Here is a 144179-nt window from a genome sequence, read left to right on the forward strand (position 1 = left end):
GTGCTCTCTATATGTACCACCTTTTTTTAATTTCAAGTTTTGCTCCATGGCGCAATCCATCGATACTACTGTTGTACAAAAATATACATTTTTAAAAGGCTAGAGGGCGGGGCAGTCTAGCTTGGTCGGTTTCACGAGAGGCGAGGGCCTTTGTGATTTGACGGCTCATTATTGCTAGAAGGCGGGGCCTTGTGATTTGACTGCTCGTATAAATGCGCGGATGACTTGATCGAGGAGGAGCAAAGAACTGTGCGGTATACTCAAGTTTTCCACTGGAGTAGTATTGCGACGGAGGAGCACGAAACACGGCAGCCCAGTGCCATATGGCGATAAAAAATGATCTAATTTGCTAGTCATCTCATTCTTAGCATTGCTCTATTCATTCCCTCAAAAAAAAAACATTGTTCTATTCATGCCTCGCAGAGAACGTGACACGTGCGGCGAAACACCCGAAGCAAAATATGAAACACAGGAGCAAAAGAAGAAGGAAGATTATCACCCCAAATGATCTAATTTGCCGCGGAGTCGTAACTGCTTCTTCATCGCCTCCACGACCTCCATCTCCTTGCGCGTCTCCTCCGCCATCTTCATCATTGTGTCCATGATGCGGCATTTCTCGACGCGAGCCATCATCATCTGTTCCACGGCCATATTACGTACCTTGACAGCAGCCGGGTGCTTGATGTGGAGCTTCGCCAACTCTTCCTTCAGTTCCATGGCGAGGGCCTGCAGCATCTTCATCGAGGAACTACTATTCTCATGCAGCTTCTTCCAGTCGGTGTTCTTCTCCTTCAACAGGTCGATCTCGTGGCAGAGCTTCGCATTGTCCTCCCGAAGTCGCAGGATTTTGCCGGTCGCCTTCTTCTCCGAGGCAATGCTCTTCTTCAGTAGCATCACCAAGCCGGCGGTCAACTCCCCCTGCTGATTGAGCTCAGCGGGCATGTCGTTGAGGCTCTCCTTCAGCAACTCCATCAAGCCTTGGATGAACTCCTTCTGCTTATTGAGCTGATCGGGCATGCCGTCGAGGGATAACGACTCCAGCTCCGACGGCTCGGCATGTTCGCCTCCACGGCTAGGGCGCTCCTGGGAGCCATCGCCTGCCCGTGAGAGATCTTTCGAGGTCCCTACATGGCAGCGAGCCCTCTCTTTTTTTCCGCAACCTTGGTTGCCGCTCCCTTGTTACGAGTAGTTCTCGACCTAGAGCTCTGCTCACTGGCCATGGCAACAACGGACGAAGAAGAAGCACTTATGAGGAGGAAAGGTAGAGTGATTTTCGGTTAGGTAGTTCCCTTTTTTATAACCTAAGTACTAGTACTAGCACTAGTACTAATACCTGCATAGTGGGAACACGTTCAGGTTTGGTACGTACTACTAGTAGGTGTGAGCAGGCTTTCGAATGTGATGGGAACAAGGTAAAGATTAATTGATGGCTTTGGTTTCGAGGCCCGAAACGGCTCCCGATGAGTTTAGCGGAACATAAATTTCAAGTACTACTACACTGCTCAAATGCGTAAATATTATGTTACTATCAAAAATTGGCACAAAATACGAAGGAGACCAATGAAAGTACTACTAGCAACCCATGATTTAACTACTCGCATGCACGCAGTGGAGTAATAATGTCTTTCTTCCGCCCTCACGTCCACTCAATTTGCATGCGTTGTATTAATTGACCACCAATGAAGTGAACGACTTTACATGCGTCAAATTATCACATGGGGTGGATCTTGGTACAAAATTGCGTCCGCCTGTGTACCCGCGTGTGTGTGCGAGGAATTAGTGTGTGCATGGCGTGCGTGCACATCTTCGCTTCGTGCATGTACCGTCATTATGGCTCAGGGAGGACGAGTACATTCTTCTGGAACCAGCAGCTCGTCACTGTGATCAATCCACGCAAGGAGGTCACGACAACGCCTACACATGTGCCACGTGGCTTCATGAACTGTAAGAGAGACACTGTGTAGCGTGCCATTGGTATTCTAATTTACGTATTTTGCACATACTCGAAGTACTAGTAAGGTACACGTGCATTGCATGCATCAGATTTTGCAACCAAATTATGAATAAATACCACACTATAGCATGTAAGCTCTGAGTCATATATGCCTGATGTAGCCCTTCGTTTAATTCTTATAGTTCATCTCATTCAAAATCAATTAGTTTTTATAAAAAAGCTAAGAACGCGGGAATAGGAAAAACATGGGATTATAGTGGAATGTCGTCTTGAATCCTTTCAAAGAGGTTTGGGTGTTTGATTGTGCATAGAAAAAACGCAGAATTCTTTCAAAGAGGTTTGAGTGGATGGGATGTTTCCTATGAAATCTAGTGCAAATGAATCATATGGAAAAATTCCTATGGTTTACAATCCTACGAATCAAACAACAAAGATAGGAAAAATTCCTAATGATTAGAATCCTCCAAAATTCCTTTGAGAATCCTTTGAATCAAAGAAGCCCTTAATCTATTTTATGATTCATGGAATTGTGCTTTGTAAAGCATAAAGTAAAAAACAAATAATGGCAATTCAACTAGAAAAAAGTTTGGGCAGTTATGATACGGAAGATTCTATAACAAAAGAGAACCACTGTTGTTTTGAGGTTTGTGCATTATGCTTAAGTTCAACCATGGAGTCTGCTAGATTGTACATGTGGCAAAATCCGGTGGGGGGCTAGAAGATGGTGCGAGGGGCCGAGTGAAGGGAGACTATGAAGGAATGCACAAGTGTGAGATCGATATTTAGAGAGAGAGGGCGAACACGTGCGCTGATGCACGCAGTAGCGGAGCCATGAAAAATAAATGAGCTAGGGGGCCAAGCATTGCTAATCCTTTACGAGGAGGGTCAATTCATGAACTTAAACCATTTTTAGCAGCAATTGTCTAATGATCACATTCATATTAGCCTTGATATATAGTGATGTTAGGGGGGAGGGGGCAGGGCCCTTACTACCCCCTGTCTTCGCCATTGTGTACGCGTCTGAAAGATGAAGCGGAAGGCATGGATGATGAGAGGGGTGAAGAAAATATGTCCTAGAGGCAATAATAAAGTTATTATTTATTTCCTTATATCATGATAAATGTTTATTATTCATGCTAGAATTGTATTAACCGGAAACATAATACATGTGTGAATACATAGACAAACAGAGTGTCACTAGTATGCCTCTACTTGACTAGCTCATTAATCAAAGATGGTTATGTTTCCTAACCATGAACAAAGTGTTGTTATTTGATTAACGAGGTCACATCATTAGTTGAATGATCTGATTGACATGACCCATTCCATTAGCTTAGCACCCGATCGTTTAGTATGTTGCTATTGCTTTCTTCATGACTTATACATGTTCATATAACTATGAGATTATGCAACTCCCGTTTGCCGGAGGAACACTTTGGGTACTACCAAACGTCACAACATAACTGGGTGATTATAAAGGAGTACTACAGGTGTCTCCAAAGGTACATGTTGGGTTGGCGTATTTCGAGATTAGGATTTGTCACTCCGATTGTCGGAGAGGTATCTCTGGGCCCTCTCGGTGATGCACATCACATAAGCCTTGCAAGCATTACAACTAATATATTAGTTGTGAGATGATGTATTATGGAACAAGTAAAGAGACTTGCCGGTAACGAGATTGAACTAGGTATTGGATACCGACGATCGAATCTCGGGCAAGTAACATACCGATGACAAAGGGAACAACGTATGTTGTTATGCGGTCTAACCGATAAAGATCTTCGTAGAATATGTAGGAGCCAATATGGGCATCCAGGTCCCGCTATTGGTTATTTATCGGAGACGTGTCTCGGTCATGTCTACATTGTTCTCGAACCCATAGGGTACACACGCTTAAGGTAACGATGACAGTTATATTGTGAGTTTATGCATTTTGATGTACCGAAGGTTGTTCGGAGTCCCGGATGTGATCACGGACATGACGAGGAGTCTCGAAATGGTCGAGACGTAAAGATTGATATATTGGAAGCCTATGTTTGGATATCGGAAGTGTTCCGGGTGAAATCTGGATTTTACCGGAGTACCGGGAGGTTACCGGAACCCCCCGGGAGCTATATGGGCCTTAGTGGGCTTTAGTGGAAAGGAGAAAGGGGCAGCCCAAGGTGGCTGTGCGCCTCCCCCCCTTCCCCTAGTCCTATTAGGACTAGGAGAGGTGGCCGGCCCCCTCTCTCTCTTTCCCCCCTCAAGGAATCCTATTCCAACTAGGATTGGGGGGGGGGATCCTACTCCCAGAGGGAGTAGGACTCTCCTGGCGCGCCCTCCCTTGGCCGGCTAGCCTCCCCCCTCTAGTCCTTTATATACAGAGGTAGGGCACCCCAAAGAACACACAAGTTGATCCACGTGATCTATTCCTTAGCCGTGTGCGGCGCCCCAGCCACCATAGTCCTCGATAATACTGTAGCGGAGTTTAGGCGAAGCCCTGCTGCTGTAGTACATCAAGATCGTCACCACGTCGTCGTGCTAACGGAACTCTTCCCCGACACTTTGCTGGATCGGAGTCCGAGGATCGTCATCGAGCTGAACGTGTGCTCGAACTCGGAGGTGCCGTAGTTTCGGTACTTGATCGGTTGGATCGTGAAGACGTACGACTACTTCCTCTATGTTGTGTCATCGCTTCCGCAGTCGGTCTGCGTGGGTACATAGACAACACTCTCCCCTCTCGTTGCTATGCATCACATGATCTTGCGTGTGCGTAGGAATTTTTTTGAAATTACTACGAAACCCGACAGTGGCATCCGAGCCTAGGTTATTTATGTTGATGTTATATGCACGAGTAGAACACAAGTGAGTTGTGGGCGATATAAGTCATACTGCCTACCAGCATGTCATACTTTGGTTCGGCGGCATTGTTGGACGAGACGACCCGGACCAACATTACGCGTACGCTTACGCGACACCGGTTCCCCCGACGTGCTTTGCACATAGGTGGCTTGCGGGCGACTATCTCTCCAACTTTAGTTGAACCAAGTATGGCTACGCCCGGTCCTTGCGAAGGTTAAAACGGAGTCTATTTGACAAACTATCGTTGTGGTTTTGATGCGTAGGTGAGATTGGTTCTTGCTTAAGCCCGTAGCAGCCACGTAAAACTTGCAACAACAAAGTAGAGGACGTCTAACTTGTTTTTGCAGGGCATGTTGTGATGTGATATGGTCAAGGCATGATGCTGAATTTTATTGTATGAGATGATCATGTTTTGTAACCGAGTTATCGGCAACTGGCAGGAGCCATATGGTTGTCGCTTTATTGTATGCAATGCAATCGCGATGTAATGCTTTACTTTATTACTAAACGGTAGTGATAGTCGTGGAAGCATAAGATTGGCGAGACGACAACGATGCTACGATGGAGATCAAGGTGTCGCGCCGGTGACGATGGTGATCATGACGGTGCTTCGGAGATGGAGATCACAAGCACAAGATGATGATGGCCATATCATATCACTTATATTGATTGCATGTGATGTTTATCTTTTTATGCATCTTATCTTGCTTTGATTGACGGTAGCATTATAAGATGATCTCTCACTAAATTATCAAGAAGTGTTCTCCCTGAGTATGCACCGTTGCCAAAGTTCGTCGTGCCCAGACACCACGTGATGATCGGGTGTGATAAGCTCTACGTCCATCTACAACGGGTGCAAGACAGTTTTGCACACGCAGAATACTCAGGTTAAACTTGACGAGCCTAGCATATGCAGATATGGCCTCGGAACACGGAGACCGAAAGGTCGAGCGTGAATCATATAGTAGATATGATCAACATAACGATGTTCACCATTGAAAACTACTCCATCTCACGTGATGATCGGTTATGGTTTAGTTGATTTGGATCACGTGATCACTTAGAGGATTAGAGGGATGTCTATCTAAGTGGGAGTTCTTAAGTAATTTGATTAATTGAACTTAAACTTATCATGAACTTAGTACCTGATAGTATCTTGCTTGTTTATGTTGATTGTAGATAGATGGCTCGTGCTGTTGTTCCGTTGAATTTTAATGCGTTCCTTGAGAAAGCAAAGTTGAAAGATGATGGTAGCAATTATACGGACTGGGTCCGTAACTTGAGGATTATCCTCATTGCTGCTCAGAAGAATTACGTCCTGGAAGCACCGCTGGGTGCCAGGCCTGCTGCTGGAGCAACACCAGATGTTATGAACGTCTGGCAGAGCAAAGCTGATGACTACTCGATAGTTCAGTGTGCCATGCTTTACGGCTTAGAATCGGGACTTCAATGACGTTTTGAACGTCATGGAGCATATGAGATGTTCCAGGAGTTGAAGTTAATATTTTAAGCAAATGCCCGGATTGAGAGATATGAAGTCTCCAATAAGTTCTATAGCTGCAAGATGGAGGAGAACAGTTCTGTCAGTGAGCATATACTCAAAATGTTTGGGTATAATAATCACTTGATTCAATTGGGAGTTAATCTTCCGGATGATTGCGTCATTGACAGAATTCTCCAATCACTGCCACCAAGCTACAAGAGCTTCGTGATGAACTATAATATGCAAGGGATGAACAAGACTATTCCCGACCTCTTCGTAATGCTGAAAGCTGCGGAGGTAGAAATCAAAAAGGAGCATCAAGTGTTGATGGTTAACAAGACCACTAGTTTCAAGAAAAAGGGCAAAGGGAAGAAGAAGGGGAACTTCAAGAAGAACAGCAAGCAAGTTGTTGCTCAGGAGAAGAAACCCAAGTCTGGACCTAAGCCTGAAACTGAGTGCTTCTACTGCAAGCAGACTGGTCACTAGAAGCGGAATTGCCCCAAGTATTTGGCGGATAAGAAGGATGGCAAGGTGAACAAAGGTATATGTGATATACATGTTATTGATGTGTACCTTACTAGAGCTCGCAGTAGCACCTGGGTATTTGATACTGGTTCTGTTGCTAATATTTGCAACTCGAAACAGGGACTACGGAATAAGCGGGCACCGGCAAAGGACGAGGTGACGATGCGCGTGGGAAACGATTCCAAAGTCGATGTGATCGCGGTCGGCACGCTACCTCTACATCTACCTTCGGGATTAATATTAGACCTAAATAATTGTTATTTGGTGCCAGCGTTGAGCATGAACAATATATCTGGATCTTGTTTAATGCGAGACGATTATTCATTTAAATCAGAGAATAATGGTTTCTCTATTTATATGAGTAATATCTTTTATGGTCATGCACCTTTGAAGAGTGGTCTATTTTTGATGAATCTCGATAGTAGTGATACACATATTCATAATGTTGAAGCCAAAAGATGCAGAGTTGATAATGAAAGTGCAACTTATATGTGGCACTATCGTTTAGGTCATATCGGTGTAAAGCGCATGAAGAAACGCCATACTGATGGACTTTTGGAACCACTTGATTATGAATCACTTGGTACTTGCGAACCGTGCCTCATGGGCAAGATGACTAAAACACTGTTCTCCGGTACTATGGAGAGAGCAATAGATTTGTTGGAGATCATACATACACATGTATGTGGTCCGATGAATATTGAGGCTCGTGGCGGATATCGTTATTTTCTCACCTTCACAGATGACTTAAGCAGATATGGGTATATCTACTTAATGAAACATAAGTCTGAAACATTTGAAAAGTTCAAAGAATTTCAGAGTGAAGTTGAAAATCATCGTAACAAGAAAATAAAGTTTCTACGATCTGATCGTGGAGGAGAATATTTGAGTTACGAGTTTGGTGTACATTTGAAAAACTGTGGAATAGTTTCGCAACTCACGCCACCCGGAACACCACAGCGTAATGGTGTGTCCGAACGTCGTAATCGTACTTTACTAGATATGGTGCGATCTATGATGTCTCTTACAGATTTACCGCTATTGTTTTGGGGTTATGCTTTAGAGACGGCCGCATTCACGTTAAATAGGGCACCATCAAAATCCGTTGAGACGACACCTTATGAACTATGGTTTGGCAAGAAACCAAAGTTGTCGTTTCTTAAAGTTTGGGGCTGCGATGCTTATGTGAAAAAGCTTCAACCTGATAAGCTTGAACCCGAATCGGAGAAATGTGTCTTCATAGGATACCCAAAGGAGACTGTTGGGTACACCTTCTATCACAGATCCGAAGGCAAGACATTCGTTGCTAAAAATGGATCCTTTCTAGAGAAGGAGTTTCTCTCGAAAGAAGTGAGTGGGAGGAAAGTAGAACTTGACGAGGTAACTGTACCTGCTCCCTTACTGGAAAGTAGTACATCACAGAAAACTGTTTCAGTGACACCTACACTAGTTAGTGAGGAAGCTAATGATAATGATCATGAAACTTCAGATCAAGATACTACTGAACCTCGTAGATCAACCAGAGTAAGATCCGCATCAGAGTGGTACGGTAATCCTGTTCTGGAAGTCATGCTACTAGATCATGATGAACCTACAAACTATGAAGAAGCGATGGTGAGCCCAGATTCCGCAAAGTGGCTTGAAGCCATGAAATCTGAGATGGGATCCATGTATGAGAACAAAGTATGGACTTTGGTTGACTTGCCCGATGATCGGCAAGCAATTGAGAATAAATGGATCTTCAAGAAGAAGACTGACGCTGATGGTAATGTTACTATCTACAAAGCTCGACTTGTCGCGAAAGGTTTTCGACAAGTTCAAGGGGTTGACTACGCTGAGACTTTCTCACCTGTGGCGATGCTTAAGTCTGTCCGAATCATGTTAGCGATTGCCGCATTTTATGATTATGAAATTTGGCAGATGGATGTCAAAACTGCATTCCTGAATGGATTTCTGGAAGAAGAGTTGTATATGATGCAACCGGAAGGTTTTGTCGATCCAAAGGGAGCTAACAAAGTGTGCAAGCTCCAGCGATCCATTTATGGACTGGTGCAAGCTTCTCGGAGTTGGAATGAACGCTTTGATAGTGTGATCAAAGCATTTGGTTTTATACAGACTTTCGGAGAAGCCTGTATTAACAAGAAAGTGAGTGGGAGCTCTGTAGCATTTCTGATATTATATGTGGATGACATATTACTAATTGGAAATGATATAGAATTTCTGGATAGCATAAAGGGATACTTGAATAAGAGTTTTTCAATGAAAGACCTCGGTGAAGCTGCTTACATATTAGGCATTAAGATCTATAGAGATAGATCAAGACGCTTAATTGGACTTTCACAAAGCACATACCTTGACAAAGTTTTGAAGAAGTTCAAAATGGATCAAGCAAAGAAAGGGTTCTTGCCTGTGTTACAAGGTGTGAAGTTGAGTAAGACTCAATGCCCGACCACTGCAGAAGATAGAGAGAAAATGAAAGATGTTCCCTATGCTTCAACCATAGGCTCTATCATGTATGCAATGCTGTGTACCAGACCTGATGTGTGCCTTGCTATAAGTTTAGCAGGGAGGTACCAAAGTAATCCAGGAGTGGATCACTGGACAGCGGTCAAGAACATCCTGAAATACCTGAAAAGGACTAAGGATATGCTTCTCGTATATGGAGGTGACAAAGAGCTCATCGTAAATGGTTACGTTGATGCAAGCTTTGACACTGATCCGGACGATTCTAAATCGCAAACTGGATACGTGTTTACATTAAACGGTGGAGCTGTCAGTTGGTGCAGTTCTAAACAAAGCGTCGTAGCGGGATCTACATGTGAAGCGGAATACATAGCTGCTTCGGAAGCGGCAAATGAAGGAGTCTGGATGAAGGAGTTCATATCCGATCTAGGTGTCATACCTAGTGCATCGGGTCCAATGAAAATCTTTTGTGACAATACTGGTGCAATTGCCTTGGCAAAGGAATCCAGATTTCACAAGAGAACCAAGCACATCAAGAGACGCTTCAATTCCATCCGGGATCTAGTCCAGGTGGGAGACATAGAGATTTGCAAGATACATACGGATCTGAATGTTGCAGACCCGTTGACTAAGCCTCTTCCACGAGCAAAACATGATCAGCACCAAGGCTCCATGGGTGTTAGAATCATTACTGTGTAATCTAGATTATTGACTCTAGTGCAAGTGGGAGACTGAAGGAAATATGCCCTAGAGGCAATAATAAAGTTATTATTTATTTCCTTATATCATGATAAATGTTTATTATTCATGCTAGAATTGTATTAACCGGAAACATAATACATGTGTGAATACATAGACAAACAGAGTGTCACTAGTATGCCTCTACTTGACTAGCTCGTTAATCAAAGATGGTTATGTTTCCTAACCATGAAGAAAGTGTTGTTATTTGATTAACGAGGTCACATCATTAGTTGAATGATCTGATTGACATGACCCATTCCATTAGCTTAGCACCCGATCATTTAGTATGTTGCTATTGCTTTCTTCATGACTTATACATGTTCCTATAACTATGAGATTATGCAACTCCCGTTTGCCGGAGGAACACTTTGGGTACTACCAAACGTCACAATGTAACTGGGTGATTATAAAGGAGTACTACAGGTGTCTCCAAAGGTACATGTTGGGTTGGCGTATTTCGAGATTAGGATTTGTCACTCCGATTGTCGGAGAGGTATCTCTGGGCCCTCTCGGTGATGCACATCACATAAGCCTTGCAAGCATTACAACTAATATATTAGTTGTGAGATGATGTATTACGGAACGAGTAAAGAGACTTGCCGGTAACGAGATTGAACTAGGTATTGGATACCGACGATCGAATCTCGGGCAAGTAACATACCGATGACAAAGGGAACAACGTATGTTGTTATGCGGTCTGACCGATAAAGATCTTCGTAGAATATGTAGGAGCCAATATGGGCATCCAGGTCCCGCTATTGGTTATTGACCGGAGACGTGTCTCGGTCATGTCTACATTCTTCTCGAACCCGTAGGGTCCGCACGCTTAAGGTAACGATGACAGTTATATTATGAGTTTATGCATTTTGATGTACCGAAGGTTGTTCGGAGTCCCGGATGTGATCACGGACATGACGAGGAGTCTCGAAATGGTCGAGACGTAAAGATTGATATATTGGAAGCCTATGTTTGGATATCGGAAGTGTTCCGGGTGAAATCGGGATTTTATCGGAGTACCGGGAGGTTACCGGAACCCCCCGGGAGCTATATGGGCCTTAGTGGGCTTTAGTGGAAAGGAGAAAGGGGCAGCCCAAGGTGGCTGTGCGCCTCCCCCCCTTCCCCTAGTCCTATTAGGACTAGGAGAGGTGGCCGGCCCCCTCTCTCTCTTTCCCCCCTCAAGGAATCCTATTCCAACTAGGATTGGGGGGGAATCCTACTCCCAGAGGGAGTAGGACTCTCCTCGCGCGCCCTCCCTTGGCCGGCCAGCCTCCCCCCCTCTAGTCCTTTATATATAGAGGCAGGGCACCCCAAAGAACACACAAGTTGATCCACGTGATCTATTCCTTAGCCGTGTGCAGCGCCCCAGCCACCATAGTCCTCGATAATACTGTAGCGGAGTTTAGGCGAAGCCCTGCTATTGTAGTACATCAAGATCGTCACCACGCCGTCGTGCTGACGGAACTCTTCCCCAACACTTTGCTGGATCGGAGTCCGGGGATCGTCATCGAGTTGAACGTGTGCTCGAACTCGGAGGTGCCGTAGTTTCGGTACTTGATCGGTTGGATCGTGAAGACGTACGATTACTTCCTCTATGTTGTGTCATCGCTTCCGCAGTCGGTCTGCGTGGGTACGTAGACAACACTCTCCCCTCTCGTTGCTATGCATCACATGATCTTGCGTGTGCGTAGGAATTTTTTTGAAATTACTACGAAACCCGACAAGGGGGGCGTTGGATACATAATTAATGTGGGTGTATTAGCTATATATGTTAATCCTATATAGAGAGGTATAGATTGATCAATGTGGACGTGGGAAAGAGGGTGAGACCTCACTGGATATATCGATTGATCGGTTTGTGTGGAAAACTATGAAAGACCTAGCTATATACACACATACATAGAGGAACATCGATCGTTGCGCATGCACGTGTGATAGATAAAGAATGCCTGATATGATGGAGAGGGGGATGTGTGTTGGTGTGTGCCTTCATGGGAGACCGACCTGAAGAAAAAGATTGCATGCATGCGATGGATAATGTCGACTGGTATTGTGTGTGCATGCATGGACGAGAAGGTTAGTGGTACAATTATAAAGAGAAGACTACTGTGTGGGTGTAAAAAATAGCTGAATAGGTGAGGTCACAATCAATGTAAAGTTGAATTCAAATATTTGAATAAGAGATCCTGATGTTTGAAACCCATGCATGCATGAATATAACGGAGATCTGCGCGGTGTGGTTTGGAAACGAGCATGTTGTAATGTATACACATTGAACAAGGTCAGACTGATTTGAATTTGAGATACCGATGGCAGACATCATTTGGCCACGTCGCATCCGTGCATGGACACACTATTCTAATTGTCACACCCTAGCTAGTCATGCATTAGAGTGTTGCATCATGTTTACTCTTTCATCAGAAACTTGAAATGGGGATGACAGAACCCCCAGTCCCCTCTGAAACCAACTAGGGTTACTAAAATAATTTTTCAATGAACCTGAAATGCCCTTCTAAAATGCCCATCATTTTTGTCTTGGTTCAGAACCTCTGCCAAAAGTGGTGCACATTTTCCTAGGCCATCCTAGGGTTTTTGAATTAAATCATAAATATTTGAATTTGGGCATTTAAAATAATATAAAATATTTAAATGCTCAAATATCTCCAAACTAAAATGTTTCATGTTGGAAATAATCCAACTATGGGCCAGGAATAGTTTGGTGATTTTTGAAGTTGCCTAGGTATTTTATTAAATTCAACAAAGTTGCAGATATATATTAAATAAATCAGAAAACAGAAAAAAGGGGAAAACTTACCTGGTGCCACCGCAGGCCCACCAGCCAGCCCACCTGGCCGGCCCAGCCCGGCCACCGCTCCAGCGAGCTGCTTGGCTTGCCAGGCAGGCAGCCAAGGTGCTCGGCGGCGGCACCACACCTCGCCACGCAGCTGCACGCCGCCCGGCCTCCCCCTCTCGCCGCCCTGATGGCCTGGACGAGCTCCACGTCGCGCCCCGACCCTCCTGGACACCTCCATTCGCCCCCAGTTCCTCTCCCTCGCGCTCCCACGCCATGGCCGACGCCACCGTCGCCGCACCACCGCCGTAGTCGTGCTCCCCGTCGTCTCCACGCCGCGCCACCCTGTCCAGAAGCTCCGCCGTCCTCTACTCCTTCGAGCTAGCCGAGCCCCGAGCGCTCGCGTGCCTCGAAGCCGCCGCACCAACCTCGCCCGAACCGCCATCGCCGGAGATCCCCTTCGCCGTCGCCGCCGCAGCAGCTCGTCCCCGACCACGCCGTCCTTTCCATCAAGACCGCAGTGAGCTGGGCTAACTTCCCCTTCCTCTCTTTCTCTCTCTCGAGCACCACAGCGAGCGCACCAAGCTCACCCGCACGCGCCGTCGCGGACCTCGTCGCCGACGTGCTTCCGGCCACACTCCGGCCACAAGATGGTGTCCATCTTACTCACCGAGTCCCACAGCACCTAGCAAGCCACTCCACGAGCCTCACCGACCCCCCCTAGCACCAAGTTCATCCTCGACCGAACCCCGGTGGCCGCCAAAGTCGTCGCCGGCGCCAACTCCGGCCACCCCGACCCCAACGGACTCTGGCAAGAGATGCGGTTTGTCCTCAGCTCCACTCCGGTGGTCTCCGCGGCCCCTTTGGTGGCCGAAATGGCCAAAACCACTCCCGCCGCCGCGTCTGGCTCGCCGGCGGCTAAACGCCGGCGTCGCCGGCTTTGACTTTGACCACGGGTGGGCCCTGGTTGACTCCCCTGAGTCAATGACAGGTGGGGCCCAGCCCTGCTAATTATATAGGATTAGTTTTAATCAAATCTTAATTAAAATAATCACCCTGACATGCGGGACCCACTGTCAGGTTTGACCCAGACCTGTTCCGTTGACCTGCTGACGTCACACTGACGTCAGGCTGACGCAGTAATTAATTTCTGGATTTAATTTAAATCAGGAAATTCCAGAATATTATTTAAACTTCAAAAATTCATAACTTTTATTCTGTAACTCCAAATTGGACAAATTATATATGAAAAATGATCAGAAAAATCCAATCTATCCATCTGTACTATTTTCATGCATGAGCAAACAAGTTAAATTGATGTTTTAAGCAGAACAAGGAAAAGCACTTTAAAAGGCCATATTTGAATTTGAAATTTGAATCCTTGATTCAAATTTGTTCAAACCCCTCTGATTTTAGTTGCATTAGCCCAACACACTCATATTGCTATGTTTCATGCATGCATCATATTGTTGCACATTGTTTGGTGATGGTTGTGTATCGGTGTCCTTTGCGACAGGTTCTGCCCCCGAGGAGTACCGTGATTACCCTAACGAAGAACCATATCAGTGCATCGAACCATCAGGAAAGCAACCAACCATTTGATCATATCGATACAATCCCATGTTCTTGCTCCTGCTCTCTTTTACTGCATTAAGACAACGCGATTCAAACTGCTGTGTGCTACGGTAGTTGAACCCATTTCCTCTGCATGACCTGTCATTGCCACAGTAACTAGATGAAACCCACTAGCATGTGTAGGAGTTGATTGAGCCCTATGTATGTGTTGTTCCTACCTTGCTATGCCTGCTATGCTTAGAGTCGTGTCAGGTCTGGTCCATCTGGGTGATGGGCTAGAGTGAAATGATTATGTCGGTAATGAGAGTGGTGTGGTGAACACGATTTGGTAAAGGTATCGATGAGAGGCCATGTAGGAGTACATGGTGGGTTGTTTCATTGAAGCCGACCTTAAGCACTGAGATCTGTATGTGTGATTTAAGAATCAGCTACTACCATGCATTGGGCCCGAAACCAATGGACCCTCTCGGCTTCTTATTCACCCTAGTTCTCCGTCCAGGAGTTGCAAGTAGTTTCTGGTGTTTGTAGCCTACTGGAGGCCGTGGACAGCGCTGACCGTAGGGGTGGGCTGTGATGCGGTAGGTACGTGGCACGGTGTACCGAGTACCCGTTAGGTATCTCGGGAACCCTGTTCACATCGTTCGGGGCCGTATGGGAAACTTCGGCCGGACTCCCTGCGGATGGAACCTGAATAGGCGATAAACCTGGACTGGAGGCTTAGGTGATTAGGTAGGTCGTGGCCGACACCCACGTTGGGCTTCCGCTTGAAGGTTGCCGAGTACATGCCGTGTAAGCGACGGTAAGTGGTGAGAGCGTGTATGAAGAAGTACACCCCTGCAGGGTTAACATGATCTATTCGAATAGCCGCGTCCGCGGTAAAGGACTACTTGGTTGCCTATACAGTTCATAGACAAGTAAATGGAAACTACTAAAAGCCTCAAGATAAGTGTGAGTGCCGAGGATGGCTCTTCTGTAGGAAGACGGAGGTGGATCCTCGGTAGTGTATTGAAGTGGTGAGTAGTGGACTCGTGTGCGCAAAACCATTTCAAGTTGGAGTATCGTAGGTTAGCCTAGCCAAGAGTCAAAGCTGGCTTGCTGCAATAACTCCACCAACCCTTCTTGATACTATGCATGTATGTAGGATCTGATGTAAGTCTTGCTGAGTACCTTTGTACTCATGTTGCTATAATCTACATTTTTACAGAAGACGCTGCAACCCCTTCTGATGGGTTCTATGTAGACGTTGACATCAACGAGTAGGCTAAAGACCCAGGTGGTGACCCTGAGCTTGTGAAGGACCACATAGTATAGCTAGGCTTTCCAAGCCTCTTTTATTTTACTAGTTGTCTGTACTCAGACAAGTTACTTCCGCTGCTGGTTTGTATGACTGTATGACTTGTATGTGGGGTCGTGAGACCCGTACCTTTGTGTATGTTATGTATGGCTCCCTGAGCCTTAAATAAAGTACTTGTGTCATAGAGTCATGTTGTGATGCTTCGTTGTATTTGCACATATCGAGCATATTGTGTGTATGATTGAAATGCTTGGTATGTGTGGGATCTGACTATCTAGTTGTTTATCTTTAGTAGCCTCTCTTACCGGGAAATGTCTCCTAGTGTTACCGCTGAGCCATGGTAGCTTGCTACTGCTCTGGAACACTTAGGCTGGCCGGCATGTGTCCTTCTTCGTTCCTGTGTCTGTCCCTCCGGGGAAATGTCACGCTTTGAGTACCGGAGTCCTGTTAGCCCGCTACAGCCCGGTTTACCGGAGTCCTGCTAGCCCAGTGCTACAGCCCGGACCCACTTGCTGATGACCGACACGTTCGAAGCTGGGTCATGGATGCCTGTCCCTGTAAGTCTGTGCCACTTTGGGTTTACGACTAGTCATGTCAGCCCGGGCTCTTTATCATATGGATGCTAGCGACACTATCATATACGTGAGCCAAAAGGCGCAAACGGTCCCGGGAAAAGGTAAGACGATACCCGTGGGGATACCGTGCGTGAGGCCGCAAAGTGATATGAGGTGTTACCAGCTAGATCGATGTGACATCGAGTCGGGGTCCTGACACTAATTGGAGATGATGGGCGGCTTTTGCATCACATATCTATATCTATACCCCTATATATATATATATTATATTTTATATATTGTGTGCGGGTAACTTTAACTTTTGAAAGATGGTCGTTGGATGAGGCGAATCCGATGGTCCAAAGATGGCAAATTTGAGCACTACTGGCCGTTGGATATCATCTAGATTCCACCAGATTTCGCCACATGTATAATCTAGAAGACTTCATGGTTGAACTTAAGCATAATGCACAAACATCAAAACACAAGCACTTCTTATTTGTTCTAGAATCTTCCGTATCAGAATTGCCTAAATGTTTTTCTACATGATTTGCCATTATTTATTTTTACTTTATGTCTTACGACGCACAATTCCATGAATCTTAAAATAGATTAGCTTTCTTATAAAAACTAGATGATTTTGAATGAAATGAACTATAAGAATTAAACAAACATCTACATCATGCATATATGACTCAAATCTTGCATGCTATAATGTGGTATTTATTCATAATTTGCTTGCCAAATCTCATGCGTGCAATGCACGTGTACCTTACTCTAGTCTAAATGGTGTTTGTGTGTGTGTTGTGCGTGTTGAGGTGCAAATTGTCTTTTTTTGGTACATGTTAAGCTTGTTCTTCCGAATTTCAAGCCGCACCTTGTTATGCCGAAAATTCAAGCTAGCGTCTCTGTCTATCGTGCTGGGAAACTCCCGCCTCTTCAACCCGCGCCCTGTTAGCCCGAAATATTTAAGATATATCTTTGTCTCGTTGTGCTCCGACAACTCCCTCCATCTCAACCCGCGCCTTGCTATTCTGAAATTACAACACGCGCGAAAACTCCCACCTCCTGTGAAATCCCGACACGCAAAATGCCTGTGGTACCCCTGAACCGAAAGAACCGCCTCAAATCGGTGGGGGTACTTTCATAACTTACCCCACATTTCAGACAAGCGCGTCTCTAAGCCATGGTTCCCCACTGCCATCCCATCCGCCCACCCATTTGTACACCGAGGCCGCGAAAACCCGCGACGAAACCCCACACCCTGCTCCGTCCGCCACCCAGCCGGAGCCTCTTCCCCGACAACATCGTCCATAGCAACACCTCGACATCCCTCATCCACCGTACCAGATGAGGATCCGTCGTCAATCTCATCATCCCGCCGGTTCAGCCACACCGTCCTCCACCTCCAAGGAGCTGCCCCGACGTTCCCCTCATCTTTCGCGCCACCTCCATTCCCACACCGGCGTCTTCACCTGCACCACCGGAAGAGCATCATCATCACCGTTTCCTCGGATGAAGCTGCGGCCTAATCGGCGCCACCAAAGAGGTTGTACACTAATCGCCGCATTTTCTTCTTGATTCGATCTCATGGTGCTCTCGGCGCTCGGTCCCGAGCCGACATGGCGCGGCTCCATCCACGGCGGCGGCGCCGGCCACTTCCTCCACAGCGTCGCTCCCTTGGCGGTGATGTCCACATCAGTAGGACCTGCTGCTGCTTTAGCTCCCGCTCGCGCTGCTGCTCTGCTCTTGCTCTCAGTCCCCTGCCTGGTCTGCTCTTGCTATTGCTCTTGCTCGCACTGCTGCTCTCGCTCTTGCTCTTGCTTGTGATGCTGCTCCGATTTAGCTACACTTCACTCCGATGCCTCCGGGGTGAAGGAAGAACCAGCCGCAGCGGGGAGGGGGGCCCGCCGGAGAGGTACCCCACTATCTATCTTAGGGTTCAGGATGGGAGCGGTGGCCGCCGGCGGTGGCGGGGCGGTGGCGTGGGGATCACCAGAGAAAAAGCTCGGCATGGGGGGGCCTAGAGGGATGGCCGGGGCGGCGGCGGACCGGCGGTGGGGAGTGTTTTCGGCGCAGGCGAGGCGGCGCACCGTTGGCCGCGGGCGGCGGGGGGCTGCTGTTTGGCCGGCTCAGGGGGTGGAGGTTCAAGATGAACTGCAGGCCCTTGATTTCGTATCCAACGGCTGCAAAATCGACTGACCAGAGATGAAAAAGTCAGTCGACCGACGTGTAGCCTCACCTTGCTAGTGCATCCAGTTTCGATAGCAAAATTCAGTTTCGACATCAAAATTCAGTTTCGACAGTTAAGTTCAGTTTCGACAGTTAAGTTCAGTTTCGACAGTTAAATTCAGTATTGATAGTTAAGTTCAGAGATGAGCGGCTGATGTATTTTACATCTAGCACTTTGTGTTTATGTATTTTACGTCATGTATTGGAGATGCTATTAGAATTCCACTCAGGTTAACGTTGTTCGTTGTCTCTCTTGTCCTGCTTCAGCCTCGGCGTCGTACAACTCACCATAGCTGCTCCAACGACGAAACCCTCCATCACAGCAGAGCAGTACCTCGGGCTCCATCTCCAGACGCCTAAGATCTTCTTCCCCTCCTCCAACAGCCAAGTCAGCCGGAGCATCCTCACCGGCCAACCCAGTCACGCTGAGATCGACATGGCTTCGCCAAAGAGGTTGTACACTTGTTGCATCTCTTTTTTACTCTACATGTTATATATATTGTCCACTGAGCACTCGTAGTAACGGGAAATACGATTATTTTATCCTACTATATGATAAGCAGTGAGGTACCAGGCAACTTAGCTATCCGTGATGGACTCTCTTGAACGCCATCATTATTTATCTCTGCGCGTTTGAGTTGTGCATTTGTCGATGGGCCTGGGAGTTGAGCTAGTATGGCAGTGGCCTAGGTCCAAAGTAATATAAGTAACACAAAGACATTTTTTTAGTGTAGGATTTTCCTTTCTCAAGCCTGCCTACTAGAATCGCCAGTGCTTGAAAGGAAAAGTGAATGAAAACATCAGAACTGGAAAGTTTCCTATGGTACTACTTTTCATGAATTTGGTGCAAATGAATGGAGCAAAGGAAAACTGTAGGATTTGTTCCTTTAGTGTCTCCTTGAAAGAAAAACCATAGGAATTCTAATTTCCACTTCTCCTCCTTTTCATATTCCTATTCATCAAGCACAAGACTAAGAGATAGTAGCATAATAGCATTATAACCGTACATTTTCTTGTGGTTTGACTTAATTTCACCATGCTTTTTTGCATCCTATGATCTTCCAATTGTTGTGAATCAAACACCCAGATTGGCAGAAATTCTATGTTTTTAAATTATCTGTTTTGCATGTGCATTCCTATCCTATTCATGTCTATTTCCTATCCCTGCATTGTTAGAATCCTCAAATTCAAACAAGCCCTTACTCAATTACTTCTGTTACAGATATGTGTCAAAGAAAACCTTGTGTGGTTTGTCCTGCTCCTGCGGCGCTGTGTTCCACCCCAGCTCAGCTGCTCCAACGACGGAAGGGTTCACCACAGCAGGGATCTGCTCTCCAGACTGTCTTTCGCCGCCTCAGATCTTCTTACCCGCCACCGGCAGCCACGGCAACTGCATTACCATCATCAACTGAGCAGATGACCTTGAGGACTACACGGGTCCGCAAGAGAGGTCGCACTCTTCCGTGTCTGCTTACGTTATGCGTCGCTTAATATGATGACATGCTACATTATTGTCGTGTTCACCTATTAGACTCCGAGTCAGGTCCAAACTAATGCTGAAACTTGAGTTTTTAAATGGTTGTGGGGTACATATTGGGGCAGCAATCAGTACTATCTGTCTACTATCTGGTTAATCTCCGGTGTCTACTATGAGTTTCATGTTGGGTGCAAACAAACATTAAAGGAGCCATTATCTGTATTTTTTAACTAAAGCTATTATCTGTCTGCTATCATTGGTTTTGGGTCTATCCACAGTTTGCTACCATCACTCTGGATTTGTGCATGCACTCCTTACATAATCTCACTATGTTTTATTCCTATGCATGCCAGTTATTGTACACAATGGAACTGATCGTGTAGAGCAAAAGAGACGAGCCTTGCGTGGCAATAAAATTTCATGCAGACGTCGTTCCATGGTGGGCGCAAAGGCAGCCCCCCTCCACCCATTTCGGATCGTAATCAAGAGGAAGATAACTGTTATGAGGGGGATTCAGAAGGAGAAGACCACTCCTATTTACCCCATGAGGTCTTCGCTCTAACTTGGCATGCTGATGTTGGTAATATCATGCATATGGTGCCTTGCATTGCTTACTGTATACATTAAAGATGTCATCTGCTTAGTTTAGACATGCTTTGTGTCAATGCCATCTGTTTAGTTTCTTTATCGTATATGTGAATCATGCAATGCCATCTTGTCTAGCCAGGCATCATATATGTGAATTTTGCAATGCCACCCTGGTTAGCCAGTCATCTTATATGTGAATTATATCATGCCATCATTTTTTATTACGTGTTAAATTTGTCAACAATTTTAGTACATTCAATTACTCTTCCTGTGCATCAGCCATTTGGCACGGTCATGGAAAAATCTGGAGTGGAAACAAGGTCTTCAGAGCAGACAATGCTATCTGACGAAGCGCATGTCTTGCTGGTTACCGATAGCTCCTCAGAGGAGGATTCAGAGACAGATGACCAGTCATATCCCCCCCCCCCGAGGTGCATGCCCTAACTTGGCAGGGTTATGTTGCTCATATCGTGCGTATGGTATCTTGCATTGCTATGTCATTTGCTTAGTTTAGACATGCTTTGTGTGAATGCCACTTGTTTAGTGTCTAATTACCATATATGTGAATTATGCAATGCCATCTTGTTGCAAGACATTATATATGTGAATTATGCAATGTTATCTTGTTGTAAGACATTATGTATGTGAATTATGCAATGCCATGCTGTTTAGGCAAGCGTCATATATGTGAATTATATCATGCCGTCATTTTTTTGTATTTCTCATTGCTTTTGTCGACAATGTTTGTATATTCAACTGCTCTTCCTGTGCATCAGCCATTTGAATTGGTGATGGAGAAATCTGGAGTGAAAACAAGGTCTTCAGAGCAGACAATGCTACCTGCTGAAGCAGATATCTTGCTGGTTACAGATAGCTCTTAAGAGGAGGATTCAGAGGCAGATGACCAGTCCTATTATCCCCCTGAGGTGTATGCTCAAACTTGGCAGGGTTATATTACTCATATAATGCATATGTTGTATTGCAATGCTTAGTTTTTACATCATATACACAATATTGAATGCCATCTCCTTAGTTGACACATCATATATGCGATTGCCCTCTGCTCACTTCCTTAGTATATAAATCATATATTTGAATTATGTCATGCCATGATGTTTACATAGATAGCATGTATCTGAATTATGGCATGCCAACCCACTTTCTAAAGAAATAATATAGTTATATCATCTCATCCCGTTTACATAGTCATCATATTTAAATTATGTCATTCTATCCATGAATTATAGCATGCCATCATGTTTCCATCGACGGCATGTTTGTGATTTATGGCATGCCAACCACTTTAATAGACACATTGTATAGTTATATCATGTCATCCTCTTTACATAGTCATCATATTTTGAAGTATGTCATTCTATCCTGTTTAGTTAGCCATCATACATGTGAAATTGTGTCAAGCTATCCTGTTTAATTAGCCATCATATATGTGAAATTATGTCCTGCTATTCTGTTTGCTTAGACAACATAAATGTGAATTATTTCATGCCCTGTTTTCTTCCCTACTATCCATTGCACCTGTCTATCTTACAATGTCTGTACATTCAATTACTTTTCTTGTTTATCAGTCATTTCAATTGGAGGGAGTGATGGCAGTATCTGTGGGAGTAAAAACACGATCTTCAGAAAAGATCGTGCTACCTGTTGATGCAGATAGAACCACGGTTGTACTTGCCCAAGAACCAACCCCACCACACATAACCCACACTCATGCAGATTGTACCCCTACCCAGTTGGACAGAGAACCAGCTACACCCCTTCTAACCCCAACCCCAGCAGATAGACACCCAGTTCCCGTTGACACAACACCGTCTCCACCACAGAGCGCCCAAACACGAGCAGTTAGTAAGGCAACTGCAGTGCCCAAATCACAAGGACCACCACTCTGAACCCGAAGTCAACGCTTAAAGCAGAAGAAGAATTATTCTCAGGTCAGGTTCCGTAGCTATGGTTCATACCACTTTGCTCTTGCATCATTGTATTTACTGATACCAACTAATTTCAAATTTGAAGGATGCAATTAAAACTCCAATGGCGCAACAGGTATGTTTTAAACCTGTTTCTTCAACGTGTTTGGCTGTTTGCTGTTGTAACTTGCTCTATGTTGATTTCAGTTTCAATTGAATAAACAGTTATGTTCTCATGCCATGCACATTACAAGTGTTGTTATTGCTATGTAGTTTCCCACACTTATATTTTGTCTATGCTACTTTGTCTTAAATAGATATGATTCGAACTATATTTATCTTGATTTGGCAACATAAACTAGAATGATATAGACCATACAATGACCATACTACATAGATATATGTTTGTTTCATGTTGTTATCCTGTCCACCTTACTACTGAACTGGTTTACCAAAATGAGTTTCATATACTACATTGTAAACCTGAGATGTGTTTGTTTGTTTCTCTTTTAGAACGCGGATAAAATATTGGAGAAGAGTACCCTATTATGCAATGCTAAAGGAAGTAATGCAAATAAGGTTCAAGATAGTGAGACATCCTTGTTGGTCTCCAAGAAAGCTGATAAAAACTATATTGAAGACACTGAGACAACCCCAAAGTCCTGTCTTGATGTAGTGTTCGAGTTACTGACTACCACTGCTGGCACCAGCTCTTCGAACTCATTGCCTGAATCAGTTCGAATTCTTGAGTCTCAACTTCAAGTTGAAAGACATCGATCAGATGTTATGCGACAGGAAGCCGAAGGACTGAGGAAGTCCCTGCAGAATTTAGATGCATAATTTCTGGTGCAACAGCAAGCGGTGGAGGACTTAAGCGCTAAACAAGAGAAACTTAATAAGCTTGCTAAGAATCTTGCCAGCATTATGGGTACCCAGGATATTGTTTCTTGAGCTCTTCTGAAGTGGTTTCAGTTCTGGACTTGTTTTGCTGCGACGTTTATATGCTGTTGTGTTCCCTATATTTGCACTGGTGGCGAACTTTGATGCCTAGTGGGTGTAATATGTGTAATAGCCGTGATAGCCTAGTGTAAGTTGCTTGCTTATTTATTTCCTTGTTGTCTTGTTTATTTGTTTGCTTGTAGTCAGTGCAGTTCTTTTTCTGCGGTTTGCTAGTGGCTGCAATAACCTATTTTTTAAAATTAGGCCACAATAACCATTGGCTAATATTTACTGTAGTGACACTGGGCCTACTACGGGTCGTAGAAATAGTGGACCTTCTACGGGCCGTAGAAACAGTGGGCCTTCTACGGGCCGTATCATCAATGGGCCTTCTACGGGCCGTATCATCAATGGGCCTTATACGGGCCGTATGATCGATTGGCCAAATATGGGCCAAACAGACTGCATTCTGGCCGTAAACGGGCTAGAGTTGGAATCGTCCATTCATGGGCCGACCATAACGGGCCATCATTAATAGGCCGTATTTGATGACGCTATGAAAACGGCCCAACGTATTAACGGATCACAAACGGGCCGACTGTAACCATGGGCTGAATTTGGCCCACAAGCAGAAAATGACAGTAATGGGCCGTAAGTAAAGGAATGCTGGAAATGAGCCCAAGAATAAATGGGCTCTGAGAAGGCCGAAAGATAACATGGGCTGGAGACGGCCCAACGGAATAACGGGCCGTTAATGGGTATAAAGTGATACACTGTTCATTACGGGCCAGTTTCACCACGGGCCGTTAATGGGTGTAAAGTGATACACTGTTCATTACGGGCCAGTTTCAGCACGGGCCGCTAATGGGTCAAGAGTTACAAAGGGTCGAAAGACGTCATGGGCTATACATGGGCCAGAAGTGAAAATGGGCTGGAATCTATTGGACGGCCCAGATGACGCTACTAGGCCTAATTCGGATAGGGTGTAACGGGCCTTGGGTTAGCGGGTTGAAATGGGCTATACACGAACATGCCGTTAATAGGCTTTCCATGGGCCGGCCCGCCAGCTTTTGACCAAGTCAAATGGGCCGGCCTTTTCACAGGAATGGGCCACTGTTGGGCCGTGCCACATGTCGACGTATCATAGGCGCCTTCTGTCCAGTGAGTGGATGACATCTGTCCCAACGATGAGCCGACACGTGTTTCCTCTAGCCAATGATGATTTTACACGTGGAAAATCCCCATTGGTCGGGGCTGTGAACGGGTTATCGAATCCAAAACCCGACCCGATAGCTTAACGGCGTTCCGTTACGGTGGATGCCACGTGTCGGTCACCCTCGACGAAAGCACTCCTGTGACGCGTGATTTATTGTCATGGAAGTGTACACTTCCGTGATGATAATTTTGGTAATGTCATGGAACACTTCTATGATAGCACAAGTATGACTATCTTGATTCTGTAATAAATTTGCCATGGATGTACATGCATGACAAAAAAAGAGACCTACTGTGACAAACACGTATTATCACGGAAGTGTATTTTTTTGTAATGAGGGAGGAGGTCAAGGAAGAAGAAGACGAAGGGGCCCCCTCTCCCCTTCTCTCCCGGTGGCGCCGGAACGCTGTCGTGGCCATCATCATCATCATCGCGATCTACACCAACACCTCCGCCATCTTCACCAACATCTCCATCACCTTCCCCCCTCTATCTACAGCGGTCCACTCTCCCGCAACCCGCTGTACCCTCTACTTGAACATGGTGCTTTATGCTTCATATTATTATCCAATGATGTGTTGCCATCATATGATGTCTGAGTAGATTTTCGTTGTCCTATTGGTGGTTGATGAATTGCTATGATTGATTTAATTTGCTTGTGGTTATGTTGATGTCCTTTGGTGCGCATCATATGATTGCGCGCGTGGATCACACCATAGGGTTAGTTGTATGTTGATAGGACTATGTATTGGAGGGCAAGAGTGACAGAAGCTTCAACCTAGCATAGAAATTGATGCATACGGGATTGAAGGGGGACCAATATATCTTAATGCTATGGTTGGGGTTTACCTTAATGAACATTAGTAGTTGCGATGCTTGCTAATAGTTCCAATTATAAGTGCATAGAATTCCAAGTCAGGGATGACATGCTATCAGTGGCCTCTCCCACATAATACTTGCTATCGGTCTAGTAAGGTGGTCGATTGCTTAGGGGCAATTTTGCAACTCCTACCATCACTTTTCCACACTCGCTATATTTACTTTATTGTTTCTTTATCTAAACATCCCCTACTTTTTATTTACATACTCTTTATTATCTTGCAAACCTATCCAACAATGCCTACAAAGTACTTCTAGTTTCATACTTGTTCTAGGTAAAGCGAACGTCAAGCGTGCGTAGAGTTGTATTGGTGGTCGATAGAACTTGAGGGAATATTTGTTCTACCTTTAGCTCCTCGTTGGGTTCGACACTCTTACTTATCAAAAACTGTTGCGATACCCGCCACATGTCGACGTATCATAGGCGCCTTCTGTCCAGTGAGTGGATGACATCTGTCCCAACGATGAGCCGACACGTGTTTCCTCTAGCCAATGATGATTTTACACGTGGAAAATCCCCATTGGTCGGGGCTGTGAACGGGTTATCGAATCCAAAACCCGACCCGATAGCTTAACGGCGTTCCGTTACGGTGGATGCCACGTGTCGGTCACCCTCGACGAAAGCACTCCTGTGACGCGTGATTTATTGTCATGGAAGTGTACACTTCCGTGATGATAATTTTGGTAATGTCATGGAACACTTCTACGATAGCACAAGTATGACTATCTTGATTCTGTAATAAATTTGCCATGGATGTACATGCATGACAAAAAAAGAGACCTACTGTGACAAACACGTATTATCACGGAAGTGTATTTTTTTGTAATGAGGGAGGAGGTCAAGGAAGAAGAAGACGAAGGGGCCCCCTCTCCCCTTCTCTCCCGGTGGCGCCGGAACGCTGTCGTGGCCATCATCATCATCATCGCGATCTACACCAACACCTCCGCCATCTTCACCAACATCTCCATCACCTTCCCCCCTCTATCTACAGCGGTCCACTCTCCCGCAACCCGCTGTACCCTCTACTTGAACATGGTGCTTTATGCTTCATATTATTATCCAATGATGTGTTGCCATCATATGATGTCTGAGTAGATTTTCGTTGTCCTATTGGTGGTTGATGAATTGCTATGATTGATTTAATTTGCTTGTGGTTATGTTGATGTCCTTTGGTGCGCATCATATGATTGCGCGCGTGGATCACACCATAGGGTTAGTTGTATGTTGATAGGACTATGTATTGGAGGGCAAGAGTGACAGAAGCTTCAACCTAGCATAGAAATTGATGCATACGGGATTGAAGGGGGACCAATATATCTTAATGCTATGGTTGGGGTTTACCTTAATGAACATTAGTAGTTGCGATGCTTGCTAATAGTTCCAATTATAAGTGCATAGAATTCCAAGTCAGGGATGACATGCTATCAGTGGCCTCTCCCACATAATACTTGCTATCGGTCTAGTAAGGTGGTCGATTGCTTAGGGGCAATTTTGCAACTCCTACCATCACTTTTCCACACTCGCTATATTTACTTTATTGTTTCTTTATCTAAACATCCCCTACTTTTTATTTACATACTCTTTATTATCTTGCAAACCTATCCAACAATGCCTACAAAGTACTTCTAGTTTCATACTTGTTCTAGGTAAAGCGAACGTCAAGCGTGCGTAGAGTTGTATTGGTGGTCGATAGAACTTGAGGGAATATTTGTTCTACCTTTAGCTCCTCGTTGGGTTCGACACTCTTACTTATCAAAAACTGTTGCGATACCCTATACTTGTGGGTTATCATTTTCCCCTTGGTGTTAGACACACAGTTACTATGGTTACTATGACTTTGCACTGAGCCATGTTACTAAAGATGGGTCGGCCCTGAGGGGTACCCGTGCGAGCTTAATAGCGAGTGATGTGGAGTCGGGTTGACCTGGAAGGTGCCCGCGAGATACTTACGAGGCGTGGCCGGGCCTTCTTAGCCCTTGCCACAAGTACTCGTGACGGGGCGACGGGGTCACATCGATCGTGAGTCTCTGCTCGTTACCGTGTGCTCCTAATCTACTACGGTTTGGATATTTGATCCAAGGGGCCTCTGGCCTGATAGCACTAACCGTCACGTGTGCATTGCATGGGCGTTCTGCGTCGTATGCATCAGCCGAAGCTTAATTGACGTCAGCGACTGAGTGGCGCGCACCGGGTTAGACTGCGTAAGCCCCTGCCTTGTTTAAGGAGGTAGCTAGGTCTGCTCACCGGCCGCGTACGCAACATGCAGGAGTTCCTGGGGAGATGGCCCATGACCCCTGGGGGCATAGGTTTAGTCCGGCATGCTTGACCTCTCTATTAAGCCTAGGTCGGGTTGCGGCGTATTGTTTGGCCGAGGTCGGGCATGATCTCGGAAAGTGTGTCCGGCCGGAGTTAATCGAGCGTGATGGGTAAGTTGGTGCACTCCTGCACGGAAGAAAACATCTATCGATAGCCTGTCCTACGGTAACGGACACTTGGAGTTGTATCCCGATCGATACAACTAGAACTGGATACTTGTGATGAGAAATGAATTGTGAATGAGAAATGGATAGTATGGCTCTGGGATTGCTTTCTCGTAGGGAGTCGAGAAAGGATCTCTGGCCGAAGTTGATAACACTACTACTTTACATTATGTTGATCTGTACTCTTCTATATGTTGCAAGATGCTTGAAGATGCTAGTCTTCGATAGGCTAGGCTTTCCCCTTCTTTCTGGCATTCTGCAGTTTAGTCCACAGATATAGCCCATTTCCTTTGATACAGATGCATACTTAGTTTAGATCCGATGTAAGTCTTGCGAGTACTTTGGATGAGTACTCACGGCTGCTTTGCTACCTCTTTTCCCCCATACCCGTTTGTTGCGACCAGATGACGGATCCCAGGAGCCAGACGACACCACTAATGACTACTGCTACCCCGAGGGTGCCTACTACTACGTGACGGCCGCTGACGACTTGGAGTAGTTAGGAGGCTCCCAGGCAGGAGGCCTTGCCTTTTCGATCAATGTTGCTTTTGTGCTAGCCTTCTTAAGGCAAACTTGTTTAACTCATGTCTGTACTCAGATATTGTTGCTTCCGCTGACTCTTGTGTATTCGAGCTTATGTGTTCGAGCCCTCGAGGCCCCTGGATTGTAATATAAAGCTTGTATTATTTTAATTTGTGTCTAGAGTTGTGTTGTGATATCTTCCCGTGAGTCCTTGATCTTGATCGTACACATTTGCGTGTATGATTAGTGTATGATTGAATCGAGGGCGTCACGTGAACCATTCGACTACAATGAAACGGAGGGCGGTGTGGATGATCATGGTTGTGCAGACGAATTGGAGGAGATCGAAGCGGAAGCGTTTGAACAATCGCAAGCAAAATCTGGGAAAAGCATAAGATCGAAGAACTACACAATCTTGGAAGATCAAGTTTTGATTCAAGCATGGAGTGCGGTGTCTCTTGATGCATGCACGGGTACTTCTCAAACTTTCAAGAGATATTGGCAAAGGATCGAAGATCAATACTTCCGCATTATGGCAAATCATCCCAATAGGACTCCACGCACATTTCGGTCGCTTCAAGGGCGTTGGGAGAATATCAAGCCTATGTACAGCCGTTGGGCAGCTTGCTTGGAGCAAGTACGCAATGCACCTACAAGTGGCACCATGGAGTATGACTATGTGAGTTTGTTTTGCCTTTGTTCAAATTGTGCATCATCATATTGCATCATGGGAAATGATTGGATCACTTTGTTCATATTGCGTAGTACAAGATTGCTCAACATAGATACAAGGACATGGAAGTTTCGGAAGGCAAATTTTTCAAAGTAGAGCATTGTTGGGAGTTGCTCCAAAAGTGCGAGAAGTGGAAGTTGATCGACAAAGAATCCCCACCAAAGAGAAGCTCACTTACAAACATGGATGAAGATGAGGATGAGGATGGCCCAAGACATTTGCACAAGCCCGATGACGACAAGAAGACCAAGGAGAAGATGAAGAGAGAGCAAGAAGCATCAAGCTTGAGGGAGAAGATTGATGCCATGGTGCAATCCAACGAGTCGATGTTGTTGAAGTCGTTGGAGATCAAGAAAGAGTTGGCCGAAAAGAAGGCGAAGGAGAAGCAAGAAAAGTGGCAGTTGCTCAAGGAAGAGGGGCTGCGCAAGGCTGCCATCGAGAAGAGAAGGGCATGCGCCGCCGAAAACATATCCATGTCCATGTTGCTCGCCGAAGAGAATAAGATCATGTCAATGAACCGCAATGACATGGACAACCTCACCAAAACATGGCAAGGAGAGAAATTTTGAAGAGAAGAATGGTGGCGTCGGCCGGTCCGTGCTACAGTTCCGGTGATGTTTTCTCCGCTCCATATGGTGGCAATGTGGATGATTTCTGTGCCGGAGTTGAAACAAACGCCGAGGTGGATTCGATGGCGTCGATGAACTCCAAGGTGGACTTGATGGCGCGGAGTGAAAATCGATTAAGATGATGCCAGACATGGGCACAAACCTTTTGCAAGGCCCTCTTTTTGCGTTAGCCGTAATGAACTTGGCTTCTATTTACGCGTAAAACTGTTTATGTCGTTTGAATTTGGACTTGTTTGTGAAATCCTATGTCAAATGCGATATTTGTAGTTTATCTGTTTGCGGGTCGTTACGTTGGTGCCTGAGAACCCGCATAGCCGATCCGTAAAAAAATATTCCATAAATATATTTTTTACGGATCCGTTTGAGGGGTCTGCATCTGTGCCATCCCGCGCCGGCCCGTAAAAACGGTTTTGCACGAACTGCAAACGCGTTTTGCGGGCCGGCGGGATGCGGGGTCTACTAGAGTTGCTTTTAGGGGATGGAGGAAGTAGCTGCCCAGGTCATTAGGAGTAGACACGTGGGCAAAATATGGGGGGTCAAGGGTCAACGTCGTTGAAGTCGAAGCAATAATAGAGGATTGCTTCCCAGCCTTGCACGTCGATCACCACAATCGCGCCACGTCTTGCCTCTCTCACGCATGATATGTGAGCGTGTTCGTCTCGCTGTGACACACACACCTTCTCCGAATCAAGAAAAACTCATGGAGATTGCCGTCTCCGCGGTGGCAAGCGAGCTAGCCGGCCGGCTCGTGTCTTTCCTCATCAGCAAGTACAGAGGCCAGGCACGCCCGAACAAGAAGGAGAACCTGGAGTCCCTCCGCCGGCTCCTCAGAGTCCACACCATCGTCGAGGAGGCCGAGGGGCGATACATCACCAACTCACGGATGCTGCTGCAGCTCAAGACGCTCACGGAAGCCATGTATCAGGGGTACGACGCCCTGGACACCCATGGCCCCCTGGAGCAGATCGGAGCACAACCGGAGGTGAGCGGCTCCTCACACTCCATGGATTTCAGAAGATTCAGTAGCACACCTGCCAGCCAAGAGGTGCAGACCGCGCTGAGAGCTCTGGAGACCGCCTCTGCGGAGATGGCCGAGTTCATCGCGCTCCTAGCAGGCTGCGAGGGCATGCTCCGCAGCCCGTACAGCTGCTACCTTCACATCGACAACTTCATGTTCGGGCGCCGGGTCGAGAGGCAGCGGGTCATCAACGTCTTGATGCAGGACGGCCAGCCGCCGCCCGGGGCTCCGACCGTGCTGCCCATCATTGGCGGCCGCAGGGTGGGCAAGAAGACGCTGGTGTGGAGCGTCTGCTCCGACGACCGGATCCGCTCTCGCTTCCCTTCCATCGTCCACGTCGACGGATGCGAGATTCAGAGCATCGACCGTGGACTTTGATCGTCGTCGAGTTCCGGTCGGACGTGGATGGCAGCGAATGGCGCGGGTTCCACTCGCTGCTCCGAGCTCTCACCGGCGCAGGGAGCAAGGTGGTGATCATAAGCCGGCTCGAGAGGCTAGCAAGGTTTGGAACCGTGAACCTCGTCCGGATCAACAGCTTCTCACGAGAGGAATACGGCTACCTTTTCAAGGTCCTCGCGTTCGGGAGCTCCGACCCGGCGGACCACCCGCGGCTGGCCCTGATAGGGAAGGAGCTGGCGGCGATGATGGAGGGGTCGCTCGTGCATCTGAACGTCTACTCAAGCATGCTGAGGAACAACCTGAATGTCCAGTTCTGGAGCCGCGTTCTGAAGCTGTACAGAACGGTCATGGAGGCGAACCTGTCCGTCTTCGGTGAGCATCCGAGAGCTCTTCTTGACAAAGGCAGCACCGTGGACATCACCAGGTTTTCGCCGTCGGCGGCGGCGGCTGCCCCGCTTCGGTTCATGTTGCTGATCGGTGGAAGGGGCTCTTCCGGACCAGGACCAGGTGAGTTCCCCAGGATGACATTTGGAGATATAATATCAGGCTCTGTTGTTCTGCCCATGAAGTTTGAGCTGGTGTGGGAGTCACGGTTGCCCCCGTACACCGTTATTTCTGGCACCTGTGTCGCAGAGAAGCCTCAACACTCGGCTTCACCGAGGAAGAAACGCCGTACATAATGTATGTTTCTGACGGCCATTAATGTGTCAGGACATCTGCCTCGTGATGTGAAAATCAGGGGGAGGTTAGTTAGAAAGAAAGAATCCTAGTTAGGATGTAATTGCGTGTAAATTTTTATATGTTTAGCATTATTGTTCTTCGAATAGAAGGAAATTCAGAAACATGAAGCTAAAATTTACATAAAGTCGTGGAGTGGAGTGCAAAATAAACTAAAAATTCTGTTCACTTCTCAGTCACTCGGGAGAGACAAAAGCCTCGGCTCAACTAAAACAATACCCAACTTTCAGCTTCTAATTGTCATGAGACGAAAATAAACTGTACAAACTAAAGTACGACTCGCAGTGGTTGCCGCTCAAGATGATCGACGATCCGCACAGCCATTATTTCCATTTACACGCGACAAATCGGTCGATCCACAGCTCGACGGATCAATGATCGAGGACGTAGGACACTAGGTCCCCGAGGGACGTGTAGTCATCAAGGTACTCTCCAAAGTTAACGGCGCCACAGTATTGCCGGGTGGACGTCACGTCTCCCTGGTCGGGCCAAGCAGGAGCCGTCGCCGTCGCCGCCGCGGCGGTGCTGTGCTGGGCAGAGTTCCCGGGGGTGCGGCTGCTCAGCACCTCCTCCTGGTCGCCGCTCTCAGGCTTCATGCCCTGCAGGCCGGACCCCGTCGCGGCGTCTTCGTCGACCAGCTTGGCGTTCAAGGTCATCGTCGTCGTGGTCGTGCTGGGAGCGGCGGCGGTGGAGCTGCCGGGCGCGAAGCTGATGAGGTGGCAGCCGGCGTGCAGGCCTTCGGCGGCGCCGGTGAGGTGGAGCATGTGCGACGCCACAGCGGCGGCGGCGGGGTCCCGGCAGGTGTGCACGCCGATGTAGGTGACCCTGAACATGCCCTCGTCGTCGTCGCAGCGCTGGACCTGCCGCTGCGCCGCGCACAGCTGGTCGTACTTGTGCGTGCACCGGAAGTAGGCCCTGCGGAAGAAACACGTTCACGCCCGGCGCTTGTCAGTTGACGGAGACCCGTCGACGTCGAGGGATTGATTGCAGGCATGGTTGGTAGGAGCACTGTTTGTCGTTCCACCTGGTGGTTTTTAGCGGTTTATTACTAGTAGTGATGATCATTGGCGGGCAGAGAAACGTACCTCGAGTGCTTGGAGTTGTGTATCTCCTTCTGCCCGTACTTGCGCCATGCCTGCCCGTCGTCCAAGCTCTTCACACTCTTCGTGACGACGGACGACTGCTGGGTCCTGCAACGCCAAATTACGAAAAGAAGTTTATTATAATCACATGACTGGACAAACATCCAGTTAATTAACGAGGGAGATTATGTCAAGAATAACATAACAAACAAATCAAAGAATCGTGAGCCCGAGCTTTCCTCACCTTCTCCGACAGGCCTTGCGGTTTCCTCCGGCGGCGGCGGACTTCCTCTTCCGGCCGCCGCTCGCACCATCGGTGACCTCGCTATGCACGTCCGAGGACCTCTCACTACCGCTGGTAGCAGCCGTGGCAGCGGCCGCAGCCTTGGCGGCGTGCATGGCCCGGGAGAAGGCGTGGAGGATCTGGTCCATGATGAGGCCGGCCTTGGGGGAGTCCCGGAGGAGGCCCTGCAGCTGCGTCGCAAACTCCCGCCCCTTGATCAGGCCATCCATCACCTGCGCCAACGGGGTCTCCATCTCCATGGACACGTACGGCGTTCCAAGCACGAGCACGTGGTACACCGGAACACTCTCCCGCTCTAGCACGACGCCGCCAGAGTAGCCAGCCAGTGATATGGGGCAGCGAGGCGAGGGCAGGGGGGAGCTCGAGGAAGGAAGGTTCGTGCTATATACTATCATGGCTGGTTGGCAACTACTTGTGCGCGCCGGTATCGTGTGATGCCGCTCTGCGCAGGTAGGTGAGGTGTAGGGGTGCTCGTGCGGGCCGTTACACTGATCGGTGGGTACCGCAGAGACGGGAGCACTTGAGCATCGTGCGCCGGGTTCAGCCGTCCGAAGCGTGCGTGACTGGCAAAATTGGACAATCGGTTCCTTGGTGTGGAGGGGTTGTCAAGGGGGAAGTATCCCGGAAGGAGCGACGCGTGACTAATTGCATGTCGTCAGTGCGTGACGAGGGCCGCGTGATGCGGGTGGGGGAGTGCGTGCCGCGTCATTGCTGGAATCTTTGTAGTAGCTACATTTCGCCGCTGCCCGTCAGGTTTGGGATGGCCTTTGGGATAACATACATCGCTTTCTGGCCTAAGATTCGATTTGGACTTCCCGTTCCAGGCCGTCGTGCTGTGCAGTGGAGACGTGTTACAGCACGTGTTGGGTGTATTGCGATGTATGTTGACCTCCTTGCTAGCAACCATTGCTGGAATTCATCCAGTATCAAGGATATTTCATTAACCTGCTGCTTGTTGCAGTTATGGAACACTCGAGCGCCGAGTGTTCCATGTTGAGTGCTGACATGGTGATTTTTTCAGGTATAAACAAGCCACATGTAAACATCAAATATAGCCAAAGGAAATTACTGATAATATGACTACCAAGTAGTATTCGATTATTCAATTGTCTTTGATCCCGAGCACGAAACAGCAGTTGCAACCAGACATCGCGACATATACACATCTGATAACCATATGCTGTTGGTACGCGCAGTTAGTTTCCTTCCTAATGTTCCTAAGCGTGGACCCAGTTTGGTACTAGCAAGAATATGAACAACGTCAGCACTTGACACCGTGGTTTCTTCATTAGCCTTGGTCGCTGCTCTGCATCCTTAATGAAATAACCTGAAAAAAAAAACAATTTTGTCTTAACCAATGCCTCTCTGACCAAACATTCTACTTCTGCTATGGATTCCAAGGATAAATCAAGGATGCTTTGAACTTGCACAAAATTCAATCAACTATTTGAGTCACAGACCTAAAGCATATGTGATCATTTGAAACAATTAAAATGGTCACAACGTCTGGCACTACCGGCAAATATATGCCTAAGGTATTAGACACAGAAATTCTGGCTCCTCAATATTATCGATAAGCATTTTAATATGCTTATTGTGTCATTGTCGAAGACAATGGACAAGTAATTGCATTTACAGAACCTCAAGAAATCACTGGGTTCATTCGCACTAGAATTTGAATCAAGGGAAATTAAGAGAGGCAAGATGGGTTACTATTTGGGGTATGTTCCGTTTGTGGATTTGTGCCCATTTTTTAGGTCATGTACAATTTTTTTGATAATAGCCCCACAAAAAATGTGCACATGCCGTTTGCCTACTTCAAATGCAACTTCACCAAAATTTTGGTAGGGTTGGCTTGGGCATGAATCAAACGCACCCTTGGTCATCTAAATACATGGGCATGTTCGATTCAAGGAATGCACTGGTCCTAGATAAGTTGGTAAGTTACTCCCCACCATCATTTAACATTATACTCCGCCCCAAAATAAGTGACTCAACTTTGTACTAATTTTATACTAAAGTTAGTATAAAGTTAAGTCACTTATTTTGGGACGGAGGGAGTATTACAATTAGTGCTGCACCAGCTCATTTCGTCCCTCAAACCAAAGAAGATGGTGATTTCATTTCAAAGACCCATAAGAGTGATCAGCAATGATGGAGATTCGGTTAAGCTGCTGACAGCACAAAAATCTTCATCATTCGGTACCCTAAATAATAGTTAGTATTCACTTAGACCTAGAATTCCCTTCACATTCTTAAGTTGTCGGAGTTAAAGATTAATAGGGATGTAAGTGGACGCATCCGCGGCACCCGCGGCCGTCTGGGAAAAATAAGCTAATCAATGTTGCTTTAAAAATCAAGCTAATACAAAAAAAAAGGAAAGCAGGCGTTCACGGATGTCACGGATGCGTCCACTTACATCTCTAAAAATCATTGCAAGTCAAGGTACTAACCTTTTTAATATAAATACAGTGAACCTAGCAATTTGCAACCCGAAATCTAAATGAAAGGATCCAAGCTAAGCAGAAATTTTTTGGCAAGTATGGAACTTCCATATTTGTTAGTGCAAGGGTGCAAACAACACTAGTGGACACCACATCCAAGTCAACACCAAGACAATCTTTTTTTTTTCCAAAAGCACTACAACTACATGTCATCCTGTAAATTTCAGGTTCAAACATATTCAGTGTTCAGAGAAACTACAAAGAGCATAGATCAATGTTTAATAGTAAGCATGACTAGGTTCCTTCAGTACGGTTAGGTTGTTTGGTTAGCGATTTGTGTTTCAAATTTCTACAGATCAGGTAGCCAATCTATACCTGCTAATTCTTGGTCCGTAGCGACATTTTGCAAAAAAAAGTCCCTAACCTTTGTAGAAATCAACCCGCACTCCCGTCACCGGCCTGGCCTCAGTCGGTCACCCGCAGCCTGGCTTTGTGGCCCAATCCGCAGTCCCGTCGCTGGCCTGCCTCAATTCGGGACGAAGCCGGCCCACCTATAGTGGCCCATCAGTCAGTCACCCGCAGCCTGGCTTTGTCGCCCAATCCGCAGTCCCGTCGCTGGCCTGCCTCAATTCGAGACGAATCCGGCCCACCTATAGTGGCCAGTCTGGCTACAGTTTGGGAGAGGAGGCAAAAATATATGCTCGTGTCAGGAGTTGAACTCGTGACCTCCCGTTCACTACCTAAGCCAGTAGCCAACTGAGTTGGCACGCCTTGCACAAGTAGATTCGGAATATGCTTGTGTTGGGAGTTGAACCTCCCGTTCACTACCTAAGTCAGTAGCCAACTGAGCTAGCACGCCTTGCGCTGATATAAGTGAATTGGTTAATCTATTAAAGTACCACCTCAATCCCTAAAACTAATCCCACCGATTCAAATATGTTTTGCAAGTTGCATGGAATATCGGGAGGCCACCTTGGGAATCAATGATAAGAGAATGAGAAGCACTCTTACTCGAAAGATCTTGGAGAATCAAGTCATCAGTCCTTCTTCCGATGGAGCACGCGAACAGGAAGGAAAATAAAGCAGTGGAGGAGAACGGGTACGAGGCCGTTGACAATGCCGACGGACGGCAGAGGAGATCGCCTCGGGAACGGTCTGGGGTGACGCCTTGGAGGAGATCGACGGAGTGTTGGAGGTTCATCAGAAGACTTCCAAGGGAGTGAGGCAGGAAGATGCTTGGAACAGTGGCGGCGACACGAACCAAAAGCCGTCGGCGTTCTCCATGAAACTAAGGCTGCTACACGAGCTCATATTCTGAGGAGCGAAAGGGCGTGCCGATGCGCTTCACAGGAGGAATTCATCGCATATGGCGCACAGATCACAGGACTGCATGAGTAGTTTCTTCTTGAGACAACGCCATGCAGTTACAACTGTTCAGGGGATTGGCTATGCACGGCTGGGTAAAGCTGGGGTTAGGCCCAACAAGGTAAGCCTATAATTCTTTCATTTTCCTTTGTATACCCTTTCATTTTCTTCTTTTTAATTCAAACAACTTCCAAAGATCATGCATTTACTCAGCGTAAGCAACAACTCCCAACATGCAAGATTACACTAGCACCCCATATGGCGAGCCCGTTGTTTGCCCATAAATCACTATGTCACGCTTAGGTGAAATGACGCGCCTTCCATCAACGATATGGATTTTACTTTTTTCAAAAATTTGACGGGGTACCACTTAGTCATCAATTTGAGCAAAATGTTAGCTAGCTCACCTTTTTTTTTCACTACCGACATTCTTTAAATTCCATGTCTTTCTTCCTAATCTGATTAACATGAACAGAGCAAGGTAGCAGGCCTACTAAGTCCATGTTCTTGTATCGCAGATGGAGGAGACCATATTCTTGGATTCATCATCAGTCATGGTTGGCATTGGTGCCTTGCCAACCATGTTTTTTCTTATCTGTTGCCAACCATGCTTCGTTTGGTGTATGGTTAGCCACAACGTTTTGGACGCTAAACCAAAGCACCTCTTTCTAGATGGTTAAGTAATGACAATTCAGAACATGATCAACCATGATCTAGAGGGCCCAAAACCAGATCAAGCTTTGCCAAATTGGAACTGAAAGAAATGATTCCAAAAAAAAAATGCAACGAAAGAGGAACTCAGATCTGAGCTATGTTTTGGGGTCATAAAATAAAACCAAACGGGTATGCAACTCATGTTCTCGAATGTACTCCCTCCGTTCCGAATTACTTGTCGCGGGTATGGATGTATCTAGATGTATTTTAGTTTTAGATACATCCATTTCTACGACGAGTAATTTGGAACGGAGGGAGTACTCTGTAGCAAACTGGATAACTATTTTCTGCTCAATGAATTACCATAACTCCTGTCCGTTTAGGTTTTGCAGAAAAAGAAAGAATCAGATACTTATAAAAGCAATTCTAACCCTACATGTAGGGAGTAGCGCCGGGTTGGAAACTACAACGCAGAACTGGACTCTCAAGGCTCAACCAAGACGGATCACGACAGGTGATTAAAGTATTAACTCTGTTCCAAAATAGACGAGCTTTAGAAAGTCTGCAGTAAAACTTATATTTATCATTGAAAACTAACTGAAAAATGGTCAAAGTTGCAAATTGAAGGTTGAGCAAAGTCAAAGATCAATTTTTTGCATGGTGTTTTACTATATTTATATTTCTGAAATTAACAAAGGTATAGACAAATTGGAAAGAACTTACAGAGAAGAATATGTCAGAAGTAGCCAAACTAACCTTCACATGTACGGGAGCTGCTGCTGGCTCTTCCGCACCTGTAGCTCAGTAGAAAGCTGAGAGCATTTCCTTTTTGTTTCCTCTAGTTCATGCTCCAACTCCAAAATCTACAAAAGAACAATTCTGATTTGATCTAGCAACATAATACGCTAGCTATTAGCTGATTACTTTGAATGGTATGACATACCGTCTGCTTCAATTGTGTATCTCGTTGTTTAAGCTCCTCGCGCCTGAAAGGAGTACTTCCAGGTTCAGTATGCAACAATGGTAAGAGTGATCTCAAACAACACAAACAATCACCAAGTCCTATCGATACAATTACATGCCAAGGTGTCATGCATAAACTATTCATTTAAGGGCTATAGTAGCTTGGCTCGTGGCACTCAAAAAGAATGTCACCACATTTCAAGGTAGCACTAATTACCTCACACATAGCAAACAACTAAAGTGTAGCAACAACCAGCCAATTTAGTAGCTTCAAAATAAAATATTCTGCAGTTGAAGTTCGTAATTTCCCTAGACATGCAATTCATGTAATATTGTTAACATTAATTTTGTAATGTATGCTAACATACAGAATACTCTCAGCAATCAGCGTATCTCTATCTGATACTGATTCATTACCGATATGTCCCTGATACCTCTCAGGCTCTAGCAGTGCCGGCTGATTTCCACTATCCCCCACTATCCTACAGATTTTTATCTAATGACAGGCTGCTGATTTCCTCTTCCCTTTCTCTTAAATTAACATTTTTATGCTTGCTAACTTGCTGCTACAGTTTGGCTGTTGGTTCTTGGCTTTTGTTGGAATAATGAATAAGTTATAAGAGAATGGACTGCACCGACTAAATACATGCTAAATGGCTTGATACTTAATTGATAACATTATTTATTATTATTTTCAAAAATAGTCAAGCATATCAATATTGGTACTCCCTCCGTCCGGAAATACTTGTCATCAAAATGGATAAAAGGGGATGTATCTAGACGTATTTTAGTTTTAGATACATCTCTTTTCATCCATTTTGATGACAAGTATTTCCGGACGGAGGGAGTACTTCTGAAAATGATGTATAAACTAAAGAACTGATGGTGCAATTAGATTTATGCAAAATAGAGAAAAAAGACATAACAAACAAACAGCAACATTATGTTGACAACAAAACAGGAATTTTGAACACATTTAATTACAAAATCTATTCAGGAGATTATATAATATATATATATACACACACACATACACAAAAATATTCTCCCATGTACATAAATTCATCAACCATCATCAAGAAATTACCTTGTGAACAGAGAAATGTTTTCATCACTCAGCTTCTCAAGGAAATTAGGATCAAGTTCACCATCAGAGGCAATATTGACTAGATCCTAAATGTCACAAATGATAATAAAAAGAATAGTGATCAGATATGTGCATGTGAAAAGAGTAATCAAGCATAGTATAACATAGGAATTTAACATTATATTAGCCATCATGCTAAACCGTGAAGAGTAAACACTCTCATCTAGTGCCAAAACATAGCCAATGGCTGTGCACATTATATAAGCCTTTTTGCATTACAGCAGAAAATGATATCAAGGGAGCAGTGACTCGGGAACTTGTGAAGAGAGTGGGGACACAGATGGCATGTTATTGTCAACAAGAGCTACATTGGGGTCCAAGAATGGAAACAAGTAAAACTAGAACATGACCGAATTGAAAGACTAAAAGGTGCAAACCTCTTCCAAGCCTGCTGAATTCGTACCGTTTTCTTGTGCTTGGCCAGAAAATTGCAAACCAGAACCTGGATAAAATAAAATAGAACAAGCATGAATAAAGTATACAATAACAACATTTATAAGGTGAGTGGATTCTCAAACACGCAAAAAAAAGTTAGGGTGCTCTGGTCGTCATATGTTAAGAAAGTAAGTGAAAACAGTATCTGCGTACCACCAAATACTTCACAAGATCATCAGAACCTTGCTCTAAATAAAATAACTTGTCTATATTTCTACCACAGGATTTACCTTCTTCATGTACAAATAATTCTAAACAAATGTTCTAAAACAATTTGAACAAGCTTATTTTGGTCAGAAAAAATAAGTGACATGCTCTTGTCCATCCTTTTGACAACCAGCCCGGCAGCTTTTGCCCTGACAGGGTAACAGGGCATCACAAGATTTTTATTCAGTATTGTACACCACTAATTAGTTGCACAAAGACCTTTGAGTTCAAGAAAAGCTAAACAGAGAATCACATTTCAAGTAAGAATTATTTCTCACTTCAAACTTCGTGAAACTGCATGAATCCAAGTAGGACCGGAAGAGAGTGTACCTTTTGGCAGCTTAGCACACAGCATGGACTCACATTTTTGTATAACGATTGAGGGCAAAAAAAGGAAGCATTGTATAGAGCTTGTCTTATACCTGCACCATTAGTTCTCAGTCCAAAGACTGCTGCATCATCATATGTTTCCGGTAGCAAATTTGATGAATGCGCTCCAATCCTCTGAGCAGTCGATGATGAATGCACTCCAATCCTCTGAGCAGTCGATGATTTCTGCTGAAACTCATGTCCAGGACCACCTGAACCTTTGGCAGCCTTATACTGTGTTTTTAATTGTGGATTCATTGGCTGGTAACCTATCAAATGACAGTTGTTTTTCCTGCAAAAACACCATTATTGCAGGAAACTACATTATACAAAGCAGAATGGGGACAAACGTCAGCATGCAAAATACCCATGGTATGTGGTATTACCACACAAGACACAGTATATGTGGTGTGGTAACACCAAATACAGTTCACTTCCCAATCCCAGGTATTGACCCAACAGTAAACAGTTTAATAAAACAAAACAAAAAAGCACTAAAAAAAAGAGAGATCAGCAACATGTTTCTTCTTTAGGCCTCCTTTGGTTTGTAGGAATTCTATAGGAATGCTATAGGATAGGATTTGCAAAGGAAAAAAAATCCTTTGAAGCCCTTTGGTTTGTAGGAATGGATTCCTATTCCTATGTAGGATATGAATCAATCCTTCACATTTTGGAGGAAAAAAACATTAGCTTAGACTCAATGGAGAATTCTCATCCTATGCATCAAATGACATCTCTTTCTCTATAGGAATTGAGATGCATGTCATCTCACTTCCTATGATTTTCCTATTCCTATAACATTCCTATCCTATGAAAAAAAGGAGGCCTTAATATGAAGCTTGTTCAAGTATTTAAAATGTGGTTCTAATCTCCTTAATAAGGATGAGAGAATATAGGCATCTTTATTTCAGATTGAGCATCCCAAGACACGTACCAGTACTCAATGATAATTTGTCTAAGTTTTGTTTCCAAACGAATGAATAGTGGAGTCCTCTCGAAATCCTGTTTGTCATGTGCCGGTTCAATAAAATTTGCCTCAAGTACACCTAAACCATGATGAGTGTCAACCCAGAGAAAAATAATTAAAGTAACACTTCTAAAAAGTATTTAACATATAAAACTCACCTACAACACTCCTCCCTCTGCTCGATCCTTCCTGAAGAACCTTCCAGAAGGGCTGCAAAGGATTATTTTTTAATAAAGAAAATAAGTTTTGGCCAACTTGTTATGCCGATGTTTTTTTGTACACAAAAAATGTTCCAGACCATGTATTGCAACAACTGAATTGCTAAAATTGTACATTTTCGATAGTAAGCTCCAGCTCGGAAAGTTAGTACAAAGTTGAGTCACTTATTTTGGGACGGACGGAGTATTATATAAGCTCCAGCTCGGAACCTTAATATGGTATTAAAAACATATGCTGAACAGTGATACACATTTTGACATCTCAACTATCATGTTCAACAAAAAAAAACAAAAAGGAAGTGAAATATTTGTAACTTTTCCGCCATTACAGGATGAGGCGCTGCCTTAGGGTTTAGGGTCCCCCCCCCCACCCCCCACCCCTGAGGAGGCCAGCGCTGTGTTCGCCGCCTGGTGTAAGGCGGTGATCGGATCACCCCGTCCAGGCTGAGGCATGGGACTTGCTGCTTCATCCAGCTCACCGCTTGGTGGATCTGGAAGCAAAGGAGTGCATTTATCTTTCACAGCGCTACCTTTGCCTTCAAGTGACCTCCTCGAGACGATCAAATCAGAGGCAAAGTATCCTTTCACCATTCTAGTATTCCACGAATTCACTACTTAAATCTTGAGGAGAATGCGCAACAAAGGCACTTTGTTGCAAAGTACTACCTCTGTTCACTAATGTAAGACAGTCAGTCTGGCACACCGATCCATTGGAGAACAATAAGTTCTCACTATAGACTGCAGGACTTAAAACACTGCCTACATGTTGAGATTCAAGCAGCATAACACATAATAGGGAAAAAACAAACAAACAAACATCCCAGAACTGGATAGAGTGGTTACCATTATTAGTCGATTTTTATGGTAGACATTCATCCCAAAAATGCCCAAAACTGGCGCCTCCTTGGCAAATCCGACATCTACCTTCACTGAGACCTACAGTTTCAGTCAAAATGCAGTTTTAAACAAAAGTGACTGTTTCTGCAACTACAATGTGCTCGAACAGACAAAATAATGGAATTGGAGAGGAAAGCCAACATAGGCATGATAACAATTAGCAAAGTATCAATGGCATTAAATGCAGACTATTCTGAAATAGAGTAGCACATGGAAGAAATGACTACTATAAACGATAACCTCAAGGTGAGGCCAAATGACTATTACTCCCTCCGTAAACTAATATAAGAGCATTTAGATCACTACTTTAGTAATCCAAACGCTCTTATATTAGTTTACAGAGGGAGTACAATTTATACATGATAACCTCAAGTGTGCAACCTGAGCCCTGCTAAAAAAAATCGCGTGCTGATGTAAGATTTGAAAAAAAAAACATGTAAAATGGTTGAGTATCATTAGCAGCTGCAAAGTTTCGAGCAGAATTTTAAATTTTTTGGCCTATGTGAAAAAAAATAGAGCATATAAACCTTTTGGCAGGCTTGTCATTTTAGTGTTTAATTAAAATCAAATATTTTTTCACCAAATGATGCAAATACATAGACCATTCTAATATCTATGTGCAAGTTTTTCTTGGAACTTTATTGTTGAGTACAAATCAACTCAGCTTTTTTAGAGAATATTGCAAATACATAGTCATTCTTTGCATACTGGCATGCAAGTTTCTTTCGGAAGATATTTTCAAACTTTAAACCCCACACTTTAAATTTGTCAAAATAATGAGAGCACATGTGCCTGTTATACACATTTACTTACCACTTGAGAATCAAGCGCGACTTGAGGCTTGTAAGTAAACATTTTCTTGAACTTCAGATCATGAGCAATGTTTATATGTTCAACCACTTTTCCTCTTAATATAATTTGGAAGTTTGCATACTTCTTAAGATAAAGGATGGAAGTATACGCCTGTAAATTGACAAACAAAAGTTACTAGTCATATGCAGATAGGGAAAAGAATAGAATGTACAGAAATAAAACCTACTCGCAAAGAGAATCTGAGTCTGTGGGATATATGTTGCTCAATAATTTCTTTTTGGATCTTTGTCGTCCCCGCAGTAGCTTTAGCTTGATCTCTAAGTAATATGTCCTGAAATTGAGCAACAAGGTATAAGCATTTCAATTAGTACAAGAATGGTAGAGTGGTATGAAGGCATGTCACCATGCTCTGCCACAACTCAAGTTTTAAATAACAATATTTTATTGTCTCATGATCTAATATGTACCTGTCTAAATGTGAAATGCAGCCATATTTTTCAAGTAAAGAACAACAATAATTCTTGCTCAATTGTTGATTTCCCATAAAATTGTGAACACATGCACAAGTAGCCTAACTCTGCTATAAGAATACAACAACAGTACATGTGCTTCTGTACGCACAGATAGTTTCCTAGAATGAACATCAGTTCCGCAGAGAGCATGCGACTCATGGAAAATTATTCCCTATTCCCTTGACATTGCACAGATCAGCAAGGTGGTTTCCACAGGCATGAAACAGAAATCATTCTTCATTTGCATTATGCACCATTTCCGTTTGTTTTTCGAAAGCAGGATTAACTGGATGAAGCGACCATTGCTTTTGTCAGCCATACGGTGCCTATCAACCATGCTGAATGGCAATGCACACGAGGGTGGGCTCAGAGGTTTGCCATATTTGCTGCTCATCATGATCTCAATGGATCAGTGCCCCTTTGTGGACATGTCAGCGGCACGGCAGGCAACGGCAAACAGAGAGAAACGTTGGTAGCACGGCCTTGTTTGGTTTGGTAGATGTGGGTAGTGTGGTCCCGCTGGACATGTCTCCATCCCAGCAGGCAGCAGCGAACAAAAGGAATACTTCAGAGACACAGAACTTGCTTGGTTTAGGAGAAATCGGCAGCATGGCCTCATTTTTTGATTTTTAGGAAAATCAAAGAAACAGCCGTTATTCCAATTTTTTTAACTTCCGTGAAATTTATTAAACAATAATCATGTCTGTTACAAGAGAGGGGATCAAGAAGTTAGGAGGATGATCACGCCATTCCATAGAAAGTTTCCCCCTATGCGCTGCGGCATTGCTTTCCCGGGCACAATGCACAATCATCGCCTTGCCGAAAGAAGTCATCAACTTCCGACAATCATCAGTAATCACAGCTCCCGAAGCACGGTATTCTGATGGATCCAGCATGGCCTGTACAATTTCCATCAGTCACATTCAACGGCCAGCAAATGAATCACCATCTCATCAGCAAGACGCAGTCCTTCGAGAAGGGCACATGCCTCCATGGAAACTACGTCCAAGCTCCAAAGCAAGCTCTTTATAAGAACAGGATGCCCCAGCAAATATTCCATTGCAGTCCCACAGCAGAGCTCCAGTAGCTCCCGCCCCAGTATCCGAATGGAAACTAGCATCAACGTTTAACTTTATTACTCCCTGAGCGGGCCGGGTCCACTTCATAACTTTCTGTGGGGCCTTCCCCTTTGCCGCTAGCGCATTTGCGTAGTTATTCCGATTTATTAGAAGATCAACGAAGACGTAGGAGAGCAAGGAACAGCATAGGTTTTGGGGCCCGCTTGTAGATGCTAATTGTTATGGGACGGGTGGGATGGAGAAGGGAGCAGCATACATCACCTCCACCGATGTCAACACCAATTCAGACTTCTAAAATGGTAGAGAAATGCACATGGGAGGGCAACAGTCTACTATACATGGGAAAGTAGTTCTGCTCTATTCTCCTCTGGTTTGTGATGCTAACAGAGTAACAGGATAAAGGTGGCGTAGTTAATTATCTAAAATCACAGGATTCCCGTCAGCAACAATGTTTGCTTCATAAAACAAGTTTGAATGCTTGTTTAAATGTTCTCTACAAGAATGCGAAGGTAATGTGTTGTACTTGAAACATAAACTGCAGGAATATTTACCTCATCATCATCATCGAAGTCAAGTTCTAAAAGGCCATCATCATTCATCCATAGATCATATATCACCACCTTAGTTCCATGGCTCTCAATATCCTTGAACTGAACAGACAAGGAAATTATCAATATATGCACATTTAAAGAGTCGGTTGCCTAGGTATACATCACTGTGCAGTTGTTATGGTCAGGGTATAGATTCAGAAAATGTGATAATCGACTAAACTAGCCATTAAAGAACCCCAACTAAAGTCAAGCATATGTGCTATATAGCATCAAAAAACCATTCACGATGCCATTTTGGAATAAAGAAATTAAGGCTAGAATTGCAAAACTAGAAGTATTCCATTTGTTGTTAGTTTGCTCTATAGACAATATTTTGAGTTCGATGTTGCCTAAACAAGAGCAGACTGCTGAAGGAAAATGTGTATGGATCAGCTCCAGCATGCCAATCTGGATTATGACAACAGCGCAAGTCTATGAATATCAATACATCTTTGGTTCACTTACCCACCCTTGCCTAACATGGATTTGTTTTGAGGGAGAGCTTGGAGGCTTCTAAAACATATATACGACGCACTAAGATGCTCGATTGCTGCTTTGCATCTAAAAACTTCAAAAAAAAAAGAACTCTATTTCTTCTACATATTTTCAGTTTTCTTGAATATATATGCTAAATGGTGGAAGTTCCATCAAAATAAAAATAGATAACTACAAATATTTTATCATAGTTTGTTGAAAAAATTTGATCGATTTTATATGTGAGCTGAACAAGAGACACAACATATCTGTACCTTTAATATCATATCATGCCTTTGCACCTAAAATATTTGGCTAACTCATTCATGAAAAATCAAATATACTGATAGTGAAAACTCACTACTTGATCTCAAAATACGACTGGGGAATGGACTAAAAATACTGTCTGGGACGAATGCCACCTGCTGTAGCAGTTCTTCCATTGAAGAAAAGGGGGACCAATCAAGTATTATCTTCAAGCTACTGTCCCAATCACCTTGTGAACCATACACCAAAGGTACAATGTGGTCATCTTGGATTTGAAAATCGAGCTGTAACAGTGATAGAAAATGTCAGCTCCTAAGAGAAAGCCGCAAGAACGATACACTACTAAAGTACTAGTCCAACATGACATACCACAGGGACAACTATGTCATCCTTCATTGTTCTCCTCAAGAAAGTGTATGAGAGCAAGCCAACACTCAAGGTAACATTACTGCAGGAGAAAGAAATTGTGTTAATCACTGATAAATACACAGAATCCAACAAATGCCATAAAAATTAGAAACAAATCAATAATGACTGGAATGAAGATTATCTACCTCCCACGGATTGCACGAGTAAAAACAATTGCATCAGCACCAAGTCTCATTGTGCTCGTCTTAAAGCCATTTCCATCTGTATATTGACAAAGGTAGGAACTTAATAATTGATAGACATAACAAATGTTTTAGAAAGGAAAATGAAGCATTAAGTAGCTAGATAATAGGTGAAAATAAAGTTTCTTAAATATTTAGTTGAACTAAAACTCTAAACATATACTTTAGGCTTGGATTTGCAGAAACATCTCATACCGAGTGCGAATTGGTAATTAAACTATTGAAGTAAAGGTCATTCTAATTTTTGTGAGGTGAGCCAAGAACTACAGTTGAATATAGGTCTAAAAAATATTGCTACCAATGAGGGATCAGTCTATGATTTAATTTGGTGAACCATATACCTATTTCATACCAAGTGTGAATCGGTAATTAAACTATTAAAGCAATAAAGCCTTTAATCCCAAACAAGTTGGGGTAGGCTAGAGGTGAAACATATAAGATCTCACGACCAACGCATAGTTCTGGCACATGGATAGCAAGCTTACACGCACCCTGTCCATGGCTAGTTCTTCAGTGATACTCCAGTCCTTCAGATCTCTTCAATTAAACTATTGAAGTAAAGGTCATTCTAATATTTGTGAGGTGAGCCAAGAACTACAGCGGAATATAAGTCCAAAAAATCGTGTTATCAATGAGGGATCATTCCATTATTTAATTTGGTGAACCATATACCTAACTATAGACATCCGGGTTTCTAGCTACCCTTTTAGGCTTGAATGAAAAATAATCAGTGAATACATACATGCTTACACACTATACCATCATCATATAAACTAACAGAAAAATGAAGAGCATTTAACCGGTAAGAACTTTATTCAAGCCTCTCATAACTTCCATCAAATGGTGTGTTATTCTACTATTCAACAGTACAACACAATATCATAAATGTACGAGGTGTTGAAAGGGATTAAAGTACACTAAGATGGTATGCAGTATGCTGAATGTAACAACATTATTATTACTTTCCATTCCAGTTTCCTCAATTACTAGGCTATGCATCTTCAAAGCCAAAATTAATTAGCAGAGTAATAAAATATTCCAACTCAAACAGAACGATGCATACACTGGCCAATGGTTGTCTTTGATTTCTTGGTTGAGAATCCTAAACTCATACATTGCCGTACACCTTCAGGATCCATTCCTCCTCCATCGTCTGTGACAGTGGCTCCAAGTTAGCAGAACTTGGTGAAGAAAATTGTATTGATCAACCTATTCCACTAATCATATTGCAGTTTCATGTTTTGCATTGTATCTGGGTACCTTGGAAAACCAGCATTGGCCTACTGTCTTTTAAATTGATGCTTTTATCCACTTTTACAAATGTGGCTCCGTTGCAAATCTGAGAAACCATATCAGAAGATAATTATTTCTATTCATAAAATTCGCCCAGTAACAAGCTAGGCTATGGCAATTCTAAGGGACCAGCAGTGTTGGAGATAAATGTATGGAACTTCTAACAGATATTGCAAACCTCGTCAACTGCGTTGTCAAGAAGTTCAGCTATAGCTGCAATAGAAAAGGACAAGAGAGTAAATGTTAGAAAAAATCGACCAGGGCAGCACAAGTAACATGTATGATAAAGAAACAGATGTTAGAAATTACCACACAATCTAATTGCTCTGCTTATTATAATTAAAAGAACATTCCAACAACACATCTAATTTGCATCTTGTCACCAAACTACATTCTTCCTTGAACTGTAAGTAGCATGCATTCTTTAGTATTAGTAAAAGCAATAAATTCAGATGGACAAGCGCAAACATTCTAAACAGAAAGATGCATACTAAAGAATACATTCTTCCATCAAAGCCAAGTGGTCTCAGCCACCATCAACTCTGCCACAGCAGTCGTTCACTAGAACAGCTGCTTCATGGAATTCGATGCCATCAGAGAGGACCCAAGGACCACACATTAGGGCAAAAGAGCATTGCAATCAGAGTGATCATGCCCGTGTCACATCAGAGTAAACCTGAGGCTGCAATGAGCTGGAGTAAAGAATATGCATCGACTGATGGTCTCACAAACGTACCATAGAACACGAAACAGTGGAGATGGGTGGGAGTAGAAATGAATCAATTTAGAATGTGCTCTGGGTGAGGAATGTCAGATCGAAGCATGTGGAGCTGAGTGGGATCCCAACAACAGTATCCCTTATGCTCAGCACTGTAGCCTAGAGAACACACAGTTGACTGAGCAATCAGCTTACCGCCCTCGCGCTGAAGGAGTAAGCACCAAAATATGATTGTTACGCATGGCAATCCTGTGGTTTTATTGTTACGCATGGGAATCCTGTGGTTTTAGATAACTGGAGACACCATCTTTATCCAGCTAGAATCACAAACCCACAGGGATTATAACAGAACTACAATTATCCCACCTTGCATTGCCGTAGTTCAGGTTATACAAATTTATTTTATATATTCCCGAGATGATAAAGACATACCATATGCAGCCTCCGATCTAAAGAGCAAAACAGGTACTGATATCACATCAGCCGGTGCCACCGGTCTAGATAATATTAAGTTACTATGTATCCACTCGAGAGTTGAGATGATAGAGAAAAACTACATGTAAGTGCAATTCTAAGGAGCGAAGCTACTACACGTCACTGGTACAAACAGCAAGCCAGCAAACCGATAAACATCATGCGAAACTATGAATGTACACCATCGATTTTGGAACAGTTGAATAAAATCCCCTTCCACTGAGAATCACTTGATCCAACAAAATTAACATTAACATCATTTGCTGCACAACCCCACCAAAGTAGTAGAGGATCACAATTCCGATTACCTGATGTCCCCCTTTGTCGAACAAGCCTAGCTTCTCTTAATTTCCTTTATTAAATGCTAGCCCCCTTAGTTTGGGACAGCAATTTCACCCTTATTATAATGTGTAAAACCCCAATAACCCCCGCCACCTACTCGACCACCACAAAAGCAAAACAAACAATGGAACGGAAAGGACAAGAGGCGGAGGGGCACCAACCTCCGAACGCCCACTTGTGGGAGGTCGCGTTGGTGTGGAGGAACTTGGGGTGCACCCGCGCGCGGTCGAAGTCCCCTGTCTCCAGCATGTCTGCGAGAATGGCCAGCAGCATCAGCAGCGTGATCCACGTCGAAGTCGCGGAACGAAAGCATGACCAGAGGGGGAGAAGATGGACCGTGGAACCCGCGGGCGGCGGTGGAGGGGGCCTCGAACGCGCCGGCCTTCCAGAAGCTGCGGCAATCGAGGGATCGAGGGCCGCTGGCCATGCCGCCTGAACCGCCGGCCATCGCCGCTGGCATTGGAAGGTTAGGGTTTAGGTCGGTTCGCCGGGGAGGTTTCGCCGACGAGTCCGCCGCCCAGCAGTTGCTATGGGACGCAATGCCCTAATAAACGACTCTTTTTCTCTCTCTTCGAACAGCGTAAATAAAAGGCTGCGAGCCTGCTAATAGGCGTCGGTTGGGCGCCAGCCGTCCAATTAATTTCCTCCAAACGTTAGATGGAATGTACTCTCTCAATTACTTTATATAAGGTGTATTTGTTTTTTGATAAAATTTCAGAGTGCATTTATTCCAATTCCTCATAATTTATTTCTCACCCCTTCAGAAAAAAAAAGGAATGTATCTCTCTCTCTCGATTTTCTGTATCTCTTATAATAATAATAATAATAATAATAAGGAAACTATCTCTCCTGGTTGTATGTATATCTTCCTTTCCTTGCCTAATTGATTAAATTTCTGCAGACCAACAAATTATCCAAAGGTAATTTCATTCCAAATATTTTGAAATTATAATTGGTTTGATGCCAAAAATTGGCATGCCAAATTTTGGCAACAACTAAATATTGGCTAGAGATTGGTTGCTTGTCAATTTTCATTGCCAATCTCACAAGAAGTTGCCAAATGTTGGCAACTTTTGATTTTGCTAGATGTTGGCTTGCCAAATATTGGCAATACCAAATGTTGGTAGCAAATCAATTATGCTTTATGTGCCCTGGTCACCGTGTCAGAAAAAATACACCTTATATAAAGAAACGGAAGGAGTATTTGTAAGGGTTTTCTTTTAAAAAGAGTTGAGTGGATGCTAGAAATTCTATGGGAAATAGCACACAAAAAATTGTAGATTTTTTTATAAGATTCAGTCCTATGAATCAAACAACCAACATAAGAAAAAAACGCAAAGATTATAATCCTTCAAATTCATATGAAAATCCTTTGAGTCAAAGGTACCTTTAGTTTCAAAGAAGAATAAAAAAAATCGGCCCACTCTCGCTCTATTTTTTACTAGCTACTAAGGCCCTTCACTATGTAGGGCAAAAGCGGAGCCAAATTTATTTTTGCTTCATTTGACACTGGTGCCTTTCATTGCCCAGCTGGTGCCATAGGAAAAAATTAGAGAACCGGAGCACCTAGTTGCTCCCATGCCCACTTCCTTCATGCAATAAAGTAGTACTCCCTCCGTTAGAGATTCTAACAAGTGACTGCATACGGAGCAAAATGAGTGAATCTACATTTTAAAATATGTCTACATACATCCATATGTTGTAGTCCATTTAAAATGTCATATATTTAGGAACGGAGGGAGTAGTATTTTAGCATTAATGTGTGAAGGAAAAGTGACTTTGTCAACCACTTTTTTATGCAATTGTGGGTCCTGCTTTTACACATGCTGCAAGTACACATTGCTGGAGCGGTGCCAAATTATTTTCTCAGGTCATCGCTGATGATGTAGCAAGATTTTGAGATACTGGGCACCAATTACATAGTGGAAGGCTTAATTGCTTGTGTTTGTAACAGTGGTATATATATTCCAGTGGTTAACATCAATCATGTCCGACATATACCTTAAGCCCACCATATTCTATATCTATATCAATATAAAAGGACCTAAAAGGACAGATCCAACATATCTCAACCATCCGATCATGTTAATCCAACAACCCTTACTGTCCTGATGTTTAGCGACTAAACATGTTTAGCGCTAATCAATCCCGATGATTCCCTTCCCTATGCGTACCTTTCGCACGAAAGGAACCACCCCCGCCGCATCACATCGCCCCAATCGCGTCGCCACGCCCGCCCCCAACCATCGCGACCTGACCCGCCGCTCCTTCGCCGCCCAGCCACTCCTTTGCCGTCCAGCCGCTCCACGCCGCGCCACCATCGCCTCCTAAACCGGCCGTTGGGGACGCCGTCGTTGGAGCAGTGACGGCGCGCGGCCGCCGCCTTTCCGCCGCCACAGCTTTCCTGCCTGCTGGACGGTAGTGACGCCGTCGCCGCCGCCTGGGGGCCCGGCCGTCCGGGACGCCGCTGCCGCCTTCGAGCGTCTGCCGTCGGTTCGTCGGTTCAGACCTCCCCGCAGCCGCAACCAACAGGTATTCGTCCGTTCAAACTCTATTTTCGGATACATGCTTCTTCATGTTCGTTTCAATGCACAATTTCAGCAAATCTGCTATCCAAAGTGATGGAACATATTTTACTTTGCATTGCCTGAACTTTTCTCACCATTATATGGATTTCACCTGTCAAGCAGATGGAACGTACTCATTTCGGTGCTTCCCTGTCGTTGTCAGAGAACCAGGATCGTTCCGACGTTACGAACAATTCCACTTTAGAGAATCTCCACGCTAAAAAACTGCAGGGCAGCAACGGATAGTATGCCCGGATGTCTGATGACAAGAAGGCGGAATACCTCTAGAAACGGCGTCGGGCATGGGCTGAAAAAAGGCTGCAAGTCTTGCTAATGCCAACTGTCAGCAAGTATGTCAACAACATTTTTCATCATGTTTGTCTCTACAACGTTATGATGCATGTTCAACATGTATATGACATGCAAGCTCGAGAAAGATTTGTGCCCCCAAGTTATGTATCTGGACCCTCGAGTAAGATGATAGGTGTCTACTCAACCTACACTAATTTCATCTTTTATTATGATTGCATGTCCTTCCGGAGTTCATATACCTAATTGCCATGTTCATGTATGTTGCCAGATGAACCTTCTGAGAGGAAACGACGACATATGCGGGAACAATATGCAAACATGCCAAAGCATGACAAAGAAGTTGTCTTGTGTAGGAATCATGCATATAAGATAGGACGGCGGCGTACCACCCCATTATCCGAACAATCTTACATCGCCGATGTCGCGGGTGGGTCCAAATTGCACTCACCAAGTACACCTTCCATACCGACACAACCATATGGATATAGCTCCACTGGTATTTTTCAGTCCCCGTTGTTGTCCATTTACTAGCACTTTAGGTATGAAAGAACATGCGGTGCTCCCATGTTTGGTTTTGGTAATTGATAATAATCTCTATGGACTAATGGTTTCCTTGAGTTATATTTGAAGGTTTTGTCCATAGGCTTTTCTTGGAGTGCATGTGTTGGTTTCAAGAAGAGTTTGTGTCGATCAAGGTGATATTCAAGGAATTACCTAAAGAGTGGTCTTGTGAGAGGCTGATCAAGACTAAGTCAAAGAGTGAATCAAGTTGATCAACCCACAAAGCGTAGAAGATGTACCGAGAGGGATCAAGTGATCCCATGGTATGGTAAGAATTGTCAATTACGCTTTTGTGTACTAACCCATGGTCTTCGTGAGAGTTTTTTATGGGGTTAGGTTGCGGTGTGCAAGTTCAAGTGGAGTATCATGAAGAGATCAAATGCTTGAAGCTTGTCGTCCTTTGTGGTGACAATGGACTTGTGAAGATGTGTGGAAGAGTGGCTCACCCATAGTGAAGTATGGGGGAGCAATCAACTAGTCTTCATCGAGTCAACACAATCAAGAAAGGTGGTCCAACTTGAGGGAGTCAAGATCGTCATCCTATCTCAAGTGGACCATGTGCAAGGCAAGGTTTGCCCTTGATAGGTTTTCTATTTTACCGGTCTCATGATGGTAGTTGGGAGACCGGGTTATAGGATCGATTGTCATACTATCAAGGGGAGCTCTCGATGAGTAGCTTGATCGTATCGTTCGTTGAGAGCTTAAACCATTGCATCCTTGCATTATCTTTCTTGGTTCTTGTTTGGTTCTCTTTGTGAGTCTTAGAAATTATGGTCATCTTGATGACAAGCTCAAGTTCATCGAAAACGGAGTTCACTCGCATTTTCTATGATGTTTCGATGTTGGAGGTTTTGCCGGTTCTTCTCGGTTGGAGGTTTCACTCCTCTTTTTGTTAGGCATACCTCCCTTGCCTCTTCTTTGTTTTGATGCTACTCGTTGTCTTGTTTCCAACAAGCTTGAGTTTGCTCAATTCGGAGCTCATATGTAGAAGTTATGGCAGTTCTTGTCTTCTTGAGAGTGGCTTTTGTCTGGTCCCAGCGGTAGTACCGCGAGCCCAAGCGGTAGTACCGCTTGGAGCTCTCAGTCGTAGTACCGCTGCAGTGCCGCTCTTCTACCACCTTGATTTTGGGTCCTGCTTTTTTCGTGTCGGGTTTAGCAGTAGTTGCACGACAGTAAGGCACGGTAGTACCGCTCCGGTCGGGCGATAGTACCGCTTCTGCATTTTTGCCGTCGTACTCTGCTCTGCCCTGCCTCTTTTGGTCCCGTGTTCTGCTCCTCCAGCGGTAGTACCGCTAGGGTGAGTGGTAGTACCGCTCATATGCGGTACTACCGCCCCAAGGTTCATATTTTGTTGCTCCATTTCCTTGTTTCTTCCGCCCGAGCGGTAGTACCGCTCGTGTGCGGGCTGAGCACATAACGGTTGGATTTTCCCCCTCCTATATAATGGGGTCTTCTTCCCCAATGAACCTTATTCTTTGGGCTCGTGTTCTTCCCCCATTGTTGACCTTCTTCGAGCTTGCTAACTCTCAATCCCTCCATGGATTATTGCTGGTTTTTGAGGGAAAAGAGAGAGGAGATCTAGATTCACATTTCCACCAATCACTTTCTCCTCTATGTGAGGGGAACCTCTTGGATCTAGATCTTGGAGTTCTTTGTGTTCTCTTTCTTGTTTTTCCTCTCATTTTCCTCCCTAGCATTAGTTGCTTCAGTGGGATTTGAGAGAGAAGGACTTGGGCACTCCGTGTGCCCTTACCATTGCATTTGGTGCGTCGGTTTGAGTTCTCCACGGTGATACGTGGAAGTTATAAGTTGAGAAGCTTATTACTCTTGGGTGCTTGGTGCCCTTGAGCTTGTTCCTCTTGGGTATTTGGGCGCCCTAGACGATTGAGGTCACCTCGGAGCCATATTCCATTGTGGTGAAGCTTCGTGGTGTCGTTGGGGAGTTAACCCCAACCTTTGTGGTGTTCTGAGCTCAATCATTGTGGTGTAAAGCTCCGAGCAAGCATCGGGGTCTCCAATTAGGTTGTGGAGATCGCCCCGAGCAATTTGACGGGTACCGGTGCCCGCCCCCAAGGGTTGCCAAAGTGTACGGGTTCGGTAACCACCCCCAAGGGTTGCCATTTGTACGGGTTCGGTTACCGCCCTCAAAGGTCCCTTAGTGGAATCACGGCATCTTGCATTGTGCGAGGGCGTGAGGCAATTACGGTGGCCCTAGTGGCTTCTTGGGGAGCATTGTGCCTCCACACCGCTCCGAACGGAGATTAGCATCCGCAAGGGTGTGAACTTCGGGATACATCGTCGTTTCCACGTACCTCGGTTATCTCTTACACGAGCCCTTTACTTATGCACTTTACTTTGTGATAGCAATATTGTTTCTTGTCATATATCTTGCTATCACTTAGTTGTTTATCTTGCTTAGCATAAGTTGTTGGTGCACATAGGTGAGCCTGGTTGTTGTTAGGTTTTGTGCTTGACAAATTAACCGCTAGGTTTATTCCGCATTTGTTCAAGCCTAAACTGTAATTATTTTAAAACGCCTATTCACCCCCCCCTCTAGACGACATCCACGATCTTTCAAGGTATGACTATGTTATTCATGGTAATTGGGCGCATATATGCCTTCCATTTTACCGCTTTATATGTATCCCAGATGTCATCCACATTGAGGACGAGTCTGATGAAGTTGGAATTTTTGAGCCAATTCAACCCTCTACTGAAATGGAAGGTATATTTTTCATCACATTTTCTCCTGTATTGCATAATATGTCTTCCTGTTGATTCAGCATTATTGTGCTCCTAGGATTCTTCGACGACATGCACGAGGACGAAATATTAGACGATGATGAGGATGCAAAATATTTTAGACAACATTCGGTATTTTTAACTCTCACTTCTTCTTCACAAGTCTTGGAGTCACCCTTGACCATCAGGTTAGCAGTGCGGTCAGAACTGGGATATATACATTCTGTGCGCATGGTCAGTTGTATCATCGTCTAGACCATTTGGTGCCTGCTGGTCAAGGACCTAGGCATTTGCAATTGTACATTTTTGATACAGATGACACCTTGGAGCATAGGGTGAAACGGTCTCCAGATCTTGATATCAATCTCATACGGAAGATTTTGCGGATACTAGACAACAACCGCTATGTGGACATATTTAAGAGCATTGGTTCTATTCCAAACTTGGGAGGGTATAGGATTTCATTAACCACATATATAAAACTGGATCAATGAAATGGCCCTACAACTTCTCGGGTGGCTGCAATGTGGGTTGAAGGGATATCCTTTTTTGCACATGGCTACACGTGCATTGCACGTGCACGTTTACTAGTTTTGATAAGATTTGATTTTATTTGACTATGGATATAAGAAGGTAATGAAAGTTTTGATTTAGTTGATATTTTGGTAAGATTTAATTTGATTTGGGTATGTGTATGGAAAGACAAGGAAAGTTTTTGTTTTAGTTAAGGTTTTGACAAGATTTGATTTTGATTGAGTTTATGCAGTAGATGGTTCTCATAAATTTTGGTCCAGTTAATGTAGCACATGACTTCTTTTTTTTTTTGAGGGCAAAGCAATAGCTTTATAACTTAACTGCTCTTGGGCATATCGCCCAAGACACAAGCGCCCACATGGGCGGGTACATCAGACTCCCACTCTAAGAAGTGGTTGGGGTCACATCCATGGCCAAGATTGGCAAGTTCATGAGCGACAGAGTTCGCGCTACGTCTACAAACAGAAATAGCAAACTTGGAAAACCATAGTTTTAAGTGGTATTTTATATCTTCTATGACAGTCGCATAAGCCGAAGAGTCGACCTTCTGCATGTCCAACGCGTCCGCCACTAGCTGGAAGTCCGTCTCCAGTTCGACCCGAACGATACCAAGATCAGCCGCGATATGCACTACATGCGACATGGCAATGATTTCTGCAGCAAAGGCGTCCTTGACATGCTCCTGTCTTCCAGCTCGAGCATAGGCCAGGCTGCCATCCTTCATTCTAACAGCCACACCCCAGCCCGAATGGTTCTGCCTAGGCACACGAGGGATCCGTCCACATTGATTTTAAATTCAGCATGCATCGGCGGCCTCCATTTGTCAGGAGCTGGTTTGACCGGCTGCTTCCCGAAGATCTCAAGAAATTCGAGCACGCTGCTCCTCGTACGGTGGGCCACCGTATCGGCCGACCAAGCCAACTCGCCCTGCCTTATTTTATTCTGGTTTGACCACCACAACCACCAGAAGGTTAGGACATGCAGCCGCATTTTTACATCAAGCCCCCAGAGAAAATCCAGGACTCCATGCACGGGCCCGATGGATTCCAGCTTCATGCGTACTTCTTCCATCTCCAGCCTCCTCCACACCTCCTTCACACTCTTGCACTTGATGAACAGGTGGGCTCCATCCTCGTCCACTCGGCCACAGAACAAACACTTAGTGTCAGTGATCGGGATCCCCTTTCTTGCCACATTAGTTCGGAGTGCAAGTGAGTCATGCTTGAGACGCCAAGTAAACATTTGAATGTTGGGTGGGCACGTCAGCTTCCACAACCTCTTCCAGGAGTCATCGCTCATACTATCCAGATTGCCAGACACGTGTGAGCTCCCTCCCAACCCTCCATCTTGCTTCATACGATCAAGTTGGACTTGTAGTTTGTAGGCACTTTTGACAGAGTGGATCCCCTTGGTGTCATATTGCCATGCAATAAAATCCTGAGTCCCCTCTCTTAGCGGAATTTGGAGAATGTGCTTGACATCATCAGGCCAGAAGGTATCGTGTACAAGTTGCTCATCCCAGGTTCCCGTACGCGGGTAAATCAGGTCACTCACTCTATCTAGTAAGTTTGTGCCTCGGGGAGTGATCACCCCACGCGACCATGGACGTGGCAGCCACGTATCCGACCATATTTTGACTTGCGTGCCATCTCCGATCCTCCAGATGTAGCCCTCCTTGAACAGCTGCAAGCTGTGTAACAAGCTTCTCCAGGAGTAAGAGATACCGTCACAGGGTCGAGCTTCCAGGAGTTTGCCGTCGGGGAAGTAGCGGGCTCGCAGGATACGGGCACATAGCGAGTCCGGGAACTGTATAAGACACCAAATCTGCCGCGAGAGCATCGCCAGATTGAATCCGTGCATATCCCGAAACCCTAGCCCCCCTTGTGACTTGGGCAATGTCAGTTTCTTCCAGCCGATCCAATGTGTTGTGCGATCTTTATCCTGTTGACTCCACCAGTAATCGCAAAGAAGTGAACTCAATTCCTCACAAAACGTCTTTGTGAGGTAGAAGCATGACATGGCAAACTTCGGAATGGCTTGCGCTACGGCTGTGATCAACGTTTCTTTCCCGCACATTGCTATTAGCCTCTCCTGCCACCCGTACACTCGGCCGGCCATGGCCCCTTTGACAAAAGCAAACGCCTTCCTTCTGGACTTGCCAACATGAACAGGTAGGCCGAGGTATTTGTCGTTCCAAGTCTCGCTCTGTATCCGTAGGGCTCCTTTCACCACCCCTTTGTCCTCCACCCTGGTATTCGGGCTAAACATAAGAGCTGATTTCTCTAAGTTAATGCACTGTCCCAAACAGGTTTCATATAGATCCAGAACATCCCGGAGGGCTTGAGCTTCATCCTGCTTGGCCTTCATCAGCAACACCGAGTCATCGGCAAACAAGAGGTGTGAAACAACCGGAGCGTTGCGGCAGAGTTTCACTCCTGTGATCCTCCCGTTTGCCTCAGCGTCATGTAGTAGGGCCGAAAGCCCCTCCGCACATATGACAAACAAATATGGTGATGCTGGGTCACCTTGACGAAGCCCTCTCGAAGGGGAAAACTGCCCAGTCAAATCACCATTCACCTTGATCTGATACCTCACTGTGGTTACGCAATTCATCACCAAATCAGTCCACCTCTCCCCAAAGCCAAGTTTGTGCAGCATAGCACGCATGAAGTCCCATTCGACTCGATCATACGCTTTACTCATATCCGCTTTAACTGCAGCAACTCCATCATTACCATTTTTCTTGTTGAGCAAGAAGTGTGAGAGCTCGTAAGCAATGAGGACATTATCCGTGATTAACCTCCGTGACACGAAGGCACTTTGGTTATCCGAGATGATCTATGGCAGAATCAACTATAGCCGGTTGGCCAAAACCTTGGAAACCAACTTATAAACCACATTACATAAACTGATTGGCCGCAAGTCTTTGATCCTGTTTGGGTTCTTCACTTTGGGGATAAGAACAACCACTGTATCATTCCACCCTTCCGGCATTGCGCCCCCATTTAGAACCGCCAAGACCTCCTCAACCACCTTGTCCCCCATAAAATTCCAATGCCTCTTATACACGATGGAGGGCATACCGTCGGGGCCCGGCGCCTTGAGGTCTCCGATGTGATCAAGAGCTGCCTTGACCTCCTCCCTGGAGTACTCGACCTCAAGAATGGCCCGCATGGCCGGGGTTACCCGCGCTTGCACTTTGTCGATGAGTTCCGGTAACCGGTCACCGTGCCCCGACGTGAACAATTCCTGAAAAAATGAGCAAACATAGTTATTAAGCTCCTCTCCCTCCTTCACCTCCGAGTCGTCCTCCTTCCTCAACACTCTAACTCTGTTTGCCTTCTTCTTAGCAAACGCCACAGCCATGAAGTATTTTGTACTCCTATTACCCTTCTTCAACCATGTGACATGAGACCGTTGCTTGGCTTTGGTATTCCTCCTCTCTTCAATCTTTTCCACCCTACACCAAAGCTTCGCCTCCTCTCTAATTTTCTCTTCACTCACCGGAGCACGCATACACCTTTCTAGCTCCCGGCGTGCTTGTGAAAGGATCGATATGGTTGACTAGAGGGGGGGTGAATAGGCAACTAACAATTTTTAGCTTTTCTTTAACAATTTAAACTTTGCATCAAAGTAGGTTGTCTAGATATGCAACTAGGCGAGCAACCTATATGATGCAACAAGGATAGGAACACAAGCAAGCAAGATATATGAAACAAATAAGCTTGCACAAGTAAAGGCACGAGATAACCAAGAGTGGAGACGGTGGAGACGAGGATGTGTTGCCGAAGTTCCTTCCCTTTGAGAGGAAGTACGTCTCCGTTGGAGCGGTGTGGAGGCACAATGCTCACCAAGAAGCCACTAGGGCCACCGTATTCTCCTCACGCCCTCACACAATGCGAGATGCCGTGATTCCACTATTGGTGCCCTTGGAGGCGGCGACCGAACCTTTACAAACTAGGTTGGGGCAATCTCCACAACTCAATTGGAGGCTCCCAACGACACCGCGAAGCTTCACCACAATGGACTATGGCTTCGCGGTGACCTCAACCATCTAGGATGCTCAAACACCCAAGAGTAACAAGATCCGCAAGGGATTAGTGAGGGGAATCAAATATCTCTTGGTGGAAGTGTAGATCGAGGCCTTCTCAACCACTCCCGAGCAAATCAACAAGTTTGGTCGGCTAGGGAGTGAGATCGGGCGAAAATGGAGTTTAAAGCAATAATGGAGCTTAGGGGTGAAAGAGGTGAGTCAACGGGGAAGAAGGGGACCCCTTATATAGTGTGGGAAAAGGATCCAACCGTTACTCACCAACCAGCCCGCGGCCAGCAGTACTACCGTGCCTGGCCAGCGGTACTCCCGCAAGGCCGCGCGGTACTACTGCTTGCAACCAAGCGGTACTACCGCACGGCTGTGCGGTACTACCATGCCGACCCACGGTACTGCCGCAACCCCAGCGACAGTAAAGATAAACAGACGCGCAGGAGCTGGGGGCGGTACTTCCACACGCGCGGTACTACCATGCTCCCATGCGGTACTACCGCAAGGCAAAAAAACCCAGCCAGGGGGAAGGGAACTTCCGTGCCTACTTCCGCAAAGAAACGGAAGTAGCAAAAACCCGACACAGTAGTACCGCCGAGGGGCGGTACTACTGCCTGACTGCATAGTGCGGTACTACCGCTCGGCGAAAACAGTACTACCACGGTAGGTGGGGATGTAAAAAATTGCATCCGCCCCTACTACCGCAAAGGGGCGGCACTAGCCTGGTGGGCAGCGGTAGTGCGGCTCCAGGGGAGCGGTACTACCGTGGGCACCTGTGGTACTACCGCGCCACCGCGCGGTACTACCGCGGATGCCTACGATACTATCATTTTCCTGGGAGCGGTACTACCGCGACCAACCACAGCAGCCAGACAAGGGAGACAAGAAAACGGAGGAAGCTCCAAGGAAAAAGGAGGGGATAAGAAGGAGACGTGTACGTGATGATTCCACCCAACCCTTTCCAACGCGGACCCCCTCTTAATAGTACGGCTTTCCTACGACTCAAATCCACCAAAAAGAAACGTAGAAAAGACGTTGTCTTCATCAGTCTTCGAGGGGCACCCAATCGTCTTGTGCCTAGTAATGAAGTGTCTGGAATACTCAAGGCACACGATTAGTCCGCAAATGCATTGTCATCAATCACCAAAACACTTAGGGATAAATATGCCCTTACAGCTTGCTTCAGCTTCTCCTCCAAGTCACCTGCCACTTCCTTCCCCCACTTAGACATACACCCCGCCACTGACCTCAACGCTGTGGCAACACCACCTCTCCCTTCTAAGCATCCTTCTTCCCAAGCCCCTTGCACCTCCTCACTACATCCCTCCTCCTGTAGCCACCATGCTTCAAAACGGAATCCACGGTCTCCGCCCCGCTCCCTTCTATTTTCTCCCTGGGTGCAAACGATGACGGGCCTGTGGTCTGAGTGGCGGGGAGCCCCGTTGAGAACACTGAAGTTGGGGAACCAGTCACACCAGGAAGCATTCGCCGTGGCCCTATCAAGGCGCTCACAAATGTAGGTGCTAAGTTCCTTACTATGATTTCGCCAGGTGAATTTATCGCCCTCATACCCAATATCACTGAGCGCGCAAGATTCGAGGGCCTCTCTGAAGTTATCCAGCAGCCTTTGTGGTCGAACCGCACCCCCTATCTTCTCATCCAGTGACAATATCTCGTTGAACTCTCCTAGACAAAGCCACAGACAACCCCCTTGGTGTTGTTGACTCAGAACTCGTAGGGTTTTCTATGTCTGCACCTTCTGATCAGCCGCTAACTCTCCATATACCCCCGTAAGCCGCCAGATTCTACCATCCTCCTCCTTCACGTCCACATCCACATGTCTTCTTCCGAACGATCGAAGCGTAATATCCACCTCGCGTCTCCAGAACAGCACCACCCCCTGCTTCGCCCTTCTGCACTCCATGCCGCCATATGAGGCAAACCCAACATCCAACGAAACCTTTCCAACTCCTTCTTCGACAGTTTTGTCTCCGCCAAAAACAGTACATCGGGCACCTCCATCCTCCCCATCTCGAGGAGGCTATGAACTGCCGGGCCGTTCCCGAGTCCCCGACAGTTCCATCCGATTATTTTCATTGTGTTCGGCGGGGCTGCTCCTGCAGCCCGGCCGATAAAATGTTGATAGGCGAAACTGTCCTTGCATCCGTCTCCTCTCCCACCCCCTGCACTCCTTCCTCCTCACGACTCTTCTTCCCCACTTGCTCCACTCCCTCGTCCATCCTCCCCCTCTTCGAGCCCATAACCGTCTCATTGTCCTGCCTCACCCTCCCCTCCGGCCGATCGCGCCCTTTCTTATGATATCGTTTACCAGTGTAATTCTTCTGCGGCTCAGCAGTCTCCTGATGCTGGGCTAACTGAGTGTTCTGTTTCTCTAGTGGCCTACCTTCCACCTTTCCATCTACATCCATGACTATTTTCTTCCCACCCTGACTCTAGGATGCATTGGAGGCATCTAACTTTCCTTGATCAGTAGGGTTTTCCTTGGACCCCCCAAGCATCAACTTCCTAGGGTTCCCTGCCTTACTCGGTGGCGGTGCCAATTTGCTCGGGCTCGTCACCTCCTCCCCTCCCTCCGTTCCTCCTTTACTCCCATTGCCTGATTTCGATTCAGATTTTCTCCATGTGAGGCTGTCACTCCCACTCCCCGACCGGCCCCCGGAGCGGCTGTACCCGTAGCTTCGGCCTCCACCAGAACCACGACCCCACGATCTCCACGTACCCTCCTCAGTTCTCCCCCTCCTCTGCCCAAGATCAGCCTTGAGCCATCTGCCGAATTGTTGCTTCTCTCCCTTACTGGTTTTAATCAGGTAGTCCTTGTCCCCGTGTCCGATCATACCGCATGTGTAGCAGAAATCCGGTAAGAACTCATACTCAAACCTACACCAGTCCACATCTTCCTCATCTTCAGAACCGATAGGCTTCTCTCCTTTTCCGCCCCTACTCTCCTTCCGATCCGCACCATCGTCCAGGGTGAATCCCCTCATGATTGGTTTATCAATCCGCATCCGTACCTTGATTCAAAGGAATCTACCAATTGCACTTCCATCCGCTCCTGTATCCGCCTCCACAAATCTACCAATGGTGTTGCCAATGTCCTCCGCCGAATCCTCATTCATCATACCCAAAGGGAGGTTAAAAACCCTGACCCAGATCGGGATATCATTGAAGGCGTAGTCTTCAGGCCGCTTGCTAGGCACATATTCCTCCACCACCACCAGATCCTTGTCGAACATCCATGGTCCGTCCTCCACCGCTTTCCGCTTCCCCGATTCCTGGTGAAACGTGAAGAGGAATTTGTTTACCCCTATCTCCGTACAGGTGATCCCCTTGATCGGGCACCACACCTTCCCCAGGGTGAGCGAGATCGCGTCTGGATGGGCCAACTTCTCGGACATGATCTTCCCCACCGCCTGGAACGCCACCTCTTTTCCCTTCTCCTTCGCCGAACACCGGATCTTCACCCCCTTCCTCTCCTCCTCCGAAAGCTTCAAACCCCGCATTAGCCTCGCCACACCCTCCATCACTTCCTTCAAACCCCCTCTCTCCCTCCTAGGGTGGATTGTGTCTTACGACCACGCGCCCTAGGGAGCACGCAGAAGGCCTATGGTGGATGGGGAATGGGATCGGAGTCGGGAATCGCTCGCACGTAGGAGATGCCGGATGCCCGGCCGAGTAGTGCATGACTTCTAGTAAGACAAGAAAAAGATAGTACTGATTTAATTTAGATCATTCCAAGCCAGGGGAGGGGTGTGGAGAGGAAAAATAAGATAGGGTGAACCGAAAAAAGACCAACATGGAGGGTCAAGCCAATCGATATAGGTTTTTTTTTTTGGAGGGTGGGGGGGGGGGGTTGGGAACCAGCATGAAAGGGGTGATGGGAGGTGAGGAGAACGTACCAACTATGATTTAATATTAAAGAAATTACTATTATTAAGTAAATACCCGTGCCAATGCACAGGGCTCAACCATTTTCCAACGCAACAAAAAAAAACTATACAAGACAAATCTTGATACAAAACGAAAAGACAAATAAGATTATGTTTTGGATAAATCATATATTTTCTGTCATTGCTTAATTTGACAAAATAGCTATGTGTCCGTGATTTATCCGTTGAGTTATCAAATATAAAAAGATTGATTACTATTTATTTGTGAGGTAAATACACTAGGAATGCCTAAATAAAGTATCTCTACTTTTATTCCCGTGATGACTTTGGAACCATATGATTCCCCGACAACAAAGAAACATCGTCGTTTCCGGACAGAAGCAGCGTTTTTTTTAAGATACCCCTCTGTTCACAAATATAAGATGTAGTAATTATTTTTTCTAAATCGGATGAATATAGACACGTTTTAATGTGTTTGTTCATTCATTTCAGTCCTATGTAGTTCATATTAAAATATCCAAAACATCTAATATTTTGTGAGGGGAGGGTGTACAAATTTCTATTAAAAATGTGTTTCACAATAAAAAATCACTCTTCAAAACAAACGATCTTGCTACCACAGTTACAACATACTACTATATCCCAGAAAATAAATTGCCGGACTAACAATTCAACACACAGATCACATATATACGCCCCTGTGAATGATATAAGATAATCGATTGTGTTATTCACATGGATGAACCGTATGGTACAACTATAGACATGACAAATATGGCGAGGAACATGTGGATTTGGATTGCCGACTTCCAGCATGACAGAATAAGGCCATTAAGAATCTGGATTGATGACTTCCAGGCTCCAGCGTCAACAGAAAGGACGCATTCGTTCTCAAAAAAAGAACGGACGCATTCTTACGCCATTGAGCATGAAAGGGACTACTGCAAAAATGCCCTGCAGGAGAATTTTTCGTTACAGCCAACAAAAACTGGAATTAGTTAAATGCACTACACAACATCAGGCATCGATCTCGATCTCAACAGTTTAATTGACCCAATTTCTTTGGCACAACTCCCTGTGTAACATTCAGGTCGAGAGGGGCACACTTTCTATTGCGACATGCCATTGTAGATGTACCATTCGACATAAACTAAACCAAAGGCATATACATCAAACCCATATGGTAAGCGAGGCTACTCGTTTGTTCTATGTTCATGTCTCATGCGACAATTTCTGATATTGTAGCTCGTAGCTCTGAATATTTATCTTCTCAAAAATGATGCAGCTCCATGTTATTTCAACTGTTCCAGCTGGGTTGGTTCTTGTTTCTAGGCATAATAATCAAGGGAACATATGCTAGCAAGTCAATATCCTAGCACAGATGTAGGATGTTGTGTTCATCGTTGCTTACTACTAACATTTGAAAACGGCCCTTAATGGATGATTTTTGTTGCACTTCTCAACCACAGCATGAGTAACTAACAAAAAAGTCAATGGTGTTAGTGGTATATTTTTTGAACTGAAGAAGAAGCACTTTTAATTTTTTTTCTTCTTTTTTGGAGATAGAAGCACTTTCAGTAACAGAAACAAAGATCACACAGCTTTATAAAATTAACTTTACAGGAAGCATTCGTGTAAGGAAACATTAATAAGTATCTAAGTGTTTTCAGTTCATTTTATATACAAAAGACAAACAACAGCGCACCGGAAGAAAATGCTAGTATGTGATAAGCTTTAGAAAATGGAGTACTTACAGCAACTGTGCAGGCAATCAATCCAGGCTTCTCCCGGTGATCCAAAGCAACAAAGAATAGAAGAAAAGCACCAATATACCAGGGAATTGCAGCCAAGAAGAACCCTAGTAAGAACCTTCAAAACAAAACCAACCTAAAGTCTTTAATATGGATTGACTGTGCTTTCATTTTAAATTTGCAGGTAAGAACAATGAACTTACACAAACTCCTTAATATGAATGTTATAACGATGCTAAAAGATGGCAGTTTACTAGATAGCAGCACAGTAGCACAACACATTCCAGAAGTAACCAAGCCAGTTTAGGACAATCCTCTTCTGCTGTATCAACTTATATCATAATCCAATTCCAGTACCATTTGATTGCAAATTCTCACTAGCAAGGATGGCATGTTTTGGACCTGGAACATATCCTCCAAATGCTGCTCACCCAATTTGTTAATGAAACAGTCACTCGTGCAATCCCCCATTCTTCACATACCAAGTAGCAACCAAGTGTCACATACTGTTACCTACTCAAGAGTTTCCTAACTTTGCCACATCGATCGCATTGGAGACAAACACCACCAAAAGGAAGGACACTTACAAAACCCAGCCGACGCCGACGCCGCAGAACGGCAGCCGCGGCTCCCGGACTGGGAGGCCCTCCACCAAGACCTGCTGCTGGATGGTGCACGGGAAAGCAACAACGCCCTGAGCAGCGCGTCCTGCGCGCCAAGACACAGACGCACGCACACAGGGAGTCGTTTCAGTCTCCACGGAGACGGGCCGGAGCTGGAGGGTAGTGCGAGAGAAGGAGCGCTGACCTTTCAGGGAGGGGTCGTAGGCGGCTGCAGCGGCGGGCGGCGGCGGAGGAGGGGAGAAGGTGCCGTAGTGGTGGTGGTGGTATGGGGGAGGAGGGCTGGCGCCGGCAACGGGGAAGGCGGAAGGGAGCTTGGCGGTGGGGTCCCTGGTCTGTTGCATCGCCATGGACGAACGAATTTCGAGAGATCTCGAGGTGTGGTGGTGTGCGCTGTGTACTTCTGGAAGGGGAGAAAAATGTCGCCGGTTCTGGGGAAGAATATAAACGGTGGAGAGGAAGCGCGTCCGTCTATCGTGCGACAAACAGAGAGGTGGACTGAATACAATGTTTTGTTTTGGATGGGTGGATTAAACACACCAGGGTCTCCCTAAAAAAAACCACCAGGGTCTTTTTTATTCGAATTCAAAGGATTTATGAAAATTTAGAGGATCTGATCAGTAAAAAAACGGAAATGCTTGCACTCAGCCGGCTGAAAACACGTCGCGCGTCAACTGCCTCATTTGCTGGATGTGTGTCCTATGGACTCCACTTTCTCTCTAGAAACACGAGTCTTCTCATGTTCACTTGTTCGTCCCGGTATCTCGCACTCTTATCCTCTTCTGCAAACGCCGCTCCATTGCACCTCAGCACATGCTACTTCAAACGAATAGGGACGCGGCACGGGGGAACGGCCTGCCGCCTGCCGAAGCTCTCATCGCCGAAGGCTCGTGTGCCGCTTCAAGGCGACGCCCTCATGGATGCAAGGGACATTGCGATGCCGCTACAAAAGGGGTTTCGTCGTGGCCTAGTGCTACAAGCCCGGCCACCGGGGTGCTATGTCCCGGCCGCGCAGGCGCTGGTTGCCGACAGTGATGTCGCGACTATCAGTGTGTTTCGAAAACATGCATGTGTTTGGCACACTGGTTTGTAACATGACCACTGTAGCGGAAACATCGTCGGTTGTGGAGGCGTTGATGACGCATGTCGCTGGGCTGCAACGTTGCCCATACTCCAAAAAACATCACCGGTGTTGCAGACCGGCCACGATGGCGGTTGTTGTTAAATGAGGGGCGCTTTGCAACATTGGTCATGTTTCGGAAACATCATCGGTGTGTCGCTCCATCTGAAAGATCATATGGGGATGCCTTGCTCCCCTAAGGTACGCGTGTTTGCATGGAGAGTTGTGACCAATTTACTTGCCACCTGAGCCAACAAATTTTTGCGCCATCTCGAAATTACTGATATATGTCCCCTATGTGGCGTGGAACGAGAGAGCAGATTCCATGCATTTTGTAGCTGCCCACTGGCTAGAGAGCTATGGCGTGCTATGGCTTTGGACTGGAATATCCCCAAGATGAAGTCCATCCGCAACTCCGGACCAGAATGGCTTTTCACATTACTAGAACCCCTAGACGAGATGGCGAGGTTGGTTGTGCTCATGACCATGTGGTGAAGTTGGTTCGTGCGGAACGAGATCACAGATGACAAAGCGCCACCCTCAACCGAAGCCTCTCGACGTTTCCTACATGGATATATTAATTCACTCTTGTGCATTCAGCAACACCCTCATGGAGATCACGTGAAGGGGAAGATGGTGGTTCCTGCAGTACACCTAGGTGCATCGGCGTGCTCCGTTCCCAAGTTGTTGTTGTGTTGGTCACCCCCCGAGATGGGCTAGACCAAGCTTAACATGAACGACAGCTTCATCGCGTCTACGGGCGCGGCTGGCGGTGGTATGATTCTCCGTAACGATAAAGGCGAGATTATCTATAGCGCATGTAGGGAGATTTGTACTTGTGATAGTGCTTTGGAGGCCGAACTAGTAGCCTATAGAGAAGGGATATACTTGGCCTTGCACCGAACGGACATGTCAATCATAGTTGAGCTAGATAGTGCGGAGGCGGTGACGATGCTCACAATAACCACGACAGATAGATCGAGGCACCGCTCACTCATTGAGGAGATCCACAGGTTGGTAGATCTTGATGCTAGGGAGATTTTATTTACTTATTGTAGTCGCTCGTAAAATAATGTTAGCCATGAGCTGGCCGCGTATGGGCATAGTACCCTCGAACCGCAATCTGGCTAAATGTCGGGACAGGCTTTGTTGTAACTTGCGTATGGATGAGAAGCCTCCTTGAATAATGAGAATCTCCTTTACCCCTGAAAAAAAAGGAAAACATCATCGGTGTTGCGGACATTCGATGCGGGTTGATTTAACGGTGGGGACGCGCTGACCAAGATATTACAAGTGTGTTGTTTGATTCGTACATCGCAACTTATAGGATACAATATTTTTTAAAGATTCTTTTCCATCAGAATTCATAGGAATTGTTTCGTCAACTCCAACCACATGCGTGGAACTGAATCATATATAAGTACTAGTATAACGCCCGTGCATTGCCACGGGCTCTTCAAAATTTATAATCAGTATTTTTCATTTATCATCCCCTCATATTGGGTGATTATGGGGTGCTCTAATTAGAAACACAACAATCAAATATTAGGAAATTTCACCGAACGAACAACAACGAATAATACGATATCTATCAAACGAATAAAATGAGGTCATATTTTTGGTCCGTCATGCACTTCTGTTGAAAAGTGCATATCCCTTTTAGAATCAACCCACTGTTTGCTCGCACGCAAAAAAAATACATCTCTAAAGTGGGGAACCGATCGGTGCCAAAAAGAACTCAAACTCCTATCCAATCTCGACTTCGTGCTCTTCCACTTCCATTGATAAAGATGGGACGTCAAGGGTTTCATCATGATGACCTCGAGCAGCCGCCGACATCCCTCCCCACATCTACCCCTACCCCCTGCTGCCGCTTGCACTGTCCTTGCTCCTCGAGGGAGCTAGGGACACAATGTTCTCTAGGATGGGCATGACCAGATCCACGAGGAGGCCACATTCTTCCATGGGAACCCAACCAAGCACACCACCCTCCGCAACCATCCAATCCCAGCCTAACAAAGTCAAGACCCGCCATCGATCCACAAATCAGGCTCGCCGCATCCAGGTTCACTGCAAGTCTGCGACGAGTCTGTAGTCGACATCTTGACTTTGGCTATCCCCACGGAAGAATCATCGGATCCTGCTTACTTTTACCATCACTTCGTCTCTTCCCAAGGCAGCGACACCACCCAGCCAATCACCACCACCGCTTGCGGCTTGCCTACATAAAATCATATGAGAAATCCCCACGGCGGTGCTGTAAGATCACCTTGGCGACCTCGACAGTGACCGACTGGTCTAAGATATAAGCTAGCCGCTCTTTGTAGAAACCAATAGAAGTAGGCATGTGACTCAGATTTGTTCTTTGGTGTGCATGCGTTTCTTGCTGCCCACCAGCTCTTGTCTACAACTCGCCTATATCTGTACCAGCTCTTGGTCTACAACTCGCCTATCTCCATGCTCGAGAATCTGGAGTGTAGTAGTTAAAAAAAGACCAACTTTATACTCATTTGATAATTCAACGTGCATGGGCATGCACCGGATGGAATTCACGCTCTATGTAAAATCTGGAGTGTAATGACCGTGGTTGATGAATGAAAGTCTTATTTCCGCAAAAAAAGAAGTTAAAGGTGAATATATTCCTCATGTGTAGAGTACAAACAGAGCATATAGTGATTGAGGTGAATACATGCCAGTACTAAAATCTTCTAATTTCTTTTGATTGAATCCAAGTTGTCTCTTTTCTTTCGATTCAGCAAAGCTAGTTCGAATAAATAGGATTGTCTATATCTTAACTCCTTTGCCAATTAAGCTTCAAAATTGCAGTCTGATTCAGAAACAATCGAACGATTGTGTCGTTAACTCCAGGAGATTCTCGTTAGATCTTAGGAACGCTGCAAGCCATCATATCATATAAGAATAAGATCGACAATTGATATGGACAGATCTTACTACAATCATATTACTACTACTCGCACACTGATATGGACAGATCATACAAGATCGAAGGTACGTAAGACAAGGTCCTCTAGATTACGAAAAACTGTTTGCTTCGCCTCATGTGAGACGGACCCCGAGCTATTCTTCAATGGCGCACCGCGCGCACATATTTGGCGGCGAAGTAACTCGTTATCCTAAGGACGTCCCCGTCAAGCCCGTCGACAGCGTCACCCTTTTCCATCTCCCCGGCTGGACCTCGCCGAGTTTCCACCGTCGACGGCCTGCCGCCGCCGCATTCTGCTGCACGAAGGAGATCAACGACGGTTTAGACGTGCACGGGTGCAGCAGAGCAGATCGACCGACGGATCGGTTGACAACACGTACCGTCGCAGGCCGCGTGGCCGTGGTGGGGGGCGGCGGCGCTCGAGGTGCCCTGCGCCTCGCATTCGCAGGGCGAGACGGCGCTCGTGGCGCTGGTGCCGATCTCCTCCTCCGGACGAACGAGGAGCCAGCCGTCCAAGCTGGGCGAGGGAGCCAACGGCGGCCTGCAGCGCTGCCGGCTCGACTCCTTGCAGTAGGCGATCGCGCTCGCGACGGCCTCCTCCCTCGCCCGGGCGGTGCCGTCCTCGCCGGCGGCGACCCTCCCGTCCGGCTTCGTCGCCCGGCCCTTCCGTCTCCCGCGCCCGTCTGACCGCTCGTCCGCAGCACCGGCGCGCTGCAGATTTCTGGCGAACCTGTGCAGGCACCGCCTTAGCGCGTGGCCCTTCCGTGCGGCCGTGTCACCGCCCTCCCTCACCGGTGAGCGCGCGCTGTTCGACGAGCTGCTTCGGGCGCCGAGCAAGGAGGAGGAGGTGGACGACCTCGACGCCGGGGAGGAGCCCGGGTCGGAGGCCACCTTAGCGTCGCCAGGGCCGAACGCCGGCGACGAGGAGCTGCCCTGCTCAACGCTCGAAGCGCCGTCCGTGGTCGCTGCCGTCGCCACGGCCGGCGCCATCGCCGCCCACACGGCGCACGGGAACATCCACGCCATGACGACCTGGAAGAAATGCATGGTGATCAGGAGCACTGGGGTTTGCTTGCAGGCCCTTGTGCACGTAGTACGTCCTTGTATATATATACACGTCGCGATTGCGATCGCGTTCGCCTCCGACTCCGGCGGTGGTTGCAGGGGGGGGGCACGGCGGCGTCTGCGGGCGCGTGATTTCCGAAATCCGAGATGCCACAGCGAGATTGCCAAAATCCTGTGGCTAATCTATGGAATACTCCGGCGGTTCCTTCCATATACGGAGGGAGTACTAATTACTGCATGGTTTAATTACTCGATCGCTGATTTATCGGATGAGCTAGTAATGCGGACGGATCGCTGATTTATTACCATATTCGATATTTCCTGAGTTATGGCCTTACCATACCTGGATTGATTTATTACTATACGTGGATTAATTATGATTTATTACTATATGATTTATTACTATACGTGGATAGCCTTACCATACCTAGTGGTAATTTAAATTTATTACCATATTCGATATTTCCCGAGTTATGGCCTTACCATACCTGGATTGGTAGCCTTTGGGGTAATTTAAATTTATTACCATATTCGATATTTCCCGATTTTTGGCCTTACCATACCTGGATTGATAGCCTTTGGGGTAATTTAAATTTATTACCATATTCAAAATTTCCTGAGTTATGACCTTACCATACCTGGATTGATTTATTACTATACGTGGATTAATTATGATTTATTACTATATGATTTATTACTATACGTGGATAGCCTTACCATACCTGGTGGTAATTTAAATTTATTACCATATTCGATATTTCCCGAGTTATGGCCTTACCATATCTGGATTGATAGCCTTTGGGGTAATTTAAATTTATTACCATATAATTGCCATATTCAAAATTTCCTGAGTTATGACCTTACCATACCTGGATTGATAATTAATATACGTGGATTAATTATGATTGATTACCATAAATACGTTGGGTATTGCCGGTCAGACGAGAAAAGAGAAAAACCGGTGGGAGGGGCTGGTGGGAGGTGGGACGAAGAAAAACCGGTTGAAAATAAACCGGTTGAAAGTGGGGGGACTATTCAACCAATTCGTCCATTAGGAGTAGAGACTAACCCATTTTTTATATGTATATATATATATGTATATATATTAGAAGAATATCCGTGCTGTAACGGGGCCACATTAACTTTAAGAGCTTAATATTAATTTCCCATACATATTAAGTGACATTGGCGACCTTTTTTACCATCAAATCCTCACACACACTCTCTTCCTCCCTCTTCCTCAGTCTCTTTCCCCCCTCCCTCTCTCTCTCTCTTTAATACACACACATATCCATCTTATTGCATACGGGACCATAATCCATCTATTTCACACACACACGCTAGTGCTTAATAATATGGATTATGTGTATTATATTTGCCACCACAACTGAGGAAATTAATTTCATGTAAATCGGGCAGCCACAACTCCAAGAATACGCGGAGGAGGTGGCCCGGATCGGCGTCGGCGCCGTCCGGCGCGGGCCATGGGCCCGCTTCCAAGTGCGTCTGCGCGCCGGCCACCCACGTCGGGTCCTTCAAGTGCCGCTTCCACCGCACCAACTTCCAGGGCCATGGCCACGGCCAGGGCCAGGGAAGCCGCCCTTCTTCGCCCCCTCCACCAGCCGCGGCCAACGCGGTGCCGCGGGACCCGACCTCGCCGTCCTCGTCCTCCGGCACCGTGGCGACCCAGTGACGCAGCCCAAGCATCGGCCTCGAGAATCAAGAACGCTCGACAACAGAAAGGGAAGGGAAGGTCATATACATGCCATAAGAAAGAGAGTTTATTTACTACTCCCTCGATATATTGTTTCCTTTGTTTGGAGATTGATTACCATCCGTGAGTTAAGGTAAGATTAATGTGATTGAGCGATTTTTCTGAAAATCAATTATTTGTTTTCTAATTAATGTGATTGAGTGATTTAAGGTAAGGTTAATTAATTTAGATTTGATCTTTAAAGATTGTTCGTGATTGATTTTACATTACTAAATAACTTGTGTCTGTATGGAAAGTTCTGATCTGTTCAGATTTCTTTTATTGTGTGAGAGGGTGACGTGAAAATAAACCGATGAAGTGGGGGAAGGAGACGAAAAGAAAAAAACCCAGCAAAGGTGGGAGGAGGTGCCTAAAAAAACCATGAAAGATGGGACGAAAAAAACTGGAAGCGAGACTACCAACTGCTTCATTAGGAATAGAGATATATATTGTGCAATCATGTGGTGGTATTCTAAGATGACACAACACTCTATTCATGTATCTTCTCCCTCCGTCCCAAAATAAGTGTGTCAATCTCAGTACAACGTTGAGACACTTATTTTGGGACAGAAAGAGTACTATTGTGTTGCACGCCCATTTTTTATTTCCAACGTGCAACCAATTTCCAACAATGCGGTCGAGTGGGTTCTCTTTGGCTAAACCAACACGGTAGGTTTTATACGGCAAGAAGTTCCACAGATGAAACATGGTAGGTTTTATGCTTCTGAATTCCATAGATGAACCACGACTTACAAGTTAGAACAACAACAGTTCACTGACGCCGTATTAGGCACATTACTACTAGTCCCTATCTAATCAGGCTCAAGAACTCATTTCTGTTTAATAGAAGCAAACATGTCCTTGAGGGGGCGGCTTGGAGCATCAGCTCGGGTGACAATCTCGACGACCTTGTAGGAAGACTCCTCCGGGCATAACAACGCTTCCACAGCCACTTCTGCAACCTGGTCTCTCGATATGGAGCCCTCGTAGAGAGTGTCCTGCAAATAGTTCACAGATGAACATCTTATGTTGGCTGTATGAGCAACAATCTCTCGAATAAACAAGGTTCCATGGTGAAGAAGTGTGCGTGCTATTGCTTACCTCTGGCTCCATGACAATGTTCCCGGTGGGCGGCTGTTCTGTGAGCCCTCCAGGCCTCACAATGGTGTAATTTATCCCTGATCCCCTGATGTATTTCTCCGCCTGCAGCTTCGCAACGAGCACCAAGCCGAACAGGTTGAGCACGATGTAGGCTGGATTCAGAAGCTGGCCCATCGCGGCCCCGTTCACTAAAATGGAGCTCACGAGCACGAATCTTGTAACTCCAGCCTTTCGGCACGCTTCCACGAGATTCACCGTCCCCAAGTTGTCCACCTGCAGTAGCATGATTTTCAGCTAGCTATCACTTGCAAATTGCAATAGCAAAACTGAACTCTTTACATGGGCACGAGCATGCCGGTCAGAAGTTCAGAACCATCCAGGCAAGAAAGTGAGCTCCTGCTTCGGTTGCAGACAAACCTTCCAGGGAGCGAAGGGGTCAAACGACCGCCGGAAGCCCGTCGCGCAGACGACGGCGTCGACGCCGCGCACGGCCTCGACCAGCTTGTCGGCGCCCTCCGTCACGTCGGCCCTCACCTGCAATTCGACCAGCCGACACGCGTCTCACGGCACAACAATCGGCAGCAGAGGAGTAGGAATGCGACTGTACTCAAGTAAAGATGAACTAACGAGCTGGAGGTTGGGGTCCTGGGGCAGGCTGCCGCGGGCCCTGCCCACGTTCGTCGTGCCGGCGACGACGCCGAAGCCCCTCTCCAGCAGCTTCGCCACGACGCGCTTGCCGGTTTTCCCCGTCGATCCGGCCACGAACACGGTGGTCGTCTTCTTGGCGTCCGGAGCGCTCGCCGACGCCTGGTCCATCGTGGAGGCGGCCGGGCGGGTGACGTGGAGCTTTCGGGTGGTGGGGGAGAGGCGGGTGAGCGCGAGAGGCAGGCGGGGGCGGGCGGTGGTGGCGTGGAAAACACCGGCCATTGGTTATGTGTGGCCTGTGGGTCTGTTCGTTTGAGATGTCTGTACTCTCTAGAACCGTCTTGCTTGTTCGTTTGTGTAGTACACTTTGTTGCAGACAACTAGGGTTTGAGCATTTACAACCGGAGTATGGCAAATCCTGCCCTAAAACGCTGATCGGCTACACTTCAAATTTTCATCCCACACATCTCAATTATAGCAAACCTCAAATATATATAAAAACATGCAACACTAATCGTTCGGCTACTACATCAGGACATGTCATCAGACTAACAAAATTTGATATGTTCTATATACATACTAGCTATGGAGAAAATCATCCACGACTGCCCTTGTCCCTTTCGACGCCCTTGCCGTCCTTCTTGCAGAAGTAGCACTCGAAAACGCAAAATGGATCCAGCTGGAGCTGTTCGTCGCTAGAGTTGTCCGACCCGCCACCGCCCTCCTCTTCTTTGGAGGGCAGTCCGTCCATGGCACGGAATGCCCGATTTTGCTCTCGTGTGAGGACGCGTGTGTTCCTTTGTTGCTGCTTCTTCATGATGCGGGCACGGATGCCTTCCTCCTCTACAACAGCGTACGCTGCCGCCTCATCTGCCACCATGTCGACAGCGAGGCGGACCTCGGGCACTCTTATCCTCTCTTTCCCACGGCGGGCACACCGGTCCCTGTAGCACTCATACTCCGGCGGACCGGAGATGGGGTACCGAACCACAATGATCCAGCCCTGATGGATCTGAGTGCCCGTTGCGCCCACGCAATGAATTCGAGCTAGGCAGATCCCCCAACAGTCGAACGCAGTCCTCCCAGGAGCGACCGAGGGCAATGCGGACGGCCATAGCCTCCTCCATCCCACACGGGACGACACCCTAGTCGACGGATTTGGACTGGCCGGAGTCAGATTCGCTGCCCCCATGCCGGAGAAGGTCGAAGATCGTCGGACGGGAGTTTGGGGGCGGAGTAGAATGGAGTGGCTAGAGTTTGGTCTGGAGAGCGTATGGGGATGAATATATGTGGGGTCAAGTGGGCCAACGTGGGTCGACTTCGACATGGCGGACGCGCCCGGTCGCACCCAGGCCGCCCCCATATATCCGTCTCAGATTTGGACTAGATATAAGAGGGTGCCGGTCAGACTGGGTGTTTGAGGCGTCCACCTGGATCTCTTTTCTTTTTGACCAGTTATTGACCTAGCCGTCCATCCAGACTTTTCCTAGTTTGGGGCGCCCCCCTCCCTTCCTTCTCCCCTTCCCCTCCTTTCCCCTTCTCCTAGTTGGACTAGGAAATAAGGAAACCTACTCCTACTAGGAGTAGGAATCCTACTCCCTTGGCGCGCCCCTCCTAGGGCCGGCTTCCTCCTCCCTTCCTCCTTTATATACGGGGGCAGGGGGCACCCCAAGACACACAAGTTGATCATTGATCCCTTAGCCGTGTGTGGTGCCCCCTCCACCATAATCCACCTTGACCATATCGTAGCGGTGCTTAGGCGAAACCCTGCGTCTGTAGCAACATCATCACCGTCAACATGCTGTCGTGCTGACGGAAATCTCCCGTGAAGCTCTGCTGGATCGGAGTTCGTGGGACGTCATCGAGCTGAACGTGTGCTAAACTCGGAGGTGTCGTGCGTTCGGTACTTGGATCGATCGGATCGTTCGACTACATCAACCGCGTTCTCATAACACTTCCACTTACGGCCTACGAGGGTACGTGGACGATACTCTTCCCTCTCGTTGCTATGCATCACCATGATCTTGCGTGTGCGTAGGAATTTTTTTGAAATTACTACGTTCCCCAACAGTGGCATCCGAGCCAGGTTTATGCGTAGATGTTATATGCACGAGTAGAACACAAGTGAGTTGTGGGCGATACAAGTCATACTGCTTACCAGCATGTCATACTTTGGTTTGGCGATAGTGTTGGATGAAGCGGCCCGGACCGACATTACACGTACGTTTACGCGAAACTGGTTCTACCGACGTGCTTTGCACACAGGTGGCTGGCGGGTGTCAGTTTCTCCAACTTTAGTTGAACCGAGTGTGGCTACGCCCGGTCCTTGAGAAGGTTAAAACAACACTAACTTGACAAACTATCGTTGTGGTTTTGATGCGTAGGTAAGAACGGTCCTTGCTCAGCCCATAGCAGCCACGTAAAACTTGCAACAACAAAGTAGAGGACGTCTAACTTATTTTTGCAGGGCATGTTGTGATGTGATATGGTCAAGACATGATGCTATATTTTGTTGTATGAGATGATCATGTTTTGTAACTGAGTTATCGGCAACTGGCAGGAGCCATATGGTTGCCGCTTTATTGTATGCAATGCAATCGTCCTGTAATTGCTTTACTTTATCACTAAGCGGTAGCGATAGTCGTAGAAGCAATATTTGGCGAGACGACAACGATGCTACTATGGAGATCAATGTGTCGCGCCAGTGACAATGGTGATCATGACGGTGCTTCGGAGATGGAGATCACAAGCACAAGATGATGATGGCCATATCATATCACTTATATTGATTGCATATCTGTTATGCATCTTATTTTGCTTAGATTGACGGTAGCATTATAAGATGATCTCTCACTAAATTTTAAGGTACAAGTGTTCTTCTTGAGTATGCACCATTGCGAAAGTTCGTCGTGCCGAGACACCACGTGATGATCGGGTGTGATAAGCTCTATGTTCGCATACAACGGGTGCAAGCTAGTTTTGCACATGCAAAATACTCGGGTTAAACTTGACGAGCCTAGCATATGCAGATATGGCCTCGGAACACTGGAGACCGAAAGGTCGAGCGTGAATTATATAATAGATATGATCAACATAGTGATGTTCACCATTGAAAACTACTCCATCTCACGTGATGATCGAACATGGTTAGTTGATTTGGATCACGTGATCATTTAGATGACTAGTGGGATGTCTATCTAAGTGGGAGTTCTTAAGTAATATGATTAATTGAACTTTAATTTATCATGAACTTAGTCCTGATAGTATTTGCATAACTATGTTGTAGATCAATAGCTCGCGATGTTGCTCCCCGTTTATTTTGATATGTTCCTAAAGAAAAACTATGTTGAAAAATGTTAGTAGCAATGATGCGGACTAGCTCCGTAATCCAAGGTTTATCCTCATTGCTGCACAGAAGAATTATGTCCTTGATGCACCACCAGGTGACAGACCGATTGCAGGAGCAAAAGCAGACGTTATGAATGTTTGGCAAGCTCAATATGATGACTACTTGATAGTTTAGTGCACCATGCTTTACGGCTTAGAATCGGGGCTTCAAAGACGTTTTTGAAACGCCACTAAGCATATGAGATGTTCCAAGAGTTGAAATTAGTATTTCAGACTCATGCTCATGTCAAAAGGCTTAAGACCTTTGGCAAGTACTTTGCCTACAAGATGGAGGAGAATAGCTCAACTAGTGAGCATGTGTTTAGAATGTCTGAGTACTACAATCGCTTGAATCAAGTGGGAGTTAATCTTCCAGATAAGATAGTGATTGAAAAAGTTCTCTAGTCACTATCACCAAGTTACTAGAACTTCGTGATGAACTATAATATGCAAGGGATAACGGAAACGATTCCCAAGCTCTTCGTGATGCTGAAGTTGACGAAGGTAGAAATCAAGAAAGGGCATCAAATGTTGATTGTTAACAAGACCACTAGTTTCAAGAAAAGGGAAAAGGAATAGAAGGGGAACTTCAAGAAGAACGGCAAGCAAGTTGCTTCTCAAGTGAAGAAACCCAAGTCTGGACCTAAGCCTGAGACCGAGTGCTTCTACTGCAAAGGGACTGGTCACTGGAAGCGGAACTGCCCCAAGTATTTGGCGAATAAGAAGGATGGCAAGGTGAACAAAGGTATATTGGATATACATGTTATTGATGTGTACTTTACTAGTGTTTATAGCAACCCCTCGGTATTTGATATTAGTTCAGTTGCTAAGAGTAGTAACTTGAAACGGGAGTTGCAGAATAAACAGAGACTAGTTAAGGGTGAAGTGATGATGTGTGTTGGAAGTGGTTCCAAGAATGATATGATCATCATCGCACACTCCCTATACTTTCGGGATTAGTGTTGAACCTAAATAAATGTTATTTGGTGTTTGCGTTGAGCAAGAATATGATTTGATCATGTTTATTGCAATACGTTTATTCATTTAAGTTAGAGAATAATTGTTATTTTGTTTACATGAATAAAACCTTCTATGGTTATATACCCAATGAAAATGGTTTGTTGGATCTCGATCGTAGTGATACACATATTCATAATATTAAAGCCAAAAGATGCAAAGTTAATAATGACAGTGCAACTTATTTGTGGCACTGCCGTTTAGGTCATATTGGTGTAAAGCGCATGAAGAAAATCCATGCTGATGGGATTTTGGAATCACTTGATTATGAATCAGTTGATGCTTGCGAACCATGCCTCGTGGGCAAGATGACTAAAAACTCCGTTCTCCGGAACAATGGAGTGAGTAACAGACTTATTGGAAATAATACATACTGATGTATGCAGTCCAATGAGTGTTGAGGCTCGCGGAAGGTATCATTATTTTCTGACCTTCACAGATGATTTGAGCAGATATGGGTATATCTACTTGATGAAACATAAGTCTGAAACATTTGAAAAGTTCAAAGAATTTCAGAGTGAAGTGGAAAATCATCGTAACAAGAAAATAAAGTTTCCACGATCTGATCGCAGAGGCGAATATTTGAGTTACGAGTTTGGTCTTTAGTTTAAACAATGTGGAATAGTTTCACAAACTCATGCCACCTGGAACACCACATAATAATGGTGTGTCCGAACGTCATAACCGTACTTTATTGGATATAGTACAATCTATGATGTCTCTTATTGATTTACCACTATCGTTTTGGAGTTATGCATTAGAGACAGCTGCATTCACGTTAAATAGGGCACCATCTAAATCCATTGAGACGACACCATATGAACTGTGGTTTGGCATGAAACCAAAGTTGTCGTTTGATAAAGTTTGGGGTTGCGATGCTCATGTGAAAAAGTTTCATCCTGATAAGCTCAAACCCAAAACGGAGAAATGTGTCTTCATAGGATACCCAAAGGAGACATTTGGGTACACCTTCTATCACAGATCCAAAGGCAAGACATTCGTTGCTAAGAATGGATCCTTTCTAGAGAAGGAGTATCTCTCGAAAGAAGTGAGTGGGAGGAAAAGTAGAACTTGATGAGGTAACTGTCCCTACTCCCTTATTGGAAAGTAGTTCATCACAGGAATCTGTTCCTGTGACTCCCACACCAATTAGTGAGGAAGCTAATGATGTTGATCATATAACTTCAGATCAAGTTACTACCGAACCTCGCAGGTCAACCAGAGTGAGATCCGCACCACTGTGGTACGGTAATCCTGTTCTGGAGGTCATGTTACTTGACCATGACGAACCTACGAACTATGAGGAAGCGATGATGAGCCCAGATTCCATGAAATGGCTTGAGGCCATGAAATCTGAGATGGGATTCATATATCAAAACAAAATGTGGACTTTGGTTGGCTTGCCCGATGATCGGCGCCATATAATATAAATGGATCTTCAAGAGGAAGACGGACGCTGATAGTAGTGTTACTATCTACAAAGCTAGACTTGTCGAAAAAAGTTTTGACAAAGTTCAAGGTGTTGACTATGATGAGATTTTCTCACTCGTAGCGATGCTTAAGTCCGTCCAAATCATGTTAGCAAATTGCCACATTTTATGAAATGTGGCAAATGGATGTCAAAACTACATTCATTAATGGGTCTCTTAAAGAAGAGCTGTATATGATGCAACCAATAGGTTTTTTCGATCCTAAAGGTGCTAACAAAGTGTGCAAAGCTCCAGTGATCCATTTTTGGACTGGTGCAAGCATCTCAGAGTTGGAATATACACTTTGATAAGTTGATCAAAGCATATAGTTTTATACATACTTGCGGTGAAACCTGTATTTACAAGAAAGTGAGTGGGAGCACTGCAACATTTCTGATAAGTATATGTGAATGACATATTGTTGATCGGAAGTAATGTATAATTTTCTGAAAGCATAAAGGAGTATTTGAAAGGAGTTTTTTTTGAAATAAATACCTCGGTGAAGCTACTTACATATTGAGCATGAAGATCTATAGAGATAGATCAAGACGCTTGATAAGGTTTTTTTTCAATGAGTACATACCTTGACAAGATTTTGAAGTAGTTCAAAATGGAACATTCAAAGAAAGAGTTCTTTCCTGTGTTACAAGGTGTGAAATTGAGTAAGACTCAAAGCCCGACCACAGCAGAAGATAGAAAGAGAATGAAAGTCATTCCCTATGCCTCAGCCATAGGTTCTATAATGTATGCCATGTTGTGTACCAGATCTATTATATACCCTACACTGAGTTAAGCAAGGGAGTACAATAGTGATCTAGGAGTAGATCACTGGACAGCGGTCAAAATTATCCTTAGTGGAATAAGGATATGTTTCTCGATTATGGAGGTGACAAAAGGTTCGTCATAAAGGGTTACATCGATGCAAGTTTTGACACTGATCCAGATGACTCTAAGTCTCAATCTGGATATATATTGAAAGTGGGAGCAATTAGCTAAAGTAGCTCCATGCAGAGCATTGTAGACATAGAAGTTTGCAAGATACATACGGATCTGAATTTGGTAGACCCGTTGACTAAACTTCTCTCACAAGCAAATCATGATCACACCTTAGTACTCTTTGGGTGTTAATCACATAGCGATGTGAACTAGATTATTGACTCTAGTAAACCCTTTGGGTGTTGTTCACATGACGATGTGAACTATGGGTGTTCATCACATGGCGATGTGAACTAGATTATTGACTCTAGTGCAAGTGGGAGACTGAAGGAAATATGCCCTAGAGGCAATAATAAAGTTATTATTTATTTCCTTATATCATGATAAATGTTTATTATTCATGCTAGAATTGTATTAACCGGAAACATGATACATGTGTGAATACATAGACAAACAGATTGTCACTAGTATGCCTCTACTTGACTAGCTTGTTGATCAAAGATGGTTATGTTTCCTAACCATAGACATGAGTTGTCATTTGATAAACGGGATCACATCATTAGGAGAATGATGTGATTGACTTGACCCATTTCGTCAGCTTAGCACTTTATCGTTTTAGTTTACTGCTATTGCTTTCTTCATGACTTATACATGTTCCTATGACTATGAGATTATGTAACTCCCGATTACCGGAGGAACACTTTGTGTGCTACCAAACGTCACAACGTAACTGGGTGATTATAAAGGTGCTCTACAGGTGTCTCCGATGGTACTTGTTGAGTTGACATAGATCAAGATTAGGATTTGTCACTCCGATTGTCGGAGAGGTATCTCTGGGCCCACTCGGTAATGCACATCACTATAAGCCTTGCAAGCATTGTAACTAATGAGTTAGTCCCGGGATGATGCATTACGGAATGAGTAAAGAGACTTGCCGGTAACGAGATTGAACTAGGTATTGAGATACCGACGATTGAATCTCGGGCAAGTAACATACCGATGATAAAGGGAACAACGTATGTTGTTATGCGGTTTGACCGATAAAGATCTTCGTAGAATGTGGGAGCCAATATGAACATCCAGGTTACGCTATTGGTTATTGACCGGAGACGTGTCTTGGTCATGTCTACATAGTTCTCTAGCCCGTAGGGTCCGCACGCTTAAAGTTCGGTGACGATCGGTATTATGAGTTTATGTGATTTGATGTACCGAAGGTAGTTCGGAGTCGCGGATGAGATCGGGGACATGAAGAGGAGTCTCGAAATGGTTGAGACGTAAAGATCGATATATTGGAAGGCTATATTCGGACATCAGAAAGGTTTCGAGTGATTCGGGTATTTTTCGGAGTACCGGGGAGTCAATGGGCCTTAATGGGCCTTAGTGGGAAGGAGAGGCAGCAGCCATGAGGTGGCGCATGCCCCTCCCAAGCCCAGTACAAATTGGACAAGGGGTTTGGGGCGTGGCCCCCCTCTCCCTTCCTTCTCCCCTTCCCCTCCTTTCCCCCTTCTCCTAGTTGGACTAGGAAATAAGGAAACCTACTCCTACTAGGAGTAGGAATCCTACTCCCTTAGCGCGCCCCTCCTAGGGCCGGCCTCCTCCTCCTCCCTCCTTTATATACGGGGGCAGGGGGCACCCCAAGACACACAAGTTGATCATTGATCCCTTAGCCGTGTGCGGTGCCCCCTCCACCATAATCCACCTCGATCATATCATAGCGGTGCTTAGGCGAAGCCCTGCGTCGGTAGCAACATCATCACCGTCAACACGCCGTCGTGCTAACGAAACTCTCCCGTGAAGCTTTGCTGGATCAGAGTTCGTGGGACGTCATCGAGCTGAACGTGTGCTGAACTCGGAGGTGCCGTGCGTTCGGTACTTGGATCGGTCGGATCGTTAAGACGTTCGACTACATCAACCGCGTTCTCATAGCGCTTCTGCTTACGGTCTATGAGGGTACATGGACGACACTCTTCCCTCTTATTGCTATGCATCACCATGATCTTGCGTGTGCGTAGGAATTTTTTTGAAATTACTACATTCCCCAACACTTCATGCCACACATGTGGGCGTTACCATTTGGGATAAAAATTGTCAAGTCTGGATGGTTTCCATCTGAGTTTGAGGCGGAGTAACTTAGAATAATAACATACATATATTACTAGTCTATGTTATTACCTCCATAGTGGGTAGTGTCATATGTCTGATAACATGGAAATCTTCATTTATTGCTTTGTAGAGTCATTTTGTATTGGAAAGTGCCATGTGATGATAACATATTATGTTTCTCTATTTGCCTCTCTTCTCACCAATTACTTGTCAAATCACCTTTTTTGTTTATGTGGCCTGTATGTTACTAACTATGTTACTTTTGAAGGAAATATGCCCTAGATGCAATAATAAAGTTGTTATTTATATTTCCTTATATCATGTTAAATGTTTATTATTCATGCTAGAATTGTATTAACCGAAAACTTAGTACATGTGTGATTACATAGACAAACAGTGTCACTAGTCTGCCTCTACTTGACTAGCTCATTCAATCAATGATGGTTATGTTTCCTAACCATAGACATGAGTTGTCATTTGATTAACGGGGTCACATCATTAGAGAGTGATGTGATTGACTTGACCCATCCGTTAGCTTAGTATGATGATCGTTTAGTTTGTTGCTTTTGCTTTCTCCATAACTATACATGTTCCTATGACTATAAGATCATGCAACTCCCGAATACCGGAGGAACACTTTGTGTGCTACCAAACATCACAACGTAACTGGGTGATTCTAAAGGTGCTCTATAGGTGTATCTGATGGTGTTTGTTGAGTTGGCATGGATCGAGATTAGGATTTGTCACTCCGATTGTCGGAGAGGTATCTCCGGGCCCTCTCGATAATGCACATCACTATAAGCCTTGCAAGCAATGTGACTAATGAGTTAGTTACGGGATGTTGCATTACAGAACGAGTAAAGAGACTTGCCGGTAACGAGATTGAACAAGGTATTGAGATACCGACGATCAAATCTCGGGCAAGTAACATACCGATGACAAAGGGAACACAGTATACCTTTATGCGGTTTGACCGATAAAGATCTTCGTAGAATATGTATGAACCAATATGAGCATCCAGGTTCCGCTATTGGTTATTGACCGGAGACGAGTCTCGGTCATGTCTACATAGTTCTCGAACTCGTAGGCTCTGCACGCTTAACGTTCGGCGACGATCGGTATTACGAGTTTATGTGTTTTGATGTACCGAAGGTAGTTCGGAGTCCTGGATTTGATCACGGACATGACGAGGAGTCTCGAAAATGGTCGAGACATAAAGGTTGATATATTGGAAGCCTATATTTGGACATCGGAATGATTTCGAGTGGTTCGGGCATTTTTTTCGGAGTACCGGGAGGTTACCGGAACCCCCCGAGGAGTATATGGGCCTTATTGGGCCTTAGTGGAATAGAGGAGAGGGAAGGGAAAAGAGGGAGGCGCGCCCCCAAGCCCAATCCAAATTGGGAGGGGGCCGGGCCCCCTTTCCTTCCTCCCTCTCTCCTCCTTCCTTCCTCTCCTACTCCTACTTGGAACGGCTCCTACTTCTACTAGGAAAGGGGGAATCCTACTCCCGAAGGGAGTAGGACTCCCCCAGGGCGCGCCATAGAGAGGGCCGGCCCTCCCCCTCCCCCGCTCCTTTATATACGGGAGAGGGGGGCACCCCATACACACAAGTTGATCATTGATCTTTTAGCCGTGTGCGGTGCCCCCCTCCACCATAATCCACCTCGATTATATCGTAGCAGTGCTTAGGCGAAGCCCTGTTCCGGTAGCATCATCATCACCGTCATCACGTCGTCGTGCTGCTGAAACTCTCCCTCGAAGCTCTACTAGATCGTGAGTTTGTGGGACGTCACCGAGCTGAACATGTGCATATCGCAGAGGTGTTGTACCTTTGGTGCTAGATCGGTCGATCGTGAAGACGTACGACTACATCAACCGCGTTGTCATAACGCTTGCACTTACGGTCTACGAGGGTACGTAGACGATACTCTCCCCTCTCGTTGCTATGCATCACCATGATTTTGCATGTGCGTAGGAATTTTTTTTGAAATTACCGCGTTCCCCAACAACTTTCACTATGAGCAACTTGATAGTCCTTTTTCATATCACTTCCATAAGGATGTGTTATCTATCCATAGCATGAATTATGTGGGGGTAAAGGCATCTCCAACACCGACCCTCAAACCGCCTGCAACCCCCGGATAGTGCGGTCCGGACGTGTTTTGCCATCGAACACAATCCTGCATCGGTCTACAGGCCTGTCCAGACGCATTTCCCCTCGCAAAGCGGAGACAAAAGTGTGTGTGTGTGTGGGGGGGGGGGCTTGCGGGCTTCCGAACTGCTGCCACGTCCGCATCTGATTAACCTGGCCCATCAGAAGCCCTTCTCCCTCACCCGCGTGCTTTCCCGCCCGGCGCCAGCTGCCCGCATTCATGCCAATGTAGAGTGGACACTCTGCATTGACGCCGGCCCAGAGCAGACGTGACTTCTTGCTGGCGCTCACACTGAAGCGACGCACCGGCCGTGAGTGTTGCCCGCGCCGCGTCCCCGGTGTCCGTGCCTATTCAATGCAGGAGAAACATTTACCGTACATGACGGGCTGTATATCTACCATGCCCGTTCATTCCCCGTCCGTCCGTATGCCGCCATTAAGCAGGCTCGCTGCCCGAGGAACCAACTCTAGTGCCGCACATTGACGCTGGACACTTGGCCTTGTTGAAACCGCTATTTAAAGGCGTCCACCCCGGCTAAACTCCACACCACAACACATCCGCTCCATGTCCTTCTTGCTTGCACCACATCCAGCATGAGCGCTAGCTCTAGAGCTATGTTGGAGAGCTTGTCATTGGAGCAAAAGCACGATGTGGCCGCCCGGCAAACCTGTTGCGCCAGGCGGATCAAGCAGGGCATGCCGGCCAACTCGCCCAAGGTCTCGGATAACAACCTTATGATGGAGATGGTCCGACGACGACACAACGTTGGACCCCACGCCTGCCGGCTTGACCATGGAGTAGGCGTCGGCGCACTTCGATGCCGCCATGGCAGAGGAGGAGGGGCCTACGCCGACTCCTATGTTGGCGTTTTGGCAATGCTACCTCTTGAGCACTGCGTTGGTTTTCCCTTGAATAGGAAAGGTTGATGCAGTAAAGTAGCGTAAGTATTTCCCTCAGTTTTTGAGAACCAAGGTATCAATCCAGTAGGAGATCACGCTCGAGTCCCACGCACCTACACAAACAAATAAGAACCTCGCAACCAACGCGATAAAGGGGTTGTCAATCCCTTCACTGTCACTTACGAGAGTGAGATCTGATAGATATGATAAGATAATATTTTTGGTATTTTTATGATAAAGAGAAATAAAGATGCAAAGTAAAATAAATGGCAATAGAAATAGCTAAGTGTTGGAAGATTAATATGATGGAAGATAGGCCCGGGGGCTATAGGTTTCACTAGTGGCTTCTCTCAAGAGCATAAGTATTACGGTGGGTAAACGAATTACTGTCGAGCAATTGATAGAATTGAGCATAGTTATTAGAATATCTAGGTATGATCATGTATATAGGCATCACGTCCGTGACAAGTAGACCGAAACGATTCTGCATCTACTACTATTACTCCACACATCGACCGCTATCCAGCATGCATCTAGAGTATTAAGTTCATAAGAACAAAGTAATGCTTTAAGTAAGATGACATGATGTAGAGGGATAAACTCATGCAATATGATATAAACCCCATCTTTTTATCCTTGATGGAAACAATACAATACGTGCCTTGCTATCCCTGCCGTCACTGGGAAAGGACACCGCAAGATTGAACCCAAAGCTAAGCACTTCTCCCATTGCAAGAAAGATCAATCTAGTAGGCCAAACCAAACTGATAATTCGAAGAGACTTGCAAAGATAACCAATCATACATAAAAGAATTCATAGGAGATTCAAATATTGTTCATAGATAAACTTGATCATAAACCCACAATTCATCGGATCTCGAAAACACACCGCAAAAGAAGATTTCATCAAATAGATCTCCAAGAAGATCGAGGAGAACTTTGTATTGAGAACCAAAGAGAGAGAAGAAGCCATCTAGCTAATAACTATGGACCCGAAGGTCTAAAGTAAACTACTCACACATCACCGGAAAGGCCATGGAGTTGATGTAGAGGCCCTCTGTGATCAATGCCCCCTCCGGCAGAGCTCCAGAAAAGGCCCCAAGATGGGATCTCTCGGGTACAGAAGGTTGCGGCGGTGGAATTAGGTTTTCGTGGTGCTCCTGGATGTTTGCAGGGTATGTGGACTTATATAGGAGGAAGAAGTAGGTTGGTGGAGCAACGAGGGGCCCACGAGGGTGGAGGGCGCGCCCCCTGCCTCGTGGCCTCCTCGATTGTTTCTTGACTCCCACTCCAAGTCTCATGGATCACATTTGTTGAGAAAATCACGTTCCCAAAGGTTTCATTCCGCTCGGACTTCGTTTGATATTCCTTTTCTGCGAAACATTGAAATAGGAAAAAAAACAACAATTTGGGCTGGGCCTCCGGTTAATAGGTTAGTGCCAAAAAATGATATAAAAGTGTAAAATAAATCCCATTAACATCCAAAACAGATAATATAATAGCATGGAGCAATCAAAAATTATAGATACGTTGGAGACGTATGAAGCATCCCCAAGCTTAATTCCTGCTCGTCCTCGAGTAGGTAAATGATAAAAGAAGAATTTTTGATGTGGAATGCTACTTAGCATAATTTTCAATGCAATTCTCTTATTTGTGGCATGGATATTCAGATCTTAAAGATTCAATACAAAAGTTTAATATTGACATAAAAATAATAATACTTCAAGCATACTAACTAAGCAATTATGTCTTCTCAAACTAACATGGCCAAAGAAAGTTATCACTACAAAATTTTATAGTCTGGCTATGCTCTATCTTCATCACACAAAATATTTAAATCATGCACAACCCCGATGACAAGCCAAGCAATTGTTTCATACTTTTGGTGTTCTCAAACTTTTTCAATCTTCACGCAATACATGAGTGTGAGCCATGGATATAGCACTATATGTGGAATAGAATGGTGGTTGTGGAGAAGACAAAATAAGGAGAAGATAGTCTCACATCAACTAGGCGTATCAACAGGCTATGGAGATGCCCATCAATAGATATCGATGTGAGTGAGTAGGGATTGCCATGCAACGGATGCACTAGAGCTATAAGTATATGAAAGCTCAACAAAAGAAACTAAGTGGGTGTGCATCCAACTCGCTTGCTCATGAAGACCTAGGGCATTTTGAGGAAGCCCATCATTGGAATATACAAGCCAAGTTCTATAATGAAAAATTCCCACTAGTATATGAAGGTGATATACTCTCTATCATGAAGATCATGGTGCTACTTTGAAGCACAAGTGTGGAAAAGGATAGTAGCATTGTCCCTTCTCTCTTTTTCCCTCATTCATTTTTTTATTTGGGCCTTTTCTTTTTTATGGCCTCTTTTTTTCCTTTTTTTTTATTTTTCGTCCGGAGTCTCATCCCGACTTGTGGGGGAATCATAGTCTTCATCATCCTTTCCTTACTTGGGACAATGCTCTAATAATGATGATCATCACACTTTATTTACTTACAACTCAAGAATTACAACTCAATACTTAGAACAAAATATGACTCTATGTGAATGCCTACGGCGGTGTACCGGGATGTGCAATGATGCATGAGTGACATGTATGAAGAATTATGAAAGATGGCTTTTCCACAAATACGATGTCAACTACATGATCATGCAAGCAATATGACAATGATGAAGCGTGTCATAATAACGGAACGGTGGAAAGTTTCATGGCAATATATCTCAGAATGGCTATGGAAATGCCATAATAGGTAGGTATGGTGGCTGTTTTGAGGAAGGTATATGGTGGGTTTATGGTACCGGCGAAAGTTGCGCGATACTAGAGAGGCTAGCAATGGTGGAAGGGTGAGAGTGCGTATAATCCATGGACTCAACATTAGTCATAAAGAACTCACATACTTATTGCAAAAATCTATTAGTTATCGAAACAAAGTATTATGCGCATGCTCCTAGGGGGATATATTGGTAGGAAAAGACCACCGCTCGTCCCCGACCGCCACTCATAAGGAAGACAATCAATAAATAAATCATGCTCCGACTTTATCACATAACGGTTCACCATACGTGCATGCTACGGGAATCACAAACTTTAACACAAGTATTTCTCAAATTCATAACCACTCAACTAGAATGACTCTAATATCACCATCTCCATATCTCAAAACAATTGTCAAGTATCAAACTTCTCATAGTATTCAATGCACTTATATGAAAGTTTTTATATTATTACTAAAAGAAAATGTCCATGTTGTTCTAAAGGACTCTCAAAATAATATAAGTGAAGCATGAGAGATCAATTATTTCTATAAAATAAAACCACCGCCATGCTCTAAAAGATATAAGTGAAGCACTAGAGCAAAAAATATATAACTCAAAAGATATAAGTGAAGCACATGGAGTATTCTAATAAATTCCAAATCATGTGTGTCTCTCTCAAAAGGTGTGTACAGCAAGGATGATTGTGGTAAACTAAAAAGCAAAGACTCAAATCATACAAGACGCTCCAAGCAAAACACATATCATGTGGTGAATAAAAATATAGCTTCAGGTAAAGTTACCGATGGACGAAGACGAAAGAGGGGATGCCTTCCGGGGCATCCCCAAGCTTAGGCTTTTTGGTGTCCTTGAATTTTACCTTGGGGTGCCATGGTAATCCCCAAGATTAGGCTCTTTCCACTCCTTGTTCCATAATCCATCAAGACTTCACCCAAAACTTGAAAACTTCACAACACAAAACTCAAAATAGAAAATCTCGTGAGCTCCGTTAGCGAAAGAAAACAAAACACCACTTCAAGGTACTGTAATGAACTCATTATTTATTTATATTGGTGTTAAACCTACTGTATTACAACTTCTCTATGGTTTATAAGCTCTTTTACTAGCCATAGATTCATCAAAATAAGGAAACAACACACGAAAAACAGAATCCGTCAAAAACAGAACAGTCTGTAGTAATTTGTAGCTAACGCAAACTTCTGGAACCCCAAAATTTCTAAAATAAATTTCTGGACGTGAGGAATTTATCTATTAATCATCTTCAAAAGAATTAACTAAATATCAGTCTCCAAATAAAAATGGCAGCAATTCTCGTGAGCGCTAAAGTTTCTATTTTTTACAGCAAGATCAAAAAGACTTTCCCCAAGTCTTCCCAACGGTTCTAGTTGGCACAAAAACTAATTAAACACAAAACACACAACCAAAACAGAGGATAGAAAAATTATTTATTACTAAACAGGAGCAAAAATCAAGGAATAAAAAAAATTGGGTTGCCTCCCAACAAGCGCTATCGTTTAACGCCCCTAGCTAGGCATAAAAGCAAGGATAGATGTAGGTATTGCCATCTTTGGTAGGCAATCCATAAGTGGCTCTCATAATAGATTCATAAGGTAATTTTATTTTCTTTCTAGGGAAGTGTTCCATGCCTTTCCTTAACAGAAATTGAAATCTAATATTCCCTTCCTTCATATCAATAATTGCACCAATCGTTCTAAGGAAAGATCTACCAAGAATAATAGAACATGAAGGATTGCAATCTATGTCAAGAACAATGAAATCTATGGGCTCATAGTTCCTATTTGCAACAATAAGAACATCATTAGTTCTTCCCATAGGTCTCATAATAGTGGAATCCGCAAGGTGCAAGTTTACAGAACAATTATCAAAATCACGGAAACCTAGCAAATCACACAAAGTTTTTGGAATCGTGGAAACACTAGCACCCAAATCACACAAAGCATAGCACTCATGATCTTTAATTTTAATTTTTATTGTAGGTTCCCACTCATCATAAAGTTTTCTAGTGATAGAAACTTCCAACTCAAGTTTTTCTTCATAAGATTGCATCAAAGCATCAATGATATGTTTAGTAAAAGCTTTATTTTGACTATAAGCATGAGGAGAATTTAGCACAAATTGCAACAAGGAAATACAATCTATCAAAGAGCAATTATCATAATTAAATTACTTGAAATCCAAGATAGTGGGTTCATTGCTATCTAATGTTTTAATATCTTTAATCCCACTTTTACCAATTTTTGCATCAAGATCTAAAAACTCCGAATTTTTTGAACGCCTTCTAGGTAAAGGTGGCTCAACTTCAGTCCCGTCATTATCAAGATTCATATTGCAAAACACAGATTTAATAGGAGACACATCAATCACTTTTAGATCTTCATCCTTATTATCATGAAAACTAGAAGAACACGCTTTCACAAAGCAATCTTTCTTAGCACGCATCCTAGCGGTTGTTTGTTTGCACTCATCAATGGAAATTCTAATGGCTTTGAGAGACTCATTGGTATCATGCTTAGGTGGAATAGATCTAAGTTTCAAAGAATCAACATCAAGAGAAATTCTATCAGCGTTCCTAGCCAATTCATCAACCTTAAGCAATTTTTCTTCAAGCAAAGCATTGAAATTCTTTTGCGAATTCATAAACTCCTTACCACTAGTCTCAAATTCAGAGGGCATCTTATTAAAATTTCCATAAGAATTGTTGTAAGAATTACCATAATTATTAGAGGAATTACTAGGAAACGGCCTAGAATTAAAATTACCTCTATACGCTTTATTACCAAAATTGTTCCTAGCAACAAAATTCACATCCATATATTCATTATTATTCTCAATCAAGGTGGACAAAGGCACATAATTAGGATCATAGGAAACAATCTTATTAGCAAACAACTTCATAAGTTCATACATCTTTCCACTCAAAACATTAATTTCTTCTATCGCATGCACTTTTTTACTAGTAGATCTTTCGGTGTGCCATTGAGAATAATTAAGCATAATATTGTCTAGGAATTTAGTAGCTTCTCCTAAAGTGATTTCCATAAAAGTGCCTCCCGCGGCCAAATCTAAAAGATTTCTAGAAGCAAAATTCAATCCGGCATAATTTTTTTGTATAATCATCCAAAGATTCAAACCATGTGTAGGGCAATTACGTATCATTAATTTCATCCTCTCCCAAGTTTGTGCAACATTTTCATGATCAAGTTGCTTAAAATTCATAATATCGTTTCTAAGAGAGATGAATTTAGCGGGAGGAAAATACTTAGAGATAAAAGCATCTTTGCACTTATTCCATGAATCAATACTATTTTTAGGCAAAGACGAAAACCAAGCTTTAGCACGATCTCTAAGGGAAAAAGGAAAGAGCTTCAATTTAACAATATCATTGTCCACATGTTTCTTCTTTTGCATATCACACAAATCAACAAAGCTATTTAGATGGGTAGCGGCATCTTCACTAGGAAGGCCGGCGAATTGATCTTTCATGACAAGATTCAACAAAGCAGCATTAATTTCACAAGATTCAGCATCGGTAAGAGGAGAAATCGGAGTGCTAAGAAAATCATTGTTGTTGGTATTGGTAAAGTCACACAATTTAGTATTATCTTGAGCCATCGTGACAAGCAAGCAATCCAACACACGAGCAAATAAGAAACAAGCGAAAAAAGGCGAACAGAAAAGAGAGGGCGAATAAAACAGCAAGGGTGAAGTGGGGGAGAGGAAAATGAGAGGCAAATGGCAAATAATGTAATGCGAGGGATAAGAGTTTGTGATGGGTACTTGGTATGTCTTGACTTGTGCGTATACTCCCCGGCAACGGTGCCAGAAATGGCTCGTTGTCGGGAGTCAAATCTTGACTTGACTTGGCGCGAATCTCCCCGGCAACGGCGCCAGAAATCCTTCTTGCTACCTCTTGAGCACTGTGTTGGTTTTCCCTTGAAGAGGAAAGGGTGATGCAGTAAAGTAGCGTAAGTATTTCCCTCAGTTTTTGAGAACCAATGTATCAATCCAGTTGGAGATCACGCTCGAGTCCCACGCACCTACACAAACAAATAAGAACCTCGTAACCAGCGCGATAAAGGGGTTGTCAATCTCTTCACAGTCACTTACGATAGTGAGATATGATAGATATGATAAGATTCAAATTTTTTTGGTATTTTTATGATAAAGAGAAATAAAGATGCAAAGTAAAATAAACGGCAATAGAAATAGCTAAGTGTTGGAAGAATAATATGATGGAAGATAGACCCGGGGCCATAGGTTTCACTAGTGGCTTCTCTCAAGAGCATAAGTATTATGGTGGGTAAACGAATTACTGTCGAGCAATTGACAGAATTGAGCATAGTTATGAGAATATCTAGGTATGATCATGTATATAGGCATCACGTCCGTGACAAGTAGACCGAAACGATTCTGTATCTACTACTATTACTCCACACATCGACCGCTATCCAGCATGCATCTAGGGTATTAAGTTCATAAGAACAGAGTAATGCTTTAAGTAAGATGACATGATGTAGAGAGATAAACTCATGCAATATGATATAAATCCCATATTTTTATCCTCGATGGAAACAATACAATACGTGCCTTGCTGCCCCTGCTGTCATTGGGAAAGGACACCGCAAGATTGAACCCAAAGGTAAGCACTTCTCCCATTGCAAGAAAGATCAATCTAGTAGGCCAAACCCAACTGATAATTCAAAGAGACTTGCAAAGATAACCAATCATACATAAAAGAATTCAGAGGAGATTCAAATATTGTTCATAGATAAACTTGATCATAAACCCACAATTCATCGGATCTCGACAAACACACCGCAAAAGAAGATTACATCGAATAGATCTCCAAGAAGACCCGGGAGAACTTTGTATTGAGAACCAAAAAGAGAGAAGAAGTCATCTAGCTAATAACTATGGACCCGAAGGTCTAAAGTAAACTACTCACACATCACCGGAGAGGCCATGGAGTTGATGTAGAGGCCCTCCATGATCAATGCCCCCTCCGGCGGAGCTCCGGAAAAGGCCCCAAGATGGGATCTCTCGGGTACAGAAGGTTGCGGAGGTGGAATTAGGTTTTTGTGGTGCTCCTGGATGTTTGCGGGGTATGTGGACTTATATAGGAGGAAGAAGTAGGTCGGTGGAGAAACGAGGGGCCCACGAGGGTGGAGGGCGCGCCCAGGGGGGGTGGACGCGCCCCCTGCCTCATGGCATAAACACAAGCATACCTATAGTAAGAAGACATGTTCATGAAGCTAAGCATGGCAAGAGCAAGTTCATAGGATGCATGGATCACTAGCAAAACACATGGCAATATGGATTAACATGTTAACAATCTGCCAGGAACATTTTATAGCAAAAGTAGAGCAAGAAAATGACAATCTAGATCACTTCATAATTGCAACCAGAGGCATGAATGGATATAGCATAACCATATGTTCAAAACATCCTTACTGAACTACCTCAGAATAAGCATGGATCTCATGGTAGCAGCAAGTTCACATGGCATTAAGATAACAACAGTAAAAGGACTTAGCAAAATCCTAAGTCCCTGAAAACAACAATACCACGGAGCCTACTTTGCATGCTTGTGCTAGTATCCACATAGCTCACAAAATTACAAGACTTGCACCTCTGTAAAGAGGGCATGATGGAGATCAAAACATATGTAGACCTCATGCTCATAGGATGGACACATCAAATGCAACAAAAATGACAAATCATCAAGTTCTATTAAGAACCAGCAGTTAACATTCTATAGCACTCTTGCAATGATGATAATTGCATCAATATGGACAGTAACATGCATTCAAATGCTACTAACATGGAGAGCTTAACGAGTCAAACATTTTGACATATCATATGCATGAATCGGAGCACCGAGCACTGAGGTTTCACATGATGAAGGAGGCATGAAAATAATAGGGATTTTCGGGACAGAAGAAATTAGACCTCTGAAAAGTCAACGCGGGATGGAGATATCCGGGACGGAGCGGTACGGGACGAGGCGGGGCGTTTGGATGAGATCCCGGTGGATCTCGTCCCGATCCACCGGATCTGGCCGGCGAACTCCGGCAATAGCTGCGCGAGCTCCTGCGAGGTGGGACTCTGGCAAGGGAGGTGGCCGGCGATGAGGAGGAGACTGGGGCACAGCGGCAGCAGCGGGTGGCGGTGGTGCGTGGGGCCGGCGGCCGATGCGGCGGCGGCGCTGAGGTGCGGGTGCACGGAGGCGATGAAGTGGCGGGGCGCCGGCGGGCGCGGGGTCGGCAGTGGCGGCAAGGCAGCGGGGCTGGCGAGGCGGGCGGCGGTGCGGCGCTGGGCGCGAGGTGGCGAGGCGATGCGGGCCGGGCGGCGGCGAGTTCCGGGCCCGCGCGGGTCCGGGATGAGCTCCGCGGGCCGACGGCGCAGAGGGGAGAGAGAGGGCCGGCGACGCTGACGTGGCGCTGTGTGATTGGCCGAGGGCGTCGGCTGGACGTGTCCGGTCACCGAGCGGACATGTCCGGTGGCGTGGGGAGGGTGGATCTAGGGTTTTCGCCCAAAATGGAGGTGGATGGAACGTTTTTATAGGTAGAGGGAGCTAGGAGAGTTCAAATGAGGTGCGGTTTGCGCCCACACGATCGCGATCCAACGCCGGAGAACATGGAGGTGGTTTAGATGGGTTATTGGGCTGTTTTGGAGGGGTGTTGGGATGCAACACAAAAGAGGCTTTTGCAGTTACCCGGTTAACCGTTGAGGCATCAAACGACCTCCAAATGGAACGAAATTTGACAGGCGGTCTACCGGTGGTGTATCAAGGCCACTTGCCAAATCTCGGCCCATTCCGAGAATGTTTTTCTCCCGTTCATGAAAAGAGACAAGAGGGGTGCACCGGGTGCATGTGGGAGTGTCGATTGCGAAACGGACAACGGGGAAAATGCTCAGATGCATGAGACAAACACGAATGCAAATGCTATGCACATGATGACATGATATGAAATGCATGACATGAACAGAATGCAAAACAAAGACAAAAACCCAACCACGAAGGGAATCTCATAACATAAAGCCGAAAATGGCAAGAGTCGGAGTTACAAATATGGCAAGTTACATCCGGGGTGTTACAAGCGACACCACGTGTTCCTCCTGGAGCAGCATCGACTGGCGGAGGGCCAAATCTACGATGAGCGCGCAAGCGAGGAGGCCGTGGCCATCATTGCCGCGACGAACCAGAACTTCGTTGTGGAACAGCGGGTGCTCTACGAGGTTGCACATGCTCAAGGCGCTACTCACAACTCAAAGGCAGAGGAGCTGGACACAGATGCGGTCGAGGACAAGAATGCCACCAGCTGTATGTCCTAAACACTGCCAATAAACTTCCGGGGCCGCATGTGGCAGGTGGATAGTGACGGACCATCCACGTCCATCATCGACCTCACGTCCACCGGCATTGGCGACGGATAGGTCGTGGACTCCTCCAAGGATGAGTAGGGCATGGGAGGCGGCAGGGCATTATGTCCCAAGTGGGTCGGTTTGTGTCCCACGTTCTACTCTTCCTTGCCGGAGATCGCACATTCACTTCACGGGTCTTGAACCCCTCCCCCGCTTATGGAGACGGAGATGGAGGACACCAATGCGAAATACAGAGGAACTGGACGACGGGCGCCGCGTAGGATAGGTTTAGGCCTGACCGCTTTTTAACAAAAAATGTCTGAATTTTAATGAATCTGCCCTGGTTTGTATGAAAATTAGCCAGTTTGCATGAATTTCGCCCAGTCTGTCGAAACCGTGTTTGAGTTGTATGAGGATGGTGTTGGATGGCCGGCTCCTGCATCTGTGTCCATGGGTTGCCCCACCCGGTAAAATCCTTGAAGGGGGCATACATAAGAATTTAGAGACTAAACTGATTAACTCCACACACAGACTGTTTAGGGGTGATTTCAGAATTTTTTACAACATGGGGGAACAATGACCCGAGGTCGCCCCCGCCGACTCCGTCCTTGGTTAAAATATTCACAAACTAAGCAATAATACTATTGTCAGTTGTTCTTAAAATCATACAACTAATGCAAATGGCATTTTTATCGAGTATCGACTATGGAAGGAGTACTTGTTTTGCATGAGACATATACACAAGCTCCACAATAAAAAGTTAGAAGAAGTAATGTAAAATCAATTTGACAAAGCTTATGATCAAGTACTCCAATCCTTTTTAAAAGAAGCATTTTCAAATGAAGGAGGTTTCTTCTATTCATGAGTATGAGTGGATAGTTTTTTCTGAAAGGTTAGCATAGAAACTAAACCGAATGATGAAAGTTGTTTTTTCCCCTTTTTGATCAATTCAGTTGGAGGTTGTACTGAATAAAATGAAGGAAACAATGAAACGTACAACCAATTTATTTAGCAGCATGTTAGGGCAAAAGACCGAGCATTGGGCGGCCTACGGTATGTCGTACCTCGTGGAAACAACCGTGACATTGGCCCAAGACTCTAGTACGAGATCCATTTCTTATGCGAAGGCATGCAAGATACGAAAGGTAGGAGGTTGCATACACAACTATGAATATTATTTTAGGGGCACATTTAGACTTTAAGCTACAGTTTCCAAGAACACCATGAAGCATGCAAGTTCTAAGAAAAGTGAAACAGAGGGAAAAATTCCAATAAGTAAACTTGAAAGAGATAGGAATCACAGACACCGAGATGTTTCTCGTGGTTTGGACTATTGGTGTAATCCTATGCTAGTGTTGATGGAGGTTTGGACACAAAGTCCTAAGACTAGAAAGTTCTCAACTTTTGGAATACCAAGGTACAAGCTCACCTATCCCACCATCACCTACCACCAAGGCGGTTCCTAACTTGACATACATATTCACACAAAGTGGTCGATCTCTGGCCTTGTACAAACTTCTTAGCTCATGCACAAGTGATTGAATCATCTAGGAGACACACACACCTTTCCAAGAGTAATAAGAAAATCACTTTGCTATGATGACCTCCCCACAAGATGAACAAGCTATGCTTAAGAAACCATTAAATCTCTCTCTTATCTCCCAAAGATCAAAGGGGCTAGGATAGGAGAAATAGAGGTGAATCACAACACAAAAGGGCTGTCCCTCTCTCCCCCTCCACTACTAGGGAAATGCTTATAGGTAGGACATCGGTAGTAGCGCTGGAAAATAAAAAGTGTTGCTGCTAATTAGCAGTAGCGCTGGTCTCTTGCAACGCTACAAGTGATGCTTTAGCAGTAGCGCTGGAAATGAAAAACGCGCTACTACTAAGTGGGACCCAACGAGCCCACCGACGCTAGGTCGCTAGCTGTAGTAGCAGCGCGGCCCAAAATACAACGGTACTGCTAAGATTTTAGCAGTAGTGCTTACTTTGACAACACCGCTACTGCTAGTGGGCCCCAATTAGTAGTAGCGCTTCTCCTGGCAAGCGCTACTACTAAGCACCATAGGAGTAGCGCTCTCTAGAAAACAACGCTACTGCTAGGCGTGGCTGGTATGCCACATTTTGACCCCCTCCTCCCCCTTTGCCCTCTCCCCTCCTTTCCCCTCTCCCCTCTCTAAGTTAGTTCTCCACCATTGTTGCCCTTTTTCTCTCTTCCTTCTACCTCTCTTCTCTCTCCCCATTAATGCCCCCTCCTCCATAATTCTCCTCTATAAATGGCCTCTCATCTCTATCTAGCTACCTCATTTATTTGGCTCTTCCTCTCTTCTCTCTCCCCATTGATGCATGCGTAGTATCTAATGTGTGGCAGATTAAGAGGGCAAATGTGCTACCTGATATCGGGGGGAGCACACAGAAAAAACAAGCTGTCCAGCGTGCAATGCTTCTCGATACAAGAAGGTAGGAAAGAAAGCTCTCACAAAGTTGTACGATAATTTTCCAATCACTCCTCGTCTGCAGCGGTATTTCGTAGATCCTAAGGAAGCAAAGCTCATGAGCTGGCACACGGAGAGGAAGAAGCCCGACGATGGAGATGATCCGAAGCTGAGACACCTCGTAGATGCTAGCTAGTGGAGAGCATTAAACACCGAATATGGATTTTTCGCAGAGGATGCAAGGAACATTATGCTTGGTGCGAGTATCGATGGCATGAATCCATTTGGAAACCAGAACACCAACCACAACACATGGCCCATCTTTGTATGGATGTACAACCTCCCCCCATGGAAGTGCATGAAGACAAAGTACATACACATGAGCATGCTGATTCAAGGGCTGAAACAACTGGGAAATAATATTAACCTGTATATGGGGCTTCTGAAAGAGGAGCTAGACACATTATGGATAACACCGGCATGGACATGGGACACCAACAAAGGAGATTATTTCTATATGAGAGCCACGCTGATGACGAGGGTGCACGGCTATCTCAGTGACGGGTACACCTCAGGCCAGGTGTGCCACAGATACTGCGGATGCACGAGGTGCATGGATGATACAACGTCTCAACAGCTTACGTCAATGAAAGATGGTAGGTCTGGGAAAATCGTGTACATGGGGCATCGTAGATGGCTCTAGAAGGATGACCCATGGAGAAAACATGGAGATCTATTCAATGGTTTGGTTGAGCATCGAGGACCTCCACGTAAGAGGAGCGGCACCGAAATCAACGAGCTGTTGAAAAACTGGGAACAGTGCCCCGCGCCGGGAAAGATGAAAAAGGTGTCGGAGCCACTGCTAAAGCTATGGAAAACAAGGTCTGTTTTCTGGGTCTTGGAGTACTGGCCCAATCACGACACGCCTCGTTGCCTTGATCAAATGCATATCACGAAGAATGTCCTCAAGAGGTTGGTTGGCACACTGATGAACATGCCGGAGAAGACCAAGGATGGGTCGAAGGCAAGGAAAGACTTGGAAGATTTGAAGATCAGGAGAGATCTCCACATGCCGCCCAAAGTCGACGAAGGAGACGGAGGCGGGGGAGGGGGAAAGGGGCAGAAAAGTCAACAAGAAGGAGGAGAATTATTGCCCCCTTCTTGCTTCACTTAAGTGCGAAGGAGATCGATCAATTCATCAAGTGCCTTATGGGAATCAAAGTCAGTTCCAGTTACTGTGGGAAGGACACCAAGAAGAAAAGGTTCAGCGGGATGAGTCTCATGACTGTCACGTGATGATGATGCAGATACTCCCGGTTGCCACTAGAGGGATAATGGACAAGAATGTCTGTGACACGCTTACTGGTCTCTGCAACTTCTTCGACGTTATCTCTCGAAAGTCCATCAATGTGAAGCAGCTCCGAAGGCTACAAGAAGAGATCGTTGTCATACTATGTGAGCTTGAGATGTACTTCCCGCCCACATTCTTTGATGTCATGGTGCATCTGTATGTCCATTCCTTCACAACATGATGCCATTCGAGAGGATGAATGGGGTCATCAAAGGATTTGTTCGTAACATGTCCCGTCCCGATAGGAGCATCATCTAGGGGTATCTGACGCAAGAGTACATATCCTTTTGCGAGAATTATATAGGCATCAGAGACCCTGTTGTTGGTTTGCCCATCAAGAAGCACCATGGGAGGCTCGGTGGAGAAGGTCATAACAACGGTTGGAGGGAATTGCACGTGGACTACTTGGATTGATGAAATGACTTTGGCAGGGCTAACTTAGTAGTGCTACAACACCTATATGTGGTAGATGATTATGTGACACTGCACAAAGAAACCATCGCAAAGAAGTACCGTGATAAGGGGATGCGCAATATGGATGACAAAGTTAATGTAGACCACAACACCACTTTCTTGCGTTGATTCAAAGAGCAAGTTCTTGCTAAACCCCCAGAAGAGGGCAATTCAGACGGATTGCTCATACACGTCTTAGCACATGGCCCCGAGCCCAAACTAGAGACCTATCAGGCATACGATATCAATGGTACACGTTCTACATGGGGGACAAAGAAATGGACAATGATTACCAGAACTCAGGGGTGGCGATTGAATGCGTGACCGACGCCAACAACATAACTGAAATATTTTACGGAAGGACCAAAGAGATCTGGGAGCTTGACTACGCTGGAATGCATGATGCGATGATGTTCTGTGTTAGATGGGCTAAGGACGTTGTAAGAGAAAACAAGTATTTCACTACCATGTCTATACCCGACGTGAAGAGCGCTACCATGAACGTTAACGTCATCACCAAAACCGAGCCATGGGTATGCTCTAAGCACGTGACACAATGCTTCTTCATAACCGACTCAACTAATCCTAGCCGTGTTGTCGTGAGGAGAGGCAAAAGGAGCATCGTCGGAATGGATGGAGTCCCCAACACGGAAGCCTACGACCAATACGGCAACCGATGAGGAAAGATGACAATGACGATGAAGCATACAAGAATCAATACTACATTACCTAAGAAAGGGAAGAATCAATACTCCATGGTGCTGGAAAAGTCACAATGAGGGGCTCAGTTATTCGACAACAAACAAGAAAGGGAATAAGCTCAATGTGAAACATCGTCGACGCAGCTGAGAAACCATCATTTATATATATGTATCTATTTTGTGTATGCACTTAAGTAACCGTTATTGTTCAAATGATGTATACATCATATCCCCTTCAATTAACATCACATGCATGGTTCCGGTGATATTCGCGCAGTGTGGGAGGGAGACATTCTCGTTGATTGCGTCCGAGGCCGTTGGGAGAAAAACAAAAAACAAAAACAAAAGGGAGAAAGCAATACAAAAGGAAAAGGAAAATAAACAGAAAAGTAAAGAAAAATAATAAAAAGAAAAGAAAACTAAAAACTAGAAAAGGAAAATAATAAAAAGAAAAGAAACATATCAGTGGCGCTGGATTATGAACCAGCGCTATAGCTAAGTTAGCAATACCGTTGGATCCTAATCCAACACTACTGCTATGTGTATTTTAGAACTAAAAAAGTAAAAATTGGAAAAGTTAGCAGTAGCGCTGGATTACCACACAACGCTATAGCTAACTTAGCTATAGCGCTGGATCCTAATCCAGCGCTACTGCTATGCGTATTTTAGAATTAAAAAAATTGGAACCGTTAGCAGTAGCGCTAGATTACCACCCAGTGCTATAGCTAACTTAGCTATAGCGTTGGATCCTAACCCAGCGCTACTACTATTTTTAGTTAACCCACCGCGTGGGCTCAAAATTTTGCCAAGTCCCTTCCCCCTCTCCGACCTTTCCCCCTCCTCTTTGTCGCACGCCGCTGTCGATCGCCCTGCCCTCCCCTCGACCTCGACGCCGGCCGTCACCCCTGCCTGTGCCTCGACCTCGACACCGGCCCTAGCCCCTGCCCGCCCTCGACCTCGACCTCGGCGCTGGCCCGAGCCCCTGCCCGCCCTCGACCTCATCGCCGCCGCCGATCTCTCCCTGCCCGCCCTCAACCGCGCCGCTGCTGCCCACTCCCTCTCCCTCGCCACCGAGCCCGTAAGCCTCTCCCTCTCCTCTCTCGTGCCCTCCTCTCTCTCTCTGTAATGAACCCTAGCTGTTGTTTAGGGTAGTAGCAAAGTTCTTTAATTAGGTCAGTGATACGTCTCCAACGTATCTACTTTTCCTAACGCTTTTCCTCTTGTTTTGGACTCTAATTTGTATGATTTGAATGAAACTAACCCCGGACTGACGCTGTTTTTAACAGAACTACCATGGTGTTGTTTTTGTGCAGAAATAAAAGTTCTCGGAATGGAACGAAACTTTGCGAGGATTTTTTATATCAATAATAAGAATGTCTGGAGCCAAGACCCACCAGAGGGGGGCACCTGGGTGAGCACAACCCACCAGGGCACGCCCCTCTCCTGGCGCACCCAGGTGGGTTGTGCCCACCTGGTGGCCCCGCAGACCCTAAAACCGACGCTATAAAATCCTATTTTTCCAGAAAAATTAGGGAGAAAGAATTATCACGATCCACGAGATGGAGCCGCCGTCAACTCTTGTTCTTCATCGAGGGCCAGATCTTGAGTCCGTTTGGGGCTCCAGAGAGGGGGATCTTCGTTCTTCGTCATCACCAACCCTTCTCCATCACCAATTCCATGATGCTCCCCACCGGGAGTGAGTAATTCCTTCGTAGGCTCACTAGTCGGTGAGGAATTGGATGAGATTCATCATGTAATCGAGTTAGTTTTGTTAGGGCTTGATCCCTAGTATCCACTATGTTCTAAGATTGATGTTGCTATGACTTTGCCATGCTTATTGCTTGTCACTTTGGGCCCGGGTGCCATGATTTCAGATCTGAGCCGTTTATGTTATCACCATTATATCCATGTTCTAGATGCGGTCTTGCAAGTTATAGTCACCTACTACGTGTTATGATCTGGCAACCCCGGAGTGACAACAACCGGGACTTCTCCCTGATGATCGTAGTTTGAGGAGTTCATATATTCACTATGTGTTAATGCTTTGTACCGGTTCTCTATTAAAAGAAGGCCTTAATATCCCTTAGTTTCCAATAGGACCCCGCTGCCACGGGAGGGTAGGACAAAAGATGTCATGCAAGTTCTTTCCATAAGCACGTATGACCATTTACGGAATACATGCCTACATTATATTAACGAAGTGGAGCTAGTGTCGTATCACCCTAAGTTATAATTGTCTCATGATGAATATCATCCGACAAGTCACTGATCCAATGCCAACGAATTTATCTTATGTTGTTCTTGCTAAGTTACTACTGCTATCATCACTATTACACTTGCTACAAAATTACTACTATCACTGTTACCGTTACCATTGCTACCGTCACTATTATCAAAACTATCATACTACTTTTCTACTAATCACTTTGCTGCAGATAATTAATCTCCAGGTGTGGTTGAATTGACAACTCAGCTGCTAATACCTTCAAATATTCTTTGGCTCCCCTTGTGTCGAATTTATAAATTTGGGTTGAATACTCTACCCTCGAAAACTGTTGCCATCCCCTATACTTGTGGGTTATCAAGACCTTTTTCTGGCGCCGTTGCCGGGGAGCATAGCTATATTTGTTGAGTCACTTGGGATTATTATCATATTATCACTATGAAGAATCTGAAGGATGCTAAGACTAAGATACTTCCCTCAAAAACGAGGGGAGGTAAGGAATTGCCATCCAGTTCTGCTTTCGATTCACCTTCTATTATAAGTAAACTTGCAACACAACCACATGCTATTAATTCTGATATGTCGCAAGTTATTGATGATGCTACCTCTGCTATGGATAATGCTTTTGATGATGCTAGTACCTTGCTTAATGATGATGTGCCACTTGGTGACTTTCTTGATAAACAAATTGCTAGAGTTATACAACATGATGTTGAATCTGATGATGAGCTTGAAACTAAAACTCCTGAAACACCTTCTAGAACTAGCCTTCCTAGATATGAATTTCCTAAGGTACCGGAAGGTTATGTTATGAGTGAAGAAACAACTAGAGATATTCTTGCTTGCAGAGATAGAGATGATCTAGAGAAATTATTATGCAAGTATAAGGAAAAATCTCTGAATGCTAGAATAAAATGTGATCCTAAGTTTGCTACTTCACCTATCTTTATTGATGGTAAGGATTATGAATTCTCCGTCGACCCAGAGTTAATCACTTTTGTTGAATCTGACCCTTTCCATGGTTATGAAACTGAAACTGTCGTGACACATCTTACTAAGTTGAATGACATAGCCACCCTTTTTACTCATGATGAGAAAACTCGCTATTACTATATTCTTAAACTATTTCCTTTCTCATTAAAGGGTGATGCTAAAGCTTTGTACAATACTCTTACTCCTGGTTGTGTGCGTAGTTCCCAAGATATGATTTATTACTTCTCTGAAAAATATTTCCTACTCATAAGAAACAAGCTGCCTTACAGGAAATATTTAACTTTGTGCAAATTAAAGAAGAGAGTCTCCCACAAGCTTGGGGGAGGCTTTTCCAATTACTTAATGCTTTTCCTGATCATCCTCTTAAGAAAAATGAAATACTTGATATCTTCTATAATTGACTAACTGACGCTTCTAGGGACTTCCTAGATAATTGCGCTGGTTGTGTTTTCAGGGAACGAACTGTTGGACAAGCTAAATAATTATTGAATAATATATTGAAAAATTGTGATGATTGGACTATTCCTAAACCAACGCTAAACCCACTCCGAAGAAGAGGGGTATATTATATCCCAGTCCTGAAGATATGCAAGAGGCAAAGGAATCTATGAAGGAAAAAGGTATTAAAGCTGAGGATGTTAAAAATTTACCTCCCATTGAAGAAATACATGGGCTTAATACACCATCACTGCCTAAGGTGGTAGAGGTACATTCTCTAATGAAGTTCAATGATAATGATAATCCTCACAATATGCACCCTAGCCAATGCCTTTATGAGTTTGAAAATTATATTAGAAAACAAGATCACTTCAATGCAAATGTTATGAAATAATTAAATACAATTCAGATATGATTGCTCACTTGAGTGACTTGTTATTTATAATATCAAATGATGTTAGAGGTGTTGGAAAGCATGCTTCTATGGTTCAAACTCACTTGGAACAAGTTGCTAAATCTCAAAGAGAATTGCTTTATGAAATGAATAATAATATGCATGACTTTGCTGTTAGAGTTGCAACTAGAGGAGGTTAAATGACTCAGGAACCACTTTATCTCGAGGGAAACCCAAAAAGAATTGAACATGATTCACAAAGAACTAACACTAGTGCACCTAGTCCTTCTAGAAAGAAAAAGAAGAAGAAAAATGATAGGACTTTGCATGCTTCTAGTGAACCTGAAATAGAAAAACCTCTTGATAATGCTAATGAAACTTCTATCTCTGATGCTGAAACTCAATCTGCTAATGAACACTCACCTAGTGATAATGAAAAAGATAATGCTGATGTTCATAAATACTCTCAACCAAATAATAAAGAACCAGACAATGATGTTGAGATAGAACCACCTGTTGATCTTGATAACCCACAACCTAAGAATAAATGGTATGATAAAAGAGACTTTGTTTCTACAAAACATGGTAAAGAAAGAGAACCGTGGGTTCAAAAACCTATGCCTTTTCCACCTAAATCAACTAAAAAGAATGATGATGAAGAATTTGAGCGCTTTGCTGAAATGTTGAGGCCAGTCTTTTTGCGTACTCGCTTGACTGATATCTTGAAAATGCCTCCTTATGCAAAGTATATGAAAGACATCATCACAAATAAGAGAAAAATACTGGAAGCTGAAATCTCCATTATGCTTTCTAATTATACTTTTAAAGATGGAGTACCTAAAACTTGGAGACCCGGGAATACCAACTATACCTTGCTCCATCAAAAAGAATTATGTGAAAACTGCTTTGTGTGATTTAGGAGCTGGTGTTAGTGTTATGCCTTTCTCTTTATATAAAAGACTTGATTTGAATAAACTCACACCTACTGAAATATCTTTACAAATGGCTGACAAATCAACTGCCTTACCTATCGGTATCTGTGAGGATGTGCCCGTTGTTGTTGCTAATGTTACTATTTTGACTGACTTTGTTATACTTGAGATGCTCGAGGACGACAACATGTCGATTATCCTTGGTAGACCCTTCTTGAATACTACAGGGGCTGTTATTGATTGCAAAAAAGCAAGGTCACTTTTCATATCAATGGTAATGAGCATACAATGCACTTTTCGAAGAAACAATTCCAAGTGAATGGTATTAATGTTATTGAAAAATCTCCGACAATCACTATTGGAAGTTTTCAAATACCTCTACCTATTGCCAAAAAGAAATATGAAATGCTTATTGTTGGGGACATTCATATACCCATTGAGGTAACTTAGTGATTTACAAAAGTTCTTCGGTTTCATGCTAATCAAAAGTGGTTGTTAATAAGACTTGATCAACCTTATTAATGGATCATTTTTGAGCGGTATGAAGTCGATGAATTTAGTAAGCACTACTTTCTGTCCCTACTTTTTATTCTCTGTTTTTATTAGTTAAATAAAATGAAATGCCATGTTTTGTCCGTTTTCTGATTTTCTCGTGCAATAAGAAAATGACCCAAAAATAAAAGTTCTTAGAATACCCTAAAAATTTAATACGATTTTTTCTGAATATTTAAGAATTTTTGGTGCAAATAACATCAGAGGGAGGTGCACTAGGTGGGCACAACCCACCTTGGTGCGCCAGGACCCCTAGGCGCGCCCTGGTGGGTTGTGGTCCCCACATGGGCCCTCTCACTTATCTCTTTACACCACATCATCACCTGCCTCCAGAAAAAATCTCCATTGCTCTCTCTTCCGTGTTCTTACTCTCAAACCCACGGATTTCGATCTCTTTGCTCGAAGCTCCATTTCCGAAACTATTTTGGGGGATTGTTGCTTGGTATGTGACTCCACCGTTTGTCCAATTAGTTTCTGTTTTAGTGCTTTATATTTTGAATAATTATCTACTCTTGCTGCTGCTGTAGATGAGCTTGCATGTTGAATTCTTAGTGTTCTAAGTAGTTTGAATGCCTGCTATGGCCTCTATGTATCCTTATGAGTAGTTGCTATCAATGTAACAAAGTTTTGTTAACAAAATTTTTTCACCCAAAATTTTTCAGAAAATTGTACGCGGACATGATGAACCTACTTGGAAGGAGTTCTTCAAGGAGGAGATCCTCGGGGGCATCTTCTAGTGACAACTCCGCTCGCCGATCATATGTTGAACCAAGTGAAAGTTCTACTCGAGATGCCACCACCAAAACATGCTTATGGCCTTGCGATGAGTATCTGGTGCATGTGGGTATTAAAGAGGAATTTGAGCAATATGTTCACAATGCCGATCTCGGTCCCTACCTTGCAGATAAGTGCGAACAACGCCAACTTATCACTAAATCATTTGTCAAAGGATTTAAATTTCTTCCCCGTGAGTCTAGGGTGTCGTTTATGCTTTATGATAACCCATTTACCATATCACTAGAGAATTTTTCTTACCACTGCAAACTCACATTCTGGGGTTCGCTTAACGAACCGCCAAGGGCTGAGTATCAAACATTCTTGTCCAATCTTTGTTACGGTGAGACGAGGGAGTGACACAAGGTAGAATAAAGAGCATTTATTTTCCCGCAATTCAGTACTTTGCATTATTTAATAGGAAATGTATAGTAGGCAAGTAGGACTGTAGTACATTTTGTGCTCCAGACCTGAGCTTCATACACGTCGCTCTCACCGGTGAAGGGAATTATAACCTTGGGGCAATTGTTGCACGCAGACTTCAGCATAACGCTAACAGTGGCTGGTCTATGGAGGAATTTATGCCACGCGTTTAGTACGAGGGCTGGGTGTTGCACCTTTGCCCTTTGACCCTATCCTACCCACATAGTATTTAGAATTTGGCACTTTAAAGGAACATAAGCTTCTTAAGGGAAAGGTCGACAACTTCACTTATAATCTATTGTTTAACCAAAAATCTGTTGTGCACACATATTTGCCTGCGCCTACTCTTTTTGACTATCACAGCAAAGGAAGATATTTTGTTCTTGAGAGCGAGGCCCGAGCTCACAACACAGCTGTGGAGGCAACACGGCATGCTGAGGCATCCGCACTGAGAGCCTCCGTGAGCTACCATGCCAACTACTATCTAGATTACTAATCGACTACCAAGTTAGGCCAAAAGCCTAAGCTTGGGGGAGTACGTGTTTCCCACCTGCATTACATTCATGTCCACTCATTCATCTTGTCGGTGTTCACACTTTTTCATTGTATCATCCATGTTTAAATTTTACTTTTCTTGCTTTCTTCTTGTGTGTTTGAAAAACTTTAGAAAAAACAAAAAAATAGTTGTAGCTAGTTTACTTTCCATGCATGCTTAGCTGTAGTATTAAAAAGAAAACCCAAAAAGATTTCCTTGTTCTTCTTTTGATTGTTGGGAGCTTTCCCGTGTAAATAGTTTTTCTCGCTTTTGCTTCTCCCTTTTATTTGCTTGTTCAAGAAAACCAAAAACTCCAAAAATATTTCAGTGTGTTTCTCTGAATTCTTTTCCTTTTTCGAGTTGTGCCAAGGAGAAAACCATGATGAAAATGTTGAGTGGCTCTCATATGAATAACTATTGAACTAATGAAGAGCACATTTTACCTTGTCTTCTCCTATTGAATAAAATGTTTTGCAGATTCCAGCTTAGTCCAGGACACTCTTGCACTATTATTATTTTCACATCGTTCGGTCGTGCAAGTGAAAGGCAATAATGACGATATTCGATGAACTGGCTGTGGCAGAGAGAAACTGGTATGAACTTGACTTGTTCTATTTGTGTAAATATGTTTAACCTAGTAGTATCCATGATTCAGCTCATTATGATTAAACATGTTTGCAATGACAATTAGAGACTATAGTTTCTCATGCCATGCATAAGTAGCTGGGAGTGGATAATGATTTATCTTGGATATCAACATTGCGTTAAAATGATTGTGATGTAGTATGATGATATGGTATCCTCCTCTGAATGTTCGAGTGGCTTGACTTGGCACATGTTCATGCATGTAGTTGAATCAAAACCAACATAGCCTCTATGATATTTATGTTCATGGTGTTCATATCCTACTAATGCTAGTGTCCAATGTTAGTTACGCATAATGCATGATCATGATCGTTGTTGCTCTCTAGCTGGCCGCTTCTCAATCTAATTGCTAGCCTTCGCCTATACTAAGTGGGAATTCTGCTTGTATATCAAAAACCTTGAACCCAAAGTTTTTCCAGATGAGTCCACCATACCTACTTATATGCGGTTTTACCCTGCCATCCTAAGTAAAATTGCATGTGCCACCTCTAAAAAACTTCTAAAAATATATCCTTTGTGTGTGTCTGGATCGTTCATGGAACAACAGGAGGTAGTCGATATCTTCCATGCTAAGCGGGTTATTCTCAGGTCGAGTGTTTATTCACTTGCCATCACACGAGAAAAAGGGCGGTAATAGGGATGCCCAGTCCCAAACTGCAAAATACGAAAAGAGTTAATCGCTCAAATAATCAAACAAAAACTCCCAATGGAGTCAAAACCTTTACTTTTTATCACTTGGGAACCGTCACTAGCTTGTTTAGCATGGGAGATATTGATAACTTATAGTCGTGAAGTAAATGAGAAGGGTGCATGTCTCAAAATATCATTTATCTCTGTTTTAAAAACTTGAGCTCTGACACCTCTGCAAATCACTGCTTCCCTCTGCGAAGGGACTATCTATTTACTTTTATGTTGTGTCATCACCTTCTAAAACAAGCGCTAGAACCTGAGAGCACAACTGTCATGACTTATGCATTGTGTGTAGCTAATGTTGGGTGCATCATGACTGGATCTTTTCTACCATGAATTACAATGTTTAGTCGCCACTTGGACTTTGGAGGTGCTCTGCATTTATGTTTTGTAGTCTCAGAAAGGGCTAGCAAGATACCACTATTGTCAACGTGTTGCCATTTGAGATGTCTTATTATTGCTCGCTAGCTGATTATGTCATTGATATGAGTTAATACAATCTTTAAGAGTTATTGTCGGCATGGTTAGTTATAATGTTGGCTGAAAACCTGGGTGCTATTTAAGCTTATTTATGCAAACAAGAGGAAAAGAGTTCGTAAAAGTTTTTCTTTTTCACTTTCAGTTTATCAACTGAATTGCTTGAGGACAAGCAAAGGTTTAAGCTTGGGGGAGTTGATACGTCTCCAATGTATCTACTTTTCCTAACGCTTTTCCTCTTGTTTTGGACTCCAATTTGTATGATTTGAATGAAACTAACCCTGGACTGGCGCTGTTTTCAGCAGAACTACCATGGTGTTGTTTTTGTGCAGAAATAAAACTTCTCAGAATGGAACGAAACTTTGCGAGGATTTTTTATATCAATAATAAGAATTTCTAGAGCCAAGACCCACCAGAGGGGGGCACCTGGGTGAGCACAACCCACCAGGGCGCACCCCCTCTCCTGGCATAGAAAATCATGACGATCCTGAATACGCACTCTATTCATCTGTCACGTGCCACTAGCATAGCGAACATGGAACCGCCCCCTTCGTTTCATCTGTCAAAAAATGCCTAACACCAGGAATACTTTCCCGGATGTTTTCCCCCTTTGCCGGTAGCACCTAGTACTGCGTTAGGTCACCTCTAGCACCGCGTTTTGTCATGTTATGTTTTGTGATGCCTTGTTTGCTCCGTATTTACTATTTCTTTCCCCCTCTTCTTCTCCGGTAGACCCCGGGACCGATGCTGATGCCCCTGAGTATGATTATGGTGTTAACGACCCCTCCCTTCTCGATTGAGCTTCCAGGCAAGCCCCCCCTTGATCAACATGATATCGCCTATTCCTTCTCTCTACTGCTTGCATTAGAGTAGTGTAGCATGTTACTGCTTTCGGTTAATCCTATTCTGCTGCATAGCCTGTCTTTGCTATTACTGTTGTTACCTTTACCTGTAATCCTAAATGATTAGTATATGATGCTATATTATCATCAGTGGCCCTACATTCTTGTCCGTCTGCCTTGCTATACTATCGAGACGTGATCACTCGGGAGCTGATCACGGGTATATACTTATATACATAATATATGATACTTGTGGTGACTAAAGTCGGGTCGGCTCGTAGAGTACCCGCGAGTGATTCACGGATCAGGGGCTGAAAGGACATTTATCCCGATGGCCCTCTGAGTGGATCTTTGTGGCGGAGCGACATGGCAGGTTGAGACCACCTAGGTGAGAGGTGGGCCTGGTCCTGGCCGGCGTCCGTAGTTACTTCAAAATAACATGCTTAACAAGATCTTGGTATTTGATCTGAGTCTGGCTACGAGCCTATATGCACTAACCAACTACGCGAGAACAATTATGGGCACTCGATGTCGTGGTATCAGCCGAAGCCTCCTAGACATCATCGACTGAGCGACGCGCCGGGTTGGACCGCGTAATGCAACTTCCTTTGTAATGGAGGTTGCTAGGTATGCCCACGGGCCGCGTATGCAACGTGCAGGTGTGCAACGGGCGATGGGCCCAGACCCCTGCGCGCGTAGGATTTAGACCGGCGTGCTGACCTCTCTATTAGGCCTAGGTGGGGCTGCGACGTGTTGATCTTCTGAGGCGGGGCATGACCCAGGAAAGTGTGTCCAGCCAGAGGGATCGAGCATGTTGGGTAATGTGGTGCACCCCTGCAGGGAATTTTATCTATTCGAATAGTCGTGTCCCTCGGTAAAAGGACAACCCAGAGTTGTACCTCGACCTTATGACAACTAGAACCGGATACTTAATAAAACACACCCTTTCAAGTGGCAGATACAACCCGGTGATCGCTCTCTCACAAGGCGACGAGGACAGGATCGCCGGGTAGGATTATGCTATACGATGATACTTGGTCAACTTACCATCTACTCTCTTCTTTATGCTTCAAGATGGAGGCTGCCAGAAGCGTAGTATTCGATAGGACTAGCTATCCCCCTCTTATTCTGGCATTCTGCAGTTCAGTCCACATATACTACCCATTTCATTTGATACTAATGCATATGTAGTGTAGATCCTTGCTTGCGAGTACTTTGGATGAGTACTCATGGTTTCTTTGCCCCCCTTTTCCCCTTCCTATACCTGGTTGTTGCGACCAGATGTTGGAGTCCAGGAGCCAGACGCCACCGACAACGACTCCTACTACCCCGGAGGTTCCTACTACTACGTGTAGGCCTCCACCGACGACCAGGAGTAGTTTAGGAGGATCCCAGGCAGGAGGCCCGCGCCTCTTTCAATCTGTATCCCAGTTTGTGCTAGCCATCTGATGGCAACTTGTTTAACTTATGTCTGTAGACAGATATTGTTGCTTCCGCTGACTCATGTATAATCGAGCACTTGTATTAGAGCCCTCGAGGCCCCTGGCTTGTATTATGATGCTTGTATGCCTTATTTTATTTTTAGAGTTGTGTTGTGATATCTTCCCGTGAGTCTCTAATCTTGATCGTACACGTTTGCGTGTATGATTAGTGTACAGTCAAATCGGGGGCGCCACAAGTTGGTATCAGAGCCGACTGCCTGTAGGAATCCCCCTTCCAAACTCCTTGGCCGAAGTTGAGTCTAGTCATTGAAAAAGTTTTTACTAACATGGTATTAGGATGGTATTAGGATCTTTTATTCCTCGACCTATACTCTGGGACTCTGATCTCTCTTCTATTCGGGTTAAAATAAATTTACTAACTCTGTTATAGGTTCTCGTAACTCCTTCCTCCCAGAGGGCCCCTTATCAGAGATGATCGCCTGCTGCACCAGAAGATTCCGAAGATACCCTTTGATGTTCTCTCAAGACTTTGTGCCTGTCGTTTTTGCAATTCGCTATCACCGATATATCCCTATAGATAAATACATACACTCGCCATCCATACCCTCATTCCAAGAATGCTCTTGTTATTACTAGATACCACGGAATATTTTCCAATATCTCGAGAATCCTTTGTGCCTACTGTTATCTCTTTTCAGTGCGAATACACCTGCAAATAATCCCTCACACTTATCGAGGATTCGTTCATCCCTAGTTGATCATGTGTTTCACAAAATTATTTGAAATGCTATTCTGTCTCCCGAAAATCCTCAGTAGGCTATTGCTCTTGAAATACTTGCTTGCTTGCATTAGGATTAATCACATAAGTCTGGTAATCTTATTGTCATCGTTTGTCATTATCATTTTGAGTCTGTTGATTCAATGTGTTGCGAATGCACGCAATCCTCAATCAGATCCTAGAATTCATCCTTCTAGCTCAGACGCATTTTAAACATGAGTTGGATCTCGACCAATCAAATTGCCATCGATTGTACCCCTACATCTATTCAACTTATCCATCCTTAATCAGAGCGTTTGCTTCTGATCCCTTGATTTGGAAATCATAATTCCTTTGCATTTGAGCTTTGAGTTAGTTAGTTTTTTCTATAATCTGATCTCCTTGCATTCTTTCTTCCTCTGGTTGAGTACTGATGCTCACATCAGATCCCTTGTGGACCACTAGATCCTTTGTTGGATTTTATCCGACAACGTCCTTCATATTCAATAAGCTTGTGAGCATTTCCTCGGATACATAATGCCTTTGATAAATTGTATCCTCTACTTTCTCAAGCATGCTCTACCATCGAGCTTGTGTTATTTATTCTTGAAATTTGTGGTATATGCTCCTAAGATGCCCAGTTGGGTTGAACCTATGATTTCCCCAAACCCTATGAACCAGAAAGTTTTCACGAGTCATACTCTTCTGGTGCTTTGCTAGATCAAAATATTCAACACTACAACTTCTTCGAAGACGAGAAGTGAATGAAAGGTTATGCATTAAAGAAGTGGGAGTCGACCTTGCACTTTGTGTTCATGACCATGGACCTGATGTGGAACTTATCATGGAAGCTTCTTGCAAAATATTTAATCATCTGGGTCATTCTTTTGGTGTCATTAAATTGGATCCGTTGCAGCTATGGTTCCGACCATATTGTTTTTCTTTGATCCCATTTCCGGACAAGTTAAAGCACTTGTCCTCTGCAAATCAATACACTTGTCCAACCTCTATTATGCTCTACCCTCGAGTTTTAACCTCTGGTATCTCAAGAATATCACGGAATTACATAACTTCTTATGAGTTCTTCATCAAGTATTATTCTCATCGATTGCAATTCCCCCGGGAGTTCTGAGTTATTAGTCACTCGAGAACACCGATAAGTGAATCGATTCTGCACTCCGACTCAATAACTCTAATTAATTTTCATTGATTATGAGTTTAATAATCCTTCAAGTCATTCCCTAGCCTGATCGACTATAACCTTACTGTACTAAATTTAAACTATGCTACCTGGTCCTTCTTCCTGGAGCACAATTTTTGACAATGAGCTAAGCTTACATCGACTTTCCTTGTCATATCACTTCGCCCTGAACAACAAGCTTGATTCCAAGTTTGTGTCATATCCGTGGTTTCAATAACTTCTCGCTCCATCCTTCCTTTTGCTTGATGTTGTCGATGAGCGAGTATATCTTCATGAAACCTCTCAACAAATGTGTCATGATCATCATCAACATTCTAAGCTCTTCAAGGATATCGATCGAATTCATGTTGAGAAATACCATCCTTGCCCCTCGATGATTTGTGTTATCATCGACCACATCCTTGTGTTCCCTCAACACAAACGTGTTCATATTTTGGATTGAATCTTGAGTTCCTTGCTATCCAGCATCTGTTCTTCTTCACCTTGGAGTATTACCATCTTTTATGTCAAGAAGGTTGTGAGAATTGCTCCGCCTCTTAAAATTTCTTGGTATAGTGATACTTCTCACCATCACCATCCTTTCTTGTTCTATGTGTTGTTCTAATCGGAATACCAACAAATGGACTGTGATTTGTAAAATTCAAAACTTCTAGCAACCCTATTGTTTGTAAGTTAATGAATGATAGTTTCATTCTTGGTGTATTGGTTGTTGAATCACCATTCTAAACATTGATCATGCTACCTAAGCCCATATTTCAGTTTCACCTTTCAACCAATGTTTAATTATGTGTGTTTTCCTCGAGCATACTTTATTATATCATTTTGTCTGACTAATGTTATCTCATTGTTCACATAATTGTGTAAATCCATCCTTTTGGAAATCTTGTTGAATTATCACTGAGTCCATCAGCCACGTCCTCATCCTCTCCTTGGCTTAATGATGAACTCATGTTTCGGAACTCACTTCCATAGTTCATTTCCTGAGAATCTTACTATGTCATCTCGTCAGTTTGTGTTGCATCTTTTCTTCTCAGGCAACTAGAGTTTGAGGTATCCTAACACCAATTAGAACTGAATCTCGGCCAGATTTAATGGTTGGGAATTTTTTCAAAAGCCGTAACATTGGTCTTTATATAACCCGGTAAGGTGATTTCATGCCTAGCACACCTGACCGGAGGACCTATTGTTATAGTTTCCTTTTTAGCAAGCTTAGCGATTCTTCCATGAGGAAATCTTAAGACTTATTTTATAAGTTGTTCCTGATGGATCCTTTGTGTATCCAAAGTCCGACCTTTGCTTTAAGACCATGTCAATGCTATCTCGAAACTTGTCTGTGGTACTCCGATCTGCGATAAGAACATTTAAAGCACCATGCTAAAATTTCTTTATCAATTATCCAAACACCATTGTATGGGTAATGTTATGAAATTCCTCTCCCCTTACCTAAATGGTTTTATACTTCCTATCATGCTAGGGATATCGTGCTCTGCTTGTCCTTGGGAAAGATATACCCCTGAAATATGTGTTTAATCACATTTTCCCTTCCACTGTTCTGTTTAATATGGTAATCTTATTTTACTTTCCATTGTTTGGTTTAACCTTTCTTGTGATCTATATGATCTAAGCAGTAATATTCTCCTGCTTATGTAAACCCCTCGGTGTACAATTCTATCAGCAAGACCCTGTTACTATTGGCGATGACATTCCGGTAGCCACTGATGGACGAGAACTTTGCCTATTGGTCCGCCTCGTTCAACGAGCAGGAATATGGTTCTCTTCGTCCCTCGCCCTTGGTACCGACGTTGTTGCCGACATAACTGACATGCTACCCTCTGACATGCCTTACTTTTACGACCGTGCAAGATGTCACCGCTCCTCCTACTTTTAACCCACATGGTGGGCCCATAACCCACAATTCCACAGCATCAAAACCTGACTCTCCTGTACCCCCTGTTTCCAAAGTTATTCCTCCCGCATGGCCTTGCAAGTACTTCATGAGCGACCTTCCAAAAGATCATCAATTATGGTATCAGACACAATACTTATTCCCGTTGATCTGAACCCCTTTCACACCCTATTTCAGGCATCCAACGATTGCCTATTCGCTTGTAACTACTCATGGTACCTCCTTACTTTTCTCTCGATATTTTCTTAAGTTTCAATTCGAGAGATACCTTCTGCCGCCTTCTCTGAGTTATCTACCAGATAAGCAACCATGTAGAGTTCTGTTCTTTCAAAGTTACCTCTTATCCTTTTTCGTATGTATGATGGAGTTCCTGAAGAAAGAATGACGACTTCATCGCGATGACCTGGAGCAGAGGAATGAAGGCATCAATGTAATGGGTTGACCTCTTCGAGAAGAGCAACCAAGGATGAGAAGATCTGTTAGAATTTCATAACAAGAACTTTCCCCCTTACTCCACCTCTTAAATCTCAGGACGAGATTTCTTGTAGTGGAGGAGATTTGTAACACCCCGGTAGTTAAGCTACAGTAACCACTCACTAATGGTGCCATGTCATCACTTTTATCTTGGCGATGATCACTTTGTTCCAAATCAAACTCAAATTCGAATTCAAAATACAAGTCAAATTATTAATTCTTAAAAAGGTAAATTAAAAATCTTTGTTGGGTTATAGGTATTCACTAACTAATTGTCATGATTAAACCAACATTATTTGACTCACCAGTTAATCCCTAGTAATTTATGAAATGGCCCGACATCATCTTAATGAACCATTTAAATTTTAATAATGATTTTAGACTTTTCAAAATAACTCCAAACTTTTTGTGGTTGTGTCCAAAATTGCAATACAAATTATGAGCCAAGTTTCATATTTTTACAAAATCAATTTGGTGGTTTAACTTAACCCAAAATAGTAGATAAAAAGAAAAATAGTAAACAAAAATAAAAAAAGAAGAAAAGCTAAACTACTGGGCGCCTAGGCCCATGTTGCTAGGGAGGCCTAGCCCAGCTGCCCTCCTACCACCTCCTGTTTACAGGAGGGCGTGGAGGCCATCCATGGCGCCCCGCCCAGGTGCCGGCCATCCACGCCTCCCCCTCGACCCCCTTCGCCCTCTCCCTCGACCCCCAGAACCCTAATCTCACCTCGGGTCGCTGCATCGTTGTGGCACCCCGATCCGCATGGAGCAGGGGGCCTTCGTACATCAGCCCAGGATAACACCTAACGCACGACAGGTCCATAATACAACATTCCATGTACAATACTATTCATCAAATACATGTGCCTAAGCTTACATCATTGATGAATACAGTCATCTGGCATAGCCCTACGACTATTAAATGGCAGCGTAATTCTATTAAAAATGGCGGCGGAAGTCTTGATTAGGCAGCATAACAACTCTGGCTGGGCTCCACAACTCACAGGACTGGCAAGGTTATGGCCTAGCACGACGGATCAAGCGAACAATACGGGTACGACCTACAAAACTGGCATGACACGCCAGGTCAGTACATTGAATGTACTTGCAAGACAACCAATTATATAGCATCCAAACAAGCAAATAAGAACAACAAATAAAAATTACTTAGTGATAAAGCAAACAAGCACACACGAGAATATTCACCCCATGCTATTGCTCCCCGGCAACGGTGCCAGAAAAAGGTCTTGATAACCCACAAGTATAGGGGATCGCAACAGTTTTCGATAAGTAAGAGTGTCGAACCCAACGAGGAGCTAAAGGTAGAACAAATATTCCCTCAAGTTCTATCGACCACCGATACAACTCTACGCACGCTTGACGTTCGCTTTACCTAGAACAAGTATGAAACTAGAAGTACTTTGTAGGTGTTGTTGGATAGGTTTGCAAGATAATAAATATTACGTAAATGAAAAGTAGGGGCTGTTTATATAAAACAAACAATAAAGTAAATATAGCGAGTGTGGAAAAGTGGTGGTAGGAGTTGCAAAATTGCCCCTAAGCAATTGACTACTTTACTAGACCGATAGCAAGTATTATGTGGGAGAGGCCACTGCTAGCATGTCATCCCTGACTTGGAATTCTATGCACTTATGATTGGAACTATTAGCAAGCATCCGCAACTACTAATGTTCATTAAGGTAAAACTCAACCATAGCATTAAGATATATTGATCCCCCTTCAATCCCGTATGCATCAATTTCTATGCTAGGTTGAAGCTTCTGTCACTCTTGCCCTCCAATACATAGTCCTATCAACATACAACTAACCCTATGGTGTGATCCACGCACGCAATCATATGATGGGCACCAAAGGACAGCAACATAACCACAAGCAAATTAAATCAATCATAGCAATTCATCAACCACCAATAGGACAATGAAAATCTACTCAGACATCATAGGATGGCAACACATCATTGGATAATAATATGAAGCATAAAGCACCATGTTCAAGTAGAGGGTACAACGGGTTGCGGGAGAGTGGACCACTGTATATAGAGGGGGGGAAGGTGATGGAGATGTTGGTGAAGATGGCGGAGGTGTTGGTGTAGATCGCGGTGATGATGATGGCCCCCGGTGGCACTCCGGTGCCACCGGAAGCGAAGGGGAGAGAGCCCCCCTCCTTCTTCTTCTTCCTTGACCTCCTCCCTAGATGGAAGAAGGGTTTCCCCTCTGGTCCATGGCCTCCATGGCAAGGGAGGGGCGAGAGCCCCTCCGAGATTGGATCTGTCTCTCTGTCTCTCTCTGTTTCTGCGTTCTCTCCTGGCTCTGTTTCACCGTTTCGTGTATATATGGAGATCCGTAACTCCGATTAGCCTAAAACCTTCGCCGTGATTTTTTTTCCGAATATTAGCTTTCTTGCGGCAAAAGAAGAGCGTCAACCGCCTTACGGTGGGCTCACGAGGGTAGGGGGCGCGCCCTAGGGGGGGCCCTGCCTCGTGACCACCTCGGGCACTGGTTCTCGTTGATTTTCCTTCCGAATTTTCCATATTTTCCAAAAATAAGCTCCGTCCGTTTTTATCCCGTTTGGACTCCGTTTGATATGGATATTCTGCAAAACCAAAAACATGCAACCGACAAGAACTGGCACTGGGCACTGGATCAATATGTTAGTCCCAAAAATAATATAAAAAGTTGCCAAAAAGTACATGAAAGTTGAATAATATTGGCATGGAACAATCAAAAATTATAGATACGACAGAGACGTATCAATCACCACCAAAACATCGCCGTGACTTCTCACGACTATCTCATAGCCCAAGTCACCATATTCTTGTTATCATATATTTATATACCACTTGATTATTTTAGGTTTATCCTCCATTTCGACATAGACCTGATAGTGGGACCTACTACGAACTGTTGCTACCGATAGACTTAATATACACTCTGCAGAGGTAGCACACTGTACCCACACCACGGAACCCATGGCCTCGCACTCCCATTCGGGTGGACCAACGACATTCCGACAAAACCGACCTACTGCCATGACACTCTCCCGGCCACTCCGACCCACTCACAACTGGGCTAGTCCTGGGTGGCCCCGTGTCTACCAAAGACACACCAATCACCGTCGTGGCCAAAACGTCCCTCACGGGGACCGGTACCAAAAATTCTAACAACGGGCACACAAGGTTATGTCTGCCTACCTGATCAGGGTAAGCATGCCCATAACCTTCCCTAGTTGGAGGCACCGACGAGAGGCACGGCAATAGATGCATTAAGGCCTTCCCACAAGGAAAATCTGGCTGCACTGAAAAAGTTCGATTGGGTGGCACTATGACTCGATCCCATCGATGACGGAAGAGGTTTATCATTGTGAAGTCACTTTAATTCCTTCTCCATCATCATGAGCATATTTAACATGAATGCAACCATGAGCATGCAGCATACAAATGCATGGCAAAATATCGAACTTCTCAAGTGCACAACTATAGCATAAAGAACATGACAATACCAAGTAATAGCATATCAACGGTGCATTACAATCCTCATAACATTTTATAACGATGACATGGACATAAATTAGAGTAGTGACATGGCATTATTAATGATAAAATTTTAATTAGCATGGCAAAAGATATCATAAAAAACACAAGCATGCGTGATAGGCATAATGGAATAACTGCAGACGAAAACAATGTGAAACAACTGCAACTACACACACACAAGGTGCAAACAAAGTCAACATGCAAGTTCGGGGCTCATGATAAGAGGTTGGCTTGCCTGGGGGTCAACAAATACTCCAGGAAGAAGTGGGGAAGCGATTGCGGAAAGAGTTGCCGGAAACAGTTCTTTCTCGGAGGGGGATGTTTACGGGCAAGGACAAAATGGTCATTTTCAGAATGTGAAAACATCAAGAAAATGGTCCCAGTGAAAAGGGCTCGACGAACAGAGAAATTGAGCGTTGGAATCACCTCATTCGGAGTTGCGAGTAAAAAGTTACGATTGTTTCTCTGCCAGGGACCTATCTGTAAGAAAAATCTCCACAAACGGGTCCCTGATTGAAAAACTGAACACGCACTCCTGGAAATACTCTTCCACTGAAGTGAAAGCGCATTTCTCGCTGAAGTAGAAGGGGAATACGCTTTCCATAAGCGAAGACGTAATCCATCGGATTACGCCTCCACTTACCCAGCGTGGCAAGGGCGGGGCCGGCCTCTGGGTCGATGACGTGTGGGTCCCGCGGGGCTTCTCTCACCTCCTTCCTTCTCTTCTTCCAGCTCCCGACAAGAAGAGCAGAGGAGCCCGGGGCCGAGCGATCACCGGCGTGCTCCGGTGACTCAGGCCGTCTTCGGCCGAGCTCCGGCCACCGGCAGATGCGGGAGGGAGCACCGCACCCAAGCAAGGTGCTACGGGCGTCGGGGAGAGGTCGCAACGGCCGTAGCTCGGGCGCCCGCGGCGGAACAGAGGCGAGCTCCGGCGACTTGCCTGGCCAACTCCGGCCATCCCCGGTGAAACTGGAGGGCGGCGGAGACTCCGCAGGATCCAGAGGAGTAGGGGACGCCGAAGAAAGGGAGGGGAAGGGCCATGGCCAAGAAGTGGCCGAGGGGGATCGGCGGCGATGCTTCTGCCATGGAGCGGACAGGGGGGCTCCAAGGCGAGGGGGAGAGCTACGGGTGGAGAGGGGAGGAGTGGAAGGGGTCGGGGAAGCTGCAGATGAGCTCGGACAAGGCGCGGACGGGCTATATATAGCCGGGGCAAGGGCACCCGAGCCGAGCTCCGCGGAGCGAGTCCGGCCACGGCTCTGCCGACCGCAGCAGTCACAGGGGCGCACGGGAAGGCGACGAGGAGGGTGAGGACAAGCGCCAGAGGCTCACGGAATCGAGCAACGCTCTTGGACGAACGGAGGAAGAGGAGACCAGGGAGGAAAGCGACGATGCACATGAGCACACTATTCCGGTCGTTGTCACGGCTCGCCAGAGAAGAAAACGAAGGGGGCCAGAGGTCCAGAGGGAAGAGGACGGCGAGGGGGAACTATTGGGCATTAATGGCGAGACCAGAGACGGTCGGAGCAGCGATGCCGACGACAACAGTGGCTAGACCACCATTTTGGCTGGCTGCCTTCGTGGTCACTACTGGCATGGCGCACTCTGGAGTTTTTACTGAGGCCAGCTCATGTCTACCGCGTAGTACTTCATAACTAAAGTGTTACTACGGTAAGTAAACGGGCAGAGACAAACCGAGCTGAGTAAAACAAGCTGCACAAGTTTGCTGTTGCAAACTTGGCAACATCCTAGAGATAAAACCAGAGAGGTTAAATGGTAAAATGGTTGTCTGGGAGGCATAGGGTAGAGAGGACTACGGTCCTGGGAGTTTTGAGGTAATTTGGACAACTATTTACCATAGTTGTTGTACAACTACCAAATCTGACCCAGAAACTGAATGAGGAAGAAGCACTCACTAGGAGTGATGGATTGAGCTAAGACTGAGAAAAGCTTGATGATTTGGACATACAATGATGCTGTAAAAAGTTCATACCAAATGGACTCACCAAAATGATACTTCCTTCATAGCTATCATTTATGTCCAAAAACTTCAGAAAAATCCTCAAGGCAATTGGCTAGATGAAATGAGCCCAAATCTTGTGGAGATAGATTATAAGGATATGAGAAGATCTGGGAATATTTTCAGCCATAATGGAGCAAGATAAAATACACTTGCTTCACCAACTGAAAAATTGGATAGAAACCAAGTTTTGCTCCTGTGCTCACATAGTGCAATGAACTGAACTGAATTTGGGTGGAGGCTAATGATTTGAGATACTTGAGAGGATGGAAAAGTTTCAACCCATTTGGAAGCCCTATGAAGGTACTTCCTTCACAAATTTGTATTCTGGTCAGAAACTTTGAAAAATAGCACAAGGATCTTGGATGAATGGATTGACTCATATTTGGCATGCATGGGTTATTTATCAAGGTTAATCACCCTGCCAAATTGCAGATCCATTGGAATTAGGAATAAAGCACTTCCTTTGCAAAATTTCAAAGAAGGCAGAAACTTGCATTGGATCATGTGCCAAATTTTTGAACTGAGGAACATGATATTAGGATGGAACTAGTTAATATATAGCAAGGACAAGCTCCCCAATTTATGTGGGAATTTTCCCTGCTATAAAAATAGTAGTTCCTTTGGAAATGGCAGAAATGCAATATTGGCATTAAATAGGAAAAAGCAAATTTTCCTTATTTAATTATGGCCAATATATTTTCCAGAGCTTGGATTAGGCATAAGTATCAACTCCACCAATTTTCATGATTTAGGAGATGGCTAGCTATGCCTTTGGATTTTATTCCTCAGAAAAGCAAGAAAATGAATAAATCACAATTCAAAATTATTGCATGAGACTTAGCAATATTTTTGCATATACAAGGTTCAGAAAGGTAGAGTGGTCTCTGGGAACAAATGGAATGATCAACAGATCAAGGAAAATGATGGCTCCTTTGTAAGCACAAAGGGCATATCCAAATTCCAAAAATTGGGAATTAGGGTTGGAAAGGATTTGAGCTGATGCAAATGAGGGCTTGCCCACTGAAAAAGACATGAACAAAGTTTTGAAAGGTTGGAAATGACAAAATTTCTCAGAGTCATCCAGCAAACTCAGGAGAAAATTTTGAAGATGAGTGCCAGGAAGGAATAACAACACAAAAATTGATAACCCAATTTTGGGGCTGTTACAACTCTTCCCCCCCTTAAAAAGAATCTCATCCTCGAGATTGCTAGGGTTACAACACAAATGAAAGAATAACCATTCCAGGAAAAAAACCTCTGGGTTAATTTTTAACCCTTTGGTCAAATTCAAACGAGTTGGGGCACCGGTAATTGTTACACTCGGGGGGGGGGGGGGATATGGCAAACCTGGATATATCCATCGCTAGGGGCACTCGAGATCAGTCTCCCAAAAAATACTAGATGCACCCAATGAACAGTGGTTTCACCTGCTAACACGTGGGTCCAGGGCCCACTGGCAGCCTCCTTCTTCTACCTCCAGCTTGCTGCTTCTTCTTCGTCGCCGCTCCACGTGCGGCGTAGCGCAACGCACATCTAGCGCCCAGGGTGATGAGGACCCTAGTGCCGTAGTGCGCGGTGTGCACGGCGCCGGTGCAGCAAGCACTCACATCGCAGGCCAGCACCTTGTCGGCACTGCTCGCGGATTCACCTCCTAGACTCCGGTGATTGAGCGATGAGCGGTTTTCCTGGATCTCGCTCACCGTACACCGGGGTTGGGCTATAAAAGACGGCAGCACGACTCTCCCCCCACACCAGCACAATGCCACACCACCAAAGCATCGCCGTGACTTCTCACGATTATCTCATAGCCCAAGTCACCATATTCTTGTTATCACATAGTTATATACCACTTAATTATTTCAGGTTTATCCTCCATTTTGACCAAGACCTGATAGTGGGACCTACTACAAACTGTTGCTACCGATAGACTTAATATACACTCTGCAGAGGTAGCACACTCTACCCACACCACGGAACCCATGGCCTCGCACTCCCATTCGGGTGGACCAACGTCATTCCGACAAAACCGACCTACTGCCATGACACTCTCCCAGCCACTCCGACCCACTCCCAACTGGGCTAGTCCTGGGTGGGCCCGTGCCTACCAAAGACACACCGACCACCGTCGTGGCGAAAACGTCCCTCACGGGGACCGGTACCAAAAATTCTAACAACAGGCACACAAGGTTATGTCTGCCTACCTGATCAGGGTAAGCATGCCTGAGGGAGTCTTGGATTAGGGGGTCTCCGGATAGCCGGACTATATCCTTTGGCCAGACTGTTGGACTATGAAGATGCGAGATTGAAGACTTCGTCCCGTGTCCGGATGGGACTCTACTTGGCGTGGAAGGCAAGCTAGGCAATACGGATATGTATGTCTCCTCCTTTGTAACCGACCTTGTGTAACCCTAGCCCCCTCCGGTGTCTATATAAACTGGAGGGTTTTAGTCCGTAGGACAACATACAATCATACCATAGGCTAGCTTCTAGGGTTTAGCCTCTCCGATCTCGTGGTAGATCAATTCTTGTACTACCCATATTATCAAGAATAAATCAAGCAGGACGTAGGGTTTTACCTCCATCAAGAGGGCCCGAACCTGGATAAAACATCGTGTCCCCTGCCTCCTGTTACCATCCGCCTTAGACGCATAGTTCCGGACCCCCTACCCGAGATCCGCCGGTTTTGACATCGACATTGGTGCTTTCATTGAGAGTTCCTATGTGCCGTCGCCGTAAGGAAGGATGCCTCATCTCATTGTTAAAAGCAACATTACCGCCGGGGGAGCCCTGGCTGTCGGCCAAACTCTCCGGCTAGGCAGTTTCATCATGACCGCCTGTTCGGCTGCTGCACCGACGATGACTTCTCGGGTCATCGAAAATAGCCTCCACGTCGGCTCGGAATTTGCCGAGCAGATGGATCCAATGGAGCTCTCTTCCCTAAACGAGCTCTTGGATCGCATTGCCACCTTGGGAGTCGCTACGGACTATGATCGGATTGGGCTTAAACCCGATCAAAGGGAGATTAACTCTCCACCGGTCACCCATCATGTTGTGGTAGTGGAGGAACAATGCGGCGACTCTTCCTCTATCTTGAGGACTAACTATGTCCGGATTCCTGAGCTCTCCGAGCCGGATACCCGTTTACGGGAGGACATCACCCAAGCCCTGAACCTAGAGTCAGGCAGCGGTCCAGACTCATTGGGTAACATCCCGGAATCTGAACTTCCAAGATCGGAAACTCCTCAGCCCCCTAGGTCTCAGATCGGGTAGGGGTTCGGACTCAAACCCACCCACCCACCCAGACACAAATGATCTTTCCCACATCAGGCAAGAGCCCCAAGAAACAGTACATCATTATTGGGCCAGATTCCTCCTTGTGATGAACAAGGTTAAGGACTGCCGCGAGGAAGGCATAGTCTCACTTTTCTGCAATAACTGCACGGACAAGGGAATCCTTAATGCCATAAGTCGCCGTGACATATCACGCTTCGCCGACTTGGCGTCCATAGTACGAAAGTACTGTGCGATGGAAAGTGCCTGGAAAACTGAAACGAAATTTTGGGATAATCCGGCTCCGAATATACACCCAGTCCGAAGTAAAAGGGTGCACTATTATAAGACACCCGAGTTAATTACAAAGAAGGAAAAACCCTCTACAGGGCATGGAACCGTATTGGAGGGATGGCTCAATGGACCCTGCAAAATCCATAGTACAGCGGATACCATACCAACACACAACCTTATAGCATGTTGGATACTCCGGCAGGTGGCCAAAAGCGGCGAGGATCTTCTCATCCCAGATGCCACAGAGCACCATCCCAGGGATAACAATACGGTATTAACAATCTTTGAGACCTTCGCATCAAATAATAGGTGCAAGCGAACACTCCGCAGCATTGCCGAAATCTGCCACATAGCAGCAATAAATCCATGGAGCGACACTGCTATTACCTTCAATGCCAGTGATGAACCTAAATTCTGAACAGCCCGAGCACCATCTGCACTGGTCCTCAGTCCAATTGTGGATGGCTTTCGACTCACCAAAGTACTCATGGACAGCGGCAGTGGATTAAACCTCATCTATGAAGAAACTCTTCAAAAAATGGAAATAGACTGGAACCGCATTGAGCAAAGCAACACAACCTTCAGAGGAATCATCTCCAGTCGGGAAGCATGCCGTGCTGGAAAAATCACACTAGATGTGGTATTCGGCACGCTAGAGAACTATAGGTCTGAAGAAATTACATTCCAAGTGGCCCCATTCAGTAGTGGATACCACGCCCTTTTGGGACGGGAGGCGTTCACGATCTTCCAAGCCATACCCCATTATGGGTACATGAAGCTCAAAATGCCCGGGCCCAACGGAATCATCACTCTCGTTAGTGATCCGGACATAGCACTCCATGCCGAAAATAAAACAGCCGCATTGGCCCTCGAGGCATTATCTGAAGCCCTTTCAGCCGAGGAATTAACTGCGCTATGCTCCATAGTGGACAGGGACGACGTGATACTTGACAAGAGATCCAACTCCACCTCTTTTAAACCAGCGGATGAAATAGTCAAATTCCAAGTCCACCCAACGGACCCTACAAAAACAGCCTCCATCAAGGCACAGTTAAACCCCGTCGTGGACGCCGCACTACGAGAGTTCCTGTGCAAGAATTGGGACATATTCACCTGGCACCCCTCAGACATGCCAGGAATCCCACTCAGGCTGGCCGAGCACAGCCTCAATATCCTAAAGGGATTCAAGCCGGTCAAGCAGGCTCTTTGGCGTTTCTCCGAACCTAAGAGACATGCTATGGGAGAGGAACTAGCCAAGTTATTGGAGGGCGGATTCATTAGAGAAATAAAACACCCAGACTGGCTAGCAAACCTGGTGATGGTACCAAAGAAGGAGAAATCCTGGCGCCTATGTGTCGATTTCAAGGACCTCAACAAGGCTTGCCCAAAGGATCCCTTCCCCCTCCCCAGCATTGATCAAATTATCGATGCTACCGCAGGACACGAGTCATTGTGTTTCCTCGACGCATACTCCGGCTAGCACCAAATCAAGATGGCGGAGTCCGACCAAGCCGCAACATCATTTATCACACCATATGGTCCATTCTGTTTCAACAAAATGCCTTTTGGGCTAAAAACGCCAGGGTAACGTATCAGCGCATGATCCAGACATGTCTGGAGAAACAGATCAGCAAAACAGTAGAGGCATACGTAGATGACATGGTCGTCAAAACCAAACACGTCGACTCTCTAATAGACGACTTGAGGCTCACATTCGACAACCTCCGAACATACGACATCAAGCTCAATCTGGAAAAATGCGTTTTCGGCGTACCAGCCGGAAAGCTCCCGGGCTTCATTGTCTCCAGTAGAGGAATTGAAGCTAATTCGTCCAAAATTTGAGCTTTGTCACAGTTGGCTACCCCAACAGACCTCAAACAAACCCATAAATTAACTGGATGTGTGGCGGCTCTAAGCCGCTTTATCTCCCGCTTAGGAGAAAAGGCATTACCCCTTTATCGCCTCCTTTGGCACACCGAACACTTCGGGTGGACGGACGCCGCCACAGCCGGATTGGAAGAAATAAAAGCCATACTGGCAACCAACCCAATCCTGGCCGCGCCAAACATTGGCGAACCAATGCTATTATACATTGCGGCAACTCATCAGGTTGTAAGCGCAGTGCTCGTCGTCGAACGAGAAGCGGACGGACATAAATTCCCTCTTCAAAAGCCGGTATATTATGTATCCACTGTCCTCACTCCATGCAAATCACGGTACCCACATTATCAAAAGATAGCCTATGCGGTATTCATGGCATCCCGGAAGCTGCGACACTACTTTCAAGAGTGTTCGATTACAATAGCCTCGGAAGTGCCACTTAATGATATTATAAACAACCGCGACGCCACGGGACAGATTGCCAATTGGGCCATTGAGATCCCCCTGTTCGACATAACATACAAACCTCGGCGAGCCATTAAATTGCAAGTATTGGCCGACTTTGTCGCCGAATGGACGGAAGCCGAACTCCCTAAAGAGTACGGCGCATACTCCAATTGGATCATGCACTTCGACGGCTCCAAAATGCTGGCCGGTCTGGGGGCTGGCGTCGTCCTGACGTCCCCAACTGGAGATACCATTTAGTACATACTGCAGATACTGTATACAGACTCCAACAACGCAGCCGAATACGAAGCCCTGTTGTTTGGCCTTCGGATGGCAGTCTCCATGGGCATTCAACGCCTGGAGGTGTGTGGGGATTCGAACCTTGCAATATCCCAAATAAATGGAGACTTTGATGCTAAGGATCCAAAGATGGCGGCCTATCGAAACGCCGTCCTAAAGATGTCAGCTCGGTTCGAGGGGCTCGAATTTCACCATGTGGCTCGGGAAAACAATCAGGCGGCGGATATCCTCGCCCGCATCGGCACAAAACGCGACGCGGTCCCCCCCAACATCTTTTTGGAGAGGTTGTTTAAGCCATCAGTGGTATGGGAAGGGGACACTGGTAACAATAGTCCGGACCCGGCCAAAATGCCCGATACCGAACACTCTGACATAATCGGAGGCTCTGCCACCGAAATAACACCTTCAGCCCACGTAATAATGGTCGTCATCGCCCCATGGACAGAACCATTCCTGGCCTACCTAACTAGGCAGGAACTTCCCGAGGACCAAAATGAGGCACGCTGCATAGTGTGGCGATCTAAAGCCTACAGGGTCCACGAGGGAGAGCTGTATAAGAAAAGCACTACCGGAGTCCTTCAAAGGTGCATCTCCGAAGAGGAAGGGCGGAAGCTTTTGGTAGAAATTCAAGCCTAGTGCCACTTTCTGTTTTTTCCTTGCTTTTGAGTTTTGCAGAAAAGGAATATCAAACGGAGTCCAAACGAGCTAAAAATTTGCGGTGATTTTTTGTGGACCGGAAGAAGCCCCCGAAGCATAAGAGTTGGGCCAGAAGAGTCCCGAGTCAATGACAAGGGTGGAGGGTATGCCCACCCCCCTAGGGCGTGCCCCCTGCCTTGTCGCTGACTTGTGGACCCCCTGACTTGAAACCGATGGCAAAAATTCCTAGAAATCCAGAAACCCCCAGAAAGAAACCTAGATCGGGAGTTCCATCGCTGCAAGCCTCTATAGCCACGAAAAACCAATTAGGAGCCCATTCCGGCACCCTGCCGAAGGGGGAAACCATCACCGGTGGCCATCTTCATCATCCCGTCGCTCTCCATGACGAGGAGGGAGTAGTTCACCCTCGGGGTTGAGGGTATGTACCAGTAGCTATGTGTTTGATCTCTCTCTCTCTCTCTCTCATGTTCTTGATTCGGCACGATCCTGATGTACCGCGAGCTTTGTTACTATAGAATCATATGGTGTTTCTCCCCCTCTACCTTCTTGTGATGAATTGAGTCTTGCTCTTTGAGGTTTATTTATGTTGGATTGAGTATTGGATTTGAGAACACTTGATGTATGTCGTGCGATGGGATATCCATGGTGACAATGGGATGTTCTATTGATTCACTTGATGTATGTTTTGGCACTCAACTCGCAGATTCCTGAGGTGACATTGGTGTAATCTATGCATAGGGGCTGATGCACGTTTTCGTCCTTATTTCTTCGGTAGGAATCTTGGGGCACTCTTTGAGGTTCTTTGTGTTGGATTGAATATTATGAATCTGAAGTTGTTTGATGCATATCGTATAATTGACCCATGGATACTTGTGGTGACATTGGAGTATCTAGGTGACATTAGGATTGATTGATGTGTGTCATATGGTGTTATTTTACTACGAACTCTAGGGCTGTTTGTGACACTTATATGAATAGCTCAATAGATTGACAGGAAAGAATAACTTTGAGGTGGTTTCGTACCTACAAGCAATTTCATCTTATGTTCTCCACGATAGGAACTTTGGAGTGACTTTTGTCGCATGTTGAGGGATTGCTATATGGCTTAATTATGTTATCATTGTTGAGAGAACTTGCACTAGTGAAAGTATGAACCCTAGGCCTTGTTTTCAAGCATTGCAATACCATTTTTTCACTTTTACCACTTGCTTTTATATTTTCAGATTACAAAAACCTATATCTACCATCTATATTACACTTGCATCACCATCTCTTCGCCGAACTAGTGCACCTATACAATTTACCATTGTATTGGGTGTGTTGGGGGACACAAGAGACTCTTTGTTATTTGGTTGCAGGGTTGTTTGAGAGAGACCATATTCATCCTACGCCTCCCATGGATTGATAAACCTTAGGTCATCCACTTGAGGGAAACTTTCCACTGTCCTACAAAACTCTACGCTTGGAGGCCCAACACGAGTCTACAATAAGAAGGTTGCATAGTAGACATCAGTCATCACAGTCATCGGCGAGGCTGAAGTGGGACACCCCTTTCAATCGGGCCCTAAACATACTAAAAAAGGTCCCGGAGGACAAACTGCCATCCTATGGATGTGTGCATGATGTCGAAGATGGCGCCTCGTGGAAGACGTGCTACCACGAGCAGCCAGAGGAAAGAAGGAAGAGATGGTTGCTTACTCAACAGACCATTGGCAAGAAGGTCGCGATTGCAGTCAATAAGACCAAAGCTGAGACCAAAGAAGAGTTGCTTATGGTAGTCATAGCAGCGGTAGCTGGCATCATGACTGACTTCCAATCTTCCATTATTACCAGCTTGATTCTGGCAATTATCGATTGGTCGAAGAGAAATCCACGCTAGACGTGGATCGGCGCACTTGGCGTCCATCATGACTGAGGGAGTCCTGGATTAGGGGGTCTCCGGACAGCCGGACTATCTACATTGGCCGGACTGTTAGACTATGAAGATACAAGATTGAAGACTTCGTCTTGTGTCCGGATGGGACTCTACTTGGCGTGGAAGGCAAGCTAGGCAATACGTATATGGGTATCTCCTCCTTTGTAACCGACCTTGTGTAACCCTAACCCTCTCCGGTGTCTATATAAACCGAAGGGTTTTAGTCCATAGGACAACAATCACAACATACAATCATACCGTAGGCTAGCTTCTAGGGTTTAGCCTCTCTGATCTCGTGGTAGATCTACTCTTGTAACACCCATACCATCAATATTAATCAAGCAGGATGTAGGGTTTTACCTCCATCAAGAGGGCCCAAACCTGGGTAAAACTTCGTGTCCCTTGCCTCCTGTTACCATCCGGCCTAGACGCACAGTTCGGGACCCCCTACCCGAGATCCGCCGGTTTTGACACCGACATTGGTGCTTTCATTGAGAGTTCCTCTGTGTCGTCGCCGTTAGGCTTGATGGCTCCTACTATCATTGATAGCGATGCGGTCTAGGGTGAGACTTTTCTCCCCGGACAGATCTTCGTATTCGGCGGCTTTGCACTGCGGGCTAATTCGCTTGGCCATCTGGAGCAGATTGAAAGCTACGCCCCTGGCCATCAGGTCAGATTTGGAAGTTTGAATTACACGGCCAATATCCGTGGGGACTTGATCTTCGACGGATTCGAGCCACAGCCGGGCACGCCGCACTGTCGCGATGGGTATGACCTAGCTCTGCCACCGGACGATACTCCAGAGGCTGCGCCCGCATTAGCTGCGACTCTTAGCTCGGAGCCAACTGCGCCAATCGAGGACGGTTGGCTAGACACCGCCTCAGGGGCTGCAGTCTCGACGGCGATTGAGCCAAACACCAGCATAATCCTCTGCATAGCCCGTGACTCCAAGGTGCCGGACCCTCTTCCGGACCCCGAACCATCCGCACCCCTGCCAATCGAATCCAATTGGGCGCGGATCATGGAATTCACCGCCACGGATATCTTTCAGCAATCGCGCTTCGGCGACATTCTGAATTCACTAAGGGCTCTCTCTTTGTCAGGAGAGGCCTGGCCGGATTATGGCCAACAGGATTGGGATGCGGACGACGAAGAAATTCGACGCCCACCAACCACCCACTTTGTAGCCACTGTCGATGATTTAACCGACATGCTCGACTTCGACTCTGAAGACATCGACGGTATGGACGGCGATGTAGGAGACGAACATGAACCGGCACCTACAAGGCACTGGACAGCCACCTCGTTGTATGACATATACATGGTGGATACACCCAATGAAGGCAATGGCGATGAGATAACGGAGGATGACCCCTCCAAGAAGCAACCCAAGCGCCGACGTCAGCGGCGCCGCTCTAAGTCCCGCCAAAGCAAAAGTGGTGATACTGGCACATGAGATAATAACACTCCGGATAGCGCCGAAGACAACAACAATCCCCTCCAGCAAGATTTAGAGCAGGAGGATGAAGGAGCCAGCTCTCCTGAGAGAACGGCTGGCGGAGAGGAGGAGGATGACAATTACATTCCCCCCTCCGAAGACGAGGCAAGCCTCGGCGACGATGAATTCGCCGTACCAGAGGATCCTGTCGAACAAGAGAGCTTCAAGCGCAGGCTTATGGCCACGGCAAATAGCCTGAAGAAAAAGCAGCAGCAGCTTCGAGTTGATCAAGATCTGCTAGCTGACAAATGAACTAAAGTCCTCGCAGCCGAGGAATATAAACTCGAGCATCCCTCCAAGAGTTACCCAAGGCGCAGGTTACTACCCCGACTGGAGGAAGAAGCGTATGATACGGCTGATCGGCCACCTCGTGGCCGCGATAGAGAGGCATTCCAGCCAAAAGCTTAGCCTCCACCCCAACGCCATTCAAATAAAAAGGCATGGGGAGATACGCCAAACTTGCGAGACATATTGGAGGACAAAGCAAAGCATTCAAGATTGATCTACGGATCACGAGGGCGCACCACTCTACGAGACGATAAACGTCACACCGGATACAGTAAAAGCAAATCCGGCCGGGTTGAACACAACGGGTAGGACCCATTCGAGCTGCGTCGCGATATAGCCCAATACAGAGGCGCGACACACCCCTTATGCTTCACAGACGAAGTAATGGAACATCAATTCCCAGAAGGTTTCAACCATGTAAACATTCAATCATACGACGACACTACAGACCCCGCGGTATGGATTGAGGACTTCCTCCTCCACATCCACATGGCCCGCGGTGATGACTTACATGCCATCAAGTACCTCCCACTAAAACTCAAAGGACCAGCGCGGCATTGGCTTAATAGCTTGCCCGCGGACTCCATTAGCTGTTGGGAAGATCTGGAAGCCGCATTCCTCGACAACTTTCAGGGCACTTATGTGCGACCACCAGACGCCGATGACTTCAGCCACATAATTCAGCAGCCAAAAGAGTCGGCCAGGCAATTCTGGACTTGGTTCCTTACAGAGAAAAATCAAATCGTCGACTGTCCGGATGCGGAGGCCTTAGCAGCTTTCAAGCACAACATCCGAGACGAGTGGCTAGCCTGGCACCTTGGACAGGAAAATCCGAAATCTATGGCAGCCCTCACGACGCTCATGACCCGCTTTTGTGCGGGAGAAGACAGCTGGTTGGCTCGCAGTAATAACATATCAAAGAACCATGGTACCTTAGATACCAAGGACGGCAATAGCAGGTCACATCGCAACAAGCATAAGCGCCGCATTAACGGCGAAAGTACTGAGGATACGGTAGTCAATGCCAGATTCAAAGGCTCTAAACCCGGTCAGTGGAGAAAGCCATTCAAACAAAGTACGCCGGGTCCGTCCAGCTTGGACCGTATACTCGATCGCTCGTGTCAAATACATGGCACCCCAGACAAGCCAGCCAATCACACCAACAGGGATTGTTGGGTGTTCAAGCAGGCCGGCAAGTTAATTGCCAAAAACAAGGACAAGGGGCCGCATAGCGATGACGAGGAAGAACCCCGGCAACCGCACACTGGAGGACAGAAGAGGTTTCCCCCGCAAGTGCGGACGGTGAACATGATATACGCAACCCACATCCCCAAGAGGGAGAGCTAGCGTGCGCTCAGGGACGTATATGTGTTGGAGCCAGTCGCCCCAAAGTTCAACCCTTAGTCCTCCTGTCCGATCACCTTCGATCGCAGGGACCACCCCACTAGTATCCGTCATGGCAGATTCGCCGCACTAGTCCTAGACCCAATCATCGACAGATTTCACCTCACCCGAGTCCTTATGGACGGCGGCAGCAGCCTGAACCTGCTTTATCAGGACACAGTGCGCAAAATGGGTATAGACCCCTCAAGGATCAAACACACAAAGACGACCTTTAAGGGCGTCATTCTAGGCATAGAGGCCCACTGCACAGGCTCAATTACACTAGAAGTGGTCTTTGGATCCCCGGATAACTTCCGAAGCGAAGAGTTAATCTTCGATATAGTCCCGTTCCGCAGTGGTTATCACGCGCTTCTCAGACGAACCGCATTTGCTAGATTTAATGCGGTACCACATTATGCATACCTCAAGCTCAAGATGCCAGGACCTCGCGGAGTTATTATAATCAATGGAAACACAGAGCGCTCTCTTCGAACAGAGGAGCACACCATGGCCCTTGCAGCAGAAGCGCAATGCAGCCTCTCAAGGCACTCTACCAGTTCGGCGTTTCAAAGCCCGGACACCTTCAAGAGCGCTCGGGGCAATCGGCAAACAGACCGCCTGGCGCGATCTGAGCTCGCGTAGCAATACGGCGGCCACCCCAATCCTAGCCCAATGGTGTTGTTCGTGCCGCGCGTACATAATTATGCATTAAAAATACCATGGGCACAGGTGGGGAGGGGGGGCACAACTGCGGCACGCCCCAAAACGCGGCTTAAACCGCACCAGGGGCTTCTCGTTTGGTTATTTCTCTTTTTCTTTCAGGACTTCAATCTCTGGAAACACTGTCCGGCAGCTCTATTGCCGAACACATGATACAACAACCAAGGAGGCCGACAACTACGGAATTCCCAGGTGGATTACAGATTTCATATAATTCCTCAGCTCGCCCTTGGAAGGGACATAGTCCTACTCTTTTTCTTATTACACTATCTGTATCACTCTGCTTTAATGCAATTTTTTAATATACAATGCATGACATTACGACTATTATCGCATTTTTGTTATATATATACATATCTATGTGTTCATTAATGATGCCTAGCAACCGTACACTCTGGTACGGCCAATGCACCAGGGGCTTATGTACCCACAATATGGTGTGAAAAGTCCGAACACTTTCACAAGTGCGGCACCCCGAACTTATAGCATTATATGCATCAGCTCCGATTCTTGTCTTTGGTCAAATGTTGGGTTTGCCCGGCTCCTATGTTTTGGTACCTTACATTCCGCTCTATCGGCTAAGGTAGCGCTAGGAGAACTACTGCGATTGTGCCCCGGTTCTGCTGGGCCGAGCACCTCAGTAGAGAAAGCTAAAACTGACTATCATGATAAGGCGAGAGACTGGTCGCTGTTCGGCGAGGTTTTTCGAGTCCCTAAAGACTTATGCCGCTTAGGGCGAGGGGCCAGCTCCGTCCGGCTTACAGGCGTGTATCGCGCCCCAAATTCGGCCTTCCGAATACCAGGGGCTTCGCCGAAATTTAAAATTATAGAATTCTATGGCTAAGTGAGAGTGATAAAGCATTATTAGTCCGGTTGCCTTGTTCGTTGTGCTGAGCACCTCCCTCGAAGGACCCAAACATGGGAACAAGAGTGCTCAGGTTTATCCCGAACACCCCAGCACTCGTGGCATGGGGGCAGAAGCCGAGGACTAGCCATCTCTCAGATTGGATAAACAGCCAGACAAAAGGTAATATTTTAAATTCACACAAGCATTGCATAGCGAATACAATACAAGTTTTCATACATACAGGACAAAACGAGCAAGTCACATTCAAATATTACATTTTGCAAACACTCATCCGCGATAAGATGGGCACCCGGCAGAACACCCTCGTAGTACATCTCGGGGTGGCGGTGCTCCTTGCCCTCCGGTGGCCCCTCCTTGATCAGTTTCACGGCGTCTAGCTTGACCCACTGTGTTTTTACACGGCGAAGGCCCGGTGTGCATCTTCAATGTAGACGGATCGCTTGACGACCTCCAGCAATGGGCAGGCATCCACAAGCCGCCTCACCAGGCCAAAGAAGCTGTTCGGAAGGGCATCGCCAGGCCACAACCGGACTATGAAGCCCTTCATGGCCTAATCGGCCGCCTTATGTAGCTCGGCCATCTGCTTCAGCTGGTCGCTCATCGGCACCGGATGCTCGGCCTCAGCATACTGAGACCAGAACAGCTTTTCCGTTGAGCTACCGTCCTCGGCCTGGTAAAATTGTGCGGCATTGGACACACTGCAGGGCAAATCTGCGAATGCTCCTGAAGAGCTCCAGATCCGGGTAAGTAGTCGATAATTTACTCGTACATGCTTGCTTTGCATATAGAAAGCCTTACCCGCCGCTATCTTCTTTATCGCGTCGATCTCCCGAAGGGCCTTCTGGGCCTCGGCCTTGGCACTCTTCGTGCTCTCACGGGCCGTGGCAAGCTCAGACTCTCGCGTCTTCAAGTCAAGCTCCAACGCCTTGTGCTTCGTCACGAGAGCCTGGAGCTCTTGCTGCACCTCGCCCACCCGAGTCTCGTGCCTCTCTCGCTCGGTGCGCTCCTGGGCCGCCTTCTCTTCGGCCTGGGACAACGCTTGCTTCAAGGTCGCCACCTCGGTCGTGGCCCCTGGCAAACATACAATGATCCTGTCATTTAGCAATCGCGTCCCTTTTCTCATTTATAGACGGGGTATTACTTACCCTTGTTCTCCTCGAGCTGCCTCTTAGCAAGGCCGAGCTCTTTCTGGGACCCCTCGAGGGCCTCCTTCAGTACGGCGACCTCCGCAGTCAGTGCGGCGGATGCCAGAAGCGAAGCCTGCATACGCATATTGACATACTTATATTAGACTCCTGCGATATTATTTGATCCTCTGTTCGGCTTTTCTTTGTGAACACCGAACAAAGCATCAGGGGCTACTGTCTATGCAGTAATATTTCTACTACATTTTAAAACACTTACTCGAAGCCTGTTAGAAGGCTAGTACAGGCTTCGGTCAATCCGCTCTTGGTGGACTGAACCTTCTGGATCACCGCACTCATGATAGTGCAGTGCTCCTCCTCGATGGAAGCGCCGTGAAGCGCTTCCAACATATTGTCCAGCGCCTCTGGATGGACAGAGGTCACCGGCATAGGCGTCTCACCCCTCTTAGAAGGAGACAGCCTGCCCGAGCCCGGAACCTCTGGAGGTTCCGGCGCGGGGTTCGGCTGAGGGCTGAACTCGGAGCTCTCAGGGGGCTCGTCCCTTCTGCTCCCGGAGTCTAGAAGGTCGCCTTGAGGCGCCTTCAGGACTGTCTCCCCTTGATCTGGTGCCTCTTGGGACAACACCTCGACATCGTCGGCAGGATGAGGGGAGGTGGCAGTCGGGACTGGATCGTTATCCATGTCCGACGAACCCAGGGAGCCGTCCGACGATACCTCGTTATTGGCTCCTGGCGGCCTGCGTAATTATGTTTGGCGATTAGGGAAAGCAATGCAACAAAGGAATCCTATGGGTTACTTTGGTATCCGAATACTTATGATCTCCCCTGGGGCTTGGCCCTGGGCAACCACTCGTCTTCACTTCCGTCGGCGGCGGTGGAGCTGTCCGGAAGGAGAGTCCTTCCCTTCTTGGACCCTCCGGTCTCCCCAGTTGGGGCGGCCTTCCTTTTCTTGTCTCCCCCAGTCGGTGGGGGAGCCTCTTCTTCCTCTTCCTTGTCTTCGGGGGAAGAGTGCACCACAGAGTCATCAGACGGTGAGTCCGATGACGCCTGGCGTCGGGAACTCTTTCGAGCTCCCTTGGCCTTCTTGGTCTTCTCCGGCACCTTATAAGGGGCCGGAGTCAGCATCTTCGTCAAAAGAGCATCTGCGGGGCCTTCGGGCAAGGGAGCCGGACAGTCGATCTGTCCGGCCATCTTCTGCCAGTCCTGTCAAAATTACGGGAGTTTAGATCCCGCATAGAGTCAATCTATATAAAAATAAGTATCCCGTGAAAGGTAAATCAACTTACCGCGCTGGCTTGGCGCTTCGTGCTGAATCCGCGATCCTCAGTAATGGGGGGAGGGACCTCGGCACTCTTGAACAGCACCCTGCAGGCATCTTCATGAGTCGTGTCGAAGAGCCTGTTCAGAGTTCGGTGCTATGCCAGATTGAACTCCCACAAAGTGAACTCTCGTTGTTGGCACGGGAGTATCCGTGGACGAGCATAACCTGGACTATGTTGACGAGCTTGAGCTTCTTGTCCACCATGTTTTGAATACATGACTGGAGTCCGTCAGCTCTTTTGAATTACCCCAGGACAGGCCCTTCTCCTTCCAGGAGGTGAGCCGCATGGGGGTTCCAGATCGGAACTCGGGGGCCGCTACCCATGCGGGGTCACGCGGCTCGGTGATGTAGAACCACCCCGATTGCCACCCCTTTATGGTTTCCACAAAGGAGCCCTCGAGCCATGTTATGTTGGGCATCTTGCCCACCATGGCGCCTCCGCACTCCGCTTGGCGGCCGCCCACCACCTTCGGCTTGACGTTGAAGGTTTTCAGCCATAGGCCGAAGTGGGGCTTGACGCGGAGAAAGGCCTCGCACACGACGATAAATGCCGAGATGTTGAGGATGAAGTTCGGGGCCAGATCGTGGAAATCCAGGCCGTAATAGAACATGAGCCCCCGGACAAAGGGATGGAGAGGGAATCCCAGTCCGCGGAAGAAATGGGTGAGGAATACGACCCTCTCATGGGGCCTGGGGGTGGGGATGAGTTGCCCCTCATCTGTGAGCCGGTGCGCGATGTCGTCGGGCAGGTATCCGGCTCTCCTCAGTTTCTTGACATCTCCCTCCGTGACGGAGGAGACCATCCACTTGCCTTCCGCTCCAGACATGGTTGGAGAAGGTTGAGATGGAAGTAAGGACTTGGGCGCTAGAGCTCGAGTTTGCGGGAGTGGATGAGCAGAGGAGGAAGAAGGTGTGGATAGAAAGGTGAATCCTTATCCCTTTATATGGGCGGACAAAATTAAGTGTCCCCACTTACCTGATAAAACTCGCTTGTCCCCCAAGCGCCGCAATTGATGGCGTGGTTGGGTTACCCATGCCCGTATTGATGAGAATCCCGTAACAAGGGGACACGATCTCTGCTTTGACAAGACGTGTCGAAAACTGCCTCGCATTATGTGCGGGGCTGGTTAAAAGAAACGGTTCGAATAATCACCAGGCCATGACGTAAAATCATGCTGCCGAAACAAGCTAGCAGATTAGATCTGTGAAAACATTATTCTCTCTACGGTGGAATGTGGAACTTATTTTGCAGGGTCGGACACTATCCTCGTATTCAAGTTCTTCTGTGATGTATTCAGAGAAGGAACCCGCCTTGCAATGCCGAAGACAACTACGTGCCGGATTCATCATCATTGAAGCCTGGTTCAGGGGCTACTGAGGGAATCCTGGATTAGGGGGTCTCCGGACAGCTGGACTATCTACATTGGCCGGACTGTTAGACTATGAAGATACAAGATTGAAGACTTCGTCTCGTGTCCGGATGGGACTCTACTTGGCGTGGAAGGCAAGCTAGGCAATACGTATATGGATATCTCCTCCTTTGTAACCGACCTTGTGTAACCCTAACCCTCTCCGGTGTCTATATAAACCGAAGGGTTTTAGTCCGTAGGACAACAATCACAACATACAATCATACCGTAGGCTAGCTTCTAGGGTTTAGCCTCTCTGATCTTGTGGTAGATCTACTCTTGTAACACCCATACCATCAATATTAATCAAGCAGGACATAGGGTTTTACCTCCATCAAGAGGGCCCGAACCTGGGTAAAACTTCGTGTCCCTTGCCTCCTGTTACCATCCGGCCTAGATGCATTGTTCGGGACCCCCTACCCGAGATCCGCCGGTTTTGACACCGACAATGACCCATTTGGACCGAATGTTGTCGGCCCTCTTCCCAGTGCTCGAGATCGAGTTGGCCTTGCCGGATGCAACGAAGTTAGCGCATCCGGAGATGTGACCCTCACTGACATGAAGGAAAAAGAAATGGCGCAGGAGCGCCACGGACGGCATCACGCCCAGGTATGCCTCACAGTAGTAGGCAAAGATGGACAGGAGGAGGACAGAGTTGGGATGGAGATGCAACGCCTACATCCTGTAGTGGTCGAGGACTTCGTAAACAAAATCAGAGAAGGGAGGAACCAACCCGACGGCGACACTGCTCGAGAAGAAGGGGAAGAAGGTGCTTTCCTTGGGCTCCAACACGTCTGAGGCAAGTCGGAGCTCGGTCTCCCCCCACTCATTACTTTCGCCTGCCGTCAGCAGGCGCACGGAGGCGAGGCTCTTCTCCGTGACGGAGGGCACCTCGAGGGCCGGCTCATACCAAGCCGGTACTGAGGAAGCCTTGGCCTTGCGCGGCGCCATGAATCGCGGCTACGGGATGAGATTGGGGCGGATCTGGAGATAGCAGTGGCGGAGAGCAAGGAAGGGGATCTGGAGCAACGCGAAGAATAAGCAATGAAGGCAAGTGCTGCCTACACCAGCCTTTTATCAAGTCATGCAGTTGTCGAGGCAGCATGGGGAAGCGGAGACGCTCATGTCCAATCAACCGCCACGCGTCAACCGAGGCTGCATGCTATTGGGGGCCCACGGTGCTCCGTACTTGACCCTTGGCTTCGCCGCGAAGCCAAGCCCGAGCACACCTTGGGCCCAGGGGCTACTATTGGCGTTCTGGGAATGGAGATCCCCAGACTTTCCTGCCTGCGGCCCGTGGCGTGGCTAAGCCAACAGGCTGTACGACCCATCTTCATCAACATGGCATCCAAGACCCTCGCGAGGGGCCAAGCCTCGCGAGGCGGATGACACAAGACCTCCTCTAGAGTGGCCTAGTCGGGCAGGCTCATGAGGAGCGGAGGTATCAAGGCGAGGCAAACCTCATGAGGCTCTCGTGATGTGAACCATGACGATCGACACAAGGCGGGGGCCAGGCGGGCGCCAGCGTGCGCATCGTCCTTGTTTCCTCTTTGGTGCTAAAGAGGCCTGTGCAGGTGAGGAGTACTGAGGCATCAGGCAATGGTTGCCATATCGGTGCAACAAGACCAAGACCAGAAGGAAGCAAGATGGAGGTCATTGTGGAGCCCAAGACGGCGTCACCACCAGAGCCTTCGGCAGGCGAAGACCACTTTTGTCAAGATAGCTTGTACTAGCTGCCCCCCTTCAAATTAGCCCGTCGTTGTTGGCTCCCTTCCCGCTCAATATTTGGGAAGAGGACCAGGGCCTCTATAAATAGAGTTAGCCACCACCATAGGGAAAGGGGGAACGACAGAGAACAACAGAGAGAGAGAGAGAGAGAGAGAGAGAGAGAGAGAGAGAGCCTAAAGATCATCCCCACACACACACACACAAGTTAGCCAAGCATGAGAACACCTCACTCTGAGGAGGTTGTTCTTCCCCTTGTATTGTTCATCACCAGCCCTAGAGGCAATCCACCACCACCACGTTGGAGTAGGGTATTACACCACAACGGTGGCCCGAACCAGTATAAATCTTGTGTCTTTCTGTGTTGCGAGTTCGTCGAGTTCGTCCGCGAGATCTTAGCGAGCTAGGGCATAGATCGATGGGAGGAAAAGATTTCGCGCACATGCCAGTGTTCGAACCTTAAGGGTTTGCTGGAACCCCACATCCGACAACCGGCCCGTGAGTCCCAGGACCAGACGAGGTCACGGCAGCCGGCCCTACGACAGCACTGGACAATGTTAGAATAGGGGCGCCACCTTGGGAGACCAGCGCTGACCTGCTCTTCGTCGGGACCCCGGCCGACGGCTTCTTCGGGGGGGGGGGGTGCCCCTAGACCTCGTAGTAACTCCGGCGGGGGCCTGGGGCTCCCTCACCAGATGGTCGCCGACCTCATCATCATCAGGGAGGATGCGGAGGAGGTCCGCCGCAAGGGGAGAAGTCTCCCCTTCCCCCTCTAGGGTCGCCTCCAAGTTAGGCCTCTCCTCCTCGCCGGAATCATCAGAAG

At 45.7% G+C, this 144179-nt stretch overlaps 4 protein-coding genes, 2 long non-coding RNA genes and 1 pseudogene across 7 annotated transcripts; 3 read left to right on the forward strand and 4 right to left on the reverse strand.

Moving 5' to 3' along the window:
- The first annotated feature begins 30454 nt into the window (after window positions 1-30454).
- LOC123147810 (uncharacterized) lies at window positions 30455-32098 on the forward strand (annotated as a pseudogene).
- Window positions 32099-32130: 32 nt separating this feature from the next.
- On the reverse strand, window positions 32131-33780 carry LOC123147811 (probable WRKY transcription factor 62). Its single transcript, XM_044567122.1, has 3 exons — window positions 33321-33780; window positions 33080-33184; window positions 32131-32909 (listed from the first exon to the last, which is right to left on the reverse strand). Exons 1-3 carry the CDS (start codon window positions 33773-33775, stop codon window positions 32366-32368), a joined length of 1104 nt encoding a protein of 367 aa, XP_044423057.1. The 5' UTR covers window positions 33776-33780; the 3' UTR covers window positions 32131-32365.
- Window positions 33781-34432: 652 nt separating this feature from the next.
- Window positions 34433-50803, reverse strand: LOC123147812 (protein MICRORCHIDIA 2). Of its 2 annotated transcripts, XR_006473457.1 has the most exons (21): window positions 50556-50803; window positions 50381-50470; window positions 48864-48898; window positions 48653-48731; window positions 48456-48545; window positions 47336-47411; window positions 47151-47229; window positions 46937-47065; window positions 46002-46100; window positions 44086-44190; window positions 43860-44009; window positions 42993-43085; window positions 42090-42141; window positions 41899-42010; window positions 41018-41256; window positions 40331-40395; window positions 39894-39979; window positions 38787-38829; window positions 38600-38706; window positions 38280-38375; window positions 34433-34707 (listed from the first exon to the last, which is right to left on the reverse strand). XR_006473457.1 is itself a non-coding variant. In XM_044567123.1 (20 exons), the coding sequence occupies exons 1-19, from the start codon at window positions 50677-50679 to the stop codon at window positions 38602-38604; spliced, it is 1851 nt and encodes a 616-aa protein (XP_044423058.1). In that variant the 5' UTR covers window positions 50680-50803; the 3' UTR covers window positions 34433-34707; window positions 38600-38601. The 2 variants fall into 2 exon arrangements, 1 of the variants encoding a protein (XP_044423058.1); XM_044567123.1 differs by lacking the exon at window positions 38280-38375.
- A 1622-nt stretch (window positions 50804-52425) lies between these two features.
- On the forward strand, window positions 52426-53861 carry LOC123154198 (uncharacterized). Its single transcript, XR_006476717.1, has 3 exons — window positions 52426-52751; window positions 52910-53270; window positions 53367-53861. It is a non-coding gene; the product is annotated as an uncharacterized lncRNA (long non-coding RNA).
- Window positions 53862-56110: 2249 nt separating this feature from the next.
- On the forward strand, window positions 56111-57147 carry LOC123148156 (uncharacterized). The gene is made up of 2 exons (XR_006473672.1): window positions 56111-56384; window positions 56460-57147. It is a non-coding gene; the product is annotated as an uncharacterized lncRNA (long non-coding RNA).
- Window positions 57148-65548: 8401 nt separating this feature from the next.
- Window positions 65549-67749, reverse strand: LOC123147813 (60S ribosomal protein L18a-like protein). The gene is made up of 4 exons (XM_044567124.1): window positions 67444-67749; window positions 67224-67344; window positions 66640-66754; window positions 65549-65839 (listed from the first exon to the last, which is right to left on the reverse strand). The coding sequence occupies exons 1-4, from the start codon at window positions 67604-67606 to the stop codon at window positions 65777-65779; spliced, it is 462 nt and encodes a 153-aa protein (XP_044423059.1). The 5' UTR covers window positions 67607-67749; the 3' UTR covers window positions 65549-65776.
- Window positions 67750-74817: 7068 nt separating this feature from the next.
- LOC123151401 (uncharacterized protein At2g34460, chloroplastic) lies at window positions 74818-76215 on the reverse strand. The gene is made up of 4 exons (XM_044571124.1): window positions 75867-76215; window positions 75657-75773; window positions 75240-75512; window positions 74818-75136 (listed from the first exon to the last, which is right to left on the reverse strand). The coding sequence occupies exons 1-4, from the start codon at window positions 76164-76166 to the stop codon at window positions 74969-74971; spliced, it is 858 nt and encodes a 285-aa protein (XP_044427059.1). The 5' UTR covers window positions 76167-76215; the 3' UTR covers window positions 74818-74968.
- Window positions 76216-144179: the final 67964 nt, after the last annotated feature.

Source organism: Triticum aestivum, chromosome 7A (genome assembly GCF_018294505.1).
Source record: "Triticum aestivum cultivar Chinese Spring chromosome 7A, IWGSC CS RefSeq v2.1, whole genome shotgun sequence".
NCBI lineage: Eukaryota > Viridiplantae > Streptophyta > Magnoliopsida > Poales > Poaceae > Triticum > Triticum aestivum.

Excerpts from the sequence above, each read along its gene's own strand:
- LOC123147811 (XM_044567122.1), bottom strand. The coding sequence starts at position 33,775 with ATGATAGTATATAGCACGAACCTTCCTTCCTCGAGCTCCCCCCTGCCC. Across the intron at positions 33,185-33,320 it reads CGCAAGGCCTGTCGGAGAAG|GACCCAGCAGTCGTCCGTCG; the intron begins GTGAGGAAAGCT and ends TTGGCGTTGCAG. Across the intron at positions 32,910-33,079 it reads CACAACTCCAAGCACTCGAG|GGCCTACTTCCGGTGCACGC; the intron begins GTACGTTTCTCT and ends TTTCTTCCGCAG.
- LOC123147812 (XM_044567123.1), bottom strand. The coding sequence starts at position 50,679 with ATGCCAGCGGCGATGGCCGGCGGTTCAGGCGGCATGGCCAGCGGCCCT. Across the intron at positions 48,899-50,380 it reads CCACAAGTGGGCGTTCGGAG|CTATAGCTGAACTTCTTGAC; the intron begins GTTGGTGCCCCT and ends TTTCTATTGCAG. Across the intron at positions 42,011-42,089 it reads CAGAGGGAGGAGTGTTGTAG|GTGTACTTGAGGCAAATTTT; the intron begins GTGAGTTTTATA and ends ATCATGGTTTAG.
- LOC123147813 (XM_044567124.1), bottom strand. The coding sequence starts at position 67,606 with ATGGCGATGCAACAGACCAGGGACCCCACCGCCAAGCTCCCTTCCGCC. Across the intron at positions 67,345-67,443 it reads CTACGACCCCTCCCTGAAAG|GACGCGCTGCTCAGGGCGTT; the intron begins GTCAGCGCTCCT and ends CTTGGCGCGCAG. Across the intron at positions 65,840-66,639 it reads TGATTGCCTGCACAGTTGCT|GGCATTTTTGCAGTAGTCCC; the intron begins GTAAGTACTCCA and ends ATTCTCCTGCAG.
- LOC123151401 (XM_044571124.1), bottom strand. The coding sequence starts at position 76,166 with ATGGCCGGTGTTTTCCACGCCACCACCGCCCGCCCCCGCCTGCCTCTC. Across the intron at positions 75,774-75,866 it reads AGGACCCCAACCTCCAGCTC|GTGAGGGCCGACGTGACGGA; the intron begins GTTAGTTCATCT and ends GTCGAATTGCAG. Across the intron at positions 75,137-75,239 it reads ACATTGTCATGGAGCCAGAG|GACACTCTCTACGAGGGCTC; the intron begins GTAAGCAATAGC and ends AACTATTTGCAG.